We start from the raw sequence: 123,808 nt of genomic DNA on the forward strand, positions 1-123,808 counted from the left end.
GGGTGCAGTAAGAAAGGGAGAGGTTATATTCACGCAGGAAAGAGGCGAGCGTGGTGGACTGACGAGGGAAGAACTTCAGAGCCATAGGTGTTCCTGACGGGGATGAAACAAGACAACATATGTTGAATACTGCGACACCTAATCAGGTTTAGTGGAAAAGCTGTCATCAGTGATAGAATGCAGTGTGTAGTCCATCACTGACACTGTGAACAAATATAACTTCCCCTTTGGGGCGACTCCGTTACACAGCGGCACCCCAGTTGCAGCAACTCTATCTCAGAGAATGTCCCAAAGCACTTCATTACAGCAACAGAAGCGCAAAAGGTTAAGTGAACACTATCAAAAGACAGATCTGTCCTCGCGTTACTTCAGTGCTGCCCCCACAGGACATGTGTAGTTTTTCCATCAGAAAGAAATCTGAGTGTGCTGCAGCAGAGATTTACATTTCCCATGGGGTGCTTGGAGTTTAAAAGCATCATTAAAGTCTTTATTAAATATTTTAGCATTAGGAAGTTTGAGTGGCAATTTTATACACTTTTGCAGCCTGAGTGAATTGAAACATTCTCATAAACTGTTATTTTAGGAAATATCACCATTGTATTTGACACATTTTGAAACAGTCACTTTGGCACGTGGTTAATGTGAAATACAACTACTTTTTCAAGTTTAGGGGGAAAAAAGAACAGGGTAAGGGTTAAAATAATTATGTACAATTTCACTTATGGATGTATTATAAGAACTGGGTACTGGACCCAAAGACGGCACATTCCTATTCAAACATTTTTACAGCTTTTGGGTTTACTTTCATGTTATGTGACCCACTAAATATGTGCAGTAGTGTTTCTCCTGCTGGCCCTGTCTGTGAGTTGCCTTTAATTCCATAGACTTTACATTGTGATGACATCACAGATTTTTAAACTGCTTTTCTCTAGGTTAGTTTTATGAATATAAATTCCTCAGTGGATCAAAACTTGATTGACCCTGTTTGCAGTTTGAGGTGTCCTGACAACAGTTTAACAGACATCTCGTATATACAGTCATGGAAAAAATTATCAGACCACCCTTGTTTTCTTCAATCTCTTGTTCATTTTAATGCCTGGTACAACTAAAGGTACTAAAAGGTACCATTTTCCATGGTTTTCATGATAATGATTTTGGTTGTTCTCAAGAAAACCATGGAAAATGGTACCTTTTAGTACCTTTAGTTGTACCAGGCATTAAAACGAACAAGAAATTGAAGAAAAAGGGTAGTCCAATCATTTTTTTCCATGACTATATAATGGTGGTGTATGGGGAAAATATTTTATATTTTGGCTGCAGGGGGATTTTTTGTTGCAATACCACAAATTGCCCAAAAATTGTCTGCAAGGCTGAGGAAATGTGCCGTAACCAGTTCTATAATACATCCATGACCTAACTGTTTGACGATGTTGACTTTCGGTTTCACAGGGGGCCCAAATACTGTCCTGGGTCAAAGTTTGTTTGACCCACCTGCGTGAAACGGACCTTATTGGTCTTTATACTACATTGCCTCACTTCCTTCACAAGAATACAGGCACTTGCAGAATACTGCACCTCCTGGCTCACTGTTAAATGGATTATCTACAAATTACTGTACATCACTTTTTGTATGTTAACTACAAATTGATTGAGATGAACACAACCTTTAACATTGAGTCTTGAGTCACTGACCTCTCTTTCTGTGAACAGCCAACATGACCTTTCCGTAGGATCCCTCTCCCAGGAGCTTTACCACCTGGAAGTGTTCGGATACCTTCAGACTGGGCATGGACTGCGCCGACAGGAAACATCGCTCGTCAAGTTCTTGAGCTGCTGGAGCCTGGGTACACACACGCAGACACGCACAAAAATCCATATTCAGTATCATTGCATGATGCCTATAGATGATGATTGGTTCAGTGGCGTCCAGGAGTAAGAAGATCCACAGCGTGACGGGCAGGTGTTGATGGTGATGATAGATACCTTCACTTCACAGAATGAAGTCTGAATCTGTTATCTGAACCTGCTACGTGCTTCTTGCATTATGTGGATGTTGCAACTTTAAATCTCATGTATCTCATTAGTTGCGCACATATGTCAGTAATTCTCATGAGGGTTGTTTTCTTAAAGTTCATTCATTTATCCTCTTGCACACTCTGATAGAATTTAACAGCCATCCACACGCCATCCCAGCATGCATCTGCCAAAGGTTAGCGGTTGGTGTGTTATATCATCACTTTCAGAAGGATCTACATTGTCCTATAGATTGGATGAACTTCAAACGTCATCAACATGATGTCTTATCGAGCTATCGGAACATTTGGCGCTGTCACTCAGCTTCCACCATCATTCACATCCATGATGACGTCCTTTGAAGTAGATCCCCCACCACATACCCCAGCAAATTACGAGGGCTATGAACAGTTACAGCACAGCTTAACACAAAAGATAAAGAGATAACATATTTTTACTTCTGACCTTCCACATGTTGCGTAACTAAGCCTAGTGGTCAGCCGTGATTAAATTATGCCTTTTAGGCCCCTGCAAACAAATTGTTGGTGGTTATTACACTACTATCAATTAATTTGAGATAATATGTCTGATTATCATCATTAAAATGTTCTAATCGCTAATAAATCTCCGACAGTATTAAGAGATCAAACGATGCCACATGATACTTTTGGAGGTATTTGATGACAGCAGCTTAAAAAATGGATCACAGTTATGAGTTACTGCTTGACAAACAAATGGATCTGATGTGCAGCCAAAAATAAGACTGCAGGTTTCAGCCAGTCTGCGAGCGCTGCTTGGCACAGATGTTACCAAGACAGCTCTATTTTAAACAGAGCTGACGATGGGCCGTTTTGAGATCAATCGTTTACAGATTAATGCAGCACTGTTGGTGCACCAATAATCTCCAGACTTTCAAAAGGCTGGTAAAACTTTGCATTTCAGACAATTTACAGATAACCAACATGTGGTCTCTATAGGAAACCTTATGGTAAATAGTAACTAATCAGCAATCTGCACATTGACATAACTGGTGTAAATTAATCTTCTGTCTTTCAAGTTTCATGTTCTTTATTTTTAAATGCACAACAATTACAGAGAAGCAGCAACTTGGCAGTGAAAACCTCAGATCTCCAGACTCCCTCCAAAAAGGCTCACAGGGATGTGAAGCATTTTTCATATATTAATCACTTTGTATTGCCCATGTGTGAACAGATTCTAACATAGCATAAAAGTAAGGCCTTTCCTGACTTTCTTGGTTGCCTATAACATCCTGTGGATGCTATGTAAAGGACTCAGGGCCACCATTGGGCAACACTGGCTAATGTTGGCTTCGAAATGAAGTCCGCCAATGTCAACAAATGACCAGAACCCACCACAACACAAGTCCATGTAATCAAAAAAAACGTTTATCTAGTGATGCACATTTGGTCAAATGGGAACGTGACAGATGTCGGGAGAAAACTGTGGTCAACATCTGCATCAACATTCAGTTTATAGAGGGACCACCTCTTGGTGTTGAGGAAAATTCTCCAGACCTTGCTTGCTTGCTAAAGTTATCGTATACAGAATAATTTCTTAGTGAATATGTTTGTTGCTCATCTTGCCAAATTACTTCACCAGCTACCGTGATTCATGGCATTGATTTATGTGTTATAACGCCCACCTGTGTCACTTACAATCCAGGCTTTTCGGAAAATTTCACATTGTCCTTGTCAGTACGTAAAATCAAAAAACATGCATACACATTATAAGAATAATGGGAATCGAACACATAGAATAGGGCAGAGTTTCAAGTATGCATACATTTAAAAATATAAATAGAATATATTTGTGGTCGACAGTCATTGCAGAATGAATCAACTGTAGTGTAACCACAGCAGCCCTCCTCAGTGCCATCTTCTCTTTATCACCTTATTTATGTCTATTCATCTTAACAGTTTTGGACTCAAAGCACAGTGATAAATTCCTGAATTCACATCTCAGTTGGGTTTCGTTAACAGAGTTGTTAACACATGTCAGCGTTAGCACATTAATACATTCTTCAGCTGCTCTTCATTCCACTCATGCCCAAAATAAAATAAATATAATTTATTACGTTTCGAGAGTTGCTCGCAGCTCGAGTTTTATCCAGGTCACAGTTTGACCGAGATACGGCTCTGGTACATTAATCATCCCAGATGCATTTAAAACATTTGTTGCACCAGCAGCATCTTAATAGTTGCCATGTCCTTGTGAAGTGAGGTGATTATTTATCAAACCCTATGAGTTAACAGCCCTTGGCAGAAAGCGACAAGTGATCTGAGATTTTAAAAGGGGCTCTGCATGAGCCACTGTCATTAACAGATTTGAAGTCAAGTGCAAGTGCTCAACATTACACGCTAAAAATCATCTTAATGACATTGTCTATCAAACAATCACAGCCTTCCAGTTATTTTGCAATAAAAAGCCACCAATGCATTTGTGCCATTCCTGCATGTCGTCTCATCATAAAGCTGCAGAAACACAGTTGTAAATGATGCATAAAGCCCCCATTCATTTGCATTCACAGGAAATAATTGCATTAATGCATTTTATGGTTGTCATTGTTTTTGTTTGATTGTTATTTGCAGCACAATGTGATGATTCTTTGAATATCACTTCTCATTTAAGTGTGCATGTAACATTTTGCAGCCGGATTCATCCTCACAGGAATAAAGTGAAATACTTACTGTCATTTTCTGTTCAGTTGGTTGATCTCTGCTCACTTTGCCTCGGCTTTTTTCAGCATCTAAAGAAACTTAAACTCCTGACAAGCTGCTGTCACTGCGACTAGCTACTGTTCTGTGCTGCAGCTCAGCTGAGTGCCCTCTGCTAGACTGATAATTAAACTGGAATTGAAGCTGATAATTTTGCCTTTGCTCCGTGGGTCCATGCAGTAGCACAGCAGCTTTATAGAGGAGGCTAATATATGTTTACTGGAGAGCTGGATATTGGCTGCCTAACCCTAACCCAGGAGACACATACTGAACTCTCTCCCTCCCTTTTCCTACTCTTGTGCCAGCTCTCTCTCTCTCCTTCTCTCTCTCTCTCTCTCTCTCTCTCTCTCTCCTGTTATGCTGGCAACTACGCGTGAACCAGCTACAAGGCATTTCAAACCTCTCCCTCTCTCTGGTGTGCCCCCCCCCCCCCCCCCCCCCTCCCACTACACAGCAGTGTTAATATCCACCGTTTCCAATCTGTCAGTCAGCCTGACCACATTAACCCGTCGCTCTCCTCCCTCCCTTCTCCTCAGCTGTCACTCACTTTCTGCAAATCCAAATACACCCTCCTCCTCCTCCTCCTCCTCTTTCCATGTCTCTCGCTCTTTCTCACCCTCTCAGTCAGTCTGAGTCAGGAATTCCCCGCACAGTGTAGGATCCCTCTTTTAATCAACAGGTATGCTGGAACGATCGGAATAAGCCAACAAGCTGTACCCACAATCCCTGAATGTTACTGGGATTACAGAGTACAGTTAAGCAGCCACTTTATTGTCCAAAATCACTGTCCTTTCTTCCTGTGCTGCCCTTCATTTCTGTCTAGCCCTGCAGGAGGCATAATAATACTCATTTCATTGCTCCATGACACCCTGTGGCCTCTACTGTCTACGCTGAAGAACATCATCACGGTTTTCATCTGTGATTTTTTATCATCTTCCAGTCTTATAAAGAGTATCTTATAAAAAGTCATCTTAATTTATTTTTTTCTAAACACTGGTGGATCCAGACCCTGTAGACATTCAAGGTTCAGTCAAAACCTGAAGGGTGGTCGGAGGGCATGCAGCTATATGCACTTCAGTCATGGAAAAAATTATTAGACCACCCTTGTTTAATTTAAGAGCTGATATCTAGTCATTTTCCATGGTTTTCTTGATAACGATTTTGGTTATTGTCAAGAAAACCATGGAAAATGGCTAGATATCAGCTCTTAAATTAAACTCTTATGAGCTATTTGTTGTTGTTATCATTATATTTGTCCAAACAACTGCACCTTTAGTTGTACCAGGCATTAAATTGAACAAGAAATGGTCTAAATAAATTTCCATGACAGTATTTCACAAGCTATTTCAGATAATAGAATGCTTAAACATCTGTATCATTTGGGGAAAAATTGATAGTTGTGAAGAAAAAAAAACATCCTGTAGAGTCTGCATCTTATTTTGTATCATTGTTTTCCAACTGTCTTCATCGTTCTGAAATCATAACACATCAAATGATGAGGATGACTCACTAAAAGAGTCATTGTTGCTGCTCATAGAAACGGCAGCTGTACAAAACACAAACAGAACATGTACGTATCCTTGTGAAAACCTTCAGTTTTACTTTAATCAATATGAAATACATACTAATTTGTGTTTATTATCAATGACAACCATTGTTAGAAGTTATTCTGAGCAACCCTGGGCGCTTCTGGCACAAGTCAAAAGTTAACACCATCTCTCAATCTTACATTTTTATGTAAATTGCACAAACTTCAGCCACATCTGCAACAAATTTAAAACAGCACATCAAAAAAAGAAAAAGTGAACTACTTAATATTTTGGAAATGTTAATGTAGTTTGAAATTCAAATTGTACACTGACCTATTTCTTGTGAAGTATGAATGTGTACACTGAATGTTTCTTTTTTTTTAAATGTAGGGAACGAAGCACAGTAGTTATTTAGTATTAGCATAGAACCAAACCCCATAATAGGCCATGTTAGGCCAGCCTTATACAGGTGCATCTCAATAAATTAGAATGTCATAGAAAAGTTTATTTATGTCAGTGATTCAATTCAAAAAGTGGAAATGACACATTATATATATCCATTACACACAGAATGAACCATTTTATGTCTTAATTTATGCAATTTCTTCTAATTATAATGAGTATGGCTTACATTTAATGAAGACCTAAAATTCAGTGTCTCAAAAAATTAGAATATTACAAAAGACCAATTTTAAAAAGTAATGTATTGAGATGCACCTGTAGATGGCCACACTTTCCCAGCAACAGAAATTTTGCTCCTCTGAATTTCCGATCTGAACAGGCAAACTAAGGGGAAATGACACAAAGTTGAATGTGTTTTAAAAACGATAAGATTCAGAGCTTTCGAGAAAACATTCATGGCTGGATTCCCAGAAAGCTCCGCCACCCGACCCCCACACTACCCCGGTTTTCAAGTTCATACTATGGACCATCACACACAGACATAGCCAACAGCTGACACTTGCAAAACACCTTCATTCTGTACTTCGCTGTCTACATGCCGGCTCTGTTTGCTACAGCTGCAGGTCAGACCTCGTCTCCGGCTCCCATGGCCTCAACACCCTCCTCCTCTTTCTGTTCACTCAGATAGATTTCCCTTGGTACTACATACTACAGGCCTATTATTGCCACTGGCTCAATGGCTGTTCGTTATGTAACACAAACACTGGCTGCTATCACAACGGCTGGTCCCTGCTCAGGTTTCTAACACTGCTGTGCTCATGTGGTCGGCCATGACCAACATGTACTTCCATGTTTGTGCTCGCACCATAGGTTCCTCTGGCCCCTGCTGTGACAACCTCTCCACCAGCAAAACACAACTTGCATCGCTTTCACAGAGTTGATGCCAAGAGAGTGTCACTTTCATTCACAAATACGGGATGAAACACACATGCTAGATATCATGCACACTATCGTATGGTATGTGAACATGGATTCATCGAGGTTTTTGGACACATACAAGCCCACACACTCAGGACATCTCTGCTGACAGTTTCTGACAAGTTACATAATCTACGTCCTTGCTATTTGGTTACACTTCCATATTTTTGGGTGCTTTTAGCTACTAAAAAAGGAAATTGGTAATGCTTAGATGACAGATGAGATGGTCTTCTCTCTCAACTCTTGCACTTAAGATACATACAAATATATAGTAGACTGGCGTACAACAGATGCTCAATGTCAGCTGCTCCAGCCTCCCACGACCCGAGCTCAGGTAAACGGATAATGAATGAATGGTGGAAGACACACATGATATAATAACCCATTGACGCCTAAAACTTCCTGTAAAACCTCTGGGCGATTTTAAAATAAGCCCCTAACACCTGAAGTTTTTCTGGAAATTCAAAAGAAGTGTCAATGCTTCTACTAAATAATAGATTTTTCAGCCTCTGTAGCAGATAGAAATGAAATTCAAAAAGTATTTGAGAGCTTATACAAATACTACAAAACGACGTATCCGCTTTCCAGGCTTCAATGGGTTAACTGAGGGAAGACTGCAGGATGATTTTCTTATTTGTTCTTGTTTAAACAGAAACAGGACATACATTTACACTATATTTAATTCCAGGAAGTCATACGTTTATCTTTAACCAAATATTATTAGTGCGGGGGTCAAGCAAAGTTTCTGTTCCGTCGTACGTGTTTTGAGAATGTTGCAATGAAAGAAATAACCAAAAGCGGAAGCACTTCACAACTTCAACAGTTTGGAAATAACGGAGAACTAGAATCACTGCCTTGCAGTTGTATAACCTTAAGTTAAAGCTTGCATCCACATCTGTTAAGGTCCAGACTCGTATGTAGCCATTACAAGAGACAGTGCTTCAAATATGGATGTTGCTGCAAAGAAGCTTCTAATTATAAAATGTGGAGGATTCACACACATCCCCAACTTTACAGCACGGAAGATCTGCACAATCACCGAAGTTTCAGGCTGGGCACTTAAGAATAATGTCACCAATTCAGTTCACCAAGATCCTGAGTAAAGGTGTTGAATAATGGCCAAAAAAGTGTTTGTTCAGAACGTTATAATGTCACAGTGAAGTTGGCCATTTAACCTTTTGGATATAAAATTTCACTTTATCCTTTTAGATATTTGTGTGAATAATTAGTGTATGAATTCTTGACTTAAGGCTGAAAGTATTTTGTTGACCTTTGACCTCCACAATGAAATAATTTCATCTTTGATGTCTGTGCCACATTTAAAGAAATGATGAGATACTGCATATCCCAAACTATGGGGAATTGGTTTCAATAACTATATATTAATGTTTTTCTTCTTATGCATTTTCAGATTGCCCCAAATCTGTGATTCATTTTCAGTGAAGATAACATGAAATATATACAGTCATGGAAAAATTTAGACCACCCTTGTTTTCTTCAATTTATTGTTCATTTTAATGCCTGGTACAACTAAAGGTACATTTTTTTGGACAAATATATTGATTACAACAAAAATAGCTCATTAGAGAAAAAAACCCATTAAATGGCTAGATATCAGCTCTTAAATTAAACTCTTATGAGCTATGATTGTTGTTATCATTATATTTGTCCAAACAAATGTACCTTTAGTTGTGCCAGGCATTAAAATGAACAAGAAATTTAAGAAAACAAGAGTGGTCTAAAAACATTTTCATGACTGTATAACCAAAAAAGAACATTTTTGAGCGACATCTCATGGTGGGTGTTCTTTTAGTTTTATGATGTTAATGTAAAACTGAACAAATATGGACCAGATTTGAGTGCTGAGTTAGATTTATTTTTACATAACAGGATGTACTCATCCAGCAGTTCATTCTGTTTTCTCCTGCAGCCATAAATGGAAGATCTGAATGATTTAGAATATTTATGTATTGATTTACCTAGAGATTTAGAAGTTTGATTTGTTATTTTACTGCAAAACATTGGCTTTGTTTGATAAAAAAAAAAAAAAGCCAATGTATCAATCGTGTCTGATACTTTCCAGGGTTTGAACTCCATTTAAAATTGGCATTTTTTAGGTTGATTGTGGTTCTTTCATGAAAAAAACTCTTCTCTAACACAGACTGGGCGGTGAGCACAAGGGGAATTCTGTATAAAGTTTCTCTGTGACATAACAGTGGAACAACATGTGTCAAAATAGCTATTGTGCTTGTTCTAATCACCTGCATTTGTTGTTTGTCTTCATGCGATTAGTTTTTCCAAAGCAGTACAACAGTGCACCACAGTTATCTAGTTTGCTGCTATGTTTTCTTCAGTGCCCTCCTCCCTGGAGAGAAGACAAAGATAAAAGGATAAAGAGATGGAAGATAAAAGGGGAGCTTGTAACACACATGCCCCCCAGCTGTTACTGTGTTGTTCTGATCTATGAGGCTTACTATGTTTTATTTATGGATCAAATGACGAGCGGATCTGAGTGAAGCTGTTCTGGTTTCACTTGATGCTGGAACTAATTCAACGATGCCTCTGTGTGGACGCTGTGTGCTATTACAACACTGGAAAGAAACCACACACTGTTGTGCATTACAAGACATTACATGACTTATTAATGAAGATTAGAGAGTAATTTTGGTGTCTAGATTGGTTGTACTTTAATTACGGCTCTGGAGGCATAAACGGACTCAAGAAAAATGTGACCTGTTGCAGAACTATTTGTGCATTTTCTTTTTTCATTTTTCAAACCTCCAGCTCTATTGCCTGAGTGGCAAACACAAGTGAAAGAAATAACCTGTGTGCATATGGATGATTCAAAAAAACAAAACCCTGTATGGTTGATCATTCTTATTACTTAATATTAGGACATTTAAAGTATTTACAGCTCTCAGATTATCTACATACATTTTCAGAGTGGTCATGATTATGATGATGGTGACAATGTCTAAGTTTGGCTTTTGAAATAATTATTATTGAAATAATGAACCATAGCCATTTAGTTACCTTCATTGAACTGAAAATGATGGAAGGCAAAGAAAATGTGTCTTATTATATTGTTACAAATAAATAGTTCAGAAACAATTCATTAAGACAGAAATCATTTCTGTTTTTGTTTTTAAAAAATTAAGCTATAGGACTATAAATTGCCACAATGTTTATCTCTGCTTAGATAAAAGATCAGATAAGACAAGAAAAGTGACAAGACAAGACAAAAGAAAAGAGAAAGAGGGGGAAAGTATACAGGATAAAAACAAGACAATAGAAATAGATATAGATAGATAAAATAGAAAATAGATATATACACTATATACACCTTTTACTTATAAAGATATGGAGCTAAGTATTCCCTTATGGGTCAATGGGCCCAATCAGGGTCATCATTTTATCACTGATAAGCCTCTTAACCTTCTGGAGTCCATCTATTCATTGAAAATACACTGAACATGTTTTATTTACAATAATAACTGTATTTATATAACAGACAAGCTGAGAAAGCCAGTTAAAGTGTCATTTATGTTTCTAGACCATTTTTAAAATGTGAATTTTCTTTCTACAATGAAAACTATAGCCATTTTTAATTTACATGCAAATAGACTGTTTTATAGTTTTACTTATCTATTATTTTCTCTGCTGTTTTTGTGTGTATAAATAATAATAATAAAAAAAGAAGGTACATTTCCATAGAAACCTTTATCTTTTGTTTGTATTTTGGGTTCCTGGCAACTTTATACTTTGTTAATTTGAAGAAATGTAAAATCAGACTGATAGCCAAGTTTGTGTGGAGAGAAGGGAGCCATGCATGTGATGTAAGGACAGACTGAAAGATGCTAAACACAGACAGGAATTAATGCATAGAAAGTTGACAAATTTTAACTAAATCTCCTGGACTTCAGAGGTTAAATAAGTGTACAAAACGTTTCATAAAACGAAACTATCAAAAAAAATACACAAGAGCATGAAAGAGGATGTGATAAATTCCCCCTACATAGACCATGGGCGGTATTTGCATAAATAAGGAAATTAGGCCTGACAGCCAATCAAAAGTCACGTCGCTGTCTCCTTTTTTGAAGGATTTAAAGATAACAAAGCGTCGTTTTGCACATCTTTTCATTTGGGACTTTAATTTTGGCTGATATAAGCCAATTAATTATTCATGAGTCTTTACTACCATCCCAGGAAAACAAAGCTACAGGGGGTGCGGTCTTTCCTGTAGCCGAGAACGGAAGCGGAAATTCGGCCATCTCCTCGTACATTCAAGCTACAACAGGGTCAGTACACACTTCATTTTATTTCTTATTGCGGCTTGTTGACAGTATTTCTTGACATTTTGGCTTGTGGTTTAAACATGTATGTTCAACATTGTCCTGTAGCAGAACGCGTCCTTCATAAAGCTTGTACACTGTGGCAGTCCTGTTGCGAACTAACTAGCAGGGGCTAGCTGCTACCATGCTAGCTGGCTAATCTTTCCTAGCAGCAGCAGCAGCAGCAGCAGCAGCAAGTGATTTCTTCTATCAGACAAACTGGCAGGTAACCTTACCGCCCGTCTCTAAATCTGGGGTGTGAGTCAGTGTTGTGACGAGGAGTATCACCTTTTATTTGACATTAGGTTGTCTGCCACTTTGTACCCAGCTACACCCTTCTGTAGCCCTGTTTATACTTCACCCAGACTTCACCCAGACCTTTGAGCCAACTGTTTCCATTAGCTTAGTTATAGGTGAGAATGGGACTTTGCCTGTTTAGTGGCTAACGTAAGCTAACAGCACCGGTTGACAGCTGACGTTTGTTGACTAATTATCTTTAGTGATTAGTCGTAAAGTTGTCTCAGACATATTGTATGTGCTTATTTTACTTGTTGTAACTCTGTCTAGACACTACGCTGTGTAACACCCATTGTAAGTTAACGGTTACTGGTCAGTTAGATTGCTTATCCTCAACCCTCTGAGGTCTGTGATTGTGGCGTCCTGATCAGAAAAACTAGGTCACGTGGAGCGCTGCTATCAACTTCACTCCAAAGTACAGACCTGAAACTTTCTCCCAATTTTTGTTTGACATTCCTAGGTCATGTAAAACCAAAGACATGTTCATGATATAAAGTTTTAATTTGATAGTACAGAAATATTTGAGCGTTGGTGTAGCTCTCTGTTTAATTTTGTTTGTTTTGAAGAGTTGCAGCTAACAAGGAAAAAAGCCTATAAAATATACATGTTTATATGGGACTTTTTTGTATATAGTTTTATTATATTTACCATTTTACCTTTTTATATGTTCTTATTTGCATATTTGTATCCTATGTTTACATTTTCAAGTTCCAAAACAGTTCATTGAGCATGTTTGTGGTTTTTATTGTAGTAAATAGTATCATTTTTTTTAACTGTGATTTCATAATTTTTGGGCTCAATATGTTGATCAAGTAGGTTAAAGTGAGAAAATAATTGTCAGATTATATAGGTGAAGAAAAAATGGATACCAAATATTGGTATAGTAAACTTTTTTGTGATACATGAAGGGCAAAATCAAAAGTATTCAAAAACAGCCAAAATAGGCTCAGACCCCAGAGGGTTAAAGGAAAGTTATGTCGGATATATCACTGACCAAGTGCACCACATAGAACACATTTATGATGTTTTTTCAATAACACTATCTCTAAATGTCAAAAATCTGTGATGTGATATAAACGTTACATTGGTCGTTTTTGGTATTTATGCTTATAATATTTGTTTATAATATTTCTTATTTTAAAATAATAAAAAAATAGACACATTTTCTGCTCACAGAAACACACATTTGCCTTTTTCTTTGCATCTCCACAACATTTATCAAAATTGTGACATTAATAGTGCTGTTTAACAACTAATTATTTTTCAGATTTGTTCTTAAGTAGCATAATAATAATAAATCAATAATAAAAAAATAAAAAACATATGCCTTTTTGTTTGCATCTCCATAACATATATCAAAATTGTGACTTTAATATGTTCAGGAAATATGGTCAGAACAAGTTAAATGCAATACAGGACACCCTATTAATGGATTAGAATTGTTAAATGGGTTTAAACTTAGCCTCGTAACAAAAAATAAGCTTTTTGAAATGGCCTACTTTTTCACATTTCTGTTTCCAGTCACACCCGTTTGTTACACGGGTGTCACCATGGGTTCTTATGGGTTAACTTTGCATTGCGTTAGCTAGCGAGCTAACTTGGTAGGTGTGACAGGGAGAGCTACTGTTGTATCAATGAGTAACGGTTTCTTTTAACGTTATCTGACAGCTAACTGGGTGTGGGTAACTTTATCATGGAGCTATTCACCGTCAACAAGTCACCCTCTTAAAATATTCGCCTAACTCATTTTTTCAAGTTTTGCAGGAAATACAAAAAACTTCACCAAAAGTGTAACATATGACATTTATTGATCATTTCACTCAAAAAGGATGTAACAAAGGATGGCTATTGGCATAGTAATAACACTGTGTGAATTATGTGAATTAAAAGAAATAAATGACTTAGGCAATTTTTTGAACATGCCTTTGTGACTTAAGCAAGATATGGTAACACTTTATTTTGAAGGTGTCTACATAAGAGTCACACAAGCCTGTCAGAAACATGACATGACAAGTATCATGAGCATTAATGTTACTTCAAAGTGTCATTAATATTCATGACACATCCCATGTCATGTTTATGACACGCTCATGTCTCTCTTATGTAGACACCTTAGAGTAAAGTGTTACCAATATTAGTGTCAACAATAAAACACTGATAAACTAAACTGATAACTAAACAATCTCCCTCTAGCTCTTCTTTGCTGTGTTCTTATCTGATGCCTATGAATGTGGCAAATTGTCAAAGAAGTGATGATCTTAAAGGGGTAAAATCACATGATCTGATCAACTGAGGATGTAGGAGATTTTACCAGAGGTGGCCGGCATCATGAGGAGTTGATTTAGGCAAAAAAAAAACAATTTTGACAAAAAATGACTTAGGCAATTGTTTTAACAGTGTGACGAAGTGATAGTAAGAAGGGAGAAGTTAGCTGAGGTTTAATGACAACTCTTCGCCATGATGGCAATCGTTGTAAAGGTACATATCATAACGCAGGTGTAACGGTGATTTTGGTAACCACAACAGGTCGTTAATAGTCAGTCTTTAGCTCTACCTAGCTAGCTGTGTGCTCATCTAAGTAAGTGTGGCATTTGTCTGTCATGTTATAAAGTAATAGTTTGTGTAGTAGTTTTTAATCTTAGTAAGTGAAACCCTTTCCTTCAAAGTTTCAGAGATTGTAGATTTATGGTGACAACCTGACATACAAAGGGCACGTTGTGTCCCTTATCAAAGATTAGTTGATGTGTGTGAACTTTGGCACACAGCTTCAGGACTCTCTGAACTCTGGCTTTTGCAATAGTTGCCTTATGTTCAGTTCAGTTATATAACATGGTCCCATATATGTCTGACCTACAAATCTAAACACTGATATGGTATATGTGTCAGGCAGATTTAAAAAAGAATACAGCATGTTTGTCTCTATTTGTCATACCGATTTACTAAGCTATAACCTGTTTAAAACCTGAAGAAGTAGTCATGTCCACATGCAAATATTCTTTGTAAGTTGTTAATTTTTTTGTTATTAAGTTAATTTATTTACTGTGAGTATCAAAACCAGTCTGTACTCAAATAATAAGTCAAAGTTTATTTAAAACGGTAAGAAAAATGTCAAGTACATTATTATTTACATTGCTAGAAGAAGAATAAATATACACATCAGAGTACATAGGGTAAAGGTCAGGTTGCCTACTTCCCTTTGAGTCTGTGTACAGTATGCAAGAAGCAGGAAGAGCAGCGTTATTAATAAGTTGCCAACCAATACTAATTTGCCTGGTTGGAGGGAGTATTTATGCCGTGGGTGTGTTTTTTTTTCTTTAGCAAAAAGATTGGGTCTCCCTCCCTTTGGTCCCTCAGAGATGGCAGTTGAGGGAGTGTCCAAGTGCTGCATTTTAAGATGATCTCAAATACCTTTTGCTGAACTTGCTCAAACGTCTTCTCTCATTTAAGTAGAAGAACAAGTCCTAACTCAAGCAAAGATATAATTATAGTTCAGTCTTATGAAGAGGCAAAAAAAACTGGATAATGACTGGGTTTTTTTTCTTTACATTTTTTTAGCTCCTCAGAAAAATCATGGAGACTTTTTAAATATACTGGCAGCAAAATAATGTCTATAGGTGAATTAGTTACTTATAATATCTGTATTTGGAAGTTTTTGGTTTATTTCCCACCTCTGTTGCTTTGACACATGAGCCGATAAGATGGCATCTATTTGGTGAGAAAATGCAGATTGTGGCAGTGAAAGGATGCACCCAGTCAGCAACAATGTTTCAGTCTGCTGTGTAAGCAATCAAATACAAACAATGCTCAGTAGGTACGGAGGGATCCAATATTGTTCCACAAAATCATTCTCCACATGCCATTACACCACCACCACTAGCAGCAGACAGGATGGAGTGTATGGTGTTTATTTCAAATCAAATCTCAAACCTTGCTACTAGTGTGGCCTATCAGCAACAGATCTGTCAATCATCCTGTTTTTGCTGATAGCATGCTCACTCAACACTCGACCTCTTGTTAATAGCTGAGCGAAGAAAAATATTGTTTTTCACTCCTGTCTGGTACTTCAAGGCTTGACAGCTGTATGTTCTGAAATGCCCCTGCATGTTGTGTCTTATTAAGTTCACATTTGGATGCCGCATGTTAGCTTAAAAAGTCTTGCTAGATTGTTAGGCCCTCTGTCAGTTTTGACCCACACTGTTGGAATGTTTTTAGTTACCAGTCTAGATAAACTCTCAATCTATTGTGTGTTACTGCCTGGTAATATGAAGGTAAGATAACAGTTTGTGGTGTAATTAATGATAATGAATAGTATTACCTGAAATGAAGTAAAATAATACATGTTTTAATGTAGCAGGAAGCAGAATTCACAATTAAATTCAGAAATCCAATATTTATTTAGCGCTGCTGTTGCGTAGCTTTACTCTGATAGGTCGCCTAAATTACTTTAAAACGCAAAAGTGAATGACAATGAATCACAAGTCAAAATGTATGTATCGGTGAAATGTGTACTTGAACGTCTTGTAAAACATGTGACTCCTTCTAACTCTGAATCTCACTGCTACAATCTGGCATTGTCAAATTAAGTTTTTTTTTGTTTTTTCCCCTTCCACGTCTAATTTCTTCAGGAAAAGTATTTTCTTAATACCTTCTACCTCAAAAATGTATTTTTAATCTTCATGTCCCCTAAAGTGTCTGACCTTGACTGTACTGACTTGTATCTGTGCAAAGTTTACCACTAGAGAAGTGTTTTCATATTCCTTCTCTAAAGTGGGAAATATCTGTGCACTTTGCTAAATTCAGAGATTCAAACGTATGCTGAGAAAACAAGATTAGGGAAGTCACAAGTTTGAAAGCCAATCAAAAGTCAACCAAACAAAATAACATGTCAAATACACAATGATAACTACACTTAATCATTCTGATTTTGTTGCACCACAACTCGTCATCTGACGTGTTTGACTATTCTCTCTGAAGTTTCCTCTAATAGAGAAATAGACCAGATGACAAAACTACAACTGTAGTCTGCCGACCGCAACCCGCCTCGCACTGCTCTTTCACCATTCAGGCTAGTGTGTTGTGGCAGAGGCCAGATTCAGAATTTTTTCAATGAAAGAGAGTAAAAGTGCTTCCAGCCCCTTCTCAGAGTTTTATTTTTACTTTATAAAAAATAGTTATAGCAGAGTGTTTTTACATACCTTAAATGTGTCTGCAGGGGGACTTTTAAAAGAATAAAAAGGTCTTTATGACTGGACTTTGATAAGTAAGAAAAAGTATAAATAGTGGGTTGTATCTCTGATTGTTAGAAGTGTGGATCAGCAACAAGTCCTGTGATTTTTGTTGCTGAATATCTGCTTTGTCCTTATTTTCTAATTCTTTGGAATTAGATCTAGAATAAAGTTAAGCTTGTTCTTGTCTGTATGATGTTATTAAGCATTAATCTCTCAGCGAGCATGGGTTCTTTTTTAATGTTAATTTTAATCTTGCTCCATAGTTTTCATCTCCCCACGCCCGAGGTTTTGGGACCCAATGTTGCCGCAGGAAGAAACAGACAAACTGAGACATAGCACTCAATGAATGAGTGGCTCACAAGCCAGAAAAACGAAAGATATCAAGAGGAGAGACCCTTATTCTGCATCATTCTTGTGTAACAGGTGTGCATGACGCTGTCTCTCTTTCTCTGTCGTTGCCAGCAGTCACATGATTTCAGATTGATCTCACACCATCTTTCACACTCTGATTGTTCTTCTCAAGGTCTCCCACTCTCATCCAGACTCGTGTACTTGCATATATCTTTTCCAGTCTTTTTAACTCTTTACCTTCTTTTGCACTCTTTTTTTTTTGGTAGTATTGACTCTGTTAATTAAGTCTTTCTTGTTTGGCTTTGTTTGAAATAACAATGTTCTTTGCCCTGTCGCTGTTTGTTTGGCATTAACTATACTTTACAACCCTTCTTCTCCATCAGCTGTTCAGATTGCAAGACAACTCGACGGCCAGACCGTTGCCATGTCGACCTCATCGCTACGGCGACAAGTAAAGAACATCGTCCACAACTATTCAGAGGCTGAAATCAAGGTTGTGTGTCCCTCCTTCTCTGGCTTTTCTTCTTTTGTCCTCGGCTAAAATGTATCTCTGCAGCATGTGACATAATGTAGTTGCTGATGATCTAATATGTCTTTGAAGCAACTCATCAATGTTTCCCCTCGTTACACATAATATGGGCTAATTTAATTATATTAACTGTTCATTAGTTTACCTCTGTCCGGCTTGTGTTGTGATTCAGTTCTCATTGCTACTCAGAACACAGTGGACCATTAAATTAGCCTCTTTTAGACTGCCATTTCAAGCCGCGATATTTACACCTCTGTGACTTTTCGCCTTCAAACTGAACGTCCCAGAGGCTTAATGGGGGGACCAAGTGGGGAGCGGCTCTGTACCGTCTTTGGAGGTAGTAACAGAGTCATTAAATATGCAAGACTGTTCGGGGTGGAACAGACAAAACAGAAAACATCAAATCAATCAAAATCAAAATTACTTTATTTATCCCCAAGGGGAAATTCAGTTAGTCTGGTAGAATCTCTGTTAGAATGAGACAGCCTGATGGCTGTAGGAGCGAAGGATCTTTTGTAGCTCTCTGTCCTGCAACGTAGAGAGAGGAGCCGTCCACTGCTGTTTTTTTGGTCCTTAAAGGTGTTTAGCGGATGATCCGGGTATTTCAAGATGACCTGGAACATGTTGACAGGTCATCTCTCCACCACCTCCTCCAGTGTCTCCCACCACAGAACCAGCTCTTAAGACCAGTCTGTCCAACCGCCTTGATTCTCTGTGTGTGATGCTGCCTCCTCAGCAGACTGCAGCATAAAACAAGACAATTGCCACCAGACTGACAAAACATATGTAAATATGTGATGTACATTATTAGTGCGACCAATACGCAGGTAATAAGAAAGAAAGTGGACGGTATATCATCAGAAACACACCTCTCACTTGAGTCCAACAGTAATTGAATTATGTTAAGCAAAGTGCAGAACAACTTTGCCTGAGTATGTAGAATCTCTAGAGCACGACATGCAGTTCTTCCGCCGTCATTGTTTTAAATCCACACTCCGCTGCCTTCGCGTATTGTACAATTACTGCCGCTGCTCTTTTACACGACGCTACCGGCTCCTTCCACTTCATTATGAAATGGTGGATTGCAATGTGAATGCACGCCAATATTACGTATTTTGCTTACAATATTTTGTAGAAACGCAGTATGAAACAGGCTGTTGTGACAAAGTATCCGAAATCATTCTAATCCAGGACATTTTGTATTGAGGATCATTTCAAGTTTGTCCCTTGCTATGTTGTTGTACAGGTTAGAGAGGCGACATCCAATGACCCATGGGGCCCCAGCAGCTCTCTGATGTCAGAGATTGCTGATCTGACCTACAATGTTGTGGCCTTCTCGGAAATCATGAGCATGGTATGGAAGCGCCTCAATGACCACGGCAAGAACTGGAGACATGTGTACAAGGTTTGTGTCTTGGTTTAACTGTTGCGGTGTTACATCACAACTCGCCAGGTGGTGGAGTAGGAGGGGGTGGGGTGTATTTTGTTTATTTAGCACAGGGCAAAGTTTGGGTGTGCAGGCATACATAGAAAAGGAATGCAGTGTGGCAGATCTGTGGAGACGAGATAGCAAATTTCTTTGTAATTTAGGATTTAAAATGTACTTGTTACTCCTGCTGATTAACAGGGCTCAAAGGGTGGACATGCTGCCACCAGAAACATCTCAAAATACACAGTATCAGTCAATCAATCAATCAATCAATCAGACTTTATTTGTATAGCAAAATAATAATAAAACATAGATTATTTTCAAATCAAATCAGTCCCTATTTCCAATAATGTCCCCTATATTTATTTTTTCCCATATTATTTGAGGGTGGATATAGTGTTTAAATATTTCCATAATGGAGCAAAAATAGTGTCCATGGACTGTACTAAACTTTCTGCTAATACAATTCCAGATAATGATGTATCCCTTTTCATAGAGGCAAACATTTCAGCTTTTGCAGCACTACACTTGTCAACGATTATGTAGAAAGAGTGATTCAGTGTCTTAAATCTCATATTTCTTAGATGCAGCCTAAATGTTAATTGTTTTATGAGCTGTAAGATTTTTTGTTGTATTTTCATGTTTTCATGCTAAATAGAGCACAGCTGTGAGAGTGTGGTTCTGTGAATGTGTATTTGTGTGTGGGTGTAAATGGATGTGGAATCTAACGGGTGCTCATTGTAGTATGTGAACTGCTTTAATAATTGCATGCAGGTGTACTACCTCACTATGCAGTCCTTGTCTTCACCTGGTCATTGATTGTGATTTGTATTTTCACCAGGCTATGACTCTTATGGAGTACCTGATCAAGACGGGTTCAGAACGTGTCGCCCAACAGTGCAGAGAGAACATATACGCCGTCCAGACCCTCAAGGATTTTCAATACATAGACAGGGACGGCAAAGACCAGGTACACAGACACACCCACCGCTACAAAGCTGCATAGAAAGTTGAAGTGTCTAGCGGGTAAGGTCCACATTTATGGAATGCAGGCACTCTTTGTCAAACATGCCGCTTGTGTGTCATTCAAGGGCATTTTACAATGGCTTTCCGACCTCTTGTACAAACAAAGCCAGCCATTAAAGTTTTATGGCTTGTTTAGGACTCAAACTGTGGTAAATTAACAAGCTATTACATTAACAATAAGGTTGAAAGTGTAATAAAAATCCTTATTAATAATGTATGTATGTCTATGTAATATTTCTTAATTTGCAGCATGTAATTGTGTGCTTATACCTGTATTTTCCAGGGGGTGAATGTGCGAGAGAAAGCCAAACAGCTGGTGACACTGCTGAAAGATGAAGAGAGACTAAGAGAGGAGAGGATCCACGCCCTCAAAACCAAAGAGAAGATGGCACAAACCTCAAGTGGTGAGACCGGTTTTTAAAACAGATGTTTCCAAAGATTTAACCAGTGCTCAATATTAAAATATTACACTCTGAGAGAAGGGTGGGCATGAAGGGCTTTTAGCTCCGAGTAGCTGCTAACGTTAGACAAGCATTCATTCATGCATCTGCTTTTTTTTCTGCTTCAGCCTCCTCAGCTCCCTCGGCACCCAGCCTGGGGGGCAGCCTGTCAGTCGGCTCCCACTCTGGAGGGGCAGACCCTGAGCAGGCCTGGCCACAGAGCACTGGAGAGGAAGATCTGCAGCTCCAGCTGGCTTTAGCCATGAGTAAAGAAGAGGCAGAGCAGGTAAAGCCAAGCAGCATATTGAAGGCAGAAACAGCTCTCAAAGATAACGATTAAAGCATAACTATAACTAACTACAGCTAAGCGTGCAGCTTGTACAGTCTGTCACAGCACCTGTGTACACAGAGGGATATTACTGATACTGTTCACTACATACACCTAGCTTTGCTCTCACCATGTAACACCTGACCTCCCCCAGACTAGCAAGGACCCTCTGGAGGACGCGGAGCTCCGCTATGCAATCACACTCAGCAAAGAGGTGCAACAAGAGGTCAGGCGCAAAGAGTGTGCCCAGTTGACTGGACATCCAGTCATCAACTATCTGTCTTTCTGTCAATTGGAATTTCTCAAACACACATCAAGTATTGATCAATCAAGAAAATTAATTTATGCTCATATTTGTCATGTGTCATTTAGCTCAAGCTACAAATTTGCACCAGACTGCAGTAATTTGGTTCCGATAATTAAGTTTGCTGCATAGTGTCACTTTCTGTTACGGTGATTGCACTCATAAAAAATGTGCAAAGTAGGTGCCTCTCAAATCCTTGTCAAAAGAGAGCACTCTTTGATTGTTGAATTTGCATGGCATTGGCAAATATTCATCATAATTGATTAAATTACCCACCTAGTGGTTTGTAAGCACTGATTATTCTTTCCGCCCTGTCATCCTCTCTGAAAGCATGCTTTCAACTGTAGTCTTGATTTAAAATGCACTCTTCTCCTTACCTTACATTTCTCTCCTGCTGTTGTAACTTCCCTGAGTGCAAAACGTGTTTGCCTGTTGTGTGCAAGTGAATAATCCTGCACCCACTGTATCACTTCACTGGTTAAGTCTATAAACTAATGCAGAGTCTTTAAAAGATAATGCCAGTTTTATTGTTGCTTTGTAGCACAAATCATAAGACTGGTTTTAGGAGTTTTTAGTAACAGGGATGACCTGTTTCCTCATGGATTACTCAGTGTTCTGCTGTTTGATTCTCAATCCTCCTCATAAAGAGGCCGCATTAAAGGTGCATTAGGTTGGATGCCTTGGGACAATCTGCACAATCTGTATTGGCAGTGATCAAAGCGTTTTTTTAAAATAGACTACTGTACTATGTAAAGCCCATTAATCTCCCCTCCTTTTATATTATTGTAAATTTTTGCATTCCAGTTAGGCTGGATGATAAGGCTACTAAGAAGCAAAAGGACTGCTATCTATTCCAAATGCACAGCGTTGCAGCCACTAGTTTCTGTGGAACATTTGAAATGACAGCACGGCAGCAAGCAAACTAACCGCTGCTGCTGCTGCTTTTATACCCCTGGTATTCTGTTTATAGGGATTTGCATCCTATCCATGTCTAAACCTCGCCACAACAGTTCTACAGTTCTCATTTTTATTTTAGGTAGTCTTGTGACAGCCGTTCTGGATGAGATTATTTCCTTGAATCAGCATTCGTCTCATTTGATCGTGTTTCATTGAAAATACTGTGAGAATCAGACAAAATTGCAAAATTGCAAATTGATAATGCAGGGATTGGTTGATTTATGTACATTTTTTGACTGTAGCCAATGACTTAAGTTTACAGTTTCCACTCCACGATTCAAATTTTAATTGTGTATTTGTAAACTGATCCTAAATCTGTACCTGTGCTGTGCTTTGGGAGGTTGTGTGTCTCAGGTTGCTGACATCACAGTATGTGTGATTGACAGGAAGAGCGACTGCGCAGAGGTGATGACCTGAGATTGCAGATGGCCATTGAGGAGAGCAAGAGGGAAAAGACTAAGCCTGAGGAGGTATGTGTAAAATTACAAATTATATTGTTAAGAGGTTTAAATAGGCATTGGCAATATATTCATAACAATATCTTATTCGAATGAATAAATTAGAACCCTTCTTTACTCTTGAAGGAGTGGACAATCCATACATGTTACTGATTTTGAGAATGTGGAAGAGATCAAAATCACATGTTTTTATCATGATCAGAAATTAAAGATAACTGCTCACATGTAGCTGTAACAGGCATTGTAAACCCTCAGATTATTGAAGGTAGCGACTGGGATTGTAAACGTGAACATAGGGCAGAACCCAAAAATAGAAAACCTGTGGAAGTTTGATTACATTACATTGACAACGGGCTAAGAATTTATTGTCAGAAGTTCTGTCTGATTTCTGTTTGATATAATTGTCTGGTCTGCATTTCTCTGTTCTACTTCTGTATTTTGTGAATTTCCTCACCACTGTAATCTAACAGTGTGTGGGGTGCTTGTGATTTATTCCTGAATTAATAATTCAGCTGTAGGAAAAAAAGAAACCCTCATATTCTCTTGCACAGGGCGCTCTGATGGAGCTGACTGCCGTGGACCCCTGGGGGGCGCCTGCCACTGCCGCCGCTGTGGGCTCTGCCGGCCCGTCGCCTCCACCCACAGTTCCTGCCCCTGCTGCCTCAGGTCCCTGGGGCGCAGCCCCCACAGACCCATGGGGGGTAGCATCACCCACATCTCCTACAAGCTCTGATCCCTGGGGTGGGGGTGCCCCACCCACTATAGCCCCTCCTCCAGACCCCTGGGGAGAAACGTCCAACAGAGTTAACAATGTCGACCCCTGGGGGAGCTCAGGTAAGCAGCGAGTCGGGACGTCTTAATGCTGTCAGGTTGGTGGCGTGTCCTGCTCTGTGGATGAAAGAGGATGTGAAGACCTCTTGACTGTTACTCTTCTTCACTCCATTTCCTGTCTTCATTACAACCCTGTCACATTTTCTGTCATGTCCCCATACTGTCTTTTCTTCTCATACACTCACATGCTTTCAGTTTGTAATGAGGAAAGCAAGCATGCTAAATCCATTCTCCTTCTGTGTCTAAACCAGGGATTTTTATCCTCTTGTTTCTACTCAGGACTGCCTGTGGCTTGGTCTCAACCAGGGCTGTCTCTTCTCTTACCCTTTTGTGCCTTTTTAATGTATGGGGTAGCTGCTTATTATCTCTCCTTTACCTCCACTGAGCAATAGCTATAAATCGGTGGAAGTAACAACTTAATGGTACTGCAGAGGTCAAGGAGAGAAACATCAGTGTTGGAACCCAGCCCAGCTTCCTGCTCCCTCCTTATTGTGGATTGTACCTGTATGGTGTTGTGTTAACCCTCCCCTCCCCTGCGTCTCCTCCCCTCCCCTGTAGCTGTGACCCCCCCCAGTGCCGACCCCTGGGGCCCCCCAGTGCCACCCAGCACGTCCTCCTCGGGGGGACCAGTAGACCCCTGGGCAAGGGACGGGCCTGTCCCTGCCTCTGACCCTATCACCTCCGACATCTGGAGTGGCACCGCCAAACACACAAACGGCACAGGTACATTCACACGTAAAGCTACACGGACTCACAAACACTGAGGTACTGAAGGGATTTTCATAGATTACACTTTACAGTTTCAAGTGCATGCACACAACGGTTGTCTTGTCCTACATTTCATCCTCCTCTAGTATCTGTGGTAATGAGGTTCTATGTTGGGATTTATTATTATAAAGTAAACTTTTTTTTGTATTCTGATTTTTTTCTATTCCTCCATTTGCTCCTCAGGAGACCCAGAGCGACGAGGGTCCCCAGCAATGGGCTGCGACAGCACAGGCTCACCGGTGCCCTTTGACCTGTCATCTCTTGGTTCTTCACTTCCTGTTCGTAAGACTCCTGAGTCCTTCCTCGGCCCCAACGCAGCGCTGGTGGATCTCGATTCCCTGGTGTCGTCTAAACCCAAACCCAAACAGCCACCGCCTCCTTCCATTTCTTCCTCATCAGCGCACAACCCCTTCCTCCAGAACACAGGTGAGTGGCAGCTGTTGTGTGTAACCAGAGAAAAGAGAAGTGACTGTACTTGTTAAGCTCAGCGTTCCTGTTGTAGAGAGAGACCTTTTCCTTTACCTTTCCTTGTAAACATTTTCCATTTATAGGTGGGAGTAGTAGTCTTGTGGGTTCACACAAAGTTTTAAGATGTTTTAAGACCATCTGCTGTCTTCATATTCAAAATTAAACACAGCTGGCAGGGAAAGATCATTTGATCAAAATACATTCCAAAAATGAAATGTCATGAACCACAATCATTAACTCACAAGTGTGGAGAGAGTTAGGGTGGAACAAATGATCAAAAACAGACAATTAACCACCCCAACAATCATGTTTGAGAAACAGTTTCAGTGAACTAAAGCCTCTCTGGATTAATGTCAATGCAACAAACAATATAAGGTATTTTGTGCAAGCAACAAAGCTTTAACAAAAAGTGAGTATAAAACTGATCCTCTAGAGAAAGAGCAGTGACATTGTTCAGGAAATGATTTCAATGAAAAGGTCAAACTTATATCTTTTGAGAGTTAAAGGATATGTTGTTGACAGAGGTTAATAAGTACAGGAAAGAGTTAACAAATAACAAAAAGAAATGAAATTTGGACTGACTGGAAATGAGACTGTATGACGCCCTATGGCAAAAACTTGTTTAGGGCTGCTACTATCAATTCTTTTCATTATCGGTTAATTGAAATATGAATAAAAAATTAGTTGAACATAATGTTCTGGCAGATATTAAACAATTTTTATTTGTGTCACATTTTTGTTATTATTAGCTACAACAAACACCTCAATGAGTTGGTCCACAAAAACACATTCCCACCCTTTGCCGGTCTTAGTTCCTGCTGTGGGGGTCAGGTGTTTGTAGGAACCCTGACACACAAACCCAACCTCACAAGTTTTGAAAAATTAAAATTTTAATAGTTTCAAGGTTAGGGATATGCTTGAATTCAAATATGCTCCTTGAAAAAAAATGATTATAAACATAATGGGGGTGTTTTCATCTACACATTAAAAAAACATGATCAAAACACACAGTCATGGAAAAAATTATTAGACCACTCTTGTTTTCTTCAGATTCTTCTTCATTTTAATGCCTGGTACAACTAAAGCCGTATTTGTTTGGACAAATATAATGATAACAAGAAAAATAGCTCATAAGAGTTTAGTTTTAAAAGCTGAAATCTAGCTATTTTCCATGGTTTTCTTGATAATGATTTTGGTTATTATCAAGTCAATCAAATTAAACTCTTATGAGCTGTTTTTGTTGTTACCATTATATTTGCCCAAACAAATGTACCTTTAGTTGTACCAGGCATTAAAATGAGCAAGAAATTGAAGAAAAAGGGTTGTCTAATATTTTTTTCCATGACTGTATAATGAAAGTCAATATGAATAGCTATTTAAATTAACTGTAAAAATAGATTGAATGACGTGGGTTTAATATTAACTCTGATAAAGACTTTGAGAGTCTGAAATTTTTGTTTCAGGTACTTTGAAAGTGTTTGAAAAGTACTTGAATTCTCTTGAAAAAGTTGCATGAACCCTGGAGTGTGAATGTATGTGTGTCCATGGTCGCAGCTATAGTGAGTTGTGCTTGTTTTCTGTTTCCTCTAACTGTGACCTCTGGCCCTCAGGCTCATCTCCTGCTCCTGGCATGGCCGTGACTCCAGGCAGCACCATTTCCAGCAGGGGGGTTTCTCCAACACCCGTCTCCTCCAACCCCTTCGGCGTGGCTCCACCCATGACCTCCATCTCACCTCAGCCCTCATCACTTGGCCTGAGCGGCCTTCGCTCCAGTCCCGTGCCTCCCAATCCCATGCTGGGCATGGTGCAACCAGGAATGGGCATGGGGCCAATGAGTGTGGGTATGGGGGCTCCGGGAATGGGCCTGGGCATGATGCAGGCCAGCCCCATGGGCATGCCCTACAGCGGGCTCTCGCCTATGGCACCACCGGGCTCGGCTCTGCTGGGGCCCGTTGGCGTAGCACCTCCTCAGCTGATTTTGGGTGGGCCCGCTGGAACAGGAGGAGTGATGGGGGCAGGAGGATCAGTGGGAGGCGGAGGAACGACGGGAGCGAGCACCAACCCTTTTCTTCTTTGAGGAAGTGTCACCACTACTTTGCTCACCTGTTTCAACCTCCTCTGTCGTACCTGCTGCCCCCTTCATTCATCCCCCCTCAACACAGTTTGTGTCCAAAAAGAAAAATGTGTACATCTCTATATTTAAAGAAAAAAAAATTATGTTTATCTTTTCCTTTGAAAGCATTATTTCATTTCAAAAATAATTTTCCATGTTTAGTTCCTTTTCATTTCAGTATGGGTTGTTTGTGGGAGGGAAATAGAGATCTATTTATTTTTGTTTTAATCCTGTTCTGTTCTGTTCTGTATCGTACTTCATGTTGTGTTTTTGTTTTCAGTCCTGTCTTGAGATGAAGGTAAGTCTGTGAGAGCAGGAGACTTTTTCAGTAGTGTCACTCTGTTGTAATATAACTGCACTGAGAGAGAGATGGAGGGAGAGGGGACATAGCCACTAACAAACTGAACAGAGAAACTGTCGTATCCGCCTCTTCCCCTTCTCTCCCTCTAGAAATGAAGACAAACACTGAATCAATGAAATGAAACGAGTGCATGAAGGATGATTTTTAACGAACTCCAGACTGAGATACGGACTGAACAACCTGCATTAACATTTCAGGCACAATGTGGTCAAATTGTTTCAACTACTTCACTTTTAATTTAATTTAATGTTAAATGTAATTTATTTTTTTCCAATTTTGGGAAACAAATAAACAAGGAAAATCACCCGATGATGCCATTTAAATCAAATGCTTATTTTTTTTCCCCTTCCTTATTATTGTAGAAAACTAAAGAGAGCTCTGACATCTGTGGTCCGACGGGGAAAAATAATTTGGGATGTTTGTTGAATGTGTGTGTTTGCAGCCATGTGCGAATGAGAATGTGAATGCTCATTTGTGAGTATGCAATAGTGCAAATGCCTGTTTCTGTGTATATGTATCAATATCTGTCTCCATTTTTCCTGTGTCCGATCTTATTTCAGTGACTCAGCAAGGAAGAAATGACATCCATTATTTTTGTTTTTAAAAATTGTCACTTGTATTAATACTATGTAATGTTGGGATTTCAAATGAGGTATTATAAGGGTCACACATTTCTCTGCCAATCATTTCACCTTTTTTTTTTTTTTTTTTTGTTAATCAGAAGCATTAGTTTTTTTTCCAATCACACATTTCATTTGGGACCCCTGGTGTCCAGGTGTCCCAGAGCATCACTGTCCACCTGTTTCATCCCTCTTTCCTTCGGGGAGGGAAAGTACCGATGCTTCTTTAAAATACAAAAAAAGAAAAGACAATTATTTCAATGAATGAAAGGAAGAAAAAAACTGGGACTTGGCGACATGCTCCATGCTGTTCTTTTAATTTAGTTTGATGAATTTATTGTTATTTTATATCAACAAGAAAAATATCTCTTTTATCGGGTAAGGTTGACTTTTGTGTGGTGATGACTGTGAACATTCACATTTGAAAAGTAAAATGGAAAAAAAAAAATCAAAAGGAATTTATGAAATAAAACGAAAACACAGGACGTGTGTTTGGCTTGTTTCATGCTTGCTATGTAGTTAACGTCTACATCCCATATATATATATATGTACAATAATGTGACATGGATAAATTTACACTTTATTTTCTTTGAACACATTTATAAATCTAACATCCAGAAGAAACACCCTGCTAATAACCTGGATAATAAAAAAAGCTAAACAAAAGTTATTACAGCATATGAATTTGAATTAAGGTGAAAAAAACATTTCAACCTTGAAATGCAGCATTCAGTCATATTTGACAAACTTGATCCCAAACTTGCTTTCTGAGAAGCTGTAAGACGCAGTGAGGCAGCCTCTGCTAGAGTTCAGTGCTCATCGGTCTTTCAAACGCATGACGAGAGTCAAGCGAGCAGAGAATCCCAGTCAAAGTCGTCCTGGATCTCCTCACTGTTGCTGTGCAGACTCTTTAATGGAGGACGCTGTCGAGGTGCCATAGACTGAGGCTGCATCCCAGCTGAGACAGAAACAGAAACATTGACTAAGTTAGCACAGGAATTAAAGGAAGTGAGAAAACATTTGGAGGATTACTTTCTATTTGAATAACTTCTCCTTTACAACAGAAGCATCGCTTACCGAGAGAACTTAAAGGTTTGCATTGTATGTTTGTTTTAATACAAAGACGTTTTTAACGGTTTCAACAGTCTCACTTTATTACTGACCTACATAACTAAACATGACCATCAGCGTGAAGATTGGCTTTATCTCCATAGTATTAATCAGTATAATTCTTAACATTTGTCAGCAGGTCTGATAATTTGCGAAATTAGACAAAACCATTTACATCATGCAGACCAGAGGAGCCTAAGGCCAGAGATATACTTGCTGTTTAACCAAACACTAAAGTACACAACCAGCTGCTTTCTGAACAGAATTGTTGCCTGTGTACAAGGCGTGTTAGTGGAGGTTATCACTGGAGGGCACACATGAGAAATCAGAACATATAGAAGTACCAGATTTGCAGGATGTAAATAACAAGCATGGCAACACTCCAGGGGGAAACTACATTGTTGGGAAAAGTAACAGCAGGACCATCGTAGAAGATATGGAAGGCCCTTGAATCAAGCAAATTGGGAAAATGGTGAATACTAATCATACACTATCTATTGTGTGTATTGCATCTTGCAGAAACATAGTGTTAATTTCTGTTGATGTGCACAACCGACGTGCAGGATACACGAGACAGCCATCCTGTACATGTGAATGCATAGTTAACAGCAAGTACAGTACAGGCCAAAAGTTTGGACACACCTTCTCATTCTATGCGTTTCCTTTATTTTCATGACTATTGACATTGTAAATTCATCAAAACTATTAATGAACACATGTGGAATTATGTACTTAACAAAAAAGTGTGAAATAACTGAAAACGTCTTATATTCTAGTAAGCAAAGGGTGAATACTTTGAGGAATCTAAAATACAAGACATGTTTTCAGTTATTTCACACTTTTTTTGTCAAGTACATAATTCCATATGCGTTCATTCATAGTTTTGATGCCTTCAGTGAGAATCTACAATGTAAATAGTCATGAAAATAAAGAAAACGCATTGAATGAGAAGGTGTGTGTCCAAACTTTTGGCCTGTACTGTATATCTCTGGTTCTGGAAAAATGGACCACCAATAAAAACACTGATCACGAAGAAAACTAACTGGGCGCCAAAATCAACACAAACATGAAAGTTCCACATAGTTGCTTTAAGAAGATATTTCTGTCAGATCTGGGTCTTACCTGGTGTGTGTGCAGGTTGTGTTAGCTGTGGTCTTTGGAAGCTCTGCCCCTGCATGGGCAGAGCCCTCCGGGGCGGCAGCACTCCACCGGCAGGGTGAACAACGGGAGCGTAAGGGAGGGGTGAGGGGTGGGTGAGGCTGGCCAGGGTGGGTGGATTGAAGGTGAACGGTGGGACCTGTATGGAGTGAGGTGCACCAAGGGCGAGCGGGGAGTTGTTCCCAGAGGTGATCATGCCTTTCTGAGTGAAGAAGCGGTTCAGAGAGTCGCAGAGGGACGTGAAGAGCGTCGGGTCCAGGGCCCAGTCGCAGAGCTCCGCCTGCCGCATGCTCTCCAGCAGGTCTGGTGGCACAAAGTGAACTTTTAGAACAATACATTTATGAAGAAAAGCAAAGCCTTTGGAAACTTTTTTTAAAAAAATACTGATGAACCATTTGCTGCAAAGATCTCAATCATCAAAAATATTTTTTTGATCATCTTTCACTTATCATACATTCTGGCTAACAAAGGGTCTAAAAATGTGTTACATTAACTGCAAATAATAAACATCTTAAAGGGTCAGTTCACCACAATGACAAAAAATAAAACACAAATATTTTCTCACTTACTTCTAGTGGTATTAAGCCATGGAGATAATGTATCTATTGGGACTATCAGCCATCACCCAATATAATGTAGGCAATTGGAATTTTATTTATGGTGATCACAGCACCAAACTATTATTTCCATTATTTAATAATCTGCAAAATATTGTCTTAATTAATTAATTAATTAGACATTGAATAATTTCCCAGAGCCCACAGATTTATTTGCCCTGTCCAAAACCCAAAGATATTCATATAGCTTTTTTTATTTTTTTATTATTATTATTATTATTATTTTTTACATATGACAAAGTTATATCTAAAAATCCTCACATTAAAGAAGCTGGAACCAAAAAATGTTTGGTGTTTTTGCTTGAGAAAATCATTATTCAATAGGTAATAAATTATTCTCAATACATTTTTTGAAGGTCAACTAGTTTTCTAATCAACTTAGTTATGAATGTTCTGAAGATTAAAGGGAAACTTCATCATTTTCCATCTGGGCTGTATTTTCTTGGTTTTGTGTAATGGGGACTTTCTGGAACAGGCACGTTCTGTTTGTTATCCTGTCTGTTCAAGTTAGGGCTGGGCGATATGTCGATATAAAAAATATATTGATAAAAAAAAAATTGAGATATCTTTAAATGTGATATGGAATTAGACCATATCTCATATATTGATATAGTTTTTTTGATACAGTTTTTTTTCTTTCTTTATATATAAATGCTGCCCTTACTAGGGTTTGTCATATTTAGTTATTTTGTAATGTTTGTTATTCTTTTCTCAAATAAATATATTTATTTCCGAAAAAGATTGGCTTATTTTATCTCATAGGCTATTTTTATTCCATTTTTTTTATTTATTTAAATGTGCACTTTATGGAGCTTCCATTTTTTATTTTTTTTTAAAGGTACCCCTGTTGTCATACAATATTCATGTTCATTTAAATAAATGGTTTCAATAAAACTACTTGTGACATGACATATTTGGCTTTCACTCTGACTGAACATTTGCTCTCACTTTGTATTAAAAATCAAAATAATATCGATATTCAGCCTAAATATATTGGGATATGACTTTTGGTCCATATCGCCCAGCCCTAATTCAAGTCTCACCCAAGGGGAGTCTCATTCTGAAATCTTTAGTCAAAATCAGCTAAATATCCTTACGTTTTCACCTCACAAGATTTCAGAATGGTGGAATTTCAAAAATTGTTGTCCCCATTAGGCATTACATACAAAAACATGGAAAAATAGGGTCCAGGTTAAAAAATATTAACAATTAACGCTCAGAGACGAAACCTAAACAACCCCTGGATGTAAATGAGAAAACATGGTGTTTTTGTAATTTTGGTGAAGTGACCCTTTAAACAAGACTTTGGTAAACAGCACAGACCTGGGTGACCAGAGAGGTCTATGTTTGCCCAGTCTAGATTGCTGGCAATACGGAAGCTCTCCTTCAGAGAATCTGGGTGATTGAACCAGTCAGCAGGCACCGCTAGAGTGGGAGGGAGGAAGGGAACTTTTAGAAAGCACTGATCTCTTCTGTGTCATGTTGCTGCTTTTAGTACAATGGGTTGATGAGGTAATGTGAGACTCACTGTGTTGTGGTATGCGCTCTGTCTCAGGAGTGTGAGCCGCTGGTGCAGGTGGAGGTGGAGGTAGAGGTGGAGGAGGTGGAGGAGGTGCAGGGTGAGGAGACAGTGGTAGCAGAGTCGGAGTGTGAAGTGGGGTAGTGTCATTGTTCAGAACAGAGAGGGGAGCATTATCCGCTGGAAAGAACATAAAATAAGTTATTTAAGTGTAAAGTTTATGCTTTATTGAGTCACTGGACACACTAGTAGTCATGGAAAAAATGATTAAACCTCCCTTGTTTTCTTTAGTTTCATCAGACTCAGACTCATCAGACTTTATTTGAATAACACTTTTCATACAAGAGAGATGCAAAACAAAGCGCTTTACATAAAAAAGGAGATAATAATAATAATAAAAAGATAACGAAACATAGAAACAAGCAAACACCCTCCGCTCCACCCACCTTCATCCCACCCATCCTATTAAAAGCACAAAACTTTTTTAAAAGCACAAACTGAGGAACTGAGGAACTGTTCATTTAATACCTGGTACAAATAAAGGTAAATTTTGTTTCAACAAATATAATGATAACAACAATAATAGCTCATAAGAGTTTAATTTAAGAGCTGATATCTAGCCATTTTCGATCTTGATAAAGATTTTAGTTATTATCAAGAAAACCCTGTAAAATGTCTAGATATCAGCTCTTAAATTAAACTCTTATGAGCTATTTTTGTTGTTATCATTATATTTGTCCAAACAAATGTGCCTTTAGTTGTACCAGGCATTAAAATGAACAAGAAATTGAAGAAAAAGGGTGCTCTAATAATTTTTTTCCGTGACTGTACAGTATACTTACACTGTGAGCCTCCTCTCTCCCGCATGGTCTTGAAGACGGACTTAAAAGACGCGTACAAGTCCGGTAAGATCATCTCATCGAAGGTAAAACGCATGGTAGGGTCAGTGGAGGTGTTTAGAGAGACAACAGGAGGGGCAGCAATAGATGAAGGGACGACACATGTGGAGGAGTAAGAGGGTCCCGACACCGTGCAAACAGACAGAGCAGGTGCTGAGTTAGGAGCGCAGGAGAACGTTGGGACAGATACTGAATTTGCCGGAAAGGACAGAGTGACATCTGAGAAAGAGGGAGCCGCTGGTGAGGACATGTTAGTAACAGACAGAGGTGCAGCAGAGGCAGCCGGGATGGAGAAAGTGGGGCCGGGCGCATGGCGAGGTGGAAAGGAGTTGATGGAAGGCATGGAGGCAGGAGGTGGAGGAGACGGGTGATGGAGAGGGGGAGTGGACACGGGGCTCGGCATGTAGGGTGACGGTTGCTGTGAAGACAGAAGAGAGTCAAGTCAAGTCAAAGTTTATTTATAGAGCACATTTAAAAAACAACCTCAGTTGACCAAAGTGCTGTACAGTTATTAAAATAGAATACATCATACACAAATAGGTATAAATAAAAACAATGAAAAACAATAAAATACTAAAAACAGTAAAACAATAAAATAAAATAGAATAAATTAGTAATAAAAGCTCAATCCAAAACAGAGTTAGAAATAAAAAAGACAAATAAAAGGGTAAAAAAGTAAAAAAGAAAGCCAAGGATTCTTGCCTAGCTGGGACTGAACGCCAAGGAGAATAAATAGGTTTTATATATATATATATATATATATATATATATATATAATAGGAGAGGATGGATTAATGGATTAGATGCTGTAACCCCTGAGTGTGATGAAGACGGAGGGAGCGTGGCTGTACCTTGCGAGGGGGAGGAGAGAGGGAGGCAGAGTGGGGGGAGCGCTGCTGGAGGGCTCCCAGTGGCTCCGTGTTCACAAGCAGCTGGTCTGAGTGGGAGGCTGGTGGCGGCTGGTGAGGAGACGCTCCTCTCTCTGCTTGTGTCACCAACACATGAGGAACCTGTAACAGCAGAGCGTTAAGGTGGAAAAAGTAATCAAACCCTATAGGAATATAAAAGTATAATTTCTCATGTTTTCTTTTTTTATTTTTTTTATTTTTTATTATTTTATCTATTTTCTTATCCTGCTGTATCTTATTTTATCTTATTTGTATTTCTATTTCAATTTCCCTGTTTTCAATTGTGTCTTGCTGTTTTAATGTGTATGTAAAGCACTTTGAATTACCTTGTGTTGAACTGTGCTATAGAAATAAACTTGCCTTGCCTTACCTTGCCTTGTTAATACAGGTGCATCTCAATAAATTAGAATATCATGGAAAAGCCCACAAGCAAGTATTGAGTCATATAGATGGACATACTTTTCAGAGGCCAACGTTTCCATATTAAACATACTTTTTAAAATTGGTCTTTTGTAATATTAACATTTTTTTTTGAGAAACTGAATTTTAGGTCTTCATTAAATGTAAGCCATCATTATAATTAGAATAATTTAAAAAAAAAAAGACATGAAATATTTTATTCTGTGTGTAATGGATCGATATAATGTGTTATTGCCACTTTTTGAATTAAGTTACTGACATAAATAAACTTTTCTATGATATTCTAATTTATTGAGATGCACCTGCAGGTTGATTCACCCAAAACACAGAATGAAAATTACTATACAGAAATAGCTTAAAAGAAAATAAAAAAAGCTCCCTGGACACAGAGTTTTAGTGACAGTCACAGTATTAGTGATCAGGTGCTGGTAAGAAACAACTTAAAGAGATAAAGAATTAATACCAACGCACACTAGAATGACTTTACTGTGATTTATTGAGGAATAAATCATGACTTTACTGTGATTTATTGAGGAATAAATCATGACTTTACGTTGGTATTAATTATTCATTTTCACAGAAAAACCTTGTTTTTTCACCTATTTACCCATCCTTTCTTCTTCCATCCCACTATAGTGTGATTGAATGTTGCTAGCTAACTAACTACTAACAACAATGTCAACTGTTTTCATGGGAACAGTTTCTTCCATATAAAGTAGTCTGCAGATCATTGCTGAAAATGAATTTAAGACATTAATTTAAATGTAGTCTTTTGTTGTGAGCATCAAGTTTCTTTCATTCGTTTATTGCGATGGACAAAAAAATCTCAGACATGCATGTGTTCTCCAAGCCTGGGCTAATAAACCCAAAACAAGACTTCCCAACAACTTCGCAACTTGGAAAATGGGGTCATCTGAGGAGCACCTGAATGCACCATTGGCCACCAAGGTCTGCACTCTAGTTATATTATGTCAGACTAGTAATTACAGTTGTCAGATTAATATAGCAGTGCAGTAAAAAGTTACTTGTACTTTCTGTGGTTTCTTTACACATTTGTTTATGTGACACTTTTATAATATAGTTTTGAGAGTTAACAAGTTGGTGGATGAGTAAATTATATTAAAACATACCTCCTGCCTCTCCTCTTCCTCCTCTGGATAGGGACGTTTCGGGGCCCTCACTTGATTGTCCTCTGCAGGTCCGTCCATTGTCCAATAGGAACCCTACAAACACAGGACACGTTTCCAGCTTTACACTCTTTCCCATCTACCTATATCACATGATGCTAATTCTCCATGTATGCTTATATCATTATTATATTTCAAGTATATAAAAATTAATTCACCTTGCCGGGATCGTTTTGCGGCCGAGGAACTTTCCTGAAGCATTTATTAAGGGACAGATTATGGCGAATGGAGTTCTGTTGAGGACACAAAATGTCGTGAGAATCAGTTATGAGTCAGCGCTGATGCAAATAATGTTAAAATGGTTTACATATCACCAAGCCAATGACATGCAATGTATTATTTAGTAGCAAAGGAATTACTATTGTAATACACTGATTGTATGTTCTACATCAAAGCTTACCTTCCATCCACGGCCAGCTCGGCTGTAGTAAGGAAAAGTGTCACTGATCCAGGTGTAGATGTCATTCAGACTCAACTTCCTCTCAGGTGCAGCTGCTATAGCCATGGCTATAAGAGTAGCATAGCTGTGAGGGGGTTTCCCTTTATAGTTAGCAGGGGAGGGGTCCGGCACAGAGGGTACGAAGTCTCCTCTCTCCCTCCCTCTGTCTTTCTTCTTTTCCCTCTCGCCTCCTCCTCCTCTCTCTCTCCCCGAGCGCAGGCTGCTGATTCCCAGCTGAGGCAGCCAGTCAATACTGGTGAGACTGGAGTCCAGTTCGGAAGACATCATCTCTCTTTTTCTCCTGATCTGAAGGGATCAGAAGAGGAAGGACTGGATTAACATGACACTGCAGCGACAAACACTGAGGAACGGTTCAGTGGATTCCTCTCTGCCTGTAATGTAACACTGTCAACCGTCCTGTTTTTGAACTTCCACCCAGCAAGTTCAGACACTTTGTGCTGCTCTGGAAACCATCCGCTCACCAGCAGAGACACCGCATGAATGCGACAGCATCAAAGTGTTACAATCCCACCTACACTTTCTAGTTTCTGAGGAAGAACTTGCTTACCTCTTTAGAATCACTCGAGGCCCAAGGCCTTAAAAGTGTTAATACTTGATGTTGTCATCAGCTGTGCACAACCGCTGTCAAACTGGCGTCCGTCCTCCGCTTCAGATTCCTCTCCTCAGCATGTTGATCCCCACAAGGCCTCCAGTCACACCTTTGCTTTGAGAAAGTTTGTGTAACTTTGGAGAAATACACACAAAAAACTTGTCGGAGAGCTTCCTTTTTCTCTCCCTCTCTCTCCTTCCCCTCCCTTTCTGGCTTCAGCAGAATGACATCACTCACCCCTCCCTCTTTGTGACATAACTCATTGTGCCCGCCTCTGGGAGCTGCTCCCTCCTCTCCAGCTTCTCACAGCTTCAAGGAGAAGTTTGCGCAGCTGTGGGCTCAACAGGATATCGATAAGTTTCTGCGTCAAACTGTTCTGACCCAGGAGGCCCCAAACCCCTCAGGCTATCAAACAAAGTATGAACAGAAACAAGAGCACAAAAGCAGATTTATAGCAGCATCACTTTATTGAAGTTTAACATCAGTGTGTTAGATTCTGTACAGTTTCTTCAAGACAGTGATGATCTCCCTACAGAGCGCTGAAGAAGTTGAGGAGGCCAGTGTCAGGGGACGGGTGGGCCAAAAGCTTCTGGATCTGCCAATAAAGAATATTAAATATGTTGTCACTTACATTACTTATGTTGGCAGCAAACTGAGAATTAAATCAATCTTGTTATGTTTCATGGCATGTTATCAAGGCATGATGACAAATTTATGACTAAAAACAATTTGGTACATATGGGTTTGATGTAGAGTTTTAATATAAATATCACCAAATGAAATAAAAATGTGTATAGTATATATTTTTCTATATCATATCTATCAGTGTTGAAAAACCAGCAGCCAAACTGCATTACAGCCATATTTACGCCATTTGGACGATTCTTTATGCTCTGATTCTTGCATCCTCTGATCAACAAATTTCCATGTGGTTATACATCTGGACTATTTATTTACTGAATTAACACAGAACATGCTGTATTATAATATATATTATCCAGATATAAAATGATCTATATTGGAATAGAATATTTTGGCTGCAGGCCAGTTTGATCACTGAAACATGAAGTCTCCCTCACTTAGATACTCTGCTGCAGTATTTTTTTTAGAACTGTCATATAAATAAGTTGGCAGCTTAGATTTTTTAAGCTATACACCAAAACTATGATATCCCCTACCTAAGGTTATAAGAGACACAAGCATAGTGACCATTTATAAACAGTTTATAGTGTATTTATTTCATGTTATCTTCTTTTTTTATTGTTCTGATGCTTTCCTTTGTTTTATTTCCATCTTTCACAGCATTCCTGTTCTTGATTGCTTGGATTTATATTGCAGTACTTTCACTTGATTGAATTTACCTGTTTTTATTTATTCGCCTGTTTTCTCACTTTTTTGTAAAGCACTTTGAGCTACAATATCTGTATGAAAGGTGTTATAGAAATAAAGCTTATTATTAGTAGCAGTAGTATTATTATAAGGTCACCATAAGGTCACCTGTAACTGGTCAACAGTGTCAGTGATTGTGGGCAGTATTTTTTTAGCAGCCCTGAAGCTGAAGTCTGTAAATTAGGTATACTGGATGTTTTTAACACAATCTGGCAAACTGTGTAACAAAGGAAATGTTGTGGCCCAGATTTAGCCCGGATTCTGCTGTAGACTATTTTTGACATGCAAATGATGTTTTCCCTTTACAGGATACTGCCAGGCTTGAACAACAAACATTAGTAACTCAAGTGTTTAACAGAGAGCAGCTGTAGCAGGCACCTCCTTGAAGTTTGGGTGTTTGGCATCTTGAACCAGCTGCAACAGAACAGCCTCTGTGGTGGTGAGGAAAGCTCCGCTCTGCTTCAGTCGGGACAGAGCAAACAAACGGTCTGTCTGGCTGTGGAGGGAGACACAAAAGTAATAAAACACAAAATATGTATATACAGTTTCCAGACACACATAGGAGCAAATCTATATTTAATGCTGGTGATAACGTTGCTTATATAGCAGAGAAAAAATAGAATACAAAGATACCTTCTGGATGAGACAGCATCAGCCACAATATGAACCTCCATTCCCTTTTCGAGCAGGTCATATGTTGTGCACTGTGGAACAAGTCGAGGTTGTCATTCATTAACTCACATAATGACAAAGTCCCTTATTGTATAAAGTGAGATTTCAATGTCATTTTTATTATAAAGCAGCTTGGGGTGCCATTTAAATTCTGTTAAAGTATCAAAACATTCAATCCATAGAGAACAACTAAAGACTAAAGGTACATTTGTTTGGACAAATATAATGATAACAACAAAAATAGGTCATAAGAGTTTGATATCTAGCCCTTTTCCATGGTTTTCTTAATAATAATAATAATAATAATAATAAAGCTTTTGGTTATTATCAAGAAAACCATGGAAAATGGCTAGATATCAGCTCTTAAATCAAACTCTTATGAGCTATTTTTGTTGTTATCATTATATTTGTCTAAACAAATGTACAAAAGCACCGAATTTCCCTTCGGGGATGAATAAAGTAATCTATCTATCTTTAGTTGTACCAGGCATTAAAATGAACAAGAAATTGAAGAAAAAAATAGTCTTATCATTTTTCCATGAACAATACATATTCAGAAAATGAGTAATTCCCCAGCTGCAATGATGGTGCACATTACAAGCAGCTTCCAGTTGTCTTTATGTTGCATTTTAAGATACTCATAAGGATATTTAGCCACTTTAACAGCTAAACTGCAGGGGTTAAAAGAGGAGATCTTACTGCAATACAGGCGTGGGCCTCTATTCCACACAGTATAGCCTGCTTGGGGTTCCCCAGGGCCTGCAGCTGCTTCTCCACCTCCTCTATCATCATGGTGAATGAAGTTTTGGAATGAGCTGTCAGGTCTGATGCTCCCAGCTCTGGTACTGTGGGACCCAAGCCTTTAGGGTACTGCTCTGTCAGAATGGGGGGGATACCCAGAACACGACTGGCCTATGAGAAGAAGAGAACAAAATAATTCTTACACATTTATAAGTGAAGGCTGACAACTGGTATGACAGATAGATACTTGGTGCATATTTCCAACCTGGAGCAATCTGGAAGCATTGCTGACGATGTTGGTGAACTGGAAGATGTTGGGTCTGAACTTCTCTTGCATGTCACACAGGAAGAGCACTGCATCTTTGGTGGAGAGCCGGCCAACGCTTGCCACTGCAAGGACAAGGTCATGGAAAAAAAACAAAGTGTTCAGATTCATTAAGGTACAGATATGATGGTATAGGTGCAGCTTTTAACAATAACAGCTGCGGAAATGGGCATTGGGTGTCATGTTTGCAATGTGCTGGCTACGTTTGAGTTTTACTTGTTCTTTCATAGATGCAATTTGAGTCAGCTTAAGGAGGAAATGGATTATTTTCCTTGTACGAAATATTTCCTCCATTGTGTTGCATTGTCCTCATAGCGATGAGAACGACTAGTGTAACAGACTAATTCAGTCATTTTGTCATTCGAATGGACCTAAACACAAGAAAGTTAACTTACTGTTGTTGTCCGCTTGTGAGTGTGTGAAAGGTTCAACAGGTCTGTAGAGAGTTCAGCTGTCAGGTAACAGTGTAATGTCCCATGTGACGCCTCCTGTGTAATCAAAAACCAGCAGAAAATGTAGATATTCTTAACGTTTTGTGCAAGTAAAAGAGGAAGAATGCATTACATGTCAAACAAAAACAGCAAATTATTAACAAAATAGACAATCGGCATTAGAATCCGTTATGAAACAATAACTTTATTAACAAATATACCCCAAAGTCAAAGTAATAACTAACCTAGCATGTAGCAAAGAAGACACACAAGTTCAGCAGCCTTTCCTTGATAAACACGGCTTTCCAGAAGCGCTGTGACCAATAGAATTGCGCGTCTTTGTGATTGACGTTTCTCTGAGCCAATAGAAGCCACACTGAGCCGCCAATCGCTAATCGCTTATTCAGGTGGGCGGGAGCAAACCACAACTCACCCAAAGTGGTCACCTGAAGATGTCTGACAATGCGGAGTCCCCAACAGAAACGCAAAAAGAGGAGTCACAACCACCGTCAGACGACTCGACGGCAAACGATGATAAGAAAAAAAGTAAGAAAGCTCAGTATATCGAAAATTCCACTTAATTAGCGAGTAATAACTGTTTACGATGACAGTTGCTAGTGCGAGAGGAAGTAATTCCGGGGTGTGTGACGTGTAGGGTGATCGACAGTCATTTTGGCCAATAAGGATGCTTCTTTTTTCTGTTTCAGCCAATAACCATCTAGCTTTTAATATGTGGCACTGCCTGTTTGGGGAATGTCTGAAGCTAATGCTAATATTTATGAAAACAACATATCTTTCTGCTCTTATATGATGCATATATTCTCAGAGGGGCTGTCTGTTTAGATAATGTGTGAAATATATTTTACAGTAGTACCAAAAGCAGCTACTCATCTTGTACATGAGAATGATTTATAGGACTAAGACTAAGATTTAAGCTAACAAACTTCGGTTAGCTTGAAACTGTCAAACTGTGACAGCCCAGTTTATTGAAAATATCTTGTTTCATGTTTGGGGTTTGAATTAAGTTTGTTCAGGAACTGCTAGAAATACTCTCTTTTGTATTATTGTCATTTCCATTTGCTGGCTTTCTGGTGTTGGAGCTATTTTCAAAAAACATATTTTCGACCTAGTTAAATAACTTTATTTACATTGTTTTTTAACAACCAAAAGATGAAACCATTGGATTCAAACCAGGGTTAACAAGATATATTATTATTAGTGGTCGACCGATACGGGTTTTTTAAGGCCGATGCCGATACCAATCATTTTTACATCAGTCTTATCCTATCCCCGATATGTGCTGCCAATTTTTTGGGGCCGATTCTTGAAGCCAATATTGCCTTTTCTCCCTCCATTTACATGATAAAAATGACACAAGGATAACAAATGTTATACAAGTCTCAATTTAAACATTAAATATTTTTCCGGTATCAGCACCCATGCTCACCAGTGAATGGCAGATGTTGCAGCGAGCCTTGCCTGGTGTTGGCCCAGTGAAATTGGCTAATTGATCGGCCAACACATGCACGTATCGGCCAATGCCAATACAAGTAAAACATGCAAATATCGGCCCGGTCTACCTCTAATTATAATCAGTAAACAGTATTCTGGACAAACTACTGTCCAATTCTGATCGATTAATAATACTGTGTGTTATGATTTCAAATAATAATAAGTCATCTTATTCACTACAGAAAATTTAAAAAAGAATATTAGAAAATAAGTGAGGCCTGCACCATGACTGTAGTTTAACATGTCCATTATATAAGATGCTGTAAGATTAAACTCCAGTTTAATGGGCCATTAAATTAATTACATTTTAATTTCCTTTTTATTATTTATATTTTATAAACTCATATGAATAAAGAGAAAAACTGGATCTGAAATCCGTAGTGGGCAAAATGTTTGGGTTTCATTCAGAAACGTCCATTCAAAATAACACAGTAAGTAACACAAATCACGGTGAAAGGAAGTTTCTGTTGCACATGCAGGTTGTGTAATTCTGCAGTATTTTCTCTCATTATTTACTGGAAGCACATTGTCATACAGTTGTTTTTGTTCTTCCACTGTGGAATAGTGATTAAGTGACTTCTCCAGAAATTCCCTCTGAACAGTTCATGTTTAGATTTGCCCGGGCCAGTCTGCATGGCAGCAGCACTTTCACTTTTTATTTCATCTTTTTTCATAGTCGATGTGCTGCTGAAGGCAGTGGGAGACACTCCTATTATGAAAACAAAGAAGTGGGCAGTAGACAGGGGGAGGACGGTACAGTCCCTGTCTCAGTTCATCGCTCGCTTCCTCAAGCTTGATGGCAGTGAACAGCTGGTAAGGATGAATTTTGTCCACTGACTTGTTCACGTCGACTTGGACAGAGGTTTTGAAAAACACTCTTCAGGTCTTTCAAGTCTTAACATATAACTGCATCTGCTTTCTTTCTCTTTTTGTTTTCAGTTCATTTATGTTAACCAGTCTTTTGCCCCTTCACCGGATCAGGAGGTTGGGATCCTCTTTGATGTGAGTACAGTTAAACGCATGTTTTAACTGTAATGCGTGTTTCATTAAGCAGATAAAGTTAAATTAAAGTAATGATTTAAAAGAAGAACAGACAGCAAATAAACACTTGTCACATTCAGCTTCTTGGTTTTGTAATCTACCTTAAAAAAATAGGTGTGGTACTCAAACACACTCTAACAGATAATGTGGTGATATATGCAGTGGTGGAAAAAGTATTCAGATCCTTACTAAAGTAAAAGTACTAATATCACTCTGTGAAATGACTTCACTACAAGTAAAAGTCCTCTATTCACAACTTACTTAAGGAAAAGTACAAAAGTATCAGCATCAAAATGTGCTTAAAGTATCAAAAGTGAAAGTACTCGTTATGCAGAATGGACCCACCCAGATTGTTACATATATTCTTTATATATTATTGGATTATTATTATTACTGATGCATTTATGTAAGCAGCGTTTTACCGTTGTCAAGGTAGGGCTAATTTTAACTGCTTAATATACTGATATGAGGTTTAATTAAAAAAAAAAAAAAAGTGGAATAATTTTAAGTTGATCATGTTTTTTTATGTTAGATCTTGACCTGAAAAGTAACAAAAGCTGGCAGATAAATGTAGTGGATATTACAATATTTGCCTCAAAATGTATAAAGTATAAAGTTACATAAAATGGAAGTATTCAAGGAAAGTACAAGTACCTTATAATAGTGCTTATGTACAGTACTTGAGTAAAGCTAGTTACTTTGTTACATTCCACCACTGGATATATGGAAAACTTTACCACAATATAACTAAATGTTTTACCACATTTCCATTGTGGTAAAAACCTGTAATGAAATATCCGAATAGCAGCCCGTTCAATAAACCAGCCTTTGGGGCTCAGCAAATACAGGTGATGGGTCATATGGAGCTCTGACCAGCAGAGGGTGCAATAAGAGGGAAATGCCAAAAACCACCGATTAAAGAAAGAAAGATCAAAGACCTCTGTGAGTCCAGAACTCACAGTTGACATCTTCTCTCTCTGCTCCACAGGACTATATTAGATTTAACAGTTAACATTACTGTTGCACACATTAATATTGGTACTGTATTGTCTCATCACTCCTCTGTCTTTGTGTTTTATTTAACATTTTACCTTTTATGTTCTTTTCCCTCTGTTTTTCAGTGTTTTGGCAGCGATAACAAGCTGGTTCTACATTACTGTAAATCTCAAGCCTGGGGTTAAACTGCTTTTCTTCAACTCCATTTCTGACCTCCCCCTTTCTTAAATTCTTCCTCCAAACATGCACACACTGTTGTTTTTGCTTACTTGTTTTTCAGTTTTTCTGTACATACAAATTGTAAATAAATTATTGTGACTTTATAAATGCCATTGTCTTTTTTTAAAGCAACACATTTTGGTATGGAAACACTTAGTGGGCACAGGATTTGACTTTGCACAGAGCTGGTGGTGTTCATGAATAAACAGAAGGAAAATCTCATTCATATGCACACATTGGTTCACAGTTTCATCTTTTCTTTTAGTGTGAATGTCTAAAAGCTAAACCACCTCTAAAATGGACAGACACAGGAAGAGAGGGGGCACTACAGTAACAGATGGACTTAGAGGGATTACATGATTCAGGATAGGTTTGTGACATAAATTCCCAAGAAAGATAGATAGAAGATAGATAGATTAGAGTAGAGTGGCGTGGAGACAGACGCTCAGTCGCTCCATTGGTGCATCTCCATAGGAATATTGGCGGATAGAATTAAAGGGAGGAGGGCAGCCGGAGAGGTAAGGGTGACTGATGCTCATGTTGGAGGAGGAATAGAGGACAGTGACACGGAGAATCTGTTCAAGATGGAGCAACTAAAGTCAAGATCTTAAGGAGCTTTTGAATGGCTTTTTGAGGGCTCTTGAACAAGGCAGAGATAACTGAAGTGAAAGTGTTTTACTGTGATCATTTCTTCATGTTTGACCTGAAGTACTACAAAAGACAAGAAGATCTTTGGTACGTACTTTTTCAGTCATTATTTTAAAAAAAATAACTACAGCGGAACAGTCAACAGAAAATGAATCATTTCAGTTGTTGTGAACGTGAAAATTACCAGCTGCTGGTTACAACTTCTCAAATGTAAAAATCTGATGCTTTTCTTTGTTATTTATGGTGGTAAACTGAGTAACTTTGGGCTTTTTGGACCTTCTGGAATACTATAATGTGCATCATATAGATTCAGTTATTAATCAGGATAATATTTTTTACTGACAAAACTGAACTAAAGCTATGTATTTCTTTTCAGATTTAAGCCTAAATGAAGCTGAAGGATATTGATAATACTGCAATCCGATTTTTTTTTTCAGGTTAAAATATGTAATAATAAAGGGAACAAATTGTTCTTATATCGTTAGTACATAAAAGCTAAAGTTGCTCTCACCAGACCCTCATAAGAGCAAAAATGTATACTTATAATTACAAAAAAACAATACTTTTCATATAAGTGCCCGTGGGGAATGTATACATACATATCATAAATAGGGACAAATATAATTGCCTTTAAAGTTTCAGAAAGCACATAAAGCATTTAGGCTCGTCTTATTCTTTTGACAATGTAAATGTAAATTTACTTTATCTTGCTTAACTTTCAAATAGTTTTCCGTCGACTAAGCGATTAGTTGATTTAGTTGGAAAATTTCTTCACAAATAATCGCGCAAAAGCACCACTTTAAACCAGGTGTTTAGCAGATATGTGCTCAGAATTTCTTGGAAAAAGTCATTAACAATGAAAAAAGCCACACAAAAAAAGAGAAATCTTCGTCAACTAAGATGTAAATGAGCAGGGTAGACCTGTTCTACATCTTGCACAGATTGTGTGAAGAAACGTATAGATTTCTTGTTGTTGTTATCAATATGTAGCCACAGTTGGGTCATTCAGGACATACATTATGTTTTAATCTAGTTTTTTTCCCCAAAGCTGTAAATTAATGCATTTTGTCAACATTATTCAGACACCAGAAACTAGTCCCCATGTGCATCAGATGATGCTAAATTCAGTTGATTTAACCCTTTGATGCACATCATATGGACAACACTTCTAAAGTATAACATGGGTCAAAAATGACTCATTTATCCAAATTTGTATTAAAATTAAATTACTTAATACTATAATAATAGTAATTTGTTTCAAATAGTTACTTTCCACACTCATATATTTAATATATTTAACGTGTTTATGTATCATTTTGTCACACATACAGTGTATCTGGAAGGTATTAACAGAGCTTCACTTTTTCCACATTTTTTTATGTTTCAGCCTGATTCCAAAATTGATTAAATTCATTTTTCCTTAAAATTATACACACAATACCCCCATAATGAAAATTTTGACCCATGTTGTGCATTAGAAGCGTAGTGATACAAAAAGGGTTTTTATTCAAAAAGTAAGAAATGAAAAACAAAAAATTAGGATGTATGATGATGAAAAACAAATTGATTGAGGAAAACCTGGAATACTGAATGATGAAATTAATTTATTGCGAAGATATAGAAAATTGAAAACTCAGTCGGGTCACTTTAGACCCATGTTGTGCATCAAAGGGTTAAGTGATTTCCTGTTGTATTCCAGCTGCTGTGTGACAAGGAGACGCTGCATGGGAGATAGACAGAGCAGACATGGTCAGAATGCACTTCACACTTAGACGCACCTAACACAAACAGATTGAAGAAGATTATCAGGGATTACCAGCAAATATTTCATTTAGATCTGTGCTTCATCTATAATTTCATCAAAAGAAGTAATCTCTTGTTTTTTGTCTCTCTCTCAGGGTGCAGCAGTGGAGTTGATAATGAGCGGCAGGGTCGGGCCTGAGTGTGTTAATCAGGAAGCAGGAAGCTATTAGCCGGGGTCACAGGACAGCACGCGTTACTTGTTCTTCCATAACCCCTCCTCATTATCACAGCTTTGTCAATTGTATGACTCTTACTGACATTCAACAAAGTTAGATTTCCCCACATGGCCACCCTGATTTTAACCTTTACGTATTTCATTCAAACATTTAATTTAACTGTCTTGCCGGGCGATGGATTGGCTATGAGGATGTCCCCTTTCTCCTCTTTATACATAATACTTTTTAGGATAAATTCTAGTGTTTTTATGTTGATTCGGTTCAGTCACACTGATCTATTAAGTACACGCAAAGGGGTCAAGTTCTGAGGTCAGGGGATGTATGTCCACATCATTCACAGCCGGGATCAATAGCAGGATATCGCTTTAAAGCTGTCTGGCCAGCATACTGTTATGTCCTTGCGTTTCTCCTAGAGTGAACTAACGTCCACGTAAATCCCCTCTTGTTCATTTTATTGTTCCATCTGTCCTTTCCCACATGTATCAACTTCAGAGCATCTTATCCGGCTCCCTCCTCCATCACTCTCTTTATCTTCCTCTCTTTTAATCACACTGATGTTACAGTATCTCTTTGTCAGCTGTGATTTATCATCTTCTGTCCGTTCTGTTACATCACATTTATTTTTTTTGCTTTCTATTTAAACCTGGCAGCTCATCGCATCTTTAAACCACCCCAAAACATCTGTCCTGCCCTCTCAGGCTCCATCTGTGGCTGCAGTCCTCTGTCCTGTTCGTCCTATTCCCACGTGCAGCATCTGCCCCCTCTTTACCTTACTTTCTCCCCCCTCTCTCTCGCTCTCCGGCCTCCCCCTGCCTCCCTCTGCACCTGTGTGGCCATGCTGGAGCGTTTGTCCCGTCGCTCTCGCTCCCTGCTCTCCCTGACCTTGACCACTCTGGCTCTGGCCCTGTCCATCCTGGCTCTCTGCACCTCCTACTGGTGTGAGGGCACCCACAAGGTGGTCAAGCCCCTCTGCCTGTCGCCCGTCAAAATGAAGAACTGTGGTCAGAACAACAGCGAGCCTTACACCACAGGTAGATGTCACATGTCTGTCATCTCACTGAGGAGCTTTGTGCAGCGTTGAAGTGCTTTATATGGCTGTTTGTTAGCACTTTCCCCTTTATGCCATCAGCTCCCTCCTGATTAAACAATGATTTGAGTCTCAAGAGATCACTGAAATATTGCAAGTATGATGGAGATATTTGATTAATGTTAAGATAAACTTTGAACATTTTTGGTGTGACATACACAGAGTTTAGCATATCATAAACTCATAAAAATCCATGTTGCATGAAATTTCTGCAGGGCACTATACCAACAAAGGAGCAAAAACATGGACTTTTTTTTCTCGCTTGTAAGGAAGCAACAGGTATGCAAATAACTATTAGGTTATTATTTATTATAATTACAAGTTTATGAGAATTCATTATTGGAGACAATGTAAATGCAATTAGATGTTTATTATTTAGGTTCGATGTAAAAAGCAAAATATTTTCAAGTATATTTGTCTAATTTCTACTCAAAATATGTAATTACACTTAATAAGCATCTTGTTAAAAAAAAGCAAATCAATATTCACTTGTTCCATTAGTAGTTTATTTTGTACTTATTACAAGCAAAAAAAACTTTTTTCTAGTGCATAGTAAAAAGGGGTATTGAAGTGGACTACATTTTCTTGAGATGTGTTTCTAATTGTTTGTCTTCTCTATTTACACTCAATCACAGTCCATTACAAGATCATAACTTCACACTAACTAAGTTCTGGCAAATCTGCAGAACAGTTATATTGGTTTGCATTAGATCGTACAGGTGTACCTAATATTGTTGCTAATTATGCACAGAGCTTTCTCTACCAATTTAAGGCACAGCCCCCAACCCGTTTAAGGCAACACTAAAACTAAACAACTGTTCCCAGATCTGATGGTGATAGTTTTTGGATACATTCTTGGCTGTAAAAAAGCAGAAATCTAACATTATCTGTGGTTTATCAGAAATGTACCGTCCAAACATTTATCCTGGTGACTGGGTTTGACAAATGCATATGTCTTATCTATAGAGGTGGACGTGTCTCCAAAATCTACGCGTCTGCTTAAATAAACATTTATTTTCATGCTGCTAAATAGAAATGTGTCAGACTATTAAGCTTGAGCAAAAGAAAACAATCCTGGGCTACAAAAAATTGCCCGGTGACAATCTGTTGCAACAAGTTCACAAGCATGTCACAATTTCTTCATTTCATCATCCTACCTGTCAACAGGTGCTGTTTTCCTGGCATCAGGCTTTTGCAATAATGTGATGATTGACTGTTGAAACATTGTTGTTGATCAGGTACCACCCAGCTCACAGACACTCTCAGTGGGATAATGCATTGTTGTTGTAAGATGATGTAACATGGCTTTTAAATTGCAGTGATAATCAGATATTTGTATCATTTATGTTTTTCTAAAAAAACTCTATCACCATAATTAAAACAAAACAGTCCTAACTTAAGGTCTACTTACAAGATTTTTCTGGAGCTTTTAAGAATCTACAAAATACAGCAGATCAAGTACACTGGCCAAACTCTTTGAGACTGTAAAATGTGACTGAAAGCTCCTTCTAATGGAGATACATGAGTGGACTTTAAGTTAAAATTAATTTATCAAAGGATTATCCACAAGGTCAAGAATGAGTCTCTCTAAATTAAGTGTTTATACACAATATGTTATGTCACGTTTGTCTTGGTGTCTGTGCGTGTGGTTTGTTATTATGTATCACATAAATCTCCCCAAACCTGCCAGAGATATAAAATCTCTTACGTTAACTCCACCAAAATTTTGGCCTTGACTTTTGAACCCGATTATTACACAAGTATTGAATTTCTTGATCCTTGAACTGTGCCACTGCATAATAACCGATACCTCGAACTAATCTGACTGGATAAACTGACAGGCGTGCACCCATGTGAGAAACTGATTGTCTCTGGATTGATGCTTTTTAATCTCTTTTTGCATATACCTTAGTCCCACAGTCAACGCTTTAATCTGCGGGGTGTAAATGTAGATCTGAAAGCTTTATTGGTCTGTTTTTTCCTTCTTCTATTTTCTCAACAGATATGCTTAATCCACAATGAGATTAGCAGCTCTTATCATCTTTGATCACTGCATGTGTACTTTGTGTACTTGTACAGAAAGCTCTACCTTTACAGTGCCGGATTTAAATTGCTGGATTACAAGCCGCCATGTGACTGGAAAACACAGGCGTGTTACTTTTGAGACCATGGTGTGAATTACAGACTGTTTGGTATCTGTCTCTCACTCTAAAGCACATACTCCTTTTAAAATACCCTATTGAACCTTTACTCACTCCACATCAACACACACCTGCTTGTAAGGTGTTTGTTTGTGATTTAATTTGACTTTTTGCTGCATTTCTGTGTGTTTGTGCATCTGCCTGCCTACACATGCCCTGTATGTTTGTGTTTTTTCTCAGAGCGGATCAGTTGTTGATGCTGGAAGTGGATCCTGTGTTTGTTTGATATTTGCTTCTGTGTATGTGGGCTTCCTTTCCACACTCTTAAGAAACACATGTCAGAATTAGTTTGGAGAATATACATACGATTACATGATTGTGGTTATTATCAAGAAAAAAATGGAAAATGGCTAGATATCAGCTCTTAAATCAAACTCTTATGACCTATTTTTGTTGTTATCATTATATTTGTCCAAACAGATAGTACCTTTAGTTGTACCAGGCATTAAAATGAACAAGAAATTGAAGAAAGCAATGGTCTAATCATTTTTTCCATGACTGTATATTGAATACAGATGTGTGTGAGTAGAAATATTCTTCTATCTTTATATCTAAAGAGAAAAAAGGTTCCATCCAGTACATTTATTGGCTCTGCTACTGCCACCAACTCTATTATCATGACAGAAATAAGCAGGTACAAAGACACGCCTAAAGCATTTTTCTTATTGTCCTCCTCACACAGAGAGTCCCACTCAGAACCCCTTCAACCGCACTCTGTCTCCAGCCAGGAGGGAGGAGCTGGCTAAGATCCGTCAGAGGCAGATGGCCAACGCAGTTCAGTACATCTGGGAGACGGGAGAAGACAAGTTTGCTTTTAGATACTTCCACACTGGTTTCTGGGAAAGTTGTGAGAAACACAACGATGGTGAGGCCACAAAACACACATCCAGTCACACACAAACTTACACCTGGTAACAGTTTTCTTAGCCTGACTCACACTACTACTGTCATCATTGTTAGTCTATTATTATTGCTGCTATTATCACCCATACTAACACTGCTATTATTATTCCATTATATTCACCGCTAATATGAATATCATTATTAGTCATATTTCCATTACTGCTACCGCCTCTTTTACTGATGATTCTGCTGTACTTTTTAATCCATAATATTCACTGCTACTATGACTTTTATTATTAGTCTTATTTCTATTATTATTGCCGCTACTATTACTGATACTACTGCTGCTATTTTCCTTTTTATTATGTTCACTGCCAACAATAGTCACAGACATCATCATAGTGCTATTATTGTTGTTGCTGTGCATCTCTGCCTCGCTTCATGTCAACACCTGTAATAACCATCAGTGTTAAATGGTAAATTGATGGTTAATTCAACTTTAGATGATAGTTATTTCAGTCTCATAAACAATGAAATAATATTTAATGCTAACTAATTATTAGTAATGCTAGAATGTATGTTATTTTAACAGTTTATTGTTGCACACATTTTACATTTCATATACTATATTAAGTATTCATTAATTGTTAAATTATTTTGTAAACCCTTTATAAACATCATCTGGATGGCTTTTATAAAGTTGCAACTGTTAATGAATGATTAATATTTTTTTTAAAGAATCAAGTAACAGTCTTTAAAAAAATTAGTATTTTGCGCTGATAATATCTTTCTTATAGATGCTTTACAAAGTAAGTATTAACATTTTATAATGTATTATAATCATCAGTTGAGTTATAGACATTTTACAAATCATTTAACAAACATTAACATTTAATATAGCATACAAGCATATTATATATAATGTGTGTGATAATAAACTGAAAAAATTTAAGTACAGCAATACTAATAGACATTTTTCAGTCGTTTTATGGTTTGTTAACAGCAAAATTACTATTTGCTTTAATTAACTATTCATTAACCATTTGGTAATGATGGTTATTATAGTGTTTCCAGTCTTCAAAATCTTTCCATTTGAACTCGAAGAACAAAGTTTTCTATCTTCATTTTGTTCATGTCTGTAACTTTGGTTTGCAGGGGAGAAATGTCGAAGCTTTATAGACTTAACACCTGGAGAAACACAAGGTGAGCTGTCTATCAAAACCATGAAATTATTATCTTTTTTTTTCTATGGATGAGCATGTGTCAATTGCATACGTATGTATTTTCAAATGTTGCAGGTGTGCTCTGGCTGTCAGTTATCTCAGAGTTTACGTACATCGGTCTGCTGGGGATGGGCTTCTTACTGATGTGGCTGGAAGTCTTGTGTTCCCACAAAGAGATGCACTCGTTAAAAATCAATGCCTATGCAGCTATTTGTACTGTGTTATCAGGTGAGACTCAGCGATTATTTCTTTCACTAACTTTTCCATTATTCCTTCCCTTTTTGCATGGTCATCCATCTTTTTTCTGTCTGTTTTTTGTGTGTTTCACCCCACATGTAGGCCTTCTTGGGATGGTGGCTCATATGATGTACACCACAGTGTTTCAGATGACCGTCATTGTGGGCCCCAAAGACTGGAGGCCTCAGTCCTGGGACTACGGCTGGTCATTTGCGTAGGTTGCGTAGCTGGTATTATTAAAGCGTGTAGATAAAATACTTGGTAACGCTTTATAATAAGGTCCTTAATAACCATTAATTAACAAGTAATAAGGCATTGTTCCCGCTTTAGATCCAGTAGTTGCAAAAAGCATAGTTAACTTATAGTTAACTTATAATAGATGAGCAATAAAGTATATTTTAATATCAATAAGCAAACAAAATAAGATTAATAAAGGCATGGCAAAGACATAATGGGTGGGTCATTTGTAATGCCATTATTAACACTTATATAAGCTTATAAACACACAATAATGTTAATAAGCATCTTGTAAGGACTTACAAGGGCCTTATTACTTGTTAATTAATGGTTATTACAAGGACCTTAATATAAAGCGTTACCAATACTTTTTACTCACATGCTTTGATGACATGTTTCTCTGTCCTCTGTCCCCAGTCTTGCCTGGGTGTCCTTCAGCTGCTGTATGGGTGCTGCTGTGGTCACTCTCAACTCTTACACAAAGACCATCATCGAGCTGCGTCGCAGACAGAGGCTCCGTTTGGAGGAAGCGCGAGCCACCACTCATGCTCCTTCCTATGATGAGGTCGTTCCAGGAGGCGGGCTCTACTCTGTCAGCGGCCTGCTGCAGTGTCCAGACGGCATGATCGACGTAGCGTGGGCCCCCAATGGCAACGTGGTTGGGGTAGGAAATGGGGACGTGCCGACGCTGGTTTTAGTAGGAGGCTGTGGACCGGAGGGGTGTGAAGACTGTGAGAGGGAGATGGATGAGATGGACGAGGCCATGGACCGAGTCGATTCACCTTGTTAGGAGATCCTTTCTACTCGTCAACTTAAAAGGGCTGAAAATCTAATTGCACATACTTTTTCTTTTGACTTTTAGTATATACTGCAGCTTACAAAGTATGCACTGTTGCATGCAGTATGCATTCAACTGGGACATACATTGGCCATAAAATTGAACTTTGACCTTCCTGCTGATATATGCTGTGCAGAGGATTGTGGGGGATAATAGCCATTACAGCATGCTGGATTGCATACTGCAAAATGTGACCAAATGCAGCAGGACAGCCTGGTATTTATGGCATACTGCATTCGACATACTACGTATTGGGACTTTTTACTGTCATACTAAATAGTATGGTAGTATGGATATTGAAACACAACCATAATCACTGTGCTGGAGAAGGATCAGTGTGAGCAAATGGATCCTGTTTATCCACTCCACTTTCAGCAAAGTTGGAACAAAATAATAGGAAATCAAACTGAAAAGACTACAATGTATGAGTATGTCACACTGACATGCAGGACTGCATGTTTTCTGGGTATTTCTCAGTGCCTCATGGTAGGAAAGCAAATGTGTGTTTCCATATGTAGACACATATAAATGTTTATAATGTTTTATTTGTTATATATGAAGATGCAATGGATCAGGAGAAGTTATTTATCTTTATATGATCATTTTACTGCATAGACTGGGCGAGTGGATGTTTCTGCTCTTTCCAATACCTATAAACACATCAGCCTGTCCTTTAGAGTAAATATACAATATATTCTTATTTATCTGAGTGGAACATTTAAAATGTTTCATTTTTTTTAAGCTCTTTTATGCTTGCAGTGGTGGAAAAAGTATTCAGATCAAAGAATTCATGCTGCAGTGAAAATATTTTTTTTAAAATATGTTGTTACAAGTAAAAGTCTGCATCCATAATAAAGAAGTACAAAAGCATCAGCATCAACTTTAAGTACCAAAAGTAAAAGCACCTTTTATGCAGAATGGCCTGTTTTAGAATTCTACAATTCTACAATGTCATTTAGCAAACGCTTTTATCCAAAGTGACGTACAAATGAGAGTTAATACAACACAAGCAAGGATGAAGTCAAGAAACATAGCAAGAGTAAGTGCCGTGGGTTAAGTTCAAGTCCATTAGGACACAAGTGCTTTATAGGTTGCAAGAGCGGTCAGTGCGATACTTGTCGTAGTCGTCAGTGTAGATCAAGAGTGAAGGATAATTTGTTTAATGTTGCAGCTGCTAAAGATGGAGCTCATTTTAATTCTCTATATACGTAGTAATATATTATAACTTATTTGCATATTTAGATACAAAATATAAATAAATTGGAATGAAATTGAAGTATAAAGAAGCATAAAATAGATTTTTTTAAAGAACAAAAACCGTTATATTGTACAGTACTTGAGTAAATGTATTGAATTACATTCCACCACTGCTTGCTTGTGATGAAGTGTTGATGCGAAGCATGCGTATACCAGAGGCTACAGCAAACGTATAACAGTCTCTCTGCAGATGCACAGACAAACCCATACGATAGACACATAGTGATAGAAAGATTACAGAGATTTTGAAAAGTCTGCTCTCTGATGTTGAACAGAAGATTATGTGTAAACCAGTAATCCCGAGTTGGATGGAAAGACGGAACGGAGAGAGAGGAGAGATGGGAGGCATGTGAAGGGACGGAGGGGGGAGCGGGTTGTCGGGGGTCAGAATGAAAGTTGGAAAGAAATGCTGGCACGCACACTCTCTCACACACACACACACACACACACACACACACACACACACTGCACCATTAGACCATCACACTTCCAAATCACAAATCACTGTTTTTAAATGATAATCACATTCAGGTATTAACTGTGTTTGATTTTAAAATTATACAGGATTTTTTTGTAAATTAAATGTACCAAATTTGACCTTAAATGTTTGATACTGGGGGATACTCATGGATTTACTGCTTGGGATGAACATAGTATGAGTTTAAGACCTTTTGCTAGCATTTCATTATTCCGTATGTTGCTAGGTCATGGAACAATTAATTGTTTTCTGGGAAATCCAAATGAAATGATTTTCAAAGCACAGATTTATGAGAAAACCTTTAATTGATTGTACAGTGAATACAGTATGAGACATGAGAGCTACAACCTTTATTAAGACATTTCCAGGTCTGTAAAAAAAAAACACCTTAATAAGCTAACAATCAGATATTGTACTTATATTATTGCCATTACCATTAATTTCACCAGAGCGTAAATTTAATTTGAACAATTTAACAGAATAACAATAAGACAATATTTATCATACACCTAAATATATATTAGGTAGGGCTGGGCATCTTTTAAAAAGGTTAATATCAGTAGCAATATGAGTTCCTTTAAAGTGATACAGAAAAAATATTTTACTGCAATTGTTTTTACTGATATGTCGCAATATGTCTCAATATTTGATTGAATTGATTATTCATATTTTTTAATGAAAAATATATAAAAATGATAGTGTGATGAATCTCTAACAAGCAAAGACTTTTCTTAAGTCTGTAGAATTTGATTTGTAGGCTGGGCAACTCTGCAGCACCTAATTCATACAATTTAATCGTAAATGATACCCAGCCCTAATATAACTTATCGTTTCAATAATGGTCAACCATATATCTTCTTTTTAGCTGTACACACATTTTAAAACACTACCATGCCTCTTTTAGCTCCTATTTGATATAAATTCATGGACAAACATCAGTAAAACAATGTGACATAAACTTACTGAAAAGTTAGTTGCAACCAAGACACTGCAGAGAAGAATATTTACACAGAGATGTTGAGTGGATCAGAGAGGAGGGAGGAGGAAGCACCTGAGGCTCGGAGGGGACGAGGAAAGAAATGAATGTTATGAAGAGTCTAATGAGAGGGGATGAAGCGTTGTTGACTCTATTGTTTCATTGGTTCATAGTGGATAAGACGCATTGCATTCTCATTTTCAATCACTCCTTTGATGAACTCTCCTTCAGCCAGCCGCTCTGTGAGGGGAAAAGAGAAAACAGTAAACAAGATGTACAGCAATGAGTGTGTGGTACAGATGCATCTGTGTCTTATCTAAGAAATCTGCTCTTATTTCCTGTGTGTGTGTGTGTGTATGTATGACAGTAGCATGCAATGCAGTGGAGTCATTTAAGGTTTCATGATAGTTCATGGCTGGATCATACATAATAAAGCTGGCATGACATGTGATGTGATGCTGTAACTGGATGGGATGTTCCCCCAGGTGGATTTCTTGCATGTATTATTGTGAAGCCAAACAGCTGTTAGGAGTAATCTTCACTACAGGATATAAGAACAGCTGTTGAGGAAAGGTAGTAAGAGCTTAGGCTGATTTTATCTCTCTCCAACAAGAAATAAGTACACAATGACCTGTCATGCACCGCGGGGGCACAATGTATAGACACGCGTGTGTGTGTTGTTTATTTTACCGTTGTCTTTCTTTTCAAAGTAAGACCACAGCTTGTTGGCTCTCTTCTCGGGTGTGTTCTCATCGTCTTTTAGCTTGCTCTGCTCCTCCTTGGGGATCAGCTTAAATATGGCCTGAGGGGGGGGGGGGGGTTGGGTATAAGATCAGTGATAATACTGCATCATTTCTCTCACACAAATAATGTATAGAACAGCAACACGGGTAAGAGAAGCATGCAGCCTGTCGGACGATGAGTAATTTCTAGTTAATTAGTGTTTAAGGAGATGCAAAACAACTTGACATTTAGAGAAAAGCTACAGGCCAACAGTTGATTTTTTAATGTCTAGTCTCTGATTACTGCTATTAGTCATTGTATACTCTGTGCAATTTGGCTGAATACCAACCAAATCAAGTAGCCTACAATTAAATGTTACATAAAATGTAGCCTGCAGTCGCCGCATGACAGCTGATCTGCCTACCAAATGCAGACCAATCCTGGAGGGCCTGGCCATCACAGTTTACATGCTGACTATGTATCCAAGTTAAAAATAAATTGAATTATAATCAAGCGGCACAGCACAGCGGCAACATTCAGACCTGTGTCATTTCTTAGAGATCTGAAATGGGCCACTTAGAATCCAGCAGATTGTAAATGACTGTGCACTTTAGGTTCAGGCCTTTAAGTGTGTGTCCCACTTAGAGAGGAAGCACTCATCTCCCACATTTAAGACACCTAGATTAACATGGATTAGTGCCAAGACTCAGGCCAGGGGCCAAACACCAAGATGTCCTCTATTTTCTCCCTGGACTGTCTCTCCATCTTGCCCCTCTGATCTTGTGGTCTGTATAGTTCACACACTGTGAGCTTATAGATGACAAGCAGTTACTTTTCACTTAGAAATAATAAATCCAGATCTGTACCAAGCTGCCACACTGTAAAAATACACTGTACTTACACCCTCTATTACTAGTCTATCATACTTATGTAACTTGCTATACTAAATTAATCTAATATCAGCTCGTCCTGCCTTCTTCAATCACTTGTTTCCCCACTTAAAACCCACAAATTAAAACAGATATCACTGGATTACCTTTTAATGTGTTAGTTTCTGTGGATAAAGAAGATTTGTTTATCGCCTACCTCACCACAGAGTCTAATTCTGTCGTAGGTCGCTGAACTTTTGGCAGAGTGGCTTTGAAATGTAGCTATTTTGCGCACTGGTTGTAAACGTGATGCACAGGGACTCAAGCCAGTTGGCCAGGAGTTAAATCTCATTACAATGCCAGCTGATCGGCTGATCTGCCTAAACCTCTTACAATTCTATATCATTCGGCCTAAAACAGAAGATAAGGAACATTACAACCTCCTTCAGTGTGTTGATTACATGAAAACAATGGCTAACAACTATTATAAAATAATTAGCATCTAACAGTCTAACATGGTGGCTTTATGAATTAAAAAAGCATAGATTAGACTCATGGATGGTGAGCAGTTCCTCTAATAGACAGAGCAATACAAGAGTAGTCTTGTTTAAGAGAAGTGCTGCCTACATTGTCTAAGAGTTAACGCTGTAATCACAGAGATTATCAGGGGTTTGAGGCTCAAATAGACTGGCTAATTCTGCTGGCAATTAGTACTGAGACCTACATACCTTTAGAGGGGAGGGCACATTCCAGTAAAAAGCAACTCATTTTACATGGACTTTAAAGGAAGCAGGCGGGAAACCTGACAATATGATAATAGTTCTCCAAAACTTTTCTCCTCTAAACTAAAATGACCATAGTGTTCAATAAACACGTTGGAAATCGAACATTATAAACCTAAAGGTGCAATGTGTGATTCTGTAACAAATAGTATTTGATTGTTTATTCCCAGATTGTCAATTATCAACACTTTGTCAATTATCAACACTTTATCAACACTGGTGTCCTGTTCCTACTACCAACTTCAAACCTCAGGATTTGATGACCTGTGAAAGGCACTGAACAATCAATTATCTATCTTCAGAGTACTGCACTTTTAAAAAGTAGCATATACTACAGGACTATTGTTTTGGATTGCATTATGTCAAGTAATCCTCATATTTTGTGTGTTTGTTGCAGCTCTGACAACTTAAAATAAATATATTTCCCTGAGGACTATGAGCAACACAACGGCTTAAATTTCTGATATTATATGTTTGTTGCAGTGAAAAATATGAGCATTATGGTCAAATAGAATCTTTTTCGTCATAAGGGAAAGATGAAGAGGAAACATCACACTGTTTAAAAATAGAGAAAAAAGCGTATGCCCTTAATTGCTCAAATTAGAGCCACAATTAAAGAGTCTAATCCTGCTTTATCTTACACATCACTGCATGTGTCCCTCTCACCTGGCAGATCTCTGTCACTTCTGTCTTGTTGATGTATCCGTTCTTGTCCACATCAAACAGCGAGAAAGCCCACTCCAGTTTTCGGGTGGTCTTCCCTGTGGAGGTCATGTGCAGTGCAATGATGTACTCCTTGAAGTCCAAAGTGCCGTCATCGTTGGTGTCGAAGGAGCGGAACACATGTCGTGCGTAGCTCTTTGCATCGCTGTCAGGGAAGAAGCGAGTGTAGATCTGCTCAAACTCCTCTGGTGAGATGCGTCCCGTTGGGCACTGGTGCTGAAAGTTCTCGTACCATTGGGAGATCTCAGTTTCAGTGAATTTGGTGCTGAGCTTCAGGTCCTCCAGGATCTCCTTTGATATTGCGCTACTGGTTGTATTTCCCATTGTAGTTGCTTTTAGTTCTTAGTTATGTGTTCTGACAAACTCACCGGCAAATATTTGCCACCTGAGTTTTTCTTCTCCTAGGCCACCTGAACCTCTCCTTTGTTCAAAATATGTCTTCACTGGCTTGACCGCTTGGCCAAAATGAATCCTGCAAGTTAAATACAAAAAATGGATTTACACATATGGTACACATATGTTTGTACTATTATATCAATAAATCACATTGTAAGGATGATTGAATTGTATGGAAAGCCTACCTGTGTGTTGTGCAGGCAGATGATGGCTGGAGAATTGAGTGTGTGTCCCGACAGTAAGACAGTAAGAGATAAGGAGGGCGTGGGGAGAACACACACCTAACATGGACGACTGGGTTAATTCTGTTAATGCGGGATTTAAGTTGGCTGAGCTTCGAACCCCCAATCCTACTTTTCTTTATTGGGTCTAGAAGTCTAGAAAGATCTATGACAGAGTTCATTCCTATGTTGAATAATTCACAAACAACTCTCAATTTCTGACATATGCCTTCAAGATATGTATTCAAGTTTATAGTCTCATAAACTATCAATATCTCAATATTAGTCAGTCAACAGATGTTCAATGTATTTCACAATGCACGTTACAATGTTACAACCCCATTGTGAAAGTATCTGGATGCTATAGAATCATAAAAACTTTACACTTTTACACATAGACCAACAGATCAGCAGATATGTTTGAGAGACCCTTGTATTACGGCTCCTGTTTTTTTTTTCTAAAGCTAGCTTTACGTTCTTTAACAGTATGTCTGCTATTTCAGTACTGGCCTTTCAATGGGTTTAGTTGACCATGGACATCTAAATCCAGACTACCATCTGTCCCAGGAGTTTAACTCCCCTCTACCTCCAATCCCACCCACCATATCTTTACTGTAGGCCTCCTGTCTCACGTTGGATATGAAGATGTCCTTTCACTGACTTTTCTGTCTCTAACCTGGGTTTGTTTTATCAAGCCAAATGTTTAAAGTTTTGAACTTCTATCCTTAATCAGGAAAATAATGTTTTTGGTAGGGATGCACCAACTTTTTTCAGTCCCAGTACTGACAGTGATAACTGGGCTTTTGGGTTTCGGACTTTACTGAGTTCTGTTCAATTAAGAAAATGTATGCCTCCACATGTGGAATAGACTGGAACCATTAGTGAGTTAACTGAATTAGTATTTATATATATTATCAAAATAATCAATTGTGTCCCCACAACAATTCCAGTGTAAACAAATTGGTCAAAACTCCAGGGATTCAAAATTTGTGTAGTACAACCAGATAACACCCCAACAATTGGGATCTGTTTTAAACGTAAATAAATGAATATACGTCCAAAAGGATTAGCAAATTATTACATATTATTTACGTTTTGGCAAGGTACCAACATTTTTGGAATTGGAGTTGTAAAAAAACAGATTAGAATTTAATAGATCAGCCCTATTGTTATTAATACCCGATCCGTCTATTTGATTCAGTATTTGCTTGATATCCAATATTAGCATTGATATTGATGCATCTCTAGTTTTGGTTTTGGGGGTTTCATACTTTCTGGAATTTTTTGGTTCTGGGCTTGACTTTTCCACAAAGTAAAGTCTTATACACTGAAGACGTCCTGTTTTACATATTGACAGACACAACTATGCAGACTCATTACTTGGCTTACATTTCCACTGGTTTAAGCTTTGAGCCTCCCAGTCCCTTTATACCTCAGTCCTAGTCTCTGTATGGTCACTACAGTCATTACCCCACAGGAAGAGTTACAGTAGTCTGCTCATCAAACTCCTTTGACTTGAGACATTTACATCATCAGTCTATTTTTTGTCGACTGTTTTGATTAGACTGAAAGTATTATCTTGATTGTCTTAACTGAACTTGGAGGGGGAGTGTATAGAATATGTGTTATACATTTGCAGAGGTGTGTATATTTAAACAGGACAGATAGCAGCACAGGTTGACAGTATTAGTAGCATTTTTACACTCATAATAATAATAATAATTAGACTGTATGGATATAAATCATGTGTTATTTTGCAGCAGGATTTTCTTTGTTCCATAAATATGCTCAGTGAGTCCATCTATTGGATTACTTCTGACCCGCTCCGTCCCACCCAATCCAACACTTAGCCAATTACCATCATCTTCATCATCCTGTGAGTGCCACAGCCAATAGATTTACCCCCTCCTCTCCACAAAACACTCTCTGACACCTGACCTGTACCCTGGGCTTGACTAATTACTATTACTGGAGCAAGCAAGGATTTGTGGTCACTTGTGAAATGTTTTTCTACTTGTGGAGAAGATGAGGATGTCTTAGAACAAAAATTACACTTATTTAATAAGGAAATGATACATCATTTATCTCATTTATTACATTGCTTTGCTACAATAAATATGATTTTTCTTTGCAGAGAGCAACTTAAATATCCATTAAAAATTGTGTAATAAGAGGTGGAAGTCTAATGTTAGTAGAAGTCAACACATCTAGAATTATTCTCAATTGCGTCAATGACTCACTACTGGCAACATCCCAGTTGGCTGGGCAACTCTATAGCCAATTAACCTGGAGGCCATCTTAACGTCACCACTGACATAAATACTGTAAATCTGCCCCACTCAGCAGGTTTTTGTTATCCAACCTGGACATTAGCATTGCCATGGATGCCTCAACAATAACCCAATGGGATTTTTCCATTGGGTTTTGGATTATTGCAGATATTAAGCTCTGCAGCAAACCAGAGTTTATGATATTTACAAAACATTGACTTCAAGACGAGATAACAAGAAGTGCAAAAAATGCTAACTCATTACTAGCTTTAAGGACTCATTCCTGTAAAACTCATATTTCAAGATAGTCACAAGGTTGAATGGAACACAAGTTTTAGAAGTAAAAGCACTAATGCATTATGCAACTTGGAAAAATGGGAATGCTAGACAGGAAAATGTCCACCCTCAGCCCAAACAATGCCTCTGTGGCACGACTCAAATCTTAAGAGTGAAAGAGAGAGGAAAAGAGGAAGGGAGTTGTTCCTAGATAAATATCTGGTAATGGGTTATAATGAAGCTTAATGACAGACAAGACCTTCCTACGGAACACAAGGGAAGAGAGGAACAAACAAACGGTGACAACAATCTTGACAATTGTGCCCACCATGTTGTGAGGCCTCAGGTTGTGACGTATATGATAAAGGTAACAGCACTTGGGGCCCCGCTCACATTTCTGCACCCAGTGCCCAGAGAAAGTCAGCAGCAGATTTAGGTTTTCACTAAAATGAAGTAACTGGACAAAATGAAATCACATCTATGAATTTACAGGACCGTCATTTAACATAGTTCCCCTGACATCTGAGCTCCTGATTCAGCACTGAGGTAAGCAATGCTACACTTTTTTTTAATAGAAATACAACGTTTTTGTTATTCATATGAGTATAGTGTCTTGATTTCCAATCCATCTGATGCTGATACTGATGAATATCCTATTCTAACTATATAGCAGACTAAAAAATAAAGATATGCATCTATTTGAAACCGGTGATCTTGAGTTCAATTTCAAATATTTTCTTTTAGTTTTGTTAACATAATTTTACAATTATAGACCTGTTGCCCGTTAAAGACAGCAAGACTAATGTTAAGGCTTATTACAGTTTACTCAACTAAAGGGCAGTAAGGCCATCACTTTGTGTTGAAAAGTGATAAGGGTTCAGGTATAAAAAACATTTTTGAATGAGACTAAAACAGATGCAATTTTAGGCGAGGGGGGTTGAAGAGAAAATAACTAAAGCGGGTCAGGTAAAACATTGCATAACAGTGCATCAAAAGTGCATAGCATAGAAGACAATACTGCCACGAGGCTTCGGGGAATTTTTAAATTGTTAGCTTACATTGCTTTTCTGATAATGCACACTTGTTTCTTCTATATTTACACTGCATTGTATGTTTTCTGGTTGTGTAAATAAACCTTTCTAAAAGGGCTCTCATTCGTTAGTTAACATTTCTTGGTTCAAGCTTATTTCCTGAGCATTTTTAGAAAATCTCTAAAAGCAGTCTCTAATATCTTTGAGTTCTGAAAAAGATGTCCCCTGTGTTTGTATGTTAACTTTAATTCAATTGCTTTGCATCTTAATTTAATTCAGTAGAAATGCTTAGGCCTGTTTTGGCTGCCCACCAGTGCCTCAGTGAATTAGAACTTATACTGCTACCAAACATAACAAATATATTGACTGTTTTAAAAAAAAAAAGAAATGTTCAGTAAAATATAAAATATGGTTTAAATATTTCACTTGATGTAAACATGATATAGCTTCAATTAAGAGTTGAAACTTGGGTAATTTTCCAATCTTAAAGCTATATAAGTAAAAACAAATAGGGGCTGTGTTTCATGTTGCAGGAGAAAACACGAAGAAGAAGAAGCTGCATACAAAATCACTTTTGGCCATCTGACAAAGGAATCAAAACAACCATGACAACCAAGATGGAAACGCTTGATCCTTCAGCTCTGTCAGATGTCGCTTCTACTGTCACCTACGATCCTAGATCTGACACAGTGACCTTACCAGGAGGTGTTGTCTCTGTGGCGGGCATCACAGTGATGACTGGGGGCGCTGAGCTGTCTTGCGGCTCCTGTATGCTGGCCTTTGGTTTTTGGGGAACTCTCATCGGCTTCAGCTGCGTAGCTGTGGGGCTGTGGGACCAACTGAACCACTATGAAGGAGGAACCTCTCACTTACTGGCACTGGGATTTGTGATTCTGACCCTCAGTGTGGTTGTGGTGGGAAGTGTGGCGGCATTTTACCTCCTGATGAAAAAAAAGAGAGAAATGACAAGAGAGGAGAGAGAGGACGGAAAAGAAGTTCTTGTCGAGAGTGGGAGGGTCATCAAAAAAGTCACAGTATGAACAAGACAGAATCCAAGATTATAAGTCTGCACAAAATTATGAATGGATGGTTTTGTATATAACACACTATCATACTGAGTGGGGGGGAAGCATTTTGGACTTATACATGCTCTTCTCTTTATCTGTTAATCTGAATGCTGTAGAAACATAACTCCAGGGAAACACAAGATATCCCCTCCATCTTGTTATATTTTATGTTATCAACAACTACCTACCTACTTTGATGATCAAGATTTCATCACGATTGTATGAGCACCTTATGTGTTTTGTGTATGATTTATTGAATTATCATAAATTAAACTACTGAGCAGTACATAGAGTAGTTAAAATACAATACTATAATAATAATATAATATTTTTACTACATATACTTTTATTTACGTTAAACTATGAATACAGGACACTTAATTGTAGTGTTTTGATATTTAGGTATTGCTGCCTTTTATTTAAGGAGCACTTACTCCTTCCACCACTACCTAGCATTGCTTTTTTTTTTACCTGTGATGTTTGTATTGATGAATGCATGACACTATTTAGGGTGTGTAATAAATAGACTACATGTAATGTGTACTGTATGTTTGTGTGTGAGAGAAAAAGGGAGTAAAACCTTCCCTATGAATGCAGGACAGGTGCATATGAAGTGAGCTAAACACTTACAGATTAATAGCAGGAATTGACCTTGAAATCCTTAAAATAGTATTAAATAAACAACAAATTCAATGACAGAGGTAGTAGATCTTAAATAATACAATATACTTAATATCTTAATAAGATTTAGGCAACAGTTCTGACAGCAACAAAAAGTAAGATTCACAAAACTACCAGCACAACAGCAGAAATGTTGACATATTTAATGGTAAATTTAATATAAATATCTTTAATTCTATCATTTACACATTTTTTGTGCAAACATTAATCCAAAAAATGTGAAAATAGATTATAGGTTGCGTTCCTCAGGCCAGTAAGAAACAAAATACCAGTGAAAGAAGAACAACAAGTCCCCATAGAAAGTACAAAACACATTAATACATTCACTAAACAAATACATAGTGAACACAAAAGTTAAAGTAAAAGGATTAAACACATAACAGCATTCTTTATCGTCACCCTGTTAAACCTAATAAACTATTTTTTTCAAGTTTTGCAGGAAACACAAAAAACTTCACCAAAAGTGTAAAATGACATTTATATTTAATACCTAGTAGGCTAACACAGCAGCCTATTAGCCGTAAGCTGACACATTAGCCCACAGCTTAGATAGCTTGGTTAGCTATTAAAATGATTGCAGAAAGAAAACTAAGTTAATATCTCAAAATACAAACAACAGCCACAAAATAAGTAAATGTATATACCTACGTAAAATGTTCCAACAAAAGCGGATTCCAAGGGTGCTTGTCGATATATTTGCTAGCTGATAGATCTGAAAATAATGTCAAAAGTAAGTTTAATGTCAACTGACGTGGAACTGCATCGCCTAGCAACAGAATGTTCAAGTGAAAACCAACTGCTGGTGGCAGAAAACTGAAAACTGACTTGATTATATATCATTATAATTTTCAATGTGGATGTTGAATTGGAGCTATGCTTTTTAATGATTGAAGTGAAGAGTTTGCTTGTTATCAGACAGAATTAAGTCTAAGGTCTGGACCAGGGGCAGAACCAGGCATTGTAAAACTTGGGGCTCAGCCTAAACCTAGTGGGAGTCTGGAGAGATTTTTTTCCTTATTCATGGCAGCAATAGATCAATTATTTGTATTCAAACATTGACATGCTGTTTGGAAAAAAACCCAAAACAAACCGCCAATAAGAACACTGTGATCCTGAAGAAAAATATCCAACTTTTTCTTTATTTTACTGTCGAAATGGTGTCTCAATATTTACATTTAGTCATTTAGCAGACACTTTTATCCAAAGCGACTTACAGGAAGATTATTATATTATAACAACTTGTCACTCGGGGATAGCCAAGTATAAAAAACTTATATACAGGTACATCTCAATAGATTAGAATATCATGAAATGGTCCATTTCCAGTTGTTCAAGTCAAATAGCCCCAACCAAGTATTGAGTGCATATAGATGGACATGCTTTTCAGAGGCCAATATTTCCATATTAAACATACTTTTTAAAATTGGTCTTTTGTAATATTGAAATTTGTTTGAGACTGAATTTTAGGTCTTCATCAAGTGTAAGCCATAATCATTATAATTAGAAGAAATTAAATAAATTAAAACATGAAATGTTTCATTCTGTGTGTAATGGATATATATAATGTGTTATTTCCACTTTTTGAATTGAATTTCTGACATAAACAAACTTTTCTATGAAATTCAAATGTATTGAGATGCACCTGTATTAGTGTATACTATAATAATGTATTGTACATGTGTAAAAATTAAGACTTACATAAGTACCTTTTTGGTTTTGGCAGCCCACCGCACAACATCTTCAAAACAGATTACAACTCTTCCTGTGATTAAAGTTTGTTTGTATATTTAAGCCGCAATTTATTTTGCAACTGACGTGTGTGCGCAATCTTGTGTGATGCTAGAGTGACGTGATAAGGGGTTTATATGCACAATTGTTCAAGCCATTTGAGATAATAAAATGCTGAAGATCTGTATATTGTTTGGGAGAAACATAATAGTTCATCCTGTAGTGCAAATTGTTTATTTTTTGTGTGAAATTAAATGTAAAGTGACCGTTGCAAAGTTGAAAATCAGACAAAAATGCAGTTTTTTACAGGTTCTGTCCTTACTAAGGTTTGGCGATTTTCTTTCAAGGAAACATAGTTTTTAAACACGGCAGGCCGTTTTTTGGGTTACAGGGTAAAAAAGATGATTCAGGCTTTTTCACAAAACATTCGGGACTGACCCAGACCCAGAAGCTACCCACCAGCTCCACCCCTGATCTAGACCCAGGTAAGTGGGAGATTTGAATAAGGAAAGAAAAGAAAAAACCTTAAAGGATCTTAAGGGGCTACTAGAGGTCAACAAAACAGACACTCAACAGAAATCAAAGAGGAGCAGAAAGAAGGAGAGACCTGTGTTTGTATCTCCATCTGCTGGAATGAAAACGTACTGTCCTTCATCCAGTGACATTTTTTCAGCTTGATTTACAGTAGACCACATATTGTTTACTACTGTAAAACTGCTTACTCTGTGTAATACTAACTCCACCTTTATCCAAGCTGTGCAATAGTGATTATTGTACAGCACATTTTTATATAAAATAACATAAACATAACATAAAGAGAGTTCTGCAGGCAAGCCTTATAAAAAAAGACCTTTAGCTCAGTCGTCTCCTTCGCCTTGACACCTGAATAACTTTACCTAACCTACAAGCAGCGTTCAAAATGCAAACATTGTGAACTTTCTGATATTATTATTAATCCCTTGGACTAACATGGGATAAAGAGACTAGCTTGCTCTCAGGTATGTGAGGTATTTCGACAGACAGGTATCCCACTTGGTCATGCATTACACAGATCACCTGACAGGCCGCTGCAAACTCTTTGGTCACGTGTCATCGTTCAAGTTTCAGGAAACTTTTTTTTCTCCTTCAGAAAACAAAACTGCCCATGTCCCGCCTCTTCTTCCCGCCTATTGGTTGTGCGTGCCAATTGCAGCGCTCTGATTGGCTGGACTGAGGACATGTCTGCGCACGTCAGAATCAAACAACACCCCCTTCTTTAAACTCGCTTATGTGTAATTGATATAGCGAAGCGAAGAAAAAACGACTGGAATTTCAGTATTTTGTGGCAGTGAAATGAAAGTTACGACGGAGACAGTCGTTTAGGTGAGTTTGTAAAACGGCATCGAACAGCGCGACGACTCGGGTTGTTTTTTTAAGTTACAACTAAACTGCTGCCAAATATCTCTCAAGGTGTCCACTGTCAGTCATGTTACTTATTTATACAGTAAGTCAATTCAAGTGGGACGAAGCTTTTTCAAAGGTTTTTTTATTAGTCTTAGCTAGCCGAGGAGGCAAAGTAGCTTAATTATAGACTACAAATTAGCGCTGTTTTTAAGCTGTGTTTACATTTAACCGTTTGAACTTCTGTGTGCTATTTGTGGTGCCATTACACACGAACACACACACACACACACACTGTCATTTGTTTTGTTGCTCCTGTGCTGCACATTACATTATGCTTATTTTAAGATGTATATATATACTGTGGCTAGATCAAATGCCAAAGGCTCTTTAAAGCACCTTAGCAACCTCTAAAGCCAAACATTATGGTAAAAACCATAAATGAGCTACATGCAGCTTTGGAGATTAGGTTACACCCTTCCATTAGACGCCTTTCCAAATCTATACTGCCTGCAACTATTGGTTATTTTCATTATCAGCTTGTTTATTCATTTTTCAGTTAATAATTTGGTCTACAAAATGTAAAAAAAAAAATTTTTAAATCACTCCTTCCATCATTCCTAAAGCTCAGATGACATCTTCAGGTTGCTTGTTGTGGTTACAACTATAAGCATTCATTGATTAGTCGATTAACAGAAAATAATCAACAACCATTCTTACAGTTAATTCATCACTTGTCATGAAAACAATGCCAATGCCATTCATTGGTTCCATCTACTCAAATATGCCACTTTTCTTTGCCTCATTTGATTGTATACAGAATATGTTTTGGGTTTGATTAACTGAGAAAGTAGTTTCTATTGGACAACATAGATACAAAATAAAGCAGGAAATCTTCCAGACTGAGATGCTGGAGTTAGGGAATGTTTGGCATTTTTGCTTGAAATTATTCAAACAATTAATTGTCTATCAAAGGGGTCACCATATTATTATGCATTCAACCCATGAAACTTCATAAATCTAACTTATGTTCGCCTTTGAAAGTGGTGACTTTTAATCTGGGTATGAATGTGTTCACTCTAAACGGTACTTTTGTTACTGATCTTATCTGATAGTGTAAAACCGACCATTGGGATTCTAATTTTTATCCTTACTGAACGGATGCCTTATTTTTTACAGCTATAAAACTACTTTAGTCACAGTTTAACACCAGAAAACCACATGACCACATTCAACCATTCACAAGCTTTTGTTAGTCATGGCCTTTGTGTGTTGGGGGTAATTAGTTGGAAAAAAAGAAAAAGAGTCATGTCTAAACTTGTGTATTTCCTTGTAGTTAAACGTAGCTGCAGTGTATGAAAGATTATCATTATATATCATTATATTTTCTTGTTTTCTTCCCCAGGATGGACTCTAAAACGCCCCCTGACATCAGATAAACTTCACTGTAGAGAAAGGACTAGTTGAATGCAGACTGAGATGATGCTGCCCTTATCATGGACAAATGGATTGAATTCAAGTTGTGAAGTTGTGAAAGATGGGTGGTGCTGGTGTCAGCAGAAATGTTAGAAAGCCAGATAAACTAGTTGTAGTAGTTGCTGAGGAAGTATAGTAAGGAGAGCAACAGAATTGGCTTATAGAGTTGCAAAATTATATACCTTTGCTGTTGAGTTGGGGAAACTGTTTCTACAGTTGATATAGCAGATAAAAATAGGCTGATGGAGTACAGTGAGAGAGTGCTGTGTGGCTCGGGGGAGATGGAGCTGGACCCCAACATTGTGAGTGAAGAGGCTGGAAAACTGTATTCAGAGCTACAGGTAAAGCAGCTCATCCGGTTATTTTTTAGGAAAAAATATACCAAGTTTTTCTGAATTGTTTCTGACTGTTGCTGCTTTGCTCCATCACAGACCGTCATTGAGACCCATGGTGAAGGTGTGGTGGAGTCGCTGGTGCCCATATTTGTGTGGGTCCTGGAGGGGCTGGCCAGCTGCAAAGCCCAGCTGAGAGACAGGGAGGACGAGGCGGAGAGGGAGAAAGCTGAGCGAGAGGAGCTGCTGGAGAGATACCAAGCAGAGCGGGCACTCCGGAAAGAAAGTCAAGAGGTGGGGATTGATGGAGTTACCAAAGTGTTAATGTGGTGTCGTATATATGATGGTTTATTTATTTCAGTTATGTGTTCTTTAGAGGTATCTGGAGCTAGATGACCAAATTGAACAGGAGAGGAGAGCCATGAGGGGGAGAGACCGGGAGAGAGAGCGGCGAGAGCGAGAACTAGAGAAGAAAGCAAGACAGCAAGCTGACCAATGTGAGTATTTAAACATTAACAGTGATAAATGGCACATCAGCCATGTATTTCAAACTTGTTTTTTTTTCCTCATTCATGTTTCTCGTGCATGTCATGACTAGATACATTTAAATTCTGCCCGAAGAAAATCTACAGTCCACACAGTTTTTAGTAATGCTGAATCAGTGGATAGTCATTTTGAAGCTACATGTGTGTTTTCCTGCAGTGGTGGCCTCGGAGGAGCAAAAGGCAAATCTGAACAGGGAACTGAGCACACTGAAACACACTCACAACAAGGTCAGATACGGCTGTTTAGTCTCACCACACAGTGACTCCTTAAACACCCTGTTAAAGAATTCAGTCGTGTCACTACTCACTACTGTATTTCTAACATATCGCAATGTTCTTCTCTTTAGCTGGCTCACACACATCGGGAACTTTTGGAAAAGAGGAAGGATTCTGAGAGAGATTCTCCTTTAAGGTTAATTCAGCACTCTTTTTTCTCTTTCTTTCTTATATTGTAGATAGTGCCTAACATAGGATTCCACAACAGCAGCTCTACTGATCCAAAACAAACTACCTGGGGCCATAGGCAACAAAAGGCCAACCTAAAAAAATTCAATATCAGTTGAAGTGCATGCTATATTTAGAATATTTTCACTGGTCAAACACTGGTGTCAGACATCCTTTTTTCCAACAGGGGAAGTGAGGCCATTTTATCCATATGATTTACGAACTATGGATAAGTACCTCATACAACCTCAGTCCCTTTAACCCTTTAACCATAACAATTGCATAACATAGCAGTAGCAGTATCTCTGTTTACCTTTTACAAGGACGCTAAGTTCAGTGTTTACTATGTGTAGCTGGAAAATGGCAGTTTTTCAGACACACTCTGGAACAAACTAGCAAATTTCCCATGTTTAATTGTTTTTAATGAGATTTTTAAAAAAAAAAAAGGTTAGCTCATTAGTGAGAAAACTATTAAGTAAGTAAGTAAGTAATTTAAATAGTTGTAATTTTCTAAATAAAATAGCAGTTATTGGTAAGTGTTGATCATAAGTCACAGGCAGAAGTTTAACAATGGTAAGAGTGCTGCAATAAAGTGATTCAGGATGTAAAAGAGAAGCACACATTGATACTGTTTATTCACATGACTTTCTTTACTATGTAATGCTTCATGTTGCATTTAGGAATCACATGCGCCCCAAGAATGCCGAATTACCATCCAACCAAATCTTGTCAGAAGCCACTATGAATGAAAAGGTAACATATTCTCACTTTATTCAAAGCTATTTTGATACAGATTTCGTTAGACAAATACCTGTTGTTTCCTCCTCCTGTTTTTGCAGATGATTCAAAGACCACATTCACATTCTGGCCCTCCCTTTTTGGAAGATCTTGTCGCGAATGAAGAAAAATCGTTGGACATTGCAGTAAAGCCTGCCGCAGACCAGTTTGTCAATGACATCATAAGCTCCACTCCAGAGCTGAGGCAGTTTCATGGCGGTGTGGATGCTAGGTAATAATCTGAAACCATAAACTCGTGCTTGTCAGGTGGAGATTTTGCTGAAAAGTGTGTGTAATAATTAACTAAACCCGAGTTCTCTTCAGCTCACGTCCCCACAAAGCATTTAAGATTCACACACTTTCTCACATTTCTTACTCTTTCATTTGCATCTTCATCAGCACTCCAGTGCGACCGACCACAGAAGAACCACAGAAAGATGCGTCGGAGACCAGCATGGAGGACGAGCTGAAGGAGGTGGAGGAGAAGGAGCACAAAATAGAAGAGGTGTCGGGAGGACAGAGGCAGGAAAAAGACCAGGAGGAGGATGAGGTGGAGGAAGATGATAGTATGGAGTGGGAGCTGCGCAACACTGACTCTGTGTTCTCTGAGCTGTCAGAGCTGAGTCGGGATTATGTGGAGAGTGTAGACCAAGGGGCCAGCGTCAGAGGTAAATCTACACATTTATAGTATTTTTTTCAAAAACATATTTGACATACTTTCTGTTCATCCTACTCCGCTACGTATATATCTTTACACAGCAAATAGTTGTTGTTTCTTTTTGGAATAAGCTTTATCTGCTTGGCGTTTTGCCTTGTTATATTTATGTCTTTTTAGTGCTGTGTTTTTGTAACTTCTTTGGCACCTGGTTACTACATTGTTACATTTTTATGGAGTCCAGCCATTGGGTGGGAGCCTCACACTCACAGGGCTCAAAGGGTGTCACCCAGAAATATCTTGAACACAGCAAAATGAAAAGAAAAGAAAATATACAGGCTGAGGGCAGAGGCTTTGAAAATACAGACACGGCCACATGCTTTAAGGGGTCATAAGTGACACTTGAGAAAGATTACTTTTGTTTGAGGTTTAATTAAAGGTTACAAAATTGCCCAAGAATTTGCAGCTTGTAATTTTTCAGAAACTAATTCCATAACAAGCCTGTGTTGTATTATGTTGAAGCACAGAGAAAGTGATAACAGACACCAGAGGTGAAAACCTATTTATGCAAACATCCAGTGAAAAGAGTTTCTTGTTGTTAGTTTTTTATAAAGCTTTACTTCCTTTTTATCATCGGCTATTAATCGCAACATGCCATGAGTAAAAAGTAATACCAGTTAGACCTACTGTGTATTTATCTGTGTCCTCTGTGTGTTGAACCAACTTAATACTTTTTGTTTCTGTGCAGGCAGTACAGACCAGTTTGAGGAGATTCTTTCTCAGTATGAGGAACTGAAAGTCACACAGTGAGTCCTATATTTAGGGGATTTTCCAAACACTTGTGTTTCTTGTTTCAGTACAAACAAATCAATAAGAGGAGAAATTATTCATCTTTCCCATTATCTCAATGTCCTTTTTCCCCCCAGTGGGTTAGTAGAAGCTGCCCGTAAGGCTTTAATATATCGGGTAGTGGAGCTCACTGAAGACCGCTCAGCTCTAAAACTAGAGGTGACGTCTCTTCAGGAAACTGTCTCACGTTTGGAGGGTCGGATGAAGATGGAGGAGGAGGAAGCTAAGAGGTGGAGATTGTTTTAGATAATCCATCAGTTTAATGTCGTTTAAATGTTGCATTTATTTTGTAATTACAATATTAAGTAAAGTATAATGTCTTACAATAACTTTGTGCTTTATATCCACTATTTTTTATAGACTTCGTAAACAACTGGAAGCGTGTCAGCCTGAGGATCCTGATGTAAGGAGACAATTTTATTTTGAAAGTATTTTCTATTATTATGCAACAACAGCAGAACTCTATTGGTGAAGTTTTTTTTAAAGTAAATGCTCAGTGTTGATTATGATGTATAAACCGAGATGCATGTACCACATTAAAAAATAAAAATCTTTCCGTCAGTCTTCTCTGCCCACGTCCATGCGCAGCTTCTCTCGTTCTGAAATGGCTCGTGTGGTCATGGAGAAGAACCAATACAAGCAGCGTCTGTTTGAGCTGCAAGAGGCAGTGAGGCGCAGTCAGACAATCAGGTAGCTATTCCACTGGATCAACACAGTTAAATGTACTGTATGTTTTCTCAAGATTTAAAGTGTTTTATGTCCATTTCAATTGCGACTGCAACTTCCTCAATTATATTCAACTATATTTTAGGTGAATCAATTTGTTGTTTGGCTTATAAAAAGGTCAGAAAATAGTAAGAAATCCCATCCCAGTTAGTCAAAGAACAAGGTTTTGCTTTTGTATGTCTTTTTTGACAGTTAAAAACCCAAAGATATTCACTTCAATATGCTATGACACAGAAATTTAGGAAATCCCCTATTCCCTCTATCCTGATTGAGTGTTTTTTCCTTTCTTTTACTTTATAGAGCAACAAAGGAGATGAGGATAACTGAGGACAAAAGGTCAAGCGTTTGGTTAAAGTAAGTGTCGGTTTTATTCAACATTAAACTGCATACTCATTCTCTTGTCATTTAAACCTGCAGTGAAGTCCCTTTCCTCATAACAAAGCAAAAAGTTGGCTTGTGCAGCTTCAGATGGGAACCTGGAGTTACTGTGTGCCAGAGGATAAAGCCTGCAGTCAGGCTGCCTCATGATACTGAAATATTGTTATTAGGGATTACTTTAGAGGAAAACAATAACATATGAAACAATATACCTTGTAAAAAAAAACTATTGCCAGGTTGTCATTACCTTTTCTTGATGCAGCAACCAATGACAATAAGATAAAAATTGCAAAAAGTAGTGGGAATGAAGCACCGTAGCTTTCAAATAGTAGTCACCAAATCGGTGTCATTTCAGGATCCATTTGGTCAAAAGTACTTGAATATGCAGAGATTGCTGAAAAGCAAACTGAGCATTGTGAGTGCTTGAATAAGTAAACAATAGGTGTGTTTCCATTAGGTACTTTTCCCTCTCATGAGCCGCTATGGGTGTGACTTGGGATAGAGGATCCGCCCAAGATCCTCCCAACTTCACTGGTTAGCGGCTCAGGTAGCGGCTCAGAAAGTACCTGCCTCGGGTAGATACTTTCTGAGCCGTTACTGAGCAGCGATTTCGTGCATGCGTGATTCATTTGCTGACTGGTGCAAACTGGACGCTGAGGGGTTAACATCTCCTGTTCTGCTGACTGCAGCTGGGAGAGACTGCTGCAGAAGGACCAATTGTCAAATTGAAACTCCGTTGGTTAACCACTATAAAAGCACCTGTATGGGAAGAGAGGCTGAGGGAAACTAACTAGTGGGCGGAGCCAAAAAGTACTAAGAAAGTACTCCGTCGAAACACGCCTTATGTCAGCTGTGCTTTGCTGTTTCTGATTCATGCTGAATATGTCTGTAAAACCACTTTGCATTTCACAGACACAACACAGAGCGATTAAAATAAACTTGTGCTCTGTAATTGCACATTTGGTACTCGGCTGTAGTGAGACGTTTTATGGTCTTTATAAAATATTGATAATTGTTTTTTTAAATTTAAGGTTCAACCGCTTGTTCGGCCTCACCAAGGGACCCCTAATCCCACATCCTGCTTCTGCATTTGCCATGCAAACTTCTCCATCGCTCACTCGCTCTCCAATGGGGTCACCACAACTACCAGCTGTCAGTCAAACTCCTGCTGAGTAAGCGAGTGTTTCACTCTTGCATATGGTCTTTTATTTTTTACATCATTATTTCCAAACAATCAACTCGAATCATTAAGAAAAAAGACTCACTCAGGCTGATTAACAGTAGAAGCATTCTCTCTAGATCTGCTTCTCCTGCTGCTCTCTCCCCTCGTGTCAGGAGGAGAGAACTCTACAAAGAAATACGCTCGCACATTTGGGGATCACTTGGAAAACGGCAGATACACGGCTGGAGCACACCGCTGGCAAATACACAGGTAATCCAAACATACACATAGGTACACAGGAATGCAGCAATCTGAGGGGTAATGCATATAAATACAAGGGGTGTAATGATGCATCGATTCAGTGATCAACGATCCAATATTACAGATGCAAAATGATACATATCATCTTTTAGACGTGCCTTTATTTTACAATGCTCACATTATGTTTATCCTTGTTATTAAGAAGAATAGTTTTTGGAAGAGCTCCGTAATAAAAATGTCAAATCATATTTTAGTTGCTTTTTATGAGCTCGGTGTAATTTTTATTGCTGTACTTATTCATTGCAACGCTGCTGTTCATATTCTGCTTGCATAAAATCTTTAGAAATTGGCCTAAAATTATATTTTTATTTTTCAATCAAATCACAAATTTCCTCATGATCTGATTTTACCTATTCTTTTGGCAATGATACAGTATTTGCTGATATAACATCTACCAGGATATGATTTTGATTTGATTCAACTCAGGCAGGCTCTGATAAATGCGGTTGATATCAAAAGCCGATTAAATCCAATCAGTTACATCATTGTCAAAAGAATAGGTTAAATCAGATCATGAGGAAATTTGTGATTTGATTGAAAAATAAAAATATAATTTTAGGCCAATTTCTAAAGATTTTATGCAAGCAGAATATGAACAGCAGCGTTGCAAAGAATAAGTACACCAATAAAAATTACACCGAGGAAAAATATGTATAGAATTGCATATGACATGTCATAGTAACACACGTACAAGCTCTGATTTTATGTCTGAATTGTTGGCATTTTTTTTCATAAGGCATTAACTGTTAACTCTAAAACAAATGAATAAAAACATATGAATTTCCACAATCCTAACAATCTCCCTGTGATTAACTGCCATCATTGTAGGAGTCTCACGAACCTGTCCCAGAGCCTAAAGATGTGCCTGTTCTAATGCAGTTCAGACTGCTGGATCAAAGAGACTCCACAGCGAAAGTAGGTCTTTTTTCACTGCAAAGCTCTTGAATGCAAAAACCCTGAGCAGCCTTTATATAATACCTCAGGTGCATTTAAACGTGAACTTATTTTTCTCCTCAGCTGAACTGTGCGGTTGCAGTCACACCTGAGCTGTCAGGAGAGGCATCAGTAAGTCTGTCATTATCCTGGTTAAATAACTACTGTAGTCATACTCTAATAACCATGTACGATGCCATCCAAGCATAACTAACATGGATACGTTGTTTCGTGCCACTCCATGTCCGTCCTTCTCTGCCAGTGTTCTGTGTGGGTAGTTTCTGGCCCTGCCTCCTGCAGTGATATTACAGTGATTGATCCAGCACGGCCCAACACAGTGTTGGATCAGTTCAGCCTCCCTCCCACTGCTCCTGCTCTCTGCATCTGTGCTGTGCCTCCCATAGGTCAGTGCCAGTACAATGGGCTGCAGCAGCTGCCTACAGACAACTTATCTCAAGTATTCTGTACTTATACTGTCCCCTCATACCATACTGATAACTGGAAACACTTGGAAAACAACACTGCTGACTTGGTTTCCGTTCTCTTCTTGTTATGTCAGGTGACACTGCAGGGACTGTGTGGATTGGAACTCAGGAAGGAAGGTAGTGTGTGCTGAATAAACAGCTTCAACATAGGAAATTATCTGAGTAAGATGCATGTTGGCAAAACAATCTTCTTTTTTTCCTTCTCTTCTTTCTTCCGCTATCTCCGTCTCGCAGTATACTGGTACACTCAGCCTCTGCTGGCAGGAGGCGCTGTCTGCAGTCTGTATCTCTCTCAGAAGGCGTTCATTCACTCACGTAAGTTCTGTCAGCTCTGTGTGGATTCATATATAAAGCAACTAGAAGGAACATTTATTTCTGTTGGTTTTGGCGGCCCCTGTGGCCAAAAGTGGAAGTGTTACTATGATCTTGTTTCGTAAAGAATCTTGCTGTGGCTAACATTTGTCTAGGATGTGAGTGTAAGAAAGATGCAACCTATTTTAAAGGAGCAGTGTGTAGGATTTGAAAGGGAACTGTTGGCAGAAGTAGAAGATTATATTAATAAATATGTTTTTATTTATTTATGGTCCCCTGACACTAGGAACATTTGTTTTTTTGTTAGTTCGAGCCCTTCATATCTAAGTCTTTTTCATGGACATCAGTGTTGCACACCATGTTTCTACTGTAGCCCAGAATGGACAAACCCAAACACTGGCTCTAGAGAGGCACTTTTGCCTTTTTACATGATCTGAAGGCCAGCAAAGGTTTTACTATACACATAGAAAGAGAGGGGTACTTAGTTGGTTGTAATCACCGTCCTGTTTTATCTTTTTATCTTTGCAGATAATAACCACAAAATATGATGTCATAAATACAATTCTTTAAAGAAAAATCTACTTTCTCTTAACTAGCTAACATACTGTTCAGTGCCTGATTTTTCCTGGGATAATGTAAAACATAGGGTCTTCTGTCTGCATGCTGTAAATAGTTTTGTCTGATGATCCGTGGGGAATTGGACCCGGTGACACACTTTGAGAATAACTGTATATAAATAGTGTGTCTTCTCACTGATGGTCTCATTTGCTTAATGAGATCATATGGAGGCATCTGTATAAGTAATGTGAGTTATATCCATGTCTTCATCAATAAATCTTTATAAATAAGATACTTTTTGTCGATTCAATCTGACAGGTGTTCCCAGGGTCAAGTCATAGCTGGTTTAGCTGACGGGACTTTAGCATTTTTTTCACACAGTTCAGGTAATGTCTTTCTGTCTCCTCTTTATAGTAAAGTCTGAATTTCTTCACGTGTATTCATAAATAATGAAGCAATGCACGCTGTGATTGACAGATGGCTGGAATCTACAGTCCCACTCGGTGATGCCTCTTGGATCGAACCCCCTGCAGCCGATTCGCTGCTGCCTCGCAAAAGGTGGCCGCTTGTGGGTGGGATACTGGAACAGAGTCCATGTGGTTGATGTTGACAGCAAGAAGGTTGAGGTAAGAAACAATGAAGGTGTCTGACTCATGTTCACAGTGTCTTTGAACTCACCATCATTTCTCCTTATCTAACTTTACAGCAAACCTTCTCAGTGTCTGAACGCAGCGAGCAGCAGGTTCGTTTCCTGTGTGCTGGTGGAAGTGGAGTATGGGCATCCTGCCGACGCGACCCAATCCTCAGACTGTTTGACTGGTCCACAGGACGGCCGCTACAGGAAGTCGATTTTGCTGCTTTGGTCACTAAAACATTAGGTGCTAAAAAACAATTCAATTTTGTCAAGATAATACAGAAACATTTACAGTTGGAAATGTACAGTACATAACAATTGCTCACACCATATGGAAGAAATATCCTATCTTTATTCAAGAACATAGATTCTCAGATTTCTGCTGCTTGCTTGAACTCAAAAGTCACATGCTTGAGCTCACATTTGTTCTTCTTGGACACAAACATTTCACTCGCATTCAAACTTAATTTTGGGAGCGCAGACTTTAGATTTGAGGGTGTGGACTGTAGATCTTAGCGGCACAGGACATATTTGAATGCGAGCGAAATGTTAATGTCCAAGAAGAAGGAATGTGAGCACAAACATGGGACTTTTGAGTTCAAGCAAACATTTTGAAAGAATGCAGCAGAAATCTGAGTGTGAGCACAAAATGTGAGCATGAGAAATGGAGTACACTTATATAGCGCCTTTATCCAAAGCGATTTAGACAACGCTCATTCACCCATTCATACTGGTGGCTGAGGCTACCAGGGCATACTGGTGCCACCTGCCACCATTGGGAATTCATTCACACACACCGATGAACGCATCGGGGGCAATTTGGGGTTTGGTATCTTGCTCAAGGATACTTCAACATGTAGGCCATGGTCGGGCATCGAACCACCAACCTTCCGATCCGTAGACTATCGTTCTACCAACTGAGCCACAGCCGCCCAGAACAGAAAGAGCTGTTTAACTGAAAAGGAATAAAATCATGCTCTCAAGCTGAAAATCTCTTGAATAAAGACAGGATATTTCTTCCATAACAGCACTGTTAGTCACCAGCTGGGCACTTTGAAATCTCCTTGTTGTTACTATGTTTTGTTTCCTTTGTGCTCAACTTTCAGTTATATACAACAGTTGGTTTTAACATGGCAAGTTCCTCTATGGACAGCAATTCAGAATCAAACTGACAAAAGGTTCATCTGCTTAAGCCCATTTCTGCCGTTGTGATTAAAAACGTAATAACTTAAATAAAATAATAATGATCATAATAATAATACATTTTATTTATAGAGCGCTTTTCAGGGTACACAAAGACGCTTTACAGTTAAAACAGTTGAAGATAAAACAAACAATTAAATAAATAAAAACATGCAAACTTAAGTATCTCAAAAAATAATGACTGAAACTTTTTAATAATGACTTTTTGAAATATTAATTTGTATTCTGAAATAATGTATCACAACATGTAACTTTCTCTGCATAATGAGTTGGTATCTTTTGATGGAGTTTTTCATTATTTTGAGAAAAGTCATTTTAAGTTTCTCATTTTAATGATTTACAGAGTATTTACTTAATCACAAGGCTAACTTTGCATCAAGTTTCATTTGCTGGCAGAAATGGGCTTCCATACATAGTTTAATGTCAGGTAAGCACCTTTGAGTTCAGACTCCCCCCTGCAGCTCAGCTGACAGGCTTGTGTCTCCCTCTGTAGGCCAATCCTTCCTAACACTCGCACCGCTGCAGATCTCGTCTCTCACAGTCATCTCTGCCCGTCTGTGGGTGGGCACAGAAGGTGGTGCCATTTTCTCCATCCCACTATCCATAAGTGAGTTTTATTTAGCCTGAGTTTAATTACTTGAATCTTATAGTCAGAAATGTGCTCTTTCTAGCATTAACTATAATAATGACTTTCCACAGCATCAGAGGCTGTTTCCATCCCGTATTGCTCCATTTCATCAGCGCAGCTGTGTTACCATGGACATAGACAGACTGTCAGGTTCATCATTGCTGCACCTGGTAAGAATTTGATGTGTCTTAGACCAAGGACAATCTCCAACGAGCAGGCCATGATTGTAAAATGAACCCGAACAAGGTGATGCAGGAAAAGTCTTGAATCACCCAGAAGGAGTTCATTTTGCAATAATGACCCGATAACAGGGAATTACACAGCTTCTTACTAAGGAAATATGTTTTTATGTAAAAAAAACAAAAAAAAAACTTTCATGCATCAACAAAGATTTTACCATTTGAGTTGCATCCACAGTAATACTCTGTAGCTCTTTAATTTTGAACAGATTACCGTAATAATATTGCCACAGAACCTGACTGAGGTTTTTCTGCTCCCCAAAATTAACTCTAAAAGTCTCTTTAGAGTCTAGTTTAAAAGACATTTTATTTTATATTTTCATCATTTTCTTTAAACACTGCAATAGCCCATACCATGTTCCGTTTAGCCTAGTTCAAGTCTGTTTTCCTGAATTTTGTGGACTTTCCTTTCATCCAGCTCTTTGTGTATTTCTTACCTTTCTTACTATGTGCTGTTTTCTTTTCTTTACTGGGGACAAGACGGGACAAAAGAAGTTATTTTGCCACAGCTTACATACAGGTGCATGTCAATGAATTAGAATATCATGGAAAAGTCAATTTCCAGTAGTTCAAGTTAAAAAACCCCAACCAAGTATTAAGTGCATATAGATGGACATACTTTTTAGAGGCCAACATTTCCATATTAAACATACTTTTTAAAATTGATCTTTTGTAATATTCAATTTTTTTAAGACACTGAATTTTAGGTCTTCATTAAGTGCAAGCCATAATCATTATAATTAGAAAAAAATAAATAAATTAAGACATGAATGTTTCATTCTGTATGTAACGGACCTATATAATGTGTTATTTCCACTTTTTGAATTGAATTACTGACATAAATTAGACATAAATAAAATTTTCTATGACATTCTAATTTATTGAGATGCACCGGTAATTAAATTAATTAGACTTCTTTCTGCACATTGATATGATTCAGTGTGGTCCTGCAGAGTCACAACATGGTCCGTAGCAAACAGTCTCGTATACATTGCAGCGTTCTACTATCCAAGAATGACGGACTGTAGAATGGCGTGATTGAACATCCTGAAACAAGTATTCAACAAAGCTGTATAATAAGCATTTTCAACAACTTAATCCAGGGAGATCCTTCAGGGTGCAATGCATGCTCTGAAGTGACATCTTTGTCCTACAGGTTGTTTGATGGTCCTTCCTGGCACCAGCACTGTCACTACCTCTCAGCTTATCCTCAGCGGAGGAGAGGGCCACATCAACTTCAGAATTGGTGAGTTGAAGGAAAATATTATCGTATTAAGCTGTCCCACGTGCTGTTTATGACATGCCTAAATGAGCCGTCCACTTCTTCAGGAGACGATGCGAACGAGGGATCCGTTGAGTTGTCCCAGGCTTCACCTCAGCGGTCTGAACGCAGTCAGATGATCATCTGGCAGAATCCCACCATGTCTGTGCCGAGCCCCGCCCTCTGACACTGACCATCTCCTAGCTCTGCCTGTTTGGAAGACAACAAAGATGTAGCGGAAAATAAACTGTACACCAGCGAAGCTAGAGACAACAATGAAGATGGTGCTTTCATGAAACTAAATGAAACCAGCGTCTCAATGCGGCAGCAATAAAGGCATCCTCTAAAAAGTATATACAGCATTTATAAGATACATGCTGTATCGTCCTTGTTTACCTCATTTTAAACATCTATCTTTTGACTTGATTATTCTGATGGATGCCTTACTCTGTGCCTTCATCTCATTTGTTATAATTTCGGTTAAACTGGTCAGTAATTCTTCTACCTGATTGTTAATAGCTCATTTCTACCTTTGCACTAACAATGCATACAGTTTCTCTGTCCGACATGCAGCTCTCTGACATATTTTTCTGCCAGCCCACGCAGAGCTGTCACTCACATCTTCATTCCACTGAGGGGGCACCAGGTCTTTCTGTCCTACATCGTTTAATCATAATGTTTAACGTAATGATGTGGCTGCTCTTGAAGGTGCTGTGTACATACTTTTCTGTTCACTGTGAACTGGAAACAGGTAATGATCTTCTCTCAGCGTTAAGACAATCAGACACCTCTTATCTCCTGATGCTGCACTGAGATTGGGGACTTCTTGACTTCTTTTGATTGTGACTTGTGTGTTTTTTGCAATTTACTTTTGAATTCAACCCCTCCACAGTGCATATGATATAACTACAAACTGCACATTTTAAATGTGTCTGTAAAATATGTGATACGCCCTCTTCTAAATGAACTATTTCAGTACTTTTCCATTAGAAATTATTTATTTTCTCAGTTCTTTACCTAATGTATTTGGCTGTCTTAATGTGTTTTATTTGATTTCAGTATCTTTTGTAAAATAAGGGAGATGCTTCTATCAAGTGTCCTATGCAGTATTTATGTGCAATAACACGTTTGTGCACTTATATTGATGTCACAGCATCTCTTTATTATCCTTCTGGGAAAGATAAGACTTGAGTATTCATTTTGACCTTGTGCAAACATGATTATTGTCATTAAAAATGTCTGTCATTCTGAGTCGTTTTGCTGTAATCTGTTGCAGCAACACAACACAAACATTTAAGTCAACAGTAGAATGAATAACTTGAGAGGAAATCAACAATAATACAGTAGATTTATCTTTTTAATGTTCATATTGTAAATTATAGTAGTTCATATTACATTACTGGCATTTGTGCAGTCCACATACAACTTCTCAAGAAAAGGATACAAATTCTTCTGTTATTTCTTATGAAAACACAAACATTTTCCCCAGGTCAGCAAGGTGTCAGTTAATTCCACAAAAGTGCTTGTGAAGAGAATGAGAACAAGTAGTTACCTGCCCAAGGCAGTTTGGCATGCTGTATGTTAAGGACAGCCTGTAACAGTCTTAAGTCAGTTAATTAGTCAGTCATTTCAGGCTCCACCTTCTATGTTGGGCTGCTTTGAGTCCTGGGGAGTCGTATCCTGCGGCTCAGGGAGCGGGCAAGGCGGTCCACAGCTCCACCAACAGCTCCCCCCAACTCCTTTCTGGAGGTCAGACCCTCAATGTTCCCACTGTACCACATGACCCAGCCAGCCAGGGAAAACAGCACCAGCAGGGCTCCTGTGTACACCAGCAAATCTCCAAAGTCTCGACCTTGGATCTCTAGTGGAGCAAAGACCCCCAGCAGCAGGGATATCACACCCAGCAGGTCCATGAGGATAGCAAACACCAGGGCCAGCTTACAGTGGGACAAGCCGTCATATTTGGGTGCCATGGCTGAACTGAGAGAGAGAGGGGAGGGTGTCATGTGGAAATGTGACCTTGTCTTTAGCACAGTTCAACCCATGAATTATACAGAAGTGGAATAAGATTTTACTTCATAAATGCAGGAATGCCACATACTCTTTACAAGATGATTTAAAATCATACTATTGTTGGCATCAAAATATACGTTAAGGGACAAAAGTATAAGCAGCATTGCCCATTTCAGAATATTATATATTAGATTGTTGAATTCTAATTTTTAATGCATGTGTTCATTGCTGTGGCAAGTGGTACATGTTGAGATCATTTTAAGTACTTCATGTACTACAGTGTAGCTTAATCTATAAAAAACATTAATTTATCATCATTTATTAGATTGTTCATATTTTTATATTTTGTTCTAATAAAAGAAATGTGCAAAGTAACCAGGGATATCACACAAAATGTGGAGTACAAAATACAATATTTCCCTAGTGAAGTAAAAGGTTAAAGTAGCATAAAATGAAAATACGCAAGTTATACTGTCAACATTAAGATTTAAAGTCAAGTGAGCTTTACCCCTATACACCTAAAACACACAAAGGTGTTTTTAAATAAGATAAAAACCCGAAAAAGTACTTTTACAATTTACAACAGTCTTCTGATTTCTCACACTGGGCCTACATGTACTGTCAAAACAGGTGCCACACCTGTCCGGCACGTTACAGGAGAGGTTTTTTTTTTTTAATATGCAAGCCTCTCCAACATCAGAAAAGTCTATATTAATACTAATATATTCTTGGGCAAAACGAAATATCATACTTACCGTTACAGTTCCAGTTTGCTGAGAATACGAAATTCAAACGTGATTACATTAGAAATCGTACGTTTTGGCTCTTTCCGGATGGACTCACCAGTCAACATTGAAACCTGACACCCACCCACCTGCTCTACCTGTCTACCTGCCCTGCCCTGCGTCAACACTGACACAGGAACTGTAGGCGCATATTTTTTTCCACTGTATTAACTTGAAGACTAATAGTCATTCATCAAGCAAATCAGCAAATTTCCTAATGAACATATAACTTTAATGCACACAAATGTACTATAAATATATTTACATATATAATATTTATACACATATTTTAAAAGACTATTTAAATACAGCAGTGAGCAATAATAACATTTATAAACAAAGCCTCTGTAGGACTTATCCTTATATCTTAACCTTTACAAAAGACGGGAATTAATTTTTTCACATCCCGGAAATGACGCATGAACGTGTTGAAAAAAATAAAAGAGCAGTAATTGTTATTGTTAGCTTGTTAGCTAGCAGGCGAACTGGTGAATGGAGATATGACAGAGTAATAACGTCTTATTACATGTGCACGATTAAGTTATTACAAACGTAAAGTGGTATGTACCAGTTTCTGCACAATATATCGGTAGCGTGGACATTGTAGTAATGTCTGAATGACGGGATTAAACACTGAAGTGTTCAGAAGGGGTGTAATTGTAATTTTATATTCGCAGCTAAATTCTTGCTAACGTTAAGCCAGGCTAACGTAGAACGGAGCTAACTGTAATGTTAGCATAAGGTTCCATATTGTGAGCATATTACCCTGCCGCTACAAACTTATTTCTGTGTAACACATCCAGTTTTACTGTTTTAGTTAATAACCGAATAACCAGAGAGATTTAAAATAAAATTAGCTTTGGTTTGCTGGATGTCAGATCTCACATAAAATACAACTGACTGTAACGTTACCTTTTGTAAATAAATGTGATCACAAGCACTGTGTGTATTAGTGTGAAATGTCCCAGTGACATTTCTTTTAAACCCTAAACTAATCAACATTATTCACGTTGTCTGGTGTACGAGATGGAGGACGGAAACAGGAGTGATGCTGCTTCCACATCAAAGAGCCATGCAGGCTCACTCCACCTGCAGAGTAAGGCTTTTATCAGCTGCATCCAAATATGATTTTAAATCTTCAAGTCAGGCATTTAATTAATATTGTGCATTTTTCGTCCTGTTCAGCTCCAAAAAATGAGGATACCTATGAAATTTCCATCCCCTATGAGGAGAGCAACTTTGAGCAGCAGGGATTTTTCAACCAGAGTGATCAAAATTTTGATGGTGAATTTCAGAAAAAATACAGTTCTATCTGTACAACAATTTCATTCTTCACTTAAAGTTTCTCAATCCCAAAAAATCCTTCTTGTCCTCCTTAGAGTCTCCCCCATCTGCTGGCCCATCTCAAGTAAACAACTCATACATGGTGATCACCAACCTGCGGACCCAGCTTCAGATCTCTCTGGAGAAAAACTCTTGGCTGCAGAAGAGAATTGAGGACTTGGAAGAGGAGAGGGACTTCCTCCGTTGCCAGTTGGACCGCTTCATCTTCTCCACAAAAAGCCAGGGACAAGAGCAGAGTCAGAGCCAGTACAGTAACGGTGAGGACAGGGGACAGGTCTGAGATGATGATAACCTGTCCAACAAGACACTGAATAGAAGTTGATTAGAGACAGAACTTTTGTCTCTGAGGATTGAAAACAAATTCTTACCTCATGGTATTTGTCTCTTTGTAGGTTATGAATCCAGACGATTTAACTGGAGGGCAAGAAGAGAAGAAGATCGTCCTGTTGGTAAAAACAAAGATATATGCACTTAACTGTTGAATAAAAATAGATTATATATAGTTGTGTCAGTTCAACCCAAACTCAAAATATATATATATTTTTTCTTCTTACTTGTAGTGATATTTATCAATAGATTATTTTGGTGTGGTTGCTGGGTGTTGGGAGATTTTTGCTGTAGAGATGGCTGCCTTCCCTTAAAATATTATAGAAGAAGCTGGCCTTTTGCTTCTCTGCAAAAAAATTACATTTGAAAAACTCAAGGGCAACCTTGTCACCTTTGTAGTGAGCACTTTTATAAAGGAACTCTTTTCTTTCTTGTATAGCTCCTAAAATGCTCAAGTGTTGCTGAAGTATTTTTGTGGCCCTTTGAGCACCACAAATGAAGTGTCATCTAGTTATATTATATTCACGAGAAAGCAGATGTCTCTGGCCGATACCTACAACGCTGGGCAACTCACACTAAAACAATCTAGACTAATAAATAGCACTACAGTTAAGAGGACCCAGGTAGTATGTCCATGCTCTACTGTGTTAGATATATGTATTCCTGCAGATTCTCAATTACTATGTCTTTCGTCTCTCCATAGAGCAACAGAAGACAGACTCTCAACATTTCACCTCACGTCAGTTTATCCAGAGAAGGCCTGGTCCTCCAACCATGGTGCCTTCCAAAAACCATGTCTCCAGTCCTTTAACCAATCAGCTCGCCTCTATAAATGCTTTGTTCAACTCTACACAGTCCCAGGCCCTCCTGCAAGGCCATAGCCATAGTACTCCCAGCACCACAGCCAGCGGCGGCAACAGCAGCAGCAACAGCAACAGTGCTACACGGTCATCCTTGAATGAACTGAGTGGACATAGCAACATAGGTCCAGGTAATACAAGCGGTAATATTTCCCATCATCTTAACTGACCTAATACTTGGTAGGGAATAAAATGTTGCCTGTGGTTTTTCTTTACTCATGTTCTCATCAGATTCACTTTCACTCTTGGGAGAATCTGATGATTACTTGGAGCAGGAGGGCTACCTCGAGGAGGAGGAAATGATTTCAGGGGAAGATGTAATGCAAGATACCATTAACAGCAACAGACCCCAATTAAAGAGAAGGCGGGTCTTCAGAGCCCCTAGAGAGCGGCAAAGAGGTAAAGGAAGGAAAAAAACCCTGTAACAAAACTCTGCTTTTCAGTTTCATTACTTAAAGGCACAATGAGTAGATTTGTAAACACAACATTTAAAGTCAGTGTTGTCTCCCTGGCTCATTAACATTTAAAGAGCCAGTGAGTTTAGAGGCCTTCAGTCTGTCTCGTTATTAGGCAAAATATATGTTTCCACATAGGAGAATTTAGTGGATTTTCCCAAGTCTCTTATTTGACGACGGCGATTACATTGTACAGGCCCAGAAATATCTCGGACACAGCAAAAAAAAAATAAAAAAATACAGGAATTAAGGTAGGGTCTCTTTAGACAGGGACACCGCCACACTTGTTTTAGGAGAATCCTACTCATTGTGCCTTTAATTATAGGCTATCATAAGATTGCTCTAGCTAACTGTCTTGCACATTCTTGATCTTCAGTGAAAGATGCTGCTGGAGTGCTGTTTCGCTACAAAAAGATCCTGCTTACATACCAGCGTCTGAAAAACATGTCGAAAGCCTTCCAAATCCACGGTGTGGACCGCAACACGGTGGCTTCCACCACACCCATTGCTGAGCTGCTGCTAGTGGCCCCAGAGAAGGTGGCAGAGGTGGGGGAGTTTGACCCATCCAAGGAGAAGCTGCTGGACTATGCCCGGCGCTGCTACACTGCCCTGGATGAGGAGACACTAAGTAGGGTCCAGGCCCTGAAGAAGAATAACCTGCTCCTGCCCATCTCCTACAGGTTTAGACACTGAGGAGATAGGGACAGAGGAAAGGGACATCTTCCTGGAAAACAGTGGAGTTGGTAGTTAAGTGTCGAGAGGTGAGGCAGTTGGACTTTGAGCCATGCAAACTGCGGCTGAGATCCTCTGCTTTTAAGACGAGTAAACTTTTCACATTTCACATTTATTATCAATATGATGTCACTTTTTTGGACAAATTCTCACCACAGTAATATTGAGAATATGGGATTGCCTGTTGTGAGTGAAAAGGGAAAAAACATGGTTGTCCTTGCTCAAAGAGCATAAACTGTATGTCTGTGTGATTCAGAAAGAAAGTGTCTTTACTATTGGGATTGAAGAGGGGATTGCTTTGATAAATGTAACCAATTTAGATCATGCATTTTTATTCCTCAGCATCGGCAGAGCTTCACAGACTTTTTCTTTTCTGAACATCTGGATCAGCTTGTGGCCAGTAGGTCATTAACTGATCTGATCTGAACTGTCTAGATAATTTCCATTTCTGACAGTCTAAATTATTTATAAGCAATTATTATGACTTTATTTGTGTGCACAATCCTATATGGTAGCTTTCAATCACAATGTGTGTGTATGTTAAAAGTATGTTGCACTACATAGATTTTGTAGAATTATTCTGTACTTTTAAGAAATTGTCATTATTTCCTTTATTTTATATTGCACTTTTTGTCTTTGTTGTATTATTTTCAGCATTGTCATTATATCCTCAAACAATTTTACTTGCCTTAATGCAATTTTTGTGATTTCCTGCATGAGACATGCAAGCATATTGGGTGATTTTAACTCCCTGAAAACTGAGTTAGAATCATTTTGTGCCTCTTTTCCTTTTACATTTCCTCTGGTTTAAAGGAGAGGAGAACTCTTGAAGAGAAGGACACAGCTGCAAACACAGACACTACAGTAAAGACGAGGCCAACATTATGTGGTGCAGATGCATTGTTGAAAGCAACATACTTCTGGCAACAATATCCACTTGTTTTCAAAGACAGCCATAAATATATTGCTGATATTTTATGTGTTTAACTCATAATAACATGTTGATCTTGGACCCAGTTTTAACACTAAGGGTTGTAATAACCCTTTTTGTAAATGATCTGCACCAAATTACAGTAAGCACCACTTATTCTTCTGGTATTAAGGCTCTTGCTGTAATGCTTTTGTGACAATAATACCTTTTGTAAAACGGTACAGAGCGTTTGTAACTTTGTGTAACTTCAGGTACTGTGATGAAATCCTGTGGGCATTAGTCACACTAACAATTTTCCAGTTTGAGTTACAGAATCAGTAAATTAACCGGCTTCCTCAATGCTTCACTACTAATGCATGTGTAAAGAGCTCCCTGGTGGTCTTACCAAAGTTCTTTTCAAAGCAGCAGACTTGTTGATAATATTGTACACTAATGTGTGGTATCTATGGCGGTACAGTGAAATCATGAGATCTCTTATATTAAAACAGATCAGGTAACAGTGGACTAAAGTGACTCTTTGCTTAAATTATCCTTAAAGAAAACAGATAGGTACTCCAACTCAAATTTCTTACAAATATGTAGATTTATAAATCTGTAAGTTTTTGTAGTATGTTTTAACCTGGCATATCCAACACACAAACACATGCTCACAATTTGGATATTTGGATATCATTCTGATTACAATGCACTTTTTCGTAAGGAAGCTCAGCTCACTTGACATCTGTAGTAAGATGCTGCAGATGTTTTTATCAGTCTGTGGTGGCAAGTGTGTTGTTTTTGCTGCAGTGTGCTGGGGAGGTAGCATCAGACAAAGCCTTTGCATGGAGCCAGGTTGGTCACACTGTAGGAGGCAGTGGAGAGATGCGCTGTCAAGATTTTCGAGTCCATCTTGAAATACCCGGATCATCCGATACACAAAACCTTTAAGGACCAAAGAAACAGCAGTGGACGGCTCCTCTCTCCATTGCAGGACGGAGAGATACAAATGATCCTTTACTCCTACAGCCATCAGGCTCTAATTCTTCCAGAGCTAACAAACTAACTGAATGTCCCCTCGGGGATGAAAAAAGGCATTTTATTTTATTTTGATTTGATTTGAGAATTATATCCTATTTGATTTGGGAATGATATCCTTGGTGTATAAAAAAAGAATATAATCTTTATGACAAGAGTTTGTAATTTTTTTATGTTTAGGTTTGTATTTCCGAAAATCTGAAAGACGACGATAAATACTTGTTTTTTTTATTTATTTATTCATTTTTTGTATGTATTTCTTTAAAAACATTCATTCAAGACTTCAAATGCAAAACGTTACTTGAAAATTCGACTTGAAATTGAGAACGTCTCTTGAGAAATGTCTTTTTTTGTCAAAATTGTTTTTTTTTTGCCTAAATCATCTCCTCATGACACCGGCCACCTATGGTAAAATCGCCTACATCCTCAGTTGACCAGATCCATGATCATATCATGTGATTTTACCCCTTTAAGATCATCACTTCTTTGATAATTTGCCACATTCATAGGCATCAGATAAGAACCCAGCAAAGAAGAGCTAGTGGGAGATTGTTTAGTTATCAGTTTAGTTTATCAGTGTTTTATTGTTAACACTAATATTGGTAACACTATGCTAATAGCCATCCTTTGTTACATCCTTTTTGAGTGAAATGATCAATACATGTCATATGTTACACTTTTGGTGAATTTTTTTGTGTTTCCTGCAAAACTTGAAAAAATGAGTCAGTCGATTATTTTTAACAGGATGACGATGAGCAGATTCTGACTTTATTCGTGAGAAAAGAGTGATAATAAAGGAGGTGAAGTGGATCTTCTGTGTGACCCTGAAGGATGCTCAGAGCGTCTTTTTCACTCACCGGAAACCTGTCATTCATCAACTTCCGGTGTCACGGGGTACCTGGGAGACGGAGCAAAAAAGCGGGCATAGCGAAATCTTAATTGTTTTCGCTCACCTTAAAACAATTAAAAGCGTACATATTTGACTTATATGGTCAAACAACCGCGCCTTGTGGACCAGTGGCCTCCTGGGATTTGCGTTTGGCTTCGAAAAGAGTCTCATTCATTCGTCTTTGGCACTAGCTAGCTGGCTAACGAGCAGCAGGCCTTTTCTTCTGGACTTTGCTACAAGCTAGTTAGCTAACATTAGCAGGCTAACCCATGCGAACACGTTTTCTTTCTCAATGATTCCGTGTGGTACGCTGTAAATAAATACCACACCGCTTATGTGTGTGCTGGTTAGCGACTATTGCTAGTTCTGTTTATAAATAGGCTACTAGTTGAAGCGAATTTATTTGAGCTACATCAACGAGGCACTCACTCGCTTTTAAAAGTGTTGTTCACTTTGTTGCTAGCTTAAGCTAGCTACCGCCAACTGAACAACGCAGTCGCTGAAAGCGTAGCAGCCCCTCAACACACAGAGATGTCGGACTTCGACGAATTTGAAAGACAGCTCTCTGAAAACAAACAAGGTAAATTAACCAGTTGCACATATGAAATTGGAAACGGCAGTGGCACGTTTGATTGTAGCTGCCGCCATCATTTTAGTGAACCTTGGATATGTCTATGTACTGGAACATTGTATGCTAAATTATTAGCCCACACACTTGTATCATTTAAGATGTGATTTAATACTAATGTTGGTCGTCAGATAATTTTGTCGGACAGATTTATGTCTGATGTCAAATAATGTTAGGCTTTTGTATAATCCACATATCGGTAGCTGGCTTAGTTACGTAAAGGTAACTTGCATTGTTTGTGGAAGGCAGGCCCAGTCTATGTCGTGGTGGTCCTGCTGCCTGTACCAGCTGACTGAATGGCTGCTAGCATTCACTCCTTGCAGCAGTTAAGTCCACTGAACAATTGCTGTGCTATTTACCTTTTATCGCCTTCAGTTTCTCACGGCGAGCCATTTACCATCAACAATAGCTACCACCCTTATCCCATATTAAGCTCTTAAACCCAGAGGTACATTAACACGCAATACAACGCTTCTGTGTAACGCTAGTTTATGAACTGGCCAAAATTGCACGTTGTGACATTTGAACCAGACGTTTAAACTACATATATTTTTCAGAAGTTTCCATTTTAAACAGAACGGATACACTGTAGCAATTGGTTACTATTCAGCATACCACTACCACGAAAGCTGTGTTTTTTAAAATTGCTACCAAAAATCAATATTGGTATGACCATATAAAAGGTTATGCTGAACAGAATACTCAATGGTGTTGCTCAATGCCTAATTTCCCTCTAAGGTCTGGTATTACCAGTGTTGGACATTTATGCTATAATTACGCATATCTGTTAGTTGTTTTTTTTTCTATTGCAACTGGCTTTTATATATTGTTCTGTGAGTTAATAAGCACTTTATTCCTTCAGCTGAAAGGGATAAAGAGAACCGCCACCACCGCCGGTCCTCCTCCCGCAGCCGTAGCAGAGAGAGGAAAAGGAGGAGCAGAGACAGGGATAGACGAAGCAGGGACCGCCGTGGAGACAGTAAGGAGCGCAGACACAGACGCAGGTGAGTACCTTTTACACACTACATTGGACCAAGAAGGCTGTGAAAACTAATATCACCTCATCCTGTATTCCGCCTACTGGTCTTGCAGTTAATGTAATTCCCACTGAGTACAAATAAGATCTTTTAGTCAAGCATATGCCACCACTAGGAACAGGTTTTCACCATACTCTTTTAAAGAACCTATGTTTTAATTCCAGATCTAGTTGAAAAATGGTATGTAAAAAGAATGTGTTAAATGCAGGGGTTAATTTCCCTGTTGTTGTCTTATACATATAAGCATGCACACACTTTTATTTGCAGAGACCAGCAGCTCTATAACTCGCTCTGTTGGCTGGTCAGTTGCTTGGTCAGGTGATGGCCCACAATAATTTCCCTACCCTTTGGCAGCCACAGTTTTCGCCACAAGAGGCTGAAATTTGGCACCGAACTTAAGTGTTTGTGGGGTTGTTTGTGTGTGTGTAAATGCCTTAATGCATGTGCATTTGTGGACGCAATTATTGGGAATTTGCACTTGTTGGACTTCGGCATCACACTGTGTGCACTCCTACATGCATTTTTGCCACAACAGCATGTCTTCTTTTCACCCTTGAATTGGTCTTGGCATCTGACCAGTCGCCTGCTGTATTGTAGGGGGTTGCAAATGCAAACAAACTTAAGTCTCGTCCTTCAGGACTCACCCATTCTAAATTTTAAGGCTTGATCTTGTCTCAGTAACACAGGCAGACACAATTCTGGGCAACAGTGAAAATTCAAAAAGCTTGACAGGTGTCTGCAGCAATTTATGACTGTAAAGTGTAGCTTATTTAGATTGACTTACTCAGTCTCCACTGAAAATTGACTGCACTTTAGCTTATGAAATATTATTATTTCTCTAGCAGATTGACTTTCATGCAGTCTATTTTGGATGATGTTATTTTTATGTTCTCTGTCCCTAAGCCTGTTGTCACAGGTGCTAATGACATTGTAGTAATTTTGCCTCTAAGCTTACGGGACAAACTCTTGTATACACAAAGCAGCAGCTGCTGCAGCCTTATATATTGACAATTACTTAACAAAGAATATCAAGTTCTAAATGGTTTTATAAAGTATTGACATCCTAGAATCATAAATCACACACTGGTATTAATAGATCTCACAGGGAAAGGTTTGCTTTGTAATTTTTGGTTATTTGCATATTCTCTATGGTGTCACATTACATCTGATGCCCTTTACACATGCAGTATGTGTGTGATTGTCTCATGATAAATCTAAGCTGCATTGTGTGATAGAATCTGTTTAGGCCTGTCGCTGTGGGAACATTTTAATTTGGTTGCATGTTCTTCCATAACACTGCCAAAATCAGTGGTAACCACCTACCAATGTCACAGTCCTGTCTGTTGTCAGGGAGACATTCTCGCTCTTGGACACATAACACCTGTATGTGTTTTTCGAGATGATTAGAAGTGTTGAGGGATCTTTTGAAAAATATGCTCTTCAGTTAATCTGGTGTCAAATTGATGAATCAGTTTTTATAAGTCTGATTTTAAAACATTTAGAAGCCATACATCTCCTTAGTGCCGGCATGAATGCACCCCTCTAACGCAGAGTTTTAAAAAAGCCTGTCAACGATCTGCTTTTTGGCCGTGAATCTGACCTCTGGCCTGACTGTTGCTCCTGGTCTCTAAGTGCTAATTTAAAACAAGTAACTGTTGGTCACTCAGTGTGAGCAGATGTAAAATTTGACCCCCTTCCCCTCTTTGCAGCTGCTGTGTCTTTTTGAGGATATAAATTCTGCTTTCATTGCATCATTAGTTGTTCACAAATGGTATTGTATGTCAGCTGTGAGAGGCTCGCTGAACGCACCGGTTTGACATCTGAACTTCAAAGGATTTTGTTCTTTTAAAAATACACAGATTGCCAAAGGCTCGTGATAGCTTTTAGTATTTGGTCAGGGTCATAGAAATGCAGGTTCTAGTTTTATGAAGTGGAAATGTTGGTGAATGTCATGATTGATTTCAGCGAAATGTGAAACCCTTCCAATGTCATTTCAGCTCACCATCCAGCTACCCCCAGGACAATGCTGGAAGGTAATACAGCAAACTAACACAAAGCCGGTTTGTGCATTATTGCAACAACTGCAATTTAATGGGCAGCCTCCGATTCTTTGTAGTATTGACTCATTGTGTAAATATCTGCCTGGATGGGTTTTTCTGTCTCTTCTATTTCCCTTTCCCTTTACCAACATGTGTACAAAGTTTTGATGGCTCCAATCCCTCCAAAAGTCCCTAGACGATGAATGTTTTTTTTTGAAGACACGTCCCCTCATCTCATCTAGTAGTTTAAAACTGAGCTAATGAGAGACATGAGTTACATGTTGATTGTTCTACTTGTATTCACCTTCTATCCCTCCAACAGCCGCTCTCCACACCGTGAGAAGAAGAAGAACAAGGTGAAGAAGTACTGGGATGTTCCTCCACCTGGTTTTGAACACATCACTCCCATGCAGTACAAAGCCATGCAAGGTAACTTTCTCTCCATATTTGATGCATTTTTAATAGGCCCCCAAGTTTCAGAGTTAAAAAATTATGTTTTCTCACAATGTGGTACTACACTAGTTACCTTACTGCAGCACGCCACTAATATTTATCTTATAGATACTATTAACTATTATGAAATTTCCCCACTGTGGGACTTATAAAGGAAATCTTAATCTTATGTATTTCAAGCTACTGTTTTAAAATTAAGAAAATATAATTAAGATTGTTGAACGTTTCCTGGCTTTGTTCTTTAGCTGCAGGCCAGATCCCAGCCACAGCCCTCCTGCCGACCATGACACCAGATGGCCTGGCTGTTACTCCAACCCCTGTACCTGTAGTGGGCAGCCAGATGACCCGGCAGGCCCGCCGGCTCTACGTGGGCAACATCCCCTTTGGTATCACAGAGGTGAGGAACAGGAGCACATTTGTCTTTTGTTTCAAAGATCATAAGCCTGTTAGATTACAGAAACAACTTTCTCCCTTAATTGCCTCCCTCTCTCTTGTATAGGAGTCCATGATGGACTTCTTCAATGCCCAGATGCGTTTGGGTGGTCTTACTCAGGCCCCTGGAAACCCTGTCCTTGCAGTACAGATCAACCAGGATAAGAATTTTGCCTTCCTTGAGGTGCAATAACATCCCCATAACATGCCAAGTGTTCTTCTTGTGTGTATCTAGCAATTTTAAATTTAATGACCTACTTTTGTTTCTGTGTAGTTTCGTTCAGTGGACGAAACAACACAGGCAATGGCCTTTGATGGTATCATCTTTCAAGGCCAGAGTCTGAAGATTCGTCGTCCCCACGATTACCAGCCCTTGCCTGGCATGAGCGAGAACCCCAGTGTCTATGTGCCTGGTACACAGCCAATTAATGGTTTTTAACCCTAAGTACTTGTGGCATAATTCATGAGTCATCAGTAATTCATACATTTCACAGAGACTCGCTCTCTGTGAAACTCTGTTTTATCTTTCTTACTGTCGCCTTGGTGTTTCCTACAGGTGTGGTGTCCACAGTGGTGCCCGACTCTGCTCACAAGCTCTTCATTGGCGGCTTGCCAAACTACCTGAACGATGACCAGGTCAGTATTTCTGCATGAAATGGCTCCAAACTGGGCTACAACCCAGCATGTTCTCCCCGTGTCAGCGTTGGTTCTCACCGGGTTCTCCGGCTTCCTCCCAATGACAGCTGGGATAGGCTCCAGCCCCCCGCGACCCGATTGCGGATAAGTGGTTAATGGTAATGGATTTAAAAAAAAAAAAAAAGGAACAAACCTAATCCCTCATGGGAACCAAAAATCTTTCAATATTTGAAATGAATAATTGCCACAGTCATATTTGTTTGTCTCTTTGCGTCACGGAGCAGACCCTAAACTTAAACAATGTTTTAAATTATTTAAAATTCATTTAAATCATGCTTGTGATTAACATCCCGCCCATTACTAACGATACTATACTTTGAGCTGTTTTGTTCAGATAATGGACACGTTTGGAGTCTGTGGACATTTTTGAACTCTTCTCGTTTGTCTTGTCTCTCAGGTGAAGGAGCTGTTGACGTCATTTGGCCCCCTGAAGGCTTTCAACCTGGTGAAGGACAGTGCTACAGGCTTATCCAAAGGATATGCCTTTTGTGAATATGTTGATGTCAACCTTAATGACCAGGTAACCAATACTACAGAAACAAAGCTGTCTAAATGAGGACATATGTGATTATCTATTATTTCCCCCTGATAGTCAGACAGTAAAATAAAAGAACACTGTCTTCACACTACATTGTTATTTCAATCTTCCACAGTTGTATGGGTTTTTTGAAAGTATAGTTTAAAATCTTTTTGTCATTACAGGCTATTGCTGGGCTGAACGGCATGCAGCTGGGAGACAAGAAGCTCCTGGTGCAGAGAGCCAGTGTGGGATCCAAGAACGCCACTCTGGTAAGTGTCCAAAGGCTGGACAGAAGACAGCAGGGTGGTGGGAGGCTGGATGCTCTTTTAGAGTTGCTAAAATGGATAAAAACAATGCTGATGAAATCTGCTGTACAAGTGTTTCTGCCACACTCGGGCACACTGTCAGAAATGAATCCCTTTCTGACCTCACTCCTTTCAATTTAATTTTTCCCTTCTCTCTTTATGAGAGAATGTGTTGGAACATGACCCATACAACCCAACCTAAAGAGACAGATATCTTCTTTAAAACAGTATGGAAACAAGTGCACCCACAATAATATATCTAATATTTAATACTTGGGGTCCAAAAATATAATTAAAATGCAATTGTTACTTTTGTGTCCTTAAAAATTAATCTTGGCAAAAATGTCTAGAGTCTGAAATGCTGTTTAAAGCTGCTTTAAAAAAAAAAAGGGCCCACTAGAAGTGTGTAGAGAAGTTGAGCTGGGGAGAGAAGGAGCCAACTTTGAATGTCGTGTTTATTAACTGTAACGTGCAAATCCTACTCATTGTGCCTTTTAAGGATTAATGTTAGTCTGACCTACAGAGCTTGTATAAATGCTTGTTAGTTTTGAGCAACAGTCTCCATTACATAAAAGAAAATGACAACTATGAAGAATGTTCTTTTTCACCTCTGTTTTGGCTACACTGAATTCCAATGTAGATGTCTTTCAGCTAATCATAATACTCCGAGCACGTTGTTATGTAAAATACGCCATTGACCCCGTTCTAATGTTTCTGTCTGTCCTTGCAGACAAGTATAAATCAGACCCCAGTGACGCTGCAGGTGCCGGGTCTGAACAGCTCGGTGACTCAAATGGGTGGCCTGCCCACCGAGGTGCTGTGTCTGATGAACATGGTGGCCCCAGAGGAGCTGCTGGATGATGAAGAGTATGAGGAGATCGTGGAGGACGTCAGGGACGAGTGCAGCAAGTACGGCCAAGTGAAGAGCATTGAGATCCCTCGACCCGTGGACGGCCTGGAGGTGCCTGGCACCGGCAAGGTAGGAACTCATTTATCTTCAGTTAGAGGACATGAAAAATGAGAGTTCAGAGTTCAATTTAAATATACTCCTTGGGAAAAAAAGCTTTTTTTTTTTTTTTTTTTTAACATAATCTGGTGTTTCATCTACTGGTAATTTGTGGCATCAGAAAATGAGGCTTTAAGAGTCTATTTCATTTTTCTTTTTTTTTTTTTGTTCTAAGCTGTATGAACCCAGTATGACACACCCTCAGACATCATTATAATGGCTATTTTTCATCTCTCTTTGCAGATCTTCGTGGAGTTCATGTCCGTTTTTGACTCCCAGAAGGCCATGCAGGGGCTGACAGGAAGGAAGTTTGCCAACAGGGTGGTGGTGACCAAATACTGCGATCCAGATGCTTATCACCGCCGAGACTTCTGGTAGAGGAGGCATGAACAGAAGAGCGGGGGTAGGGGGGAGGGAGGGAGGGAGGGATGGAACGAACATGTATTGCCCATTTCCAAATCAGCCCCCTGATTAATTTGGCAGAGCAACATTTCAGGTAGATCAGAGAGTATTAATCATTTGACAAATGGCTTTGATAATGCCCATTTATCATTTGAGCTCTACATGAAATGTCCAGCAGTTAAAACATATTAGGAATTGGTAAAGGAGAAGAATTGTGAGTGTTTATAAACAGTCAATTACAGAGGGGGCTTGGTTTGGGTGGTGAGGGTGTAGTTGGGTGGGTGGGGGAGTTAAAGATTTTTGAGAAATTTGTGTAATAACAGGTCCGGGGTGGGGTCAACAATTTTTATACTTTGTGAGACAGGGATGTCATTTTGGGTGGGAGGGGGGTACCACACTTTAAGGTTTGTATTTAAGTGGAGGTAGCCTGTTTTAAGTACATTAGGAAGGAGTTGCAGTTGGGAACTAACTGGACTATTCTGATGGAAAAGAAGGATGGAGAAAACAGGAGTGTTTATTTGTGAGAGAGATGTGGGGGGGGGGATGGAAGGGAAGATGAGGGCATTTTTTGACCATCTAATCTAGATATACAGTAGCTGTAACATCCACTTACGTTTTTCCACCATCATTAGAAAGTCGAGAGGAGACTTGATTTTCTGTTTGGACTCAATCATTTCTTCATGATCCTTCATTTTCATCACTACTGCCCCCCTCAGGACGATTGTTGCAGAATATGTTGTCTAATTGGACTCTATCTGAATGTCAACTGTAATTGTTTCAATACTGTGTGTAGCTTCACTGATTTGAGCTGTAATATCACCTTGTATTCAGGCCGCAGAATAACATGAGCTGCAGAAAAGAACGTTTTCAATTATGCCAGTTTGAGTTTTCTTTTTCTATTTTCTGTAACTTTTTTTCACGTCCATCTTTTGTGCACAGCTTTTAACAGGTGAGGTTGTTTTGTCTCAGCAGTTCAGTCCTGATTAATTGAGGAAATAAAGGAAGATGGGGAGAGGCGAACAGCTTGGTGTTTAACAGGGGACTTATCTCTTCCTTACCAAAATGGCCTTAATGTTATCACATGTCAATTCGCTAAGGATATAAATTCGGCTTGCCCCTCTATCACTGATGTCTGTATGTTAATAGATGTCACTATCTTGTCCATCAGTCTTGCATCACTAGTTTTCATTTTTCCTTGTTTTCCAGCAGATGTGGGGTGTAGTAAGATGTGTTGGACCCGGTTGTTGTTTTGTGTAACGTCTCACCTCTTTGACAAGACCAAATAAACACGTAACTAATATCCACGACTCATGTTGTACTGCGAGTGAAACCAAAACCACACAACTTTACTGTTACTTCCAACCTGATTTGTTAAAAAAAATAAACTAGATAAATTGATAGGTGATGGCTTAACCAGGCTAAAGACTTTAATACTGCTGCAATGGCTTGTTTAGATATTCAGGATTATATATCAAATTAAAGCCTGCAGACAAAGACTAGTTGCGATTGTACACCTAACTAAATTTAAGCAAAATCATTTCGCATTTTAATGTTTAGCTGTCATGATTTTCTTGTGTTATTGTTTGGGGATTTTCACTAAATTAAAGAGGTAGTTTGGATGTATAAACGGTCTGTATGTACTTAGACAAAGTCTGCTTTTCTCTCATCTCCCTCATCTTCTGCCCTTAACTCTCTGAGGACCACATGTTCACACCGTACGGGCTTGAGACGGCTTTCATTTGGGTTGCTTAAGACAGTGCTAAAGAGAGATTGTGTCAGTGATAACACTTATGAGATGTTACTCCTTACTTTCTGAACTCTTTCTCAGTGTCACTGTGTCATTAAATTTCTTTTTTTTTCTCTCTCTCTGGAAAAAAATGTGATTTCTTAAATGATTTAAAAACCACATCTAGTTTATAAAAAGCAAAAACAGTCTTTCATTTGTCCAATTTGTTTTGAAATGTTGATTAAAAACTGAATTTACATGAGGTCATTTTTTCTGTATGCCTTCTTTCTTACATCCACACGCCCAGCACACTTTTATTCAGCCAGCGTCTCATGACATTCACAGATAATTATGGAGATGGAGCAGACTGCAGCCATGTCCGGGCAGTTTCAGTCAGTGGATGGCATAATTTATCAGGCCCTGTAGATAATGATAATATCCGAACGGTGGAGCTATTTCACAGTCACAAAAACTACTACATTAGATTTTTTTTTACGTAATATGTCATCCACATATTACTTCTTACACTGCAACATAATAGAAGAGTGGATTTTACACAGTTTCATAAAAATATTCTTCTCAAAGTTTATTCAAAAATAATTCACAGATTAATTTTCAACTAGGCAGACCTTTTAATCAGCTATTTAAACTTCTCAGAAGGTCAATGTGTAATCGGATATAGGGGGCCTTAATTATAAAAATTTGGTCAAAGCTGTATCTTCCTTAAAATAAAATAGAAATCAAGCCAATCTGCATATATATATATATATATATATATGTATAAATATATAAATTTAATCTGTGTTAATGGTTTAGCTAATCCATTGTCTTTTGTTCTATTTTAACTAAAGGGAATTGTTTACCCTGCAGATTTCTATTATTATGAATCACTTATGAACAGTATCTTTGTCTTCCTTGGGTTGGAGCTGCTTGCTGTCTCAATATCCACCCAGAAATCAAGTGAAGTTGTTTTTATCCGGTCTTTTCCTTTATTCCTTTATATTTATGTCACTCCACATGAGTGCACACAGTCTTGGTCAGCAGCAATAAATCCCATAAGCTATGTCCACCTGGGACTGTGACTGTAAAACAGCAACAAGAGAGCAACAAATCTCTGACATGAAATAATGCCCTGTGTCAGCTCTATACTGCCCATCTCCATCTGCATCGCTGCACCCCACTGCACAAAAACCCAGCAGCAGGGCCACTGATGCAACACTCCCAGAGGGCGCAGATAAAACAGCAGCTCTGCTGGACTGCTAAAGCCACATCCACTAGAGGAAACATGTAAAACTGACCCTGTCCTCTCTGAAAGATCAGGACATTCAGGCTGCAGAACACAAGACCTATTAAATGTTATTAGCAGCCCTCCCCAGGCCCGATGCTGCAGTGAGGTTTGCAAATACATTATCTCCCTCTAGTGGTGATTATAAAACTCTTGTGATGGTCATTGTCATTCTGGGCAGTGCCTCCCCATTGATCCTCATTCAGAAAGATAGAACACTGCAGCAGTGGGAGAGTCTAACTCTGGAGCAGGATGGATGCAGTACACCATGTACATATGGCAGCTTGTATCCAGCGTCTGGGAGTAAAATCATTTGAGCCTCCCATAGAAAAGGACTGACACATAAATAACTTCATAAACATTGGCACAGAGAGCACTGTGTCTTCAAAGTATTATTATAAAGTGAATGATTCAATTTAGCATCAATTAAGTCCCTTAAAATGCATTAAAAATATGTAATTTTCAGAGATATTTTATTTTGGAGCTGCCCACTGACCGACTGCTGCTCAGTAAGTTTTACCTGCCTCAGGAGTAGCTGTTTTTTTATCTAAATAAGATTATGATATATTATATGACAACTTTATAATGTAGTATTGTCAATGTATAACATATTATGCTTTGACATTTTATATATTTTTATGACATACAAAACCATGATGATTGTTTTTGTATGCCATGCAATTTTTTTTATATTTTAATTTTTTTCAACATTGTTTGATGTTTGACGTTTTCACAACTTTTGATCATACTAGACTATGACGAGTTTTTTAAATGAAATTATGATGCCATACTGTGTTATTACCATGATCTAAAGCGTTTTAAAGAATTTTAGGACAAACTACACTATGACCGATACACTATGACATACCCTGGCCCAAATGATCCCCTCAAAAGAGTCATATTACAGCATGTCGATTTTTGTCAAAAATGGTCAAATTTTAAAATGCTAAAAATGCCTCAAATGTGTCATTTATTGTCTGTTGATACATATTAGAGCATAATTTGACCAGAAATGTCAGTAAAACACCATATTATGGGATGTCCAAATATCACCCCTTATAGCCATGTCAGTTTTTGTCAAAAATGGTGAAATTTTAAAATGCCTAAGAACTTCAAATGGGTCAATTATAGTCTGTTGATACACATTAGAGCATATTATGACCAGAAATATCAGGAAAAACATCATATTATGGGATGTCCAAAAATGACACCCTCAAAAGAAAAGTCATACTATAGCATGACGATTTTTGTCAAAAAAAAAAGGTCAAAATTTTAAAATGCCTAAAACTGGTTAAAATGGGTCAATTGTAGTCTGTTGATACATATTAGAGCATTATATTGCCAGAAATGTCAGTAAAACATCATATTATGGGATGTCTAAAAATGCCCCCCTCAAAAAAAAGTCATAGTATAGTATGTCGATTTTTATCAAAAATGTTCAAATTTTAAAATGGCTAAAAATGCTAGAAATCGGTCTATTATACACTGTTGATACATGTGTTAGTATAGTTGTCCAAAAATAGCAAGGAAAACATTATATTTTAGGATGTCCAAAATGACCCCCTCAGAACAACATCATATATATAGCATGTCAATTTTTGTCAAAAATTGTCAAATTTCAAAATGCCTAATTCTGGAGTTCTTGCATAGAAAAGGTTGGCATAATCCACAAAAAGGCAATTTATAATTCCAAAATGCATTTATTCAAATAGTAGGCAAAAACATACAAAACACATAATATCTCATCAAAGCAATATACAGATGTGAATGTGTGTGCATGTGTGAGAGACAGAGCGTGTGTGTGTAAGAGAGAGAGAGAGATTGTGAACAAAGAAAAGATGGCTGTCTGAGTTCGAAAAGCATGGCTGACAAACCCAAAATGACTGAATTAAAAATTCAGCGGCAAGAAGGAAAATAGGTCTTTGTTTTTCCAGAACAAAGAGCCATGTGGAGTGGGATATTTACATACCCCCCAAATGTGAAAGTCTATGTAAAAAAATAGTTCAAAGTATTTTGTATGTGATTTGTTGGTGGCAAGTTAGAAAGAGAATGGTTAGTTGGCATGTGAGACCCGGTGTCTTTGTAAAGCATAACTAGATTTCAACTTTGTGGTGTGTTGAGCCGTTCTACTAATAACCTATACAGATCACAACAATAATACTCAATAAAACACAGTACACCAAATCAATTGTGTAGACCTATTAAAGTCAAATAATCTCATTCTTAACCTCGTACTTACGACTATTACTATGTTTATGCTGTGCCCTGTTACATTATCACCAAGTGGGAGGATTTGAATCCTTCGGTGGAGAAAACCAGGAAAAGGCTGGGCAACTTTCCCAACCTAACTCCTTGTTCCTTAGCAGCAACTTGCTTTATATGACGCTGCTGTTGCTTTCAGAGTTAAATTCACTTTTTTAATATACTGTACTATGACATTTTTATAATATTTTTGTGACATACTATACTATGACATTATGATCACATTTTTATGGCATACTGTATGATTACATTTTTAGAGCATTATTTAATGACAAACTATAACATTTTTACAAAATGTTTATGCCATACTATGCAATGACATTTTAAAAACATTTTTATGACATAATATACCACAGTATTTTTTGTAAAATATTTATGACATACTTACTTTTTGCATACATACTATACAAGATTTTATTGACATTTTTTTTGGCATACTATGACATTTTTTTCAAACATTTTCATGTCATACTATACAAGGATGCATTCATTATAACATACTATGCTTTGACACAAAAATCCTAGTATACTATACTATGACATTTTTTCTCTCTCACACTCTTTTGTCATATACCTGGACATTTTTATAAATGCTTTTTTAGGAGAAATCATACATTTTTAATCTTGTTATTGCAATACAATTTTTAATGAACGATTAAAACATTTTATGTTTTTTTTGTCATGTTCAGGGACTGCACAAAATGTGTCTTTGGGCCAAAATTGGACCCAGGTCACACTTTGACAAACTATGTAAACAATCACTGCAGTGAAAGACAAAATGAATTGCTCTTGAGTTATTTAAAATTAAGTTCATACCTGTGCCTTTGATTAAAATTCTACAAAAGGCTTTGTAGACTGCAAAAATAACTGATCACTGAAATTGGTTTTACTACAAGGTCATGTTCACCTTATCATTTCACTTGTTGGTATTTGTTAAGAGGCAACTCCAACATGAAGCTAACCAAAGTTTCATATATTACTATTTATCAAAGTTCATGGGTCATGGCTCATATAGTGGTTATACAAGTGCATGTAGTGAAATTCTTGAACTTTAATTATGCCATAAAATATATATAAATGCTTTAATTTGGCAAATATTCTCAGTCAACAGTTCTTTGTAACTTCAGAGTAAGAAATGGTTGCAGCTGTAATGTGCACGTGTGGTCAGTGTGCGCATGGCTGCATACATGAGCACACATGTGTGCACTTCAGTGTATTCAAGCATACAGTAAATCAGCACTGCTGACAGCGCTACTTGAGTGATGTGGAGACAAGATTGTTCACATCAGCATAGTGTAGATTATTGATGGCCTCAGACTGCCCGTGGACACTTTGCATTAATCTCATCTGATGGAGGAGTGGAGATAGGCTGCATAATTAGAAGCAAAGTAATTTTAAAGAATAGACACACATATGTGCGTTAAAACAGATAGCTGTACTCCAGATTAATCAATTTATCATGGCTGTCATGTGCCCGACATTTTTCTTTCTCTCTGAGAAACTCTTTTGAAAGCTGGACTGTGGCTTCAACAGCAATGGGCCTCATGCAGGAAGAGTTATACAAACAAATTCCACACAAATTGTTCTTATTTTGTTAGTACCCATTGATTTATGTGATTCCTTTTGCTCTCCTTTGAGGTAAGAGAAAATTCCACAAGTAGTAGAGAATACTTTTAACAAGATAAGAAAAAACATCTTCTTTTCACAGTCACATGTTTGTCCAACAAAAGGACACATAATTTGAATTTGAGTAAAATAAAACAATGCATGAGGTGGGCCTAAACAGTAATCAAGTTGGATTCATTTTTCATCACACCTGGGTAAGAAAGACTTTGCATATTGAAAGAAGGTTTGATGCATCTGGTGTTGACTCATTAGTTGTTTTTTTTAAACAAAATTAAGAAAAAAAATTGACATTTAAGAGAATGTTGCTGCATGTAGCCCCGCTTCTCCTAAAAAGGACACAGGAACTTGACTGTTTTGGACATTGTAGGTGTTTATTTTCCTGTCACAGCCTACAGCCTGTTTCGTCCCTTTTCTCCGACTCTCTCCTGTTCTGTCTCTCTGTCCCCTACTCACTCTCAGTTTGCATCACCCCCTCTGCCCCTCCTCTCCCTCCCCTTCCCCCCTCTTCCTGCCCTCCCTGAGCGTGGCTGGCCGCTGGGGTTGGCCTCTCTCTCGCTGTGCCACGTATGTAACCTAAACTGTGCAGGAGCCAAGCAGGGCTGGGCCACGAGTAAAGCTTTCCACAAGACCAGGCTGAGTATCTGAAATCTCTCTGGACCATGTTCAGTGAGGAATGAAATGGGGCCACACACTCTCATTTTCTTCTCTAAACCATTTCATTTCCAGCCAGTGTAGTCCATATCTGCATCTGCCTCAGACATTAGTGTTTCTTTACCTTTATATCCTTCTTTTCCCATCTCTCTGTCCTTTCTGGCACTTATTTTTTCCTTCTCCATATGTGTCCCTCTTTGCCACTCTTTCCGTTTCACTTTCACTCTCTGTCTCTGTGTCAGATTTGCACTTACGTCACAGTGTATTGTGTTGCTGTAAAACGCTATCCTGGCCCCTCTCATATAAACACAAGCTCCTCCTTCGCCCTTACTTAATGTCATTAACAGGTGGCTGTCTAAAATAGACACTCACACAAACAGCCAGGCTGACACAGATACAGACATGTTTTTAATCATGCTGGCATGGCTGTCGTCATGGGGCCGGACCACCCTGCAGCACCTCTGCTGACTGATTTAACATTCAAACATGTCTGGAGTGTACAGGATACTGTTTAGATTGCAGGTGCAGTGTGAGGGGCAAACAGCCGTGCAAATACACACGTTTAATCATCAGCAGTGTTAACCAACCAGGCCACAGCCCCCTCCCCTGTTACACTCACTTTCCATAGCCCTTATGTACCTCCCTCTCCCTCTCTCACTAACTCTCCCACTCTCCCCCTCTATTAAGTTTCATGCGTCTCTTACTCCTGAACTGAACAACACACACCAAACAGGTCAGACTTATTCCTCTTTTCACTCAAGTGCATTATTTAGTTGTTGCTTTATTGTGCCCACACGTCACACAGGTGGCTGTGGCTGTCTCTGGTGAAAAACATCTTCATTTTCCTCATGTAAAATGCACCCATGTGTAAGGTTATCATCTGCTCAGCTGCTACAGAACTTAAGTCAGCGCACTGTAGATTTTGTTGCATCATCAGCCTCAAAAACATGCATGTATATACTGCTTAGGATAACGTTTTAGTACAAAGTGAGCATTTGTCTGTGTTATCCCTCCAGTAGAGTGGCCTGGCATGCTCTGACCCCTCCGATCATCCTGTGGTTAATATGGATGTAATGTGATCAAGGTTTGAAACTCAATGACTACTAACTTGGCTGTCAGCAGCTGCAGTCTTGATATTCTTTATTACAGTTAATGCTGGAGGAGTATTCAAATGCGTGGCTGCTATTCCAAACCTTTGGATCATTAGAGACATTTGCTGATTTAAGATTAGCTCTTAATATTAGAAGATCATATCCTGTTGCAGCGCTTTGTGTAAGTTAGAAACGGGTGACAAATTGATGCTATCCTTTATTGACTTTTGCCAGAATAATATCATAATGATATCATCTTATTATGTTATTGTTTTACAGATTTATGTTGTCCACATGAATGTCTCAAGCTGTGATTAAAATCTGGTTTAGTCATCAAAACAATCTCACTACTGATTAATTTTGTCGCTGTTCTCGAGCTTTCAATTGTACCACAAAGTTTACTCTTTTAGATAGAGTCAGCTGATGCTATCAGTTTTTTTAAAGAGACAGTTCTATATGAAGTGGGGTTGTATGAGGTTCTTATCCATAGTCAGTGTGTTTTGGAGAAGCAGACAGGAAGCTAAGCAATGACCTACCTAAAAAAAAATAATATTAGTTTAAATGTATGCCTATTTTATAATATTTTCACTGCTTCATACATAGCATCATACATGTCTTTTCTATGGGGAACTGAAGCTGTTATCTATGTTCTCATCAAAGCCACCATGACTCCAAAAAATACAAAAATAAGCTGTTTTACCTTAATTGCTGCCCCCGTCCACAGCAGCATAGTTCTTAGCTTCTGTGTCAGGACTCCAATCTGAGGATGTGCTGACTGCCATCTTTTGTAGGTAATTTACTGACTATCGATAAGTACCTCATACAACTCCACTTCAAAAAACTTGAACTCTCCCTTTAAGTTTTTGTTTTAAAAAATATGAAGGTTTGGTGACATGAAATGTATACAATAGTAAAACAAAGTTTATTGCTTTGAATACTAGTTTCATCATTTTATACGTGATTTTATACACATTGGTCCATCTTAATGTACAATCTTTACCAGCAATTATTCCTACAGATATTGTGATAAAGTCTTCAAGGCTGCAACTAACACTTTTTTCTCCCCAATATTGATAAATATGCACATAATATTGTCAATTACATCAATTGCTATAATTGCTAATCTCTATTCTATAATATGTGAAAAATCTTCAAATGTGCCACATTTAATGATTTTTACTTTACAATATAAAACAGAAAAGAAACTCCTCAATTTGGAGAAGCTGGAACAAGAGGATGTTTGGAGTTTTTGATTGATAAATTCCATAATTAATAATTAGATATCAAACAGTTTTGCTGATTGATTTTCTGTCCAATTAACTAAATAGTTGTTATAGCTCAAAATGATCATTTCAACCATATCTCTCCACGGACAATATTTTCTGGTTGCTAATACATAAAGTTACAATTGGGTTTCTTATAATATTCTCACAATGTATACACTCTTAATTTAAATTTAGAATATACACTGCAACACATTGTACACAAAGGGCTTGCACTAACCGGTTTCATGTTGTGCGTTGCCTATATAAAACCTCTGACGATGTCAGCGCAAAACTCTGAATTAAGTGATCCACCAACTGTGTGTGGCCTGCTGGTGCTGCCCTCCTAACTGGCCAGCCCTCTTGCCTCCACTTTGTGACCTGTTGGTCTGCAGAGCAGAGTTAATTACTGCGGCCCCCTCTCTGTCAGAGGGTTCAGGCATGAATTATCACCTCTCATGCACCCTACGCAGAGCGGCGACACCGTTGTGCCCCGTCACTCACGTTGTTTAAACTGCTCCAAAGGCCCCTCGCTCGCATAACAGAAACAACTCCATAAGCCTGAGCGCACTTACAGTGCATATGCCACACACTAAGACACACAAACACACACTCAATCTCATGCACACTCAAAAAGACAGTCATGGCTGCAGATTTGGAGTGTTTGCTGGTACACGTAATGCAGGATGGGAGGTATTTGTAGCAACCCATTATCCCCTCGGATCAAAGGGGATCTATGTCTGAGCCTCAGATAGTGTACCTGCTCGGGAAAGAGCTCTGTTGTCAACTCCTCTGGGAAAATAGAAAATGGGAGGTCCAGTCTGGCGCTGTGGTGTTATCTCTCACCTTGAACCCTCACTGTCCGACTTCATCGGCTCATCCAGCCCAATTGTTTCTTCATCTGAAGCAAAATCTGCCTTTCAGGGAAACGCCATATGGCTTATCTATTGTTGGCTGAGAGCATGTCATATGGCTTTTAGGGAGGGAATACTGTAGATGCTGATAAAGCTCTTGGAAATTAAATATTATGCTGGTGATGAAAGGATTTTGCTCGTGTGAAGCATATGCTGGCTGCTCTTTCATCTTTCTGTTTCATCTCTCTATTTCAGGGGACTGGACAGAAAACAGACACTGGCTCTCCTGGTCCTTGCCTCCGTCTCCTCCCATATTATCATTTCCTTACTTCACTCCCCCCCCCTCCCCCCTGCTTAATTGTAGCTTTATTCATATCTTTTTCTGTCTAATTTCATTGTTCCGCCCACTTATTTCCACTTGATCTTTGTTCCTTAACAGGACACCCTGTCTTTTATAATATACTGTTTTTAAAACTGCCAAACCTGCACCTTTTTCACATTTAACCTCTGTCCATTTTCTTCCTACTAAACCATCCTTCCATCTATTATTTGCTCCTCTAATATTTAGCCCAAGTTTCCTGTTATTTCCCCTGGTCTACCTCGGGTCTGGCCAGCTGAGATCAGTATGTGGTCCAACTTCTTCGTACAGCAGGATGACGATGGTCGCATCGGGGTGGCAGGGGCCGGACAAGGTGGGGGTTTGGGTGGAATGAAAGGTGGAAGGGGACAGAGGAGGACGCACAAGATGAGTGACAGCCAGGAGGGAAAGATCAAGCTGGCATTCTTTGTGGCTATCATTGGTGTGACCCTAACGGTGTTGGGCATGGGGACAGAGTTTTGGGTGGAGCTGGCCCAACCAAAGAATTTCAGCGGCAACCAAACCTGCCAGATGGCCCATTATGGCTTGTGGAAGGGCTGCATTCGCACCCTATGGGTGGCTGACATAGACCCAGAGAGGACGAGCTGTGGCCCCGCTGAACTACCTGGAGGTGAGACCTCTGGCTGGAGTGTGTCTGTGTTCATGTGTCTGTCTGTCTGTGCTGTCTAGGAGGTGAGCAGGTGAGCTTTCTGGAGGGCATGCGTCTATTTTGTTTCTCTGACTGTCTGCTCATGTCTGCTTCTCTGCAAACTGAATTGTCCAGCCATGCAAGTCAACCTTGAGGCTGCCTCCACGTTACAGCATGCGCCTCAGTATGAAAGTGAATTAATATAAAAGGGTCAAAGGATTTTTCTGAGAGGTGGCATGTTATTGGCATCATTGAGGAAAAAAACATGTGCACTTAAACGTCACAATTTTTCTTTGTCATCACCACTGATGTGAAAACAGAGGGAGCAGGCATAACTAATATGATGCATGCCCTCTGGGAATATGCTTACATCTGTAGGTCTTTTATCTGAGCCCATAAGGGACTGAGGACAGCAATGCAAACACTTCATTTACTGAAAAAAGGTTAATCCCACTAAGAATCTCCAGATTTCCCAGCAGCATATTTAAGATTTCTGATAAACGTTTAATGTAATTTCTACCTGAACATATATGTCTATCCACTGTAACCTTGCAAAGAGATAGAGAGATGATAGTATGTGAAGCTGCCTGCATACATATGTATCTAGGTCATCCTACAGATAATGTGCAAATTGAATCATTAAAGAAATACGATGCTCGGAAGCAGAGCATGAGCAAGACCACAGTAAAGCTGTTTACAATTCATATGCTATTGTATCAACACCAAGCAGCATGCAGGCACGTGTAGCATCATACAGCATAATCTTTGTGATTCACGACATTGCCAGTGTAATGAAGCATCGATTTTAAATTTTTCCCTTGACTGGACACCTTATCATCTCCTGTTGTACATAGTACAGACAGGTGATGAGGGGCAGGCCACGGGTTTATTGAGTTGGCGACCATCCATGTTTAGAGTTGTGACAGCTCCTTTCAGAAAGCACTTTATTCAACTTGACCATGGTTAGGTTCTCCAGGGTGCGTAGATTATCTCCACATTGACCTACTTCTGTCTAAAAAGCGAGCCTGGAGACGGAGAGAGGCAGGTATCGGGAGAAGTGAGGTGGAGATAGGCAAGGGGCTGCTCTTGGAATCACTGCCGATCTCAGGGAATCGGCTGAGACACAGCAGAGCGCTTAAGAAAAACAAAAACTCTTCTCATCCAGCAGAGGTGCACACAGATCACGTATATATTTGCATAAACCAAGACTGTCCTCCCCCCCAAAAATGACCCCATATGTCATTTGTACAGCAGCTTATTTCAATCCAAATTAACATTCAGTAGTGTGTTTAGTAATTAAGATGGAAGCCAAGGTGGAAGTGAGGATACAGAGTATAAATAACCAAGTGTGGTTATGGGGGACGGGAAGGAGAGTGGATGGTTTTAAACCATGAACTATAAAAATGGAGAATGCAATCCTGAATACACGAGCTGTCATCTTTCACTGGTGACGTCATTTGGAGCCAAATGGGGTTTGGAGCTGCAATATCAATGTCCTGCCCTGACACCTGCTCAATCAACAACAAGTCAAGCCCAGCTGTCAATGATGATATTACATTCCAGCTTTATGGCATCAAATAACAACAATGTCATTTAAACCAAAATGAACAGATAATGAACACTTGAACATACAACAGCCTGATAAGAACCACCTCAAATGAGAGAAGCCATATTTTGAAACAATCTTCTTAGTTTGGCTCATGTCCCATCCACTAATGTGTCAGGTGTTGTGTTTTCCACCTATATTGCGACCAGCCACCAGGGGGCGATCGAAAAGTTTTGGCTTCACTTATGGGGAGCTGTCAGGCTGTCGATCTTTCTATACAGTCTATGGAACAAACAAACACAGGACCTTCATTTTGCATATTGGTGTTCATGTTCCCAGGGAAAACAAATGTCAACGTTGTTATTTTAGGTACATTTATGTGCATTGCTATGTTCTATGTCATGTTTTATGTCACCTATGTAATTACCTGACGTTGAGGTTATGCTTAGATAGGAGGATGGGTTATATTATTTGGTATTATTTACAAGTGACATATGCACTCACTGGCCACTTTATTAGGTAAACCTGTGCTATTGCTCGTTAATGCAAATATCCAATCAAACAATCACAAGGCAGCAACTCATTTAGTTATGCAGACATGGTGAAGACGAGCTGCTGAAGTTCAAAGTGAGCATCAGAATGAGGAAGAAAGGTGATTTAAGTGACTTTGAACGTGGCATGGTTGTTGGTCTGAGTATTTCACAGACAGCCGATCTAACAACCATCTCTAGGGTTTACAGAGAATGGTCCAAAAGAGGGAAAACATCTGGTGAGTGGCAGTTCTCTTGTTGATGCCAGAGGTCAGAGGAGAAAGGTCAGACTGGTTCAAGCTGATAGAACGGCAACAGTAACTCAAATAACCACTCGTTACAACCAGATATGCAGAAGACCATCTCTACGCACAGCATGTCCAACCATGCAGCAGATGGATAGTAGAAGACCACACCACCACTTTATTAAGCACATGATGCTAGCTAATGGAGTGGCCGGTTAGTGTATGGTCTTATGGTTTATGAGGACTTGTTGCATGAATACTATTCACATGCATCGCCTTGAATCTATTCAGTCATCAAAGATGAATTCGTCAGACCTGCCAAAATGTCTTGCATCTCTGGCTGCCTCTTACTCAGAGATCCCGTATATCTGTTCCTCTGAGATGGTCTGTTGGTGTGTGAGAACAGCCAGTATGCTTCTGACAATCTTTCTCACACGTCCTAACAGTGTTGGCCCACGCCGCCTGTCGCAGATGGCCGTGGGCTTGTCATGTTTGGAGGAAAACAACTGTTTTTGCCATCTCTGCTTCTCTGTTTCACATCGCTGTTTACATGCCTTTGGCTGCCGTCCCGAGCAAAGTGCGGCCCCGCTGATGCCGTGCCTGTCATCTCGAGACCAGCTATCCATCTTTGCAGCCTGCTGGAGAGGAACATGACAGCTCAATAATTATAGCCTCAGCAGGGATAGCGAGAGCAAAACCAGTTGACTGTGATAGCATAATGTGTTAAAAAAATCAGTAAGCTGATAAATGCTGTGTCTGTTTCAGTAAAAATGTTTGCAAATCAGCTCAGGCACAAACATATTTATGTGTGAAAGAAACGTGCGAGAGCGTGTGAGTGTGTGTGTGTGTGTGTGTGTGTGTGTGTGTGTGTGTGTGTGGTCATCTTGGACCACATAATATTCAGTTGGTGAAAGTCATCACTATGCGTTTGTGAAGCCAAGTGGAATCTGACTACTTCACAGTTTTTGTCTAAATATAGAGAGGGGGAACGAGGAAGAGGGACAGACAGGGACTGAGGGAGAGTGTATGTCTAATGCAGTATTAACCAGCCCCTCTGTGTTTCCTCCCCCTCTTGACATCTCCTGCTTCCCTCACCTCCTTCTCCATCTGTGGCTCCCCTCTCTCTTCCCCTTCACTCACCACCCCTTCCATCTGCCCCCAACTCACTCCTCCTTTTCCCTCATCCTCTCAGCCTCTATCCATATTTCCTGCATCCCTTTCCCCCTCACTTCTTCTTTTTCTTCTTCTGCAGCCACGCCTCTCCATTTCTATCCTCCATCTGCCCCTTCTCCCTGTCTACCTCTCTTTCTCCCCTCTGCCATCCACCCTCAGTGTTTTGCTGCTGTCTCTCACCCTCTCTGGCGGCACCATATGTGCAGTGGGCAGTGTGTGTGTGTGTGTGTGTGTGTGTGTGTGTGTGTTTATCAGTGTGTGTCTCTGGGTATTCCTGCTAATGCTCGACACTTGGATATAAATAGGAATGATGCCTGGAAGGACAGAGTGCATGGATGCATAGGAGCTACATAACAGAAGACCAGCAGCCATCCATAGGAGTGTGTGTGTGTGTGTGTGCATGTATATGTGTGTGTGTGTGTGTGTGCGCGCGCGTGCGTGCGTGTGTGTGTGTGTGTGTGTGTGTGTGTGTGTGCGTGTGCATGTGTGTGTGCATGTATATGTGTGTGTGTGTGCATGGGCACGTGCATGTGTGTGTGTGCATGTGTGTCTGCTCTATTTGTATTATTTTTATGGGTACATTTTTTGTCTTATTTACCCACAGAATCCAACTGCACCTACTTCAAATTCTTCACCTCTGGGGAGAATGCAGTCATATTCAAGAAGACAACCAACAAGAGTGAGACATCTAACTTCCTCTCTGCGATTTGTGTTACACATGCGGATACACACTAACAGTTACACTGCAGCTACTATCAATAAAGACGTTCACTGTGGTGCTCAGACGACCATGCTGGTGGTTTTTGCATGTTTCAGCCCATTAACTTCTGCTGCCACCCATTTTCCAAAGCAAACCATAAGCTATCAGACTGATTAATGTGTTTGCCTTACTGTCCGCACAGCCACTGGTTTCAGTGCAGAGAGTTGATATCACAGTGAACATAAAGCCAACTTTTTTGCAGCTTTCGGTCAAAAGTTTGATGCAATAAAGGAAGTTCAAGCATTTAATAGAACTATGATTCCAAAGAAGTTGGGGCGCTGATATGATGTGCACTTGCACAGAACAGAGTTAGCCAAAGTTACTAAGTTGCTAGTGTAAGCATCTTTTTGGGTAGTTAATTGTGTAGCTAATGTCAGCTAGGTTAGCATATTTATTGTAATCCAGCTGCTGGGTGATCTCAAGCCATATATTGTCCTTTATTTGGTTGTTGAGGTCTTCAGAGTGTTTGTCCTACAATACAGGGTTTTGACAAACCAAATTGATAAGACATTCTTCTTTTCTGGCAGCAAGCTTGCTATGACATATGACCTGTAGTTATGACATCAGTTGGAACTGAAGTTTGCAGCACGATATTAGATTCTTCAGTCTTGTTTGAAAGTTGTTGCTGTTTGGCAGTCTGCTCGTTGCCAGATGCCAGGCCCCAACAACAAAGACTAAATGTGTGTTCACTGTGATGACTGACTCACATCTCTGCAGGTTCATTTAATGATCTTATGGGCACACATTAGCACCAATGGCTGCCATGGATGACAAAACAAATACATGAATCAATCAAAAGAAAATGTAGCTGGGTTTTTTTTTTGTGTCTGCTGCTTTAATTGTTATCTATTTCACCTAATTTTTTTGGCTCCTTTTCTTTTTTTCCTCCCCAAAACAAAACACATTCCTAGAGCTTGTATCTGCTGTGTTTTAATTAATAAAATAATAATCTGTCTGGTTGGGTGTCAAAAAACAAATCTGGCACTGGTGATTGTGAAATGTTGATCAGCTTTCTGGGTTGCACCTGTTCACGTTTGCAATGCCAATAAAATCTGTTTCAAACAGAGCCAGTATGGGAAATGGCACAATTCTCACCACGTTTGGACTTTTTGAATAAAGTATAATCAGCTATAATCCCAGTAGAATCTTTGTGAGGTGGTATAAAATCTGATTTTACTACAACGCCATTTATTTCTTGCTGCATAAAATTACAGATTTCCTCTTAAACGACACTTATTTCCTGCACTCCGATTCTTTTTTAAATTTCTTTCTGGTCTCCTTCACAGAGCTGAATCTCGCAGCAGCCATCTTGGCTCTTTTGAGTCTGACCATGATGGTTATGGGCTCCATCTGTATCGGCATGTCCCTCAGCAAAGGAGTGCCCTTCTTTCTTAAACCAGCCTCCTTCTGTTTCATCCTATCAGGTGGGACTTCACTGTGGAAATATCCCAAACTGACTGATATACGGCAATATAATGATTGTTTTATTATGATTTTATCTATCTCTGTGTGCAGGTGTACTGGTCCTTCTCTCTGTGCTGATATTCCACCAGTCCGTGCTGGCCTTGCTGTCCAGTGACCACACCGTACCTTTACACCACGAGCTGTCCTGGTCGGTGGCCTGCGTCGGCTCAGCGGGAGCCCTTCTTATTTTTGGAGGTTTCCTCTTCATCATCCTCTCCCTTCCTTTCAGCCCCTGGCAGAAATGCTTGCCGCACAAGAATAGCGCCACCTAGCACTGAAAGATAATAAAAGAAAGCATACAGTATTTTTAATGTCTTGTTTGAGAACAAGTGGAAAAACGTCCGTTTCCTGAGGGCTGTGCGTTGGCATTTAATTTGTCAGAGAAGTCACACAAGGTCTTAATTAAATGTCTAAAGAAACACATTAGAGGCCTCTAGAATTTGCAAAAAAATGTATTTAGTGTTTTTTTAGTAGAGAATAGATGGCAGGAGCAACAGAGCTGCTGCTGGCTGGTAAATCTTTAGCTGTGTTGTGTTTACTTACAAATAGGCTTGTTAGCCTGTCTATAGCTGTACATCCACACATAAATCTAGTCCTATTGCTAGCATAAGAAGAGTAAATAAAATGTTTTAAGACATTTTTCTAAAAACAATTGTAGTCTGTATAAATGGAAGCCCATTTCTTCCCAGAAAAGAAAATCTGAGCTGATGGCCATATCTACAGGAGAGCAACATTTCTTTTAAAACTCTTACAACTCACTGCTTAAGAGTATTAATCTTTTTATTTTTCATTTGTCACATGAAATCGTATAAGGTGTAGTTCTAGTAAAACTTAATGCTGTCAGGTCCTTCAGCTGCATTAATGTGCATTAATATTTCTACTGTCACTTCAATCCTTATTCACCATAAAGCACACAACTCCATCTTTTTCCTTGCCAGAGTCGTCAGCACATAGAAAAAGAGTTAGCTGGGTGGATTGGTGCGCTTCAGTATTACAGAATTTTGCCAAGTTTTGTTGAAACAAAGGACATCACAGTTCCTGATATCCTGTTGGAAATTGATCGAGGCACGGAGGTCGTCCAGTTATTATCCAGCACTTGTAAAGTCACATTGGCTAGCTGGATGGCTCGGTTCAGGCACAGATATGGACCTGGTTAGGGTTAGGAAAAGATCATGGTTTGGATTAAAGGTGACCACTTCGCATTAAAAATACAACTGACTTTATCCTTTGTTCCTTTCATAATTACTGTGGCTAGAGGGTGCTGTCACTTGGAAGTAAACTTATGTTACTTTAGTACGCCGATGTTAATGTTCTTCTTGGGAATATATTATCAAAGTTAGACATAATACAAAATTATGAGATTGTAAATCAAAAGTTTGACTTACTTAGTCAAAATGAAGATGGCAAAATTAGAAATGTTGACTTACCATCTCATAATTATGAATTTAAAAGTAATTTTGTTTAGTTTTTAACTTTTGTATGTATTTCTTTCGGGGGGAGATGGGCTTCCATAGTTTAAAGGAATACTTCGTCCACAAATTTACCATTTGTCTGTCAGTTACTCACCCAGTGTGACCTTGAATTTGTGAAGAAAAAAACATGCCTCCATGGTGAAGGAAGAATCAAATAAAAAAATAAAAAACCTCTTTTACTTTAACACACAGTGCAGCACCTGCATGTGGAAGTGTTTACACAGGGGCAGTTACTGATATACAAATGGTCCTTTTTTTTTGCGGGGGGAAGTTTTCCTTTAAAATTCCTTATGCACCATCAGAATGTCTCACCACCAATTAGGCAACAAATACTATGTTTTCTATAATGCAAACAATCATTATGGAGAAGTTTCTTACCATTTCTGTTCCATGTTGCCTTATGAACAGTCCTTACTATTCTAGCAGTAAGTCCGAACACTTAATTCTTGATAGAAAAAACAGGTTTCATGTCATTATTTATTAGTTATGTGTGTTTTACAACTATTGGGTGAAAGCTGCTTCAGTATGAATGTATGTTGAATGAAATCAACAGTGAGAAGTGATTAAAATACCATTTTGTATATCAGAGAATTGTATGGACTCACTTTATAAGCTCAACTTTGTACATAAACTGAATGAATGTGTTTATATTGAATGAATGGTCACTGTTTGTAGTGTTGTCTACTGTCACATTATTTGCACCGTGTTTGCAGTAAATACTCTTTATTTTTGTCAACGGATGCTCAACTTGTCTCTCTACCAGGAAATGCTATTTTACAAGATATATGCTCATTTCTACTCATATATATGTACAGTATGTGGCGCCAGATTTGCTTACCATTAAAAGGATTTGACATAAAATAACTGCCTCCCTTTTGTTTGCTGACATGACACCCTGTCTGCTCTCAACCTGACATTCACCCATTTTCACCCCTTCACAGTGTGACTTCTAACCCCTCTGCCAAACATCCCCTCCCCCAAGCACGCTCCTCTATAATTAGGCCAGAGCTCATCGCACTGCATTTCACTGCAGAGGTTGGGAAACCTTATACTTGAATTTCAACTATGTACCTCCCCCAGCCTATCCTCATACCTCCGTGCCCTTTCCTCTCCTTCTCCACCCCTCACCTCAGTGCGTCACTTTCTCTGCCGGCTCGAGGCGAGCCCGCCGGTCACCTTACCTCCACCAACCTCTCTGCACCACACACACACAAGGACGGGTCAATCAGCTCAGAGATGTCCCAATAACTACTCTTACACTCGGCCTGCTGGGAAGTGAGTGGCATCCACCTGCACACACACACACACACACACACACTCACACACACACACACACACACACACACACACACACACACACACACTCACACATGCTTTTAACTCTCAGTGGGCAGAAACTGAATCCACATGACACACTATCCTGGTTGTATATATAGCTGTTAATAGTTCTACTGAGACTATGTGGCAAGTGGTGCACAACCACTAGCTGCATGTTTGTAAATGGAAATACACTTCCAAGACTTCTTGATAGAGAAGAGGAAAGCCTTTTTACTGAAATACTGCCAAAACATGAATGTCCGTATTTCTTGAAGACCCCTCCTATGAAAAGATTCACTTGTTTTGTAAACTTGTTAACATATCATATGGTGTTTTTTTGTATACACTGCAAGACATATTATACTAAAATTAAGCGGTCAGGGACATAGCTGAGCATTTTCACCTTGCAACTGCAGTGCACCAATGACTCAAAAATACTGATTCAGACAGCTGGGGTTTCATACATCACATACCTGACAAACCAACTCTGTCTACTTGCGAGTTAGAGCTTTCCATATCGTTAGCCTAAAGTTACAGTGAAATGAGGTGCCAAATGTAGCAACATATCAGTATTTTGTTAGCTCAGTTTCAAGAGTAAAAAATGACACAAAATACATCAGCTATTTGCCAACTTAAGTGCACAACAGGCTCCTCAATTACTCCTATGACCTTTCTTGATCACTTTTCCTTTAACTTGATGGCAAACAAACTTCTGTGTTATGGTTTACATGCTGAATAAATATGGCTGAATGGTGTGCCACTTTAAATGATGTTGCTGCATGTTATTGTGGGTCAGCATTATCCTCTAGTAAAGGATGCTCCAGTGTTTCCTATACCAAAGGAGGTACGAAAGGGAGCACTAAAGCACATTTCCTTAGCATCTAGAGAATTTGACCAGCTCTTATCATGGCTGCCACTCAGATACTTCATATATTCAACACATATGGCTAAGTGTCAGATGTTTCTGCTCTTGATGCACACTGCTTTTTCAACGGTCAACCTAGTGTGAGTAGTGGTGGGCGAAACATAAGGCCAGATCAAGAGTTTGTCATTGGAAAAAGTCATTTTCCCCCCAATTTTTATGTGGGAACATGTGTTAAACTACATAAGAATCATGGCAGAGTATTTTACATACTGGAGGGGGACTTTAAGCTGGATGTGATAAGAAATGACGCCTGTGTAGTGGATGACATGAGTTTTCGTTGGCAGCGTGTCATCCATCTCAGCTGCACCACTGTGACTAAAACTAGACTGTAGGTATGGTAATAGCAGGGGAGCCACTCCAGATAACTAATCCTCAGGGTCCAGGAGCTCTGCTAGGAATCTCAGGCCCCTTGTCAGGGATGTGACACTGCTTCCCTCTGCCCTAACGCATCTGAAGTATCGTCTCTTGTCTCTGAAGGGACAGCTTGATCCTCACTGGAAGTATTCCCACTTTCCTCCCTACCAGTGAGCAACCCTCTGAGGTCGAGCACAACCTGCCCCCAGTGGCCCTAAAGGGACCAAAGCAGACCTTCACAGTACTTTTTAATTGCTCATTCAGAAGCATGCATGAGGTACCAGATGGGCCCATCAGGGAAAAAATGATGTGCTCAGGTAGGGCGGTGGTCACAGAAAAGTACACTGAATTAACTTTCAGTAGCTTTTCTCATTATCCTGTTTGATAAATACTGCCCATCTGGCGCTACCCATATATTTGCAAATATTATGAGCCTCAGGTCTGACAGCGAAGGTCTTTTTAGGATCATAGCACACCAAAGATTTGCCGAGAGACCTTGAGCTGGAGTAATTACTAAGAGCAATGCTTGCTCACTAACAGAAAGTAACTAAAGTACTTTTCAGTTTAAGATAATACATGCAAAACACATGATCAGTTTATAACATATGATGCATTTTTATAGAGTAAATTAACCAACAGTCTACAGAGCAGTTAAAGGTACAACATGAAAATGAAAAGAAAGGCATCACTAATAATGATGCATTCACTTAAGGTTAAGGTTAGCACAGACTGATGTCAAACTCTGCACATACATCATTCTGTACAGTGATGATCAAACATCCAAGTAAAGTAAAAACAATAAATAAGCAAAAGTGTTTTGATTGGTGGTGGAGTTAAATTTTCAATGCACTTTTATTTGTAATAAAGTATTATGAAAGTGTGTTATTGCTAGTTTTACTGAAACATGTGTGTTTTTTAGGCAACGTGATATGGTAAACTTGTTAGCAAAGAGTTATAATCCAGCAGTTATGCAGCAATATCATAATTTATTTGGAGTCATCCAATATACACTGTTCTTTTAGCTCTGATTTTGGTCTCTACCAAGTTCTGAGGGAAATGTCTGGCTTTTGAGCTTAAAAATGATTGCCTGTGTTAAGCAGCTAGCTGCTAACTGTATCAGCGAATCAGAGACAGTGCCCATTGAGGAGGGAAAGACTCTCATTGGCTGTTCAGGTTCAGCGAGTCAGTGCATAAAAAGAGTTACGGAAGTGAGGAAAGCAAGCAAACGCCTACAGTTGAGAGGGCACAAACAGAAGGTTCTTCTCTTTTCCTATCATCATCCCATCTCATCATCCCAATAGGCAAATATTTTCACTACGACATGACCGCCTGGAATAAAGCAACTATGGACTGACCCAGAGTGATGTGAAAACTGTAAGCAACATTGCTTTGTTTCATATATGTATATACAGTCATGGAAAAAAATATTAGACCATTGTTTTCTTCAATTTCTAGTTCATTTTAATGGCTGGTACAACTTAAGGTACATTTGTTTGGACAAATATAATGATAACAACAAAAATAGCTCATAGGGTTTCATTTAAGAGCTGATATCTAGTCATTTTCCATGATTTTCTTGATAATGATTTTGGTTATTTTTAAGAAAACCATGGAAAATGGCTAGATATCAGCTCTTAAATGAAACTCTTATTAAATATTTTTGTTGTTATCATTATATTTGTCCAAACAAATGAACCTTTACAAGGCATTAAAAAGAACAAGAAATTGAAGTAAACAATGGTCTAATCATTTTTTCCATGACTGTATATATATTTATATATTAAGACAAAAGTTTGCATATCTTCAATCCTAGGTCTCGCAGTTTCCCTTTCTTTAATTACGAGTAGACTATAACCACTTGCTGCAGAGTAGGCCTAATTTCCTCTCATGCAAGCGTAGAATATGCATGCTAGCTAGCTAGCTATTGGCTCTGATCTTTGTGGCATGTTCCAGTGCAACTTAAAGGCGGCTCAAATCTGTCGCCACATCTCCTTTGGTGTCAGTTTGGTGTGTCTGGGCCTTTAAAGAAATGGTCTGAATGCTTGTAGACTTCCTACAGGTACTCTTGAGGGATACTCAAAACACAGGGACAGTAAATGCTCACTCTTTTCTTCAGAAGAGACCCCACTCATCTTCAAAAACAAACAAAAGACAGCAGTCTGTGAATATGTCTGTTATTGTTTTTTTTATAAACTTCGTGCAATACAGTGTTTAAGTTTATCACACATTTAGATAAACCATAATCATTTGTCTAGATATATCTATTCTCAACTACATACTATTCATATTGCCCACATAAATGCTATCTGTGTGCAGTTTTTAATCACATTATTCTTTTTCAGAAATGAAATCAAAGAAATGAAAACGTATAGAATCTGGAAGCGTCTGGTTGTTTTGTTTTGCTTCTTCATTATATCATGTAGTAGCGGTGTGTCCATGGTTTCAACCCGGATCTGCAGTCACTCGGGACAGTTTAGAAGAGAGAGTGGGGGGGGGGGGGGGGGGCATGGGGGGCGGGGAGGTTGTTTACATGTGTTTACATTCTCATCAACATAAACAGATCAGGTCAGAGTTCAGACTCACGAGGGGAAGCACAGTGAAAAGAATCTTTTGGGGAGGTCTAGGGGGCTC

At 38.8% G+C, this 123,808-nt stretch overlaps 13 protein-coding genes across 25 annotated transcripts in view; 8 read left to right on the forward strand and 5 right to left on the reverse strand.

The window, feature by feature from the left end:
• The window catches only part of sbk3 (SH3 domain binding kinase family, member 3), a 7,186-nt gene extending 2,374 nt beyond the window's left edge, over positions 1 to 4,812 (reverse strand). The window contains exons 1-3 of the mRNA XM_059340199.1: positions 4,722 to 4,812; positions 1,693 to 1,840; positions 1 to 93 (exon numbers count right to left, since the gene is read on the reverse strand). The exon at positions 1 to 93 is cut by the window's left edge and continues 110 nt beyond it. Coding sequence (XP_059196182.1) covers positions 1 to 93; positions 1,693 to 1,840; positions 4,722 to 4,727 — 247 coding nt within the window. The 5' untranslated portion in view covers positions 4,728 to 4,812. The remainder of the gene's footprint in view (positions 94 to 1,692; positions 1,841 to 4,721) is intronic.
• A 6,972-nt stretch (positions 4,813 to 11,784) lies between these two features.
• epn1a (epsin 1a) lies at positions 11,785 to 28,154 on the forward strand. Of its 3 annotated transcripts, none has more exons than XM_059339046.1 (13): positions 11,785 to 11,955; positions 17,777 to 17,936; positions 18,248 to 18,357; positions 19,640 to 19,798; positions 20,664 to 20,792; positions 21,132 to 21,252; positions 21,417 to 21,574; positions 21,771 to 21,842; positions 23,264 to 23,347; positions 23,887 to 24,169; positions 24,725 to 24,889; positions 25,118 to 25,360; positions 27,013 to 28,154. In XM_059339046.1, exons 3-13 carry the CDS (start codon positions 18,289 to 18,291, stop codon positions 27,477 to 27,479), a joined length of 1,950 nt encoding a protein of 649 aa, XP_059195029.1. In that variant the 5' UTR covers positions 11,785 to 11,955; positions 17,777 to 17,936; positions 18,248 to 18,288; the 3' UTR covers positions 27,480 to 28,154. The 3 variants fall into 3 exon arrangements, with proteins under 3 accessions (XP_059195029.1, XP_059195031.1, XP_059195030.1); XM_059339047.1 differs by lacking the exon at positions 11,785 to 11,955 and adding an exon at positions 12,013 to 12,214; XM_059339048.1 differs by lacking the exon at positions 21,771 to 21,842 and having other exon boundaries at positions 11,786 to 11,955.
• A 636-nt stretch (positions 28,155 to 28,790) lies between these two features.
• foxj2 (forkhead box J2) lies at positions 28,791 to 37,552 on the reverse strand. Of its 3 annotated transcripts, none has more exons than XM_059339051.1 (10): positions 37,323 to 37,552; positions 36,716 to 37,060; positions 36,474 to 36,548; positions 36,259 to 36,351; positions 34,652 to 34,810; positions 33,744 to 34,218; positions 32,911 to 33,081; positions 32,706 to 32,807; positions 30,730 to 31,068; positions 28,791 to 29,455 (listed from the first exon to the last, which is right to left on the reverse strand). In XM_059339051.1, exons 2-10 carry the CDS (start codon positions 37,040 to 37,042, stop codon positions 29,343 to 29,345), a joined length of 1,854 nt encoding a protein of 617 aa, XP_059195034.1. In that variant the 5' UTR covers positions 37,043 to 37,060; positions 37,323 to 37,552; the 3' UTR covers positions 28,791 to 29,342. The 3 variants fall into 3 exon arrangements, with proteins under 3 accessions (XP_059195034.1, XP_059195032.1, XP_059195033.1); XM_059339049.1 differs by having other exon boundaries at positions 32,706 to 32,831; XM_059339050.1 differs by having other exon boundaries at positions 32,706 to 32,831; positions 36,716 to 37,552.
• A 260-nt stretch (positions 37,553 to 37,812) lies between these two features.
• isoc2 (isochorismatase domain containing 2) lies at positions 37,813 to 41,488 on the reverse strand. 2 transcript variants are annotated; one of them, XM_059340307.1, is made up of 7 exons: positions 41,356 to 41,488; positions 40,887 to 40,979; positions 40,432 to 40,556; positions 40,125 to 40,337; positions 39,387 to 39,457; positions 39,132 to 39,249; positions 37,813 to 37,959 (listed from the first exon to the last, which is right to left on the reverse strand). In XM_059340307.1, coding segments are annotated over exons 2-7 (594 nt in total). In that variant the 5' UTR covers positions 40,888 to 40,979; positions 41,356 to 41,488; the 3' UTR covers positions 37,813 to 37,893. The 2 variants fall into 2 exon arrangements, with proteins under 2 accessions (XP_059196290.1, XP_059196289.1); XM_059340306.1 differs by lacking the exon at positions 41,356 to 41,488 and adding an exon at positions 41,168 to 41,307.
• atg12 (ATG12 autophagy related 12 homolog (S. cerevisiae)) lies at positions 41,309 to 44,798 on the forward strand. Its single transcript, XM_059340308.1, has 4 exons — positions 41,309 to 41,468; positions 43,111 to 43,247; positions 43,374 to 43,436; positions 44,597 to 44,798. Exons 1-4 carry the CDS (start codon positions 41,375 to 41,377, stop codon positions 44,654 to 44,656), a joined length of 354 nt encoding a protein of 117 aa, XP_059196291.1. The 5' UTR covers positions 41,309 to 41,374; the 3' UTR covers positions 44,657 to 44,798.
• A 3,354-nt stretch (positions 44,799 to 48,152) lies between these two features.
• si:ch211-149k23.9 (germ cell-specific gene 1-like protein) lies at positions 48,153 to 54,748 on the forward strand. Its single transcript, XM_059339700.1, has 6 exons — positions 48,153 to 48,348; positions 51,288 to 51,470; positions 52,604 to 52,651; positions 52,747 to 52,899; positions 53,011 to 53,122; positions 53,563 to 54,748. Exons 1-6 carry the CDS (start codon positions 48,153 to 48,155, stop codon positions 53,933 to 53,935), a joined length of 1,065 nt encoding a protein of 354 aa, XP_059195683.1. The 3' UTR covers positions 53,936 to 54,748.
• A 1,098-nt stretch (positions 54,749 to 55,846) lies between these two features.
• Positions 55,847 to 60,746, reverse strand: rcvrn2 (recoverin 2). Of its 3 annotated transcripts, XM_059339492.1 has the most exons (4): positions 60,373 to 60,746; positions 59,735 to 60,263; positions 57,385 to 57,496; positions 55,847 to 56,934 (listed from the first exon to the last, which is right to left on the reverse strand). In XM_059339492.1, exons 2-4 carry the CDS (start codon positions 60,113 to 60,115, stop codon positions 56,846 to 56,848), a joined length of 582 nt encoding a protein of 193 aa, XP_059195475.1. In that variant the 5' UTR covers positions 60,116 to 60,263; positions 60,373 to 60,746; the 3' UTR covers positions 55,847 to 56,845. The 3 variants fall into 3 exon arrangements, with proteins under 3 accessions (XP_059195475.1, XP_059195474.1, XP_059195476.1); XM_059339491.1 differs by having other exon boundaries at positions 59,735 to 60,746; XM_059339493.1 differs by having other exon boundaries at positions 56,861 to 57,254; positions 59,735 to 60,746.
• Positions 60,747 to 64,436: 3,690 nt separating this feature from the next.
• On the forward strand, positions 64,437 to 65,025 carry LOC131977031 (transmembrane protein 100-like). The gene has a single exon (XM_059340283.1). The coding sequence runs from the start codon at positions 64,510 to 64,512 to the stop codon at positions 65,023 to 65,025; it is 516 nt and encodes a 171-aa protein (XP_059196266.1). The 5' UTR covers positions 64,437 to 64,509.
• Positions 65,026 to 68,683: 3,658 nt separating this feature from the next.
• Positions 68,684 to 84,010, forward strand: si:dkey-17m8.1 (C-Jun-amino-terminal kinase-interacting protein 4). 3 transcript variants are annotated; one of them, XM_059340280.1, is made up of 28 exons: positions 68,684 to 68,823; positions 70,247 to 70,658; positions 70,749 to 70,943; positions 71,026 to 71,146; positions 71,352 to 71,422; positions 71,542 to 71,606; positions 72,319 to 72,391; positions 72,478 to 72,647; positions 72,815 to 73,083; positions 73,819 to 73,876; positions 73,997 to 74,149; positions 74,280 to 74,322; positions 74,482 to 74,609; positions 74,946 to 74,999; positions 76,055 to 76,195; positions 76,323 to 76,455; positions 77,335 to 77,421; positions 77,524 to 77,571; positions 77,702 to 77,843; positions 77,999 to 78,041; positions 78,159 to 78,239; positions 79,113 to 79,180; positions 79,272 to 79,420; positions 79,501 to 79,672; positions 81,125 to 81,238; positions 81,331 to 81,429; positions 82,655 to 82,744; positions 82,828 to 84,010. In XM_059340280.1, exons 2-28 carry the CDS (start codon positions 70,560 to 70,562, stop codon positions 82,944 to 82,946), a joined length of 2,985 nt encoding a protein of 994 aa, XP_059196263.1. In that variant the 5' UTR covers positions 68,684 to 68,823; positions 70,247 to 70,559; the 3' UTR covers positions 82,947 to 84,010. The 3 variants fall into 3 exon arrangements, with proteins under 3 accessions (XP_059196263.1, XP_059196265.1, XP_059196264.1); XM_059340282.1 differs by having other exon boundaries at positions 76,359 to 76,455; XM_059340281.1 differs by lacking the exon at positions 68,684 to 68,823 and adding an exon at positions 68,861 to 68,944.
• An 88-nt stretch (positions 84,011 to 84,098) lies between these two features.
• On the reverse strand, positions 84,099 to 85,579 carry LOC131977032 (transmembrane protein 238-like). The gene is made up of 2 exons (XM_059340285.1): positions 85,528 to 85,579; positions 84,099 to 84,739 (listed from the first exon to the last, which is right to left on the reverse strand). The coding sequence occupies exon 2, from the start codon at positions 84,730 to 84,732 to the stop codon at positions 84,403 to 84,405; it is 330 nt and encodes a 109-aa protein (XP_059196268.1). The 5' UTR covers positions 84,733 to 84,739; positions 85,528 to 85,579; the 3' UTR covers positions 84,099 to 84,402.
• A 383-nt stretch (positions 85,580 to 85,962) lies between these two features.
• ccdc106a (coiled-coil domain containing 106a) lies at positions 85,963 to 89,954 on the forward strand. The gene is made up of 8 exons (XM_059338797.1): positions 85,963 to 86,117; positions 86,584 to 86,653; positions 86,743 to 86,841; positions 86,937 to 87,158; positions 87,294 to 87,350; positions 87,932 to 88,219; positions 88,320 to 88,487; positions 88,920 to 89,954. Exons 2-8 carry the CDS (start codon positions 86,584 to 86,586, stop codon positions 89,234 to 89,236), a joined length of 1,221 nt encoding a protein of 406 aa, XP_059194780.1. The 5' UTR covers positions 85,963 to 86,117; the 3' UTR covers positions 89,237 to 89,954.
• A 2,141-nt stretch (positions 89,955 to 92,095) lies between these two features.
• On the forward strand, positions 92,096 to 101,617 carry u2af2a (U2 small nuclear RNA auxiliary factor 2a). Of its 4 annotated transcripts, none has more exons than XM_059338793.1 (12): positions 92,096 to 92,689; positions 93,600 to 93,741; positions 95,772 to 95,807; positions 96,136 to 96,242; positions 96,512 to 96,663; positions 96,766 to 96,882; positions 96,973 to 97,129; positions 97,255 to 97,334; positions 97,792 to 97,914; positions 98,097 to 98,183; positions 98,950 to 99,198; positions 99,469 to 101,617. In XM_059338793.1, the coding sequence occupies exons 1-12, from the start codon at positions 92,641 to 92,643 to the stop codon at positions 99,601 to 99,603; spliced, it is 1,434 nt and encodes a 477-aa protein (XP_059194776.1). In that variant the 5' UTR covers positions 92,096 to 92,640; the 3' UTR covers positions 99,604 to 101,617. The 4 variants fall into 4 exon arrangements, with proteins under 4 accessions (XP_059194776.1, XP_059194777.1, XP_059194778.1 ...); XM_059338794.1 differs by having other exon boundaries at positions 96,973 to 97,111; XM_059338795.1 differs by lacking the exon at positions 95,772 to 95,807.
• Positions 101,618 to 111,009: 9,392 nt separating this feature from the next.
• cacng6b (calcium channel, voltage-dependent, gamma subunit 6b) lies at positions 111,010 to 117,776 on the forward strand. Its single transcript, XM_059339855.1, has 4 exons — positions 111,010 to 111,373; positions 115,490 to 115,564; positions 116,932 to 117,069; positions 117,161 to 117,776. Exons 1-4 carry the CDS (start codon positions 111,010 to 111,012, stop codon positions 117,379 to 117,381), a joined length of 798 nt encoding a protein of 265 aa, XP_059195838.1. The 3' UTR covers positions 117,382 to 117,776.
• Positions 117,777 to 123,808: the final 6,032 nt, after the last annotated feature.

The sequence above is a fragment of the Centropristis striata genome, chromosome 8 (genome assembly GCF_030273125.1).
Source record: "Centropristis striata isolate RG_2023a ecotype Rhode Island chromosome 8, C.striata_1.0, whole genome shotgun sequence".
NCBI classification, from domain to species: domain Eukaryota; kingdom Metazoa; phylum Chordata; class Actinopteri; order Perciformes; family Serranidae; genus Centropristis; species Centropristis striata.

Bases quoted from the DNA above. Each gene is read 5' to 3' on its own strand.
- rcvrn2 (XM_059339492.1), bottom strand. From the start codon at position 60,115: ATGGGAAATACAACCAGTAGCGCAATATCAAAGGAGATCCTGGAGGAC. The intron at 57,497-59,734 runs GTGAGAGGGACA...CCCCCCCCTCAG, and splicing joins AAGTGACAGAGATCTGCCAG to GCCATATTTAAGCTGATCCC. The intron at 56,935-57,384 runs GTAAAATAAACA...TTCCCCTCACAG, and splicing joins CTTTGAAAAGAAAGACAACG to AGCGGCTGGCTGAAGGAGAG.
- epn1a (XM_059339046.1), top strand. From the start codon at position 18,289: ATGTCGACCTCATCGCTACGGCGACAAGTAAAGAACATCGTCCACAAC. The intron at 21,843-23,263 runs GTCAGGCGCAAA...TGTGATTGACAG, and splicing joins GCAAAGAGGTGCAACAAGAG to GAAGAGCGACTGCGCAGAGG. The intron at 23,348-23,886 runs GTATGTGTAAAA...TCTCTTGCACAG, and splicing joins AAAAGACTAAGCCTGAGGAG to GGCGCTCTGATGGAGCTGAC.
- atg12 (XM_059340308.1), top strand. From the start codon at position 41,375: ATGTCTGACAATGCGGAGTCCCCAACAGAAACGCAAAAAGAGGAGTCA. The intron at 41,469-43,110 runs GTAAGAAAGCTC...CTTTTTTCATAG, and splicing joins AAACGATGATAAGAAAAAAA to TCGATGTGCTGCTGAAGGCA. The intron at 43,248-43,373 runs GTAAGGATGAAT...TTTTGTTTTCAG, and splicing joins TTGATGGCAGTGAACAGCTG to TTCATTTATGTTAACCAGTC.
- isoc2 (XM_059340307.1), bottom strand. The intron at 40,338-40,431 runs GTTGGAAATATG...TTCTTCTCATAG, and splicing joins ATGCTTCCAGATTGCTCCAG to GCCAGTCGTGTTCTGGGTAT. The intron at 39,250-39,386 runs GTATCTTTGTAT...CTCCCTCCACAG, and splicing joins GATGCTGTCTCATCCAGAAG to CCAGACAGACCGTTTGTTTG.
- foxj2 (XM_059339049.1), bottom strand. From the start codon at position 37,042: ATGATGTCTTCCGAACTGGACTCCAGTCTCACCAGTATTGACTGGCTG. The intron at 36,352-36,473 runs GTGAATTAATTT...CTGTGTTTGTAG, and splicing joins CGCAAAACGATCCCGGCAAG to GGTTCCTATTGGACAATGGA. The intron at 34,811-36,258 runs GTATGTTTTAAT...CTGCTGTTACAG, and splicing joins AGGAAGAGGAGAGGCAGGAG to GTTCCTCATGTGTTGGTGAC.
- u2af2a (XM_059338793.1), top strand. From the start codon at position 92,641: ATGTCGGACTTCGACGAATTTGAAAGACAGCTCTCTGAAAACAAACAA. The intron at 95,808-96,135 runs GTAATACAGCAA...TCCCTCCAACAG, and splicing joins CCCCAGGACAATGCTGGAAG to CCGCTCTCCACACCGTGAGA. The intron at 97,130-97,254 runs GTTTTTAACCCT...TGTTTCCTACAG, and splicing joins TGGTACACAGCCAATTAATG to GTGTGGTGTCCACAGTGGTG.
- LOC131977032 (XM_059340285.1), bottom strand. From the start codon at position 84,732: ATGGCACCCAAATATGACGGCTTGTCCCACTGTAAGCTGGCCCTGGTG.
- cacng6b (XM_059339855.1), top strand. From the start codon at position 111,010: ATGTGGTCCAACTTCTTCGTACAGCAGGATGACGATGGTCGCATCGGG. The intron at 115,565-116,931 runs GTGAGACATCTA...TCTCCTTCACAG, and splicing joins CAAGAAGACAACCAACAAGA to AGCTGAATCTCGCAGCAGCC. The intron at 117,070-117,160 runs GTGGGACTTCAC...CTCTGTGTGCAG, and splicing joins CTTCTGTTTCATCCTATCAG to GTGTACTGGTCCTTCTCTCT.
- si:ch211-149k23.9 (XM_059339700.1), top strand. From the start codon at position 48,153: ATGCTGGAGCGTTTGTCCCGTCGCTCTCGCTCCCTGCTCTCCCTGACC. The intron at 52,652-52,746 runs GTGAGCTGTCTA...CAAATGTTGCAG, and splicing joins AACACCTGGAGAAACACAAG to GTGTGCTCTGGCTGTCAGTT. The intron at 52,900-53,010 runs GTGAGACTCAGC...CCCCACATGTAG, and splicing joins TATTTGTACTGTGTTATCAG to GCCTTCTTGGGATGGTGGCT.
- si:dkey-17m8.1 (XM_059340280.1), top strand. From the start codon at position 70,560: ATGGAGTACAGTGAGAGAGTGCTGTGTGGCTCGGGGGAGATGGAGCTG. The intron at 74,610-74,945 runs GTAGCTATTCCA...TTTACTTTATAG, and splicing joins AGGCGCAGTCAGACAATCAG to AGCAACAAAGGAGATGAGGA. The intron at 79,673-81,124 runs GTGCTAAAAAAC...CTCCCTCTGTAG, and splicing joins TTTGGTCACTAAAACATTAG to GCCAATCCTTCCTAACACTC.
- LOC131977031 (XM_059340283.1), top strand. From the start codon at position 64,510: ATGTTGCAGGAGAAAACACGAAGAAGAAGAAGCTGCATACAAAATCAC.
- ccdc106a (XM_059338797.1), top strand. From the start codon at position 86,584: ATGGAGGACGGAAACAGGAGTGATGCTGCTTCCACATCAAAGAGCCAT. The intron at 86,654-86,742 runs GTAAGGCTTTTA...CGTCCTGTTCAG, and splicing joins AGGCTCACTCCACCTGCAGA to CTCCAAAAAATGAGGATACC. The intron at 88,220-88,319 runs GTAATACAAGCG...TGTTCTCATCAG, and splicing joins ACATAGCAACATAGGTCCAG to ATTCACTTTCACTCTTGGGA.